This window comes from Triplophysa dalaica, chromosome 15 (genome assembly GCF_015846415.1).
Source record: "Triplophysa dalaica isolate WHDGS20190420 chromosome 15, ASM1584641v1, whole genome shotgun sequence".
In the NCBI taxonomy this organism is placed as follows: Eukaryota; Metazoa; Chordata; class Actinopteri; order Cypriniformes; family Nemacheilidae; genus Triplophysa; species Triplophysa dalaica.
In genome coordinates this window covers 17,380,560-17,524,530 of record NC_079556.1, presented here as the reverse complement: position 1 = coordinate 17,524,530, position 143,971 = coordinate 17,380,560, and the positions used below count along the sequence as shown (strand labels likewise).

At 37.8% G+C, this 143,971-nt stretch overlaps 6 protein-coding genes across 10 annotated transcripts; 2 read left to right on the top strand and 4 right to left on the bottom strand.

Annotated features, from left to right (window-relative positions):
* Window positions 1–21,798: 21,798 nt before the first annotated feature.
* On the bottom strand, window positions 21,799–26,727 carry otx2b (orthodenticle homeobox 2b). Of its 2 annotated transcripts, none has more exons than XM_056767815.1 (4): window positions 26,628–26,727; window positions 24,458–24,675; window positions 23,754–23,905; window positions 21,799–23,579 (listed from the first exon to the last, which is right to left on the bottom strand). In XM_056767815.1, the coding sequence occupies exons 2-4, from the start codon at window positions 24,552–24,554 to the stop codon at window positions 22,959–22,961; spliced, it is 870 nt and encodes a 289-aa protein (XP_056623793.1). In that variant the 5' UTR covers window positions 24,555–24,675; window positions 26,628–26,727; the 3' UTR covers window positions 21,799–22,958. The 2 variants fall into 2 exon arrangements, with proteins under 2 accessions (XP_056623793.1, XP_056623792.1); XM_056767814.1 differs by lacking the exon at window positions 26,628–26,727 and adding an exon at window positions 26,426–26,596.
* A 52,191-nt stretch (window positions 26,728–78,918) lies between these two features.
* exoc5 (exocyst complex component 5) lies at window positions 78,919–95,573 on the bottom strand. Its single transcript, XM_056768574.1, has 18 exons — window positions 95,297–95,573; window positions 94,792–94,886; window positions 91,941–92,088; window positions 91,551–91,745; window positions 88,228–88,292; window positions 87,658–87,686; window positions 87,453–87,562; window positions 87,091–87,135; window positions 86,810–86,950; window positions 86,631–86,713; window positions 85,471–85,680; window positions 85,219–85,366; window positions 85,004–85,112; window positions 83,070–83,190; window positions 82,907–82,993; window positions 82,702–82,810; window positions 82,341–82,556; window positions 78,919–80,408 (listed from the first exon to the last, which is right to left on the bottom strand). The coding sequence occupies exons 1-18, from the start codon at window positions 95,321–95,323 to the stop codon at window positions 80,220–80,222; spliced, it is 2,127 nt and encodes a 708-aa protein (XP_056624552.1). The 5' UTR covers window positions 95,324–95,573; the 3' UTR covers window positions 78,919–80,219.
* A 76-nt stretch (window positions 95,574–95,649) lies between these two features.
* ap5m1 (adaptor related protein complex 5 subunit mu 1) lies at window positions 95,650–99,301 on the top strand. 2 transcript variants are annotated; one of them, XM_056767829.1, is made up of 9 exons: window positions 95,650–95,696; window positions 95,877–95,978; window positions 96,254–96,920; window positions 97,257–97,484; window positions 97,559–97,698; window positions 98,083–98,168; window positions 98,255–98,367; window positions 98,495–98,591; window positions 98,688–99,301. In XM_056767829.1, the coding sequence occupies exons 2-9, from the start codon at window positions 95,911–95,913 to the stop codon at window positions 98,768–98,770; spliced, it is 1,482 nt and encodes a 493-aa protein (XP_056623807.1). In that variant the 5' UTR covers window positions 95,650–95,696; window positions 95,877–95,910; the 3' UTR covers window positions 98,771–99,301. The 2 variants fall into 2 exon arrangements, with proteins under 2 accessions (XP_056623807.1, XP_056623806.1); XM_056767828.1 differs by having other exon boundaries at window positions 95,667–95,978; window positions 98,688–99,300.
* Window positions 99,302–101,089: 1,788 nt separating this feature from the next.
* Window positions 101,090–106,598, top strand: naa30 (N-alpha-acetyltransferase 30, NatC catalytic subunit). Its single transcript, XM_056767802.1, has 4 exons — window positions 101,090–102,049; window positions 102,964–103,087; window positions 103,355–103,410; window positions 103,699–106,598. Exons 1-4 carry the CDS (start codon window positions 101,264–101,266, stop codon window positions 103,834–103,836), a joined length of 1,104 nt encoding a protein of 367 aa, XP_056623780.1. The 5' UTR covers window positions 101,090–101,263; the 3' UTR covers window positions 103,837–106,598.
* Window positions 106,599–106,729: 131 nt separating this feature from the next.
* LOC130436828 (uncharacterized) lies at window positions 106,730–113,422 on the bottom strand. Of its 2 annotated transcripts, none has more exons than XM_056767803.1 (7): window positions 112,773–113,422; window positions 112,422–112,704; window positions 111,885–111,952; window positions 111,739–111,786; window positions 111,525–111,608; window positions 110,106–110,232; window positions 106,730–110,016 (listed from the first exon to the last, which is right to left on the bottom strand). In XM_056767803.1, the coding sequence occupies exons 2-7, from the start codon at window positions 112,642–112,644 to the stop codon at window positions 109,562–109,564; spliced, it is 1,005 nt and encodes a 334-aa protein (XP_056623781.1). In that variant the 5' UTR covers window positions 112,645–112,704; window positions 112,773–113,422; the 3' UTR covers window positions 106,730–109,561. The 2 variants fall into 2 exon arrangements, with proteins under 2 accessions (XP_056623781.1, XP_056623782.1); XM_056767804.1 differs by having other exon boundaries at window positions 112,828–113,422.
* A 1,403-nt stretch (window positions 113,423–114,825) lies between these two features.
* On the bottom strand, window positions 114,826–142,289 carry slc35f4 (solute carrier family 35 member F4). Of its 2 annotated transcripts, none has more exons than XM_056768361.1 (7): window positions 141,864–142,289; window positions 123,897–124,197; window positions 123,572–123,791; window positions 121,302–121,427; window positions 120,980–121,172; window positions 119,982–120,071; window positions 114,826–115,715 (listed from the first exon to the last, which is right to left on the bottom strand). In XM_056768361.1, exons 1-7 carry the CDS (start codon window positions 142,081–142,083, stop codon window positions 115,474–115,476), a joined length of 1,392 nt encoding a protein of 463 aa, XP_056624339.1. In that variant the 5' UTR covers window positions 142,084–142,289; the 3' UTR covers window positions 114,826–115,473. The 2 variants fall into 2 exon arrangements, with proteins under 2 accessions (XP_056624339.1, XP_056624340.1); XM_056768362.1 differs by lacking the exon at window positions 141,864–142,289 and adding an exon at window positions 128,759–129,477 and having other exon boundaries at window positions 114,828–115,715.
* Window positions 142,290–143,971: the final 1,682 nt, after the last annotated feature.

Here is a 143,971-nt window from a genome sequence, read left to right as displayed (position 1 = left end):
AATATTTTATGACTATATAACTGACCCACCATACCCGCATACATGTGATCGGATACTATGATCAAATATAGAGCTAAAAATGTATCTAAATCACACTATGCGTGCTGAAGTTATGCGATACTTGATGTTTCTCTTTATTGCTCATGAATTTCCAATCCTTGTCATGGCAACATAATCCAATACATCAAAAATATAAATGTATATAAATTACAGTGTGCAATTCTATTAAAATATCTGGATTCAGTCCAATACGGCTGACTTCATGTTGGGCTATTTAATGTAAACCCTGCTCAATATTTTTTAGCCTAAGATAGTTGGCTGGTCTTTGCTGAATTAAAATGGAAATAAAGGTCAATGAAATCATCCAGCCAGATCAGCTAAGACTAGCTTGACTACCTTAAAATGTGATCAGTACCCTCTCAAATAAGCCTAAACTAGCCGGGGGACCACCGAAAACCAGCCAAACCAGCTTTCTGTTTAATAGTTTTAGTTGTTTTGTCAGCAGTAAAGTGGTACACTTGATGAAAACAATGTTCCAATTTGGAGCAAACGTATAATAATGATCCAAAAAGAAAACATTTGGGCATTTTGAAGGTGCTTCGGCCCTAAATGCAGTGTGTGACAGTGTCACCGAGCTGTTGCATTGCGATGGTATATTCTTTGCTTCTGAAACAACATTTCTTTTCTGCTGATGCCCTGCTGGGTCTCGGATAATCTAGTCAATGAAGTTGCTTATTTTTTCTTATTATAAATCAGAAGTAATTTGGTTTCTGAATGCCATTTCATGTTTTCTTGATGTTGGTCTACTGTACATTATTGTAGACAATCAGTGGTTAGAGCATGGCACTAGCTACGCCAAGGTCATGGGTTCCATCCCAGCGATGGCACATACTCAGAAACAGAGCTAAGTCACTTTGGATAAAAGCGTCTGCCAAATGCATTAATGTAAATGTAGTATACTGCATAGACACTCTTACTCATGTACATTCCTCTCTCCTGAGCTGCGTTCTCTCCATGCCACCCTATGCCACGTTTTTGCCTCTCTCTCATCTGAGGGATTGTGTGAACCCATGGAATTGCCGTGACAGTGGATGCAGGCAGGGATCCACGGCAACACTGGAATGTGGGGTTCAGATAAGAGACGAGAGCCCAGTCAGAGACAGACAGCAAAGACAGCGACCAAGCAGGAAGTAATAAGTACATAGGATGGTGTGTATGGCACGATTGGACAGGAAGTGCTTAGAGAAAGAGAGAAAGACGAATGGACGCTGACAGACAAAAATGAAATCGGAACTTGGAGACCAAAGAGAAGGTGAGAGAGAGAAGCTCTGTGAATGGTAAACCCCGAGTAAGAGCCAAAGAGAGCAGCACTCGTACACACACACATATGAAATGGGAAGCCAGCCTTATTCCTCTTTGCATTTCATTTACATCCCTGGCTGTATCGACCAATCGGATTGGGAGCAAAGCCCAAGGCTTAGGAGGGGAATAGAAAGACAAAAATGCCTTTGCTCCTCTCATCCCTCTCTGATAATACCCCAACTGTTTCTCCATTCTCCTCCGGAGCCGGAGAGAAGTAGATACTGTCCGAAATGCCATAGTAGAAGCGACACCTCCACTCTCTGCGCATTGCCGATAGACCTCGCCAGTGGCGGGCCTGAAAAGGGGGCTTTAGCTGCGGGCCCAATCTCCTCCTTCTGGAGGAGCGGGTGGAGGAAGGTGGGAGGGTTGCAAACACAATATGTGAAATTGGCTATGATGCGCATGTCATATTACAGACTGGAGGAACCGAAATTGTCCAGTGTGGCGGATCACTTGCAGTTTGGGCTGAAGAAGCTGCTTTGCTGAAGCTGTATTTCAGAAACCAAACTCGGCATTCCATTTTGCCAACGTAGGAACTTTAGAGATAAACATGCTATGACTGAATGATTGCAGCGCTAAGAAATAGAAAAATACTGAAATTAATAATAAATGTATATACAAATATTCCACAGATTTGATGCAGCTCCATTGGTTTGGACGTCTAAACATTGCGGTATGATTTTAGATTTGAGTTTCTTTGTACCGCTTCCCTAGTTTCTGTATCTTAAGTGAGAACCCCTGAGACTCCTCATGTCCTCCTCTGCGTCTCCTCATTCTCTCTTTAATAAACCTCTGAACAATGGAAGAAGATACGAGGGGGATTAGGCAAAAGCAGGGATTGGGTCTGTTTCCATTTCTCCAGATTGATTCTTGAACCTGTGTTTAATCCCTGGCCCTAGATTCACATAGCTCTGGTTGGCTGAATGTCTGAAAGCTGGTTGAGGGGTGAAGAGATGAAGACTGTAGGCTGCTGTGCTGGGGGGGAGGACACAGAGCGGCTCATGGATGTGGTGGTCATAGTGGCTTTGGGAAGCCTGATAGGGAAGATGACATGGAAAAGCTAAGGGGGAGGAGATAAATGGTATTCAGAAGGTTTTAGACAGTAGGTTGGATCCTTTTGATGATTTGAATATACTGTAGATGTGTCTGTGTCCTTGTTTTGCTATATTTAATAGGGTCCAATAGTCCTCAGTAACACAGTGAACTATCATTTCATCCCATTTTACTAGTCTTAAGTAAATAAAAATACTCAAATCGTGTTTTTTTCTTTGAATCGAATCATGCATGTTGTAGTTTGGGTAAAATGCTGCGCTTGTCAATCGCACTTTAATGCAGCTAGCATTACATCACGTAGTGGAGGGACAAAGCCCATACCAACCAAACTTCACATCCTTTTTGTATAACCTTATGTTTGTGTAACGTGTGAAAAACAATGAAGAATATTTCTTTCTCTGACAATCCATTTCTGCACTATAGCCACCTCGGGGCACCATGATATTAATATATTTTGATGAAACAAAATATCTGCAAAACCAGATACTAACACATTACTTCGGGGATATTCCTTATCATAGCGAACAAAGCACTTCAGCTAAAAAACGCTCTCAATATCTGCCTTTTTTAGCCATTTAAAATGCTTCGGTGGACACCCGGCCTTAAGTTTTAAAATCGTTAATTTAATTCAGTGTATTAAATTTGCTTTGGGTGCAACCATCAAAGGTTTAAAGAAATATGAATAAAAAATTAGTCAAGGTTAATTGACACTATTAGAGCCTATGACCAAGCGTCTGACCGTTATCATCGTATATTAAAATCATTTTCCAGCCCGTATATAGATCTTTGAAGTGATGGATCTATGCTCAGATGAAACACCTTTATGAATTCCCACAGGCTCTGAAAATGTCTTATTGTTTAGAAAAAAGGGGTGAGATAATATCTCAGTTTTTATGTGGGGAATTGCTCTGTGTGTGTCTATGTGTGTTTGTGTGTGTGTAAATGCCCAGAGCAGTGTTTCCAATTAAATGGACCCGTCGTCCTTCTCCCTCTGGTTCTAATTTTGTGCCACATTATGGCAGTACGATGTCATTGAGAACACAGAGCCACATTTTCATAATTTGCTGCCTCAGTGTGCTTGCATCCTCTTGCATCTCTGTCTGAACGCCTGAGGAAGAGTCACCATCCACTTTGAGAGAAACTTTATATCCATGTTCACACTGCAAAATATCAAGAGTATTTCTGATTTAGCTGCTCTGTGGTGTGTTATAAATGTTTCTTAATCATTTCTAGTGCATAAAAAAAAAATGTATAGGGTCAATTTACCCCAAAATGACATTTCTGTTATTTTTTATTCACAATAATTTATTTACAAGCCTGTTTGATTCCTTCGTGCTTTACAAAAGATGTTTAGCAGAATGTTATGCTGATCAAAAATGACAATCCTAAGAAGTACTCTTACATGACTTGTGCACTATATTTACGCACTAAATTTGTGTGAGAATCAAGCCACAATTGAAACTCAAAGGCACTGGAAATCACCTTTTCTACAGTTCTGTATGTCATGTGACCGGTTGTGTTGTATAAGAAACTTATTTTGAGAGAAAATCATCAATAAATAATGACTGAAATGTCTGTCTGATCCTCACAAGACATCCTATGTCTTCAGAACGCTTCAGATTTAGTGCACATGTATGGATTAATGTTTAATGTTTTAGCCGTTTGTCCTTTCTGGGACTTGAAAGAACCTGAAAAAGCATTCGTTGTATGGAAAGAGTAGCGTCACATTTATTCTTAACTTATTCTGTTTCACTAAAGAAAGAAAGTTAAACAGTTTGGGATTATGAGGATGGATGAATTATGACAGTTCAATTTCTGAACTATCATATTTGGTGTAAACTATAAAAACAAGGTTGGATTTAAACTTCTCATTTGAACAGAATACAAACTCAGCTCATTTATTTTAGCCTTGCTGATGGTAAATCAATGGATTAATAGGGAGGGTACTGAAGTTTCATTGGTTTATGATTTATTTTGCAACAAACATTTAATCAGAGACTGCTCGCTTGACACTTTTTCATCATTTCTCGTGGAAAATATTTGTGAAGGGCTTAAACGGATGAATCGCATTTTGAAAAGTTTACATTTCCACCCTGACAGACAGACGCTAATCGCAGCATTGGGGGAACATTGAGAAAATGTTTCATAATGGGCAGACACCGGCTAATCTAAAAAGCTCCCCATTTACAAATGAAAATCCCAGGATCCAATTGGGCTAATGAAGAGAGTTGAGCGGGATAATACGATATGCTGTAATGCTGTGTAAGAGGCCTGTAATGTTGTGTTGGTGGTGCAGCCTGTGTGCTATGACTTGTGTGACTGACTGGAGAGACTTCCAGAGCCCGAAGGTCTGGACGCTGCTGTTAGTGTCCGCCTCGAGAGACCTCTTCCTGGGAAGATCTGTCTTCTTGGCCCTTCTGGAGGAGGAGGGAATTCGGCATGCTGAAGTGGTGCAGAATGTACTCTCCTCTGATCGCTTGCCCCATCCGTTCCTCCTGCTCTCCATCTGTTTTTCAGTTTCAGATGTGGGCTTGAACAAGTTCTGTACATTTTCAGGCTCTCTCTATGGCTGACATAAGTTGTAATGGATATACATGTTTGCGATCTTTCCATGTATCTTCTGTTTTTGTTTTACAAAATCCCTTTTATGTTTACTATAATGGGGAAAAGCATCTTAATGTTTCAGATTCAAAACATTCATATTTTTATTGTTTTTAGTTGTATTCAGTGTATTTGAATACATTGTAATTAACATTAATGTAAAAATCAGTTCATCGTTGCATTCTAAGTGTTTCAGATCTGTAAAATGTATTGGATGTAACGGAGGGTTAAATTTAATGTTGCTGAAGTATTACCATTTTTTTTTATATCATGCTACTTGAAAGAATACCATCATTTCAAACAAACACGGTCAAAAGAACTTTGGTAACACCGGGGTACTTTTTGCTTGGGTACCCTTTCTCCCATTACCTGTTTCTCTTCTGGCCCCCCCGGTTGTCGCTTTTTTTTGCGAGCGACGTCCCCTCCCCCTCTCTCATGCAGTCTCTCCCGCAGATGTGCACAAACAAGAAGAGATTAAAGCAAAACGAATCTAAACAGACAAATGGAATTAGACTGACGGGTGTTGGTGGCCTGGGTTGGAGTGATAAACACAGTGATGCTGAGCGTGTGTTTGTGTGTGTGTTTGTGCGTGTGTGTGCTTTCTAGTGTCTAGAGGATTAACAGCGGTTAGGTGTGTATGCTGTGTTGATTGCTTTTGGTTACTGCAAAGTGTTTGTATAATGCATTCTGTTTTTGTAATTGTTTCTTTTTAATTTCTATGTGACATCTGCCTGAATAGTTCGAATGGGGTAAAAAATATATATATTTAGACATTTATGTTCAATGTACAGTTACATATGTGTTAATGTTGCTCAAATGGTATAGCATTGTGAGAAAAGGTCATTGGTTCGAATCCCAGGGTGCATACCATGATTTTTTTTTTTTACCTGGAATGCGTTGTAAATCACTTTGGATTAAATCATCTGCCTAATGCATAAATCAAAATATGTGTTTGGTTTCAAAAATTGTATCCGTCATTGTGAGACAAAATAAATAGCTTAAAGACTTCGTGCCTCACTTAACCCAATAGAAGAGATGTTAGTACCGCGGTGGCGCTCAACTCTTCAAAGTGTCTCATGCTCAGCTGTGTGTGCCCAGTCAGCAAACTTAAGTTGTTTTTGAAGGTGAGAGTGTGTCAATGGCCACTAATGGGTTGTTTTGATCACCTGTCTGTGTCTGATTTCAGAGCTGCAGGATACAATTTCATAGGAGATGGAAGGTGTGCGTGTCATGAAAGTGGGTGGTCAAACGCTCTGGTAGACATGTTGAAGATAAGATGTGTGGATGCCCACCTGACTCTTACATATTCTAGTATTTACAGAACAAACTCGGACGAAATCACTTTAAATAGTTAGTTAGTGTTTTGCACATATAAGAGTAACAATATTGCTCCAATCAGTATTTTTAGTCAGGTTGTCCGAAGACTTAAAGGTCCCATTCCCCGCCATCACATTTTTCAACCTTTAGTTAGTGTGTAATGTTGCTGTTAGAGCATAAACAATACCTGCAAGTTCAGTGCCAAGCGAGATGTTGTAAACTGCGAGATAAATGGTCTTTAACAGAATTTGCTTTTCAAGGACTTCAGAGAACTGCTGGAATCGGACTACAGCCCTCTACTTCCTGGGTACATGATGTCACCATTCTGAGTGCTTTTATTAACCTCCGCCCAAAGGAATACACCTAAAAATGAGCAAAGCCTTCTTTAGAGAAAAGGAAGAGCCGCTGTAGTAGTGTTTGGTTATCAGCGATCGTAAACATGCTTTAAAAAAAAAATATTTTTCATTTTGGCTCAAATAAACAGGTGTCTGCACTTTTAAGTGGTATTGTAAAATTTAAAATGTATACAGTATATAACATTTTTAAGAATAATCTTTAATGCATAGTGAATGTCATTTTTGTGACATGTATGTGTTGTGCCCATTATAAACTTGGTATCACTGTGCTGGAATAACGTGAATGGTTGTCAGGGTTTTTTGTTGTATATTGAAATTGTGTTCTGAGTCAAATTTAAAAATGCTGCCAAGTGGTTGCTAGGGTGTTCTAAGTAGGCAATAGGGAGTTGCGCAGTGATTTCTTATTGTCCTTAGTCTAATAAGCCAACCCCAAATCTGCTTAATATTCCTGTCTCTAGATATGTCTCGGTCCGATAATGTGTCATGAATTTTTTATTTATCTGGCAGTTCAATCTTCCACAAACTACAGATATAAGGGCATGAGCCTTAGCAACGAACAGTATGGAAAATACACACAGAAGCTTAATATGAAGTGATTTGTTTAAACATACACTATATGGACGAAAGTATTGGGATGCCCCCTTCTTATAAACATGATTATCTTTTCCATTAATTCCAATCGATACAAATATAAATGGTTTGTCAAAAAATACCATATTAAAGAATTTTGTCAACATCTTTTTTGCAACGCTTTTGCAACAGCCTTTTGTGTTCTGAAGTGACTGTATCCCTGCGTACAAGACATTGATGTGTTTGGGTGATGAGTGTTTGACTCACCGATGTTCAGCTGGGTTCACATCCGAGCCCAGTCAAATTCTTCCCCAATAGACTGAATCTTGAATAATTTCCTTGAACAATGCTTTTTGCACAGGGATATTGTCATGTTGGAATAGAAAAGGGCCCTGCGCAAACTGTTGCAATGACATCAAAAGCACACAATCCTCTAGAACATCATTATATGCTGTAGGATTAAGATTTGTGCTAACGGAAATGACTCAAGTAGTCAAACCTGTTCATTAGACGAGGGTGCCCAATACTTATGTACTGTATTTCGCAAGCATCTCTAATGATGTACTTTTGGCCTTTCTTCAACCCCAGAATGCAACAAGCTCCTGTCCCAGGCCTGGGACCGCCGTTCCCAACACTGTTCAAAGTCTCCTCCCAAGTACCAGAAAGCAGATTATATGAGAAAAGCATACAGACAAATAAAAGATTACAGACTGAAGACATTTTCAGCCCAATGCCCTTTAACCAGATTGCTGAAGTACAATACAGTCTTATTCCATCTCATCCCCACAGCAAACTTGCTCCCCTCTTTCGCTGCGCTGCTTGTTGGTCTGTTGTGAAATAGAGGAACAGCTTTTCCTGAGACAAGTGCTGCAAAGGTTTTCTCCTAATGACACTGTTTCACACCGATGCCCTATCTGCTCAACTGGTATTACTTTGGCTTTGGGGTTCAAGTGACTACGGGGTTTAGTGATGGATTTAAAAGAAGAAGAGTCGAGGAGGAAGAAAGGGAGAGAGTCTCTCTCTGTTGTTCTTGAAAAGCTGTATTTATCCAGGATTAGAGACACCAACATGTTAATAATTGTTTCTAGCAGAACTGCGAAGAAGCACTTCCCCTGTAATCCTCTAATCAGACATTACACCTCTGAGCATGCCCGCGACAGAAGCACGCCAACCGCTCACACTTACTCGCTTTCCCAGCATGCCACCCGTCTGTGGTGCCGGTGACGCCCACCGTACTGTTCAATTAGAGTTATTTGTAAAAGAATGTGGTGATGCTGCTTTAGTGATGTTATGGGTCATACAGGGAGATGGAAAGGCAAGAATTTGACTTTTAGTTTATTTGGACTTTTTGATTCTTTACCTGGAAGCATGCACATTGCATTTTGAAAAATCCAGCAGGAACATCAGCAGTGGATCCATTGTAGAAGCGGCGGCACCCATTCGCTTCTACTGTATGGACACAAAACCATTGCAAGTTAATGGGTGCCATCCTTGTTCGGTTACCAACTTTCTTCAAAGTTTCTCCTTCTGCGTACTGCAGAAGAAAGTCATACATGTTTGAAATAACTAGAGGGAGAGTAAATGATGACAGAATTTTCATTTTTGGGTGAACTATCGACTTTTTTGATTGTGTATTTTCCATCAACAACCAAGAGAAAAGAGTGACCCTTGTTTTTTTAATACTCTTGTCTTTTTTGTCTTTCTTCCTGTAAAGCTGCTTTGAAACAATGCAACATTGTAAAAAGCGCTACATAAATATAATCAAATTGAATATTTTGCCACTTTTAAAATGCATGAACCTTTCCAATGGGCATATAAGGTTTGCTAAAGGCCATGTTATAAAGTTAGAGGGTCATGTAGAAGTGTAAAAGGTCACAGAGGTCATAAAAACACCATTCCTCACTGTCTGGGAGGAATGGAAGGCAGTGAACCTGATATAAGTTCATTAGCAGTGCATGCAGCGAGAATGACTGGGCTGAGTGGAGGGTCTCAGACCCCCAGCCTAAGAGGTCAAATGTTAGTATTTTTGATTATGAATATTCTTTATGGTCTCTATAATGAAAGCGAAAAATTGTCATTTGAGCTCAAATGTAATTTTCTGCATTTGTGGTCATTGACACTTTATTTTTCATTTTTTAAACACTGCATTCTGAATGACAAAACTGTGTTCAGCGCCTTTAAACAATAGTACACTTGTTTAGAGCAGCAGGTGTATGCTACTGGTGTTGTTGTTTTATCATCTGCCTTGAGTTTGTTTTTTGTTTCCTTTTCTTAACAACAGCATCTCAACTCAGTGGCTCGTTGTTTACCTACTCTATTTTTCTTTGTTTTTTTCATGTCTTCCTATTTTTTGTTGCCATTGTTAATAATGAATGTTGATTGTTTGTCATCGTGTCTCTCCTCCCCCAGCTGGTTTGGGATGGAGAGTGAGTAGTGAGGACACAGAGGGATTAACCTGGCAGAATTTAATTAGTGGGGCTGTTGTCTCTGCCCTTAACCATTCAATCTTTTCCAGCAACAGCTTGGCCTGTGATGGACAGACCTCGTGTTCGGGGTGGTGGCGGCGTGGTTGTGTCTGTATGTGTGTGTGTGTAGTGCTCCCGTTACTATACCCTAAATGGACATCAGATGCATATTTTTGTATAGATTTTGATGTATTTTTAGATTAAAAATAACCAATTTATTGGACAGACACATTAAATACCTTGCACGTTTTGTGACAGCATTCTCTTCTGTATTATTCAAAGAACAACATGTAGCATTCAATATTATGCTTTTTGCTCTTGTCCTCTGACCCCCCCGCCCCCCCGGCGGGTCATATTGAACGTGTGGTCCAGCGCGTGGGCTTGGGGCAATCATAGGCAGATCTGAGGCCGACACTGTTTCATTGTAATCTCGATGCTAAGCTCCCCATTAACCCATCTGGGGTCCAACGCCCGCATACACTCTCCAAACACACGCACACACGCTTTTGATGCTGGTCATGTGCAGGAAGTGTGCCCGTACACATAAACACCTGGTGAGCATTAAGGAACAATTAATTCCAGCATATTCCATAAAACAACACACTAACGGAGATTGATGCTGTTAAAGAATATGGGATGAAAAACTGTTGGCATCAAAGATTATACTATTTAATTCTGTTTCTGCAAAAACATATATTGTTAAACATTTTATTGTAAACATTGACAATAAGAGTGGTCTCATGAAATGTTAAAGAAATCAGTTGAGAATTCATCAATAATTAATCATTTAAAAATAGATGTCACGTGCAACTGTATATAATAATGAGTGTATTTCTTTTTTCTTAAACTATCTTTTTAAATCATTTGTATACAGTATTCATGTTCTTTCAGCATGATGTAAGAGAAAATTCAGAAAAAAACTAAGCTTCTTTAAAGCCCTCCAACTGTCTCACAAACAAAACACCTCCACCCCTCTCTCTAAACCACTAATTAGTGGCTCATTAGGAAACTGTAGAGTTCTTACAGTATGTTTCACTGTCCTGACAGAAGGCCAGTTACAACTCAACAGTTTCACCAAGCTGACACCACCTACTAAATGATTGTCAAATATAAACCCATATAGGGTCTAAAATTGCTATATAAATTTCTAATTCAGGTTCATAGCTGTTCCACTCACTGCTTTGTGTAGCCTACTGTATACACAAATTTAGGGTCACTTGTTCATCCCTTATTTATATTTTGGACGAATAAAAAAAAACTCATTCAAATGTTATAATGAGAATTACGTTGTGACTAATGAAAAATAAAACAAATCATCTATTAGTAATTCCCATGCTGGGCTCTTATTGGCTGCCTTTTCCTCATTATTTAGTATAAACCATTCATTTTGAAAATGTTTATTTTAGTTTTCACAGTTATATTTTTGTCTTAAAAAAAGCTTTCAGATCAAATCATTTTAGTCAAGTGATGCTAAACTTTTGAACGGTTGCATGAAGACTCCACATTCACAGAAGTTCTTCACTATATTACCTATTTATGTGATTTATACAGACATTATGTATAAACTTTATATAGCGTATACTAATAAAAATATATAATTAAAGGTTTTCTAAGATGGCTATTAATATATTTTCTAAATGTTTCCAAATTGTTATTTAAAAGTCTTATTGTCCTTGAAACCAGCATTAGAGCATTAAAATACGTATTTAGTCCAAACAACAGCCTTGTTTTTACTGTTCGTGTTCCACATATGCATTTTTACTCTATTAACATAAAAATGCTAGAAAACAAAAAGAAAATAGATGCGTTGTTTGTTAGAAACTAGGCCAAGTGATTCCTGGCAAACAGAAGGGCCATGGGTCACAGTCTCGACACGGCAGCGTCAAAGCTCTGACAAAGGAAACAATAAACATAAACAACTCTTACTAACGCATAAAGTTGTGACGTGATAGTCTAGACTGTATGTCACATTGTGAGTTCAATATGTCTTTTAATGTTTCTGTTCTCAAGGGTGAATTTTGTTCAAATTTGTTTTAATTGTGCCCCACAGATTTGTTATTGAATTGTATAATTGCTTTAATTTGATGAATAATGAAATTTTATTTTTGTTCATACATTTTGTTAAAAAATACATATATATTAATAAGAGGATATCAATTCAGATTTTGTTTAAACAATCTGTTTTTATGTAAAAACAATTTAAAAACCTATTTTCTGAAAAAACAAGTGTTGTCAGACTCTTATATATGTAAACACACCATGTGGCTTTTTAATATCTGCAACATACAGAACTTTGACCTACAACGTGAGGTGTCATTTCAAATACTTGTGAGAGGTTAAAAATGCTGACCTCCATTGGGAATGCGGCGTGAACCCCAGAGCCTCGACTGCATGTCCATTGGGAGTAAGAAGTCAATAAAAAAGCTATTGTGATTGCATGGGTGTGGACAATCAACTCTACATACATTTGTACTGGAACATTATTTTTACACGTTTTCATGGCAAAACTAAACTACGTTTTTGTAATAGAGATACTGGAGCCTGTTCTATCAGTTAAGAATGCCTGTAGTATAAAGTCTCTAGGGCCATGATAACAAATCTGAAAGGCTGTGTGAGATTAATTTAAATTCTAAGGACATCCTAATAGTCCTTCCTTAAATAAACACGTCCACTGTTCACACCACCATACCTTGTTTTCACCCATGTATGGGCTTATGGGTTATACACACAGAAGTCTTAGAAACACACGGACACACACACAGACTCGTACAGTATCCCTCAAATAAACAAGCACAAACAGCTGCCCCAAATACACACAGCTCACTCAGGGGCCCAGCCGGGGTGTTTAAACCCCACCAGCTTTGTAATGCCCTTACCCCCACCTCTTAAGATCGTCATTCTGCCCTTGGCTGTGTGACCCAGCCAAAAAAACTGGGTCTTGTTTGAATGGGACAAAAACCAGTATAGCTGAGTGTGGCTGCATGGTGTGGCACATGCTCTGTGCCCAAACCGGTGTGTGCACAGATAATTTGAACAAAGAATAAGGTAATAAACAGAAAGGGTTGTCATTTAAATAAATACAATACATATCATATTCAATGTGATATACGAAAACGTGTTTATGTGTAAAATACACTTGTGTACACTCAAATTACTATCAGCAGGCAATCAACTGTTTTAATTGAACCCGCTATTGTTATAATGTAAACATAATATAATATAATCGTTATGCACAGAGAGCAACTTTATGTCAAGACGACAGTTGCTCGCTGTGCCATTTAAAAAGCCTCTCAAATGATGCATGTATTTGCCATACAATCTGTAATGTAATAATATATATTATATACACAGATGTAACCTTTATATCCAAACTCGAAGCCTGATCCGGCACCTCCGAAATCCGACCCAGCACCTCATTTGGCAGATCCCACTTCCCAAAGCTAATGGGAAACGTTCGTGCTGACCTGTTGTGTGCATATATTTCATTTAAAAGCACGTATAATAATTGTTATGTCAATAACTATTTGATTTTGATAATGAACAGGCAGTCAAGTTAGCTTGAGCTGTTATGAAACGGCAGAAACAACTTTGATGATTTATGGTCAAACAAATGACAATGAGTATATCAGCAGATAGGCCTCCTTCAAAGTTAGCTTCTTTTAGTCGTGTACACTTGTTCTAACATTGTGCTTTTTCAAAATAAAGAAAACTTCCAGGATGCGCTCTGTCATCTTTTCCTTTAACTTACTGCGCTTTACAAACTGAACCAGACTCAGCAGCATATTGTCACCCTTTTTTCCATTCCTTTTCGTTTTGTTAATCTGTTAATGGTCAAATATTCAGATTTATTCCTGTCGCATGTTTTGCATTAAATATTGAAGGGAACTTGTCGTGAAGGATCCTTAAGAGAGATATATTTGTGTTGTTGGACAAATGCTGCGAAGAGACGCAGAAGAATTGACGAAATACGGTAATATAACGTTGTACATGGCAGCCTCCACCTGCACCCGTAGATGTAATTTAAGTTTAATGGTGAATTCTGAATTCTACACGAATATTGAGAGCTGTGTTTTACTGTACCTGTTTGCATGCACAATTATTCACAACATCATCATTATGACAATAAACAGTTTCCATCACCTTAACGCGCATTTGAACTAAAGCAAATTCAAAATGAAATTGTTTAATTCTTTGATAATTCTGAGATTATCTTCGCATGTCCGTTTTGATTAAGGCTTTAAACATCTAAATAGTTAGATCTGCACATTCTTTTACTTCTCCCCACCCCACTAACTTGCCAGATCTGCCACGTTTTCTTGTTCCGGCACATCTGAATTTACAAATCAAGGACTGGCCAAACTCACTTTAGATCCACTTTGCAGAGCACTCTTGGATGATACAGTGGTTCCAAAAACATTTGGAGGCTTATAATAAAACCAAGTATGTAGTTAATCAGCATTAACTTTTAAGACAGACAGCACAAGCACACTATTCAAGCAAAACCTTTTGATCACTTTTTTGAGTCAGTGGAACATGTCCATAAATTGCAAACTGTCCAAAGTAATTGCAAAAATGGCTATGATAAGTTTAATAAATGCTATTTATCAATTTGATGACCACTGTAATTTCAGCAGGAACCCAGAGAGTTTTCAGAAGTACTTATTCCTTACAGGCATCATCAAGGGATCATAAGATGTGGGGAGGGCCGTGCTGTTTCCTTGAACCCATGTGCAGCTCATTGCCATGGGAACTGCTGAGGCGATCAAGAGGAGATTACCCACGATTGGCTCATTTTAAAAACATGGCCAGTTACCTGACCAATAGCTGGTGCCACTGGGTGACCCAACAACGGGACAAAGTACAGCAGTGCATAATCACCATGGTCCTAATCGCAAAAGGATTTTGAAAGAAACAGTAAATAAAAAGCCATTGTTTGAACTGGGGCATTTCATAAGTGCATTTTTCCTTAAATCCAGTTTAAGACGTGTTCTAGATACTGTACGTATACTTTTTAATGAAGTGACATGAAACGGAAAAGTCTGAATGACTAATTTGCAAATGGAGACATTAGGTCTGTTTTAAGAGGTATAGTGGTACCTGAAGCACATCTGAGTGGCACTGAGGTCAATGGTGCAGTCGCTCTCTAAGAGCAGTTACTGAGCTCACACAAGTGCTCTGATTTCTCCAGTCTTTGATGGGGATAATGAAGTATTCCCAAGAGCAAATCACTTCTTTATCCCTGAACAATTAGGACTCTTTGGAGAACTAATTACCCTGCTTAGGAAAAGAACCTGAGACGTGTGTGAGGGGAAAACAAAAATGGATAGTCTTAGATAAGTTAACAATAAAATTGGTGCACAAAAAGTCTTTGAAAAGTCAAACAGTACATACTCCTCACAATGTTTTTGTGTAGCGCAAAAAAGTATTTTTATACTTGTATATGAATGTCACTACATTAGTGTCAAAAATAGCAAATGATGCCTTTTTTCTCCAGACTCAACCTCAATTTAGTAGTCTTTTTTAGTAGATACAGTCAAGTTCCTCCTCAGTCCAGTGTCTTTTCAAAGTAAGCACAGGTATACTTTGAAAATGTTCACATTTCGTTTCATTTTGAACTGTATATTGTTTTAAAATTAAAAAATATATAATTTCTGAATAAAGTTTTAATTGAAAATGCTTATTTGTCTTAAAAAACGATTTTGTAAAATGAATGCTACAGTGTACACTCTTAAAAATAAAAGTTCTTCACAGCGATGGCTGAGTAATATTTTTTTTTAAACTGCACTTTTCAGAGAGGCGGGGCAAAGAGGAGACACAAACATGCACGGAATGTGGAAAATACCGCGTTTTTTAACCTTAAATCGTGTAAACACATTGCATCCAAAACAAACGATAACATTCGTTAAAGCCTTTTTATATGACCCCTTTAATGTCATATTATTGCTCTATATAACGCATATTGCATATTTTATTGCAAGATGTTTCATTCATTCGCTGGTTATCTCCTACGTCACTCCGCCCAGGGATTCCTTGGGGTCCTAGAGAGTACGTAGCTCTTTGCGCATGCGCACTTTAAAAAAACACAGCGCTTTAATACCCTTGACAAACTAAAAGACTTAAAATAAATGTTTTATATATTTAGAATGACAGAAATAGAATGCACTGCTTGTTGTATGTATAAAAACAAGGAAGTATGCTTCTAACCACAACTCAAGAGCTGTAGTTCCAACCACACATTGCGATGCTGTTTACGATTGATTGTTGGAATTATGGTTTTGAGAAACACTTAAATTGTTCAGCTATGAAGGTAACGGAACCTGTGACCATAGGTACCTAACAATGCTTTTGGGAAACGAACCCCAGACCGATAACCAAACACAGACCAGAATTTAACTTCGAGGCCACGTGTGTGTCCAGTGAAACCGTCTATAAAAATAGACTTTCTATGTATATTTTCATATATTCTGTATATATATATACATAATATATATTTTTGCTAACTACAAGGTTCTATCGATGTTCAAGTTCTTTATGGAACCACACAGACAAAAAATTTCATACATGGCATTGTGTCGCTCTTTTTTGAGAGTAGGAGTGTTGGAGAAGAATCAACACAATTTCATGACAATTTGTAACTATTTCATGTGATGAGAATTGTATAGTTGTATGTTTTGTTTTTAAAGTGTTAGGTTTAGCTTGGTACTTTATGTACAAATGATGTTCAAATAAAGTCATACAAGACAGGAAAAATGGTTACAAGTTTCTGTGACATAAGGTTGGACTGACAGACTACACAATAACGAAACCTTATTACCTTCACTAATGTACAGGCTTAGCACGAACCACTGCCTGTTCAGGAGAGTCTCAGAGCAGTAATCTCATGGTTTCAGCTAATTAATTTACCGTCTCTATTACTCTTTCCAGCAAATGCACCTTGTTTGTGAGAGATTAAGAGCAAGTGAGAGATCATTGGAAAGGTGTAAAGGATTGGGAAGACCTCCTCTGTGCACCTTCTTAATTGGGCTAATGATGGATCCCAATAGACTTGTAGTTGAGGGAGCGATGAGGTCCAGCTCAGGCTAAGGTTTCCAGTAATAGCACAAAGACAACTCGAAATAATAAATGTAGAACAGCTATAGCCTAAGTGCACTGAATAAAATACACTAAATAGACAAGTTTTACATGGGCAGTCTAAACAAATTATAAATTCTCATTGACCAATACAGTCTCAAGTTCTGGGAACGCTCATCTGTGTTTGGGATTATCATTTTGCTTTCACCATGTCCATGTAGGACATTTAAAACATTGCTATTAGAGTCCAATAATCCGCTGTGAAAGTATTTCCATTTGTCTCTTTAAGGAGATTTTTCATTAATGGGCTACAGGCCTAACAGAGGAAACAGACTAGATGTTGGGTAGCTGTGCCATCCAGCATAATCCACAACTTTAGTCTCATGGGGACCTAAATGGACTCTGAATGTGGACCTTGGGTGTGCATTAGCTAAATAGGTATTAAATTGACCAGTAGACGCTGCTACGACACACAGATTCAGCACAGCATATGTTGAGACTGAATAATCAGCTTATATATTCTAGTTTTAGTTCTTTCTCCCCCACCATTCCAAATGACCAAATATTGCTCGGTTTAATCTTGCTCGTTCACTTGCACTGTGGTGTTGGTTAATACCAGGATCAAAGACCAAACACAAACTAAGGCTTGGAATGACAATGGATGATTCCAGCCACTGAGACAGTAGTTTACGACCAATGTATGCGATTCCTACACTCTGGATTTTCATTTAATGAACAAAATCAACATTTAATTTGAAAGATTATTGAAAAATAAATGTGTGTTTTGTCTCTATATGTCTGTGTGTGTTTGTTTGGTCTGTACATTATCACACCCCCAAAGTTGTCAAGCTGTTACTACATTTATCAGTTTCACATCTCCGCAAATCCACAGATTTATGTGAGCAGTCGGAGAAATTAAAATCACATGCTTTTTAGTGCTCTTAACCCAATCCCTTTAGACATCATTTTTAAAACATCTAAATCTGTTATTACTGGCACAAAACCCCTTTAATTTAATCGTTGACAAGATTATCAGATTCATTGATGATGTCACAAACTTAAATAAATAGTGCAGAAGCAAAGTCAGCTTAGACTGGATAAGTAGGACAAAATAAATAACCGCTACTCGATTGATTAGCCTTGATGACCTGATTATTTTCATCATCATAAAATCGTTATATTTTAATATAAACAATTTGAAAATAGTACACAAATATTTTAATGATAAGCCTATACCACTTCCTCTTAAAGGTGAATCATTGAAACCAGTTCTGAGCATCATCATTAATACAGTAAATCAAGTGCTTTGTTGACCAATGAACTGACTTATTCATTTTATATGGCAAATAAAAAAAGTTAGAGCATTCTGCTGCAGAGAATTAATTTGTCATAGGCAGTTGGTAAAACAATGGAATACATTCAAAGACAATAAAATTACAGTCAAATAAATTAAATCTGTCCCGAGATTTTACACCACATGTTGCCATGGTGCTTGGGGTAGCCCATCACTGGCACAGACGTTCAGAGGGACCAGTGAACTTGCATGGTTGTCTCGTGGCAACCTGTGCCTTTAAGAAGACTCTGGCTCGTGAATGGTTAAAAAGAGCCCATTGTTTAGCCTAACATCGACCAACGCGGGGTGCGGATTAGAACGGCGTCTGCCCGTCCCATATGTTACTTCACGACTGCGTTGCCCGTAATTAAAAAAGAAAGATGCGCTCTGCAGGAATGGAGGCCCTCGGTTTTGCTCGTGAACTTCAAGGCATCTGATCTATCAGTGTCCTGTGCACCATTAAAGCAACACCAAATTCAAAGTTACATCCCCTGGGAGTATCCTACTGTGTGGCAGAGCATGCCTGTACACATATGTAACTGTAGCAGCATTGTTAAAGAGTCCATATATCATGCTATTAGGAGGTGTGAACTTCATTCACGCCCTGTTTATCGGTAAATAAACAGTGGGCTTCGAACAGCACGGAACTGGTTTAAAACCACATTGTAGTCAAGCTGTAAACTTTGACGTTTGGTCATTTTGGAATTCTCTCAAATGTTAGTATTTCAGCTCACACTGAAATGTTTAAATATTTCGATATGCATATTTTATTTTAATGTAAATAACACACTGTACATCTATGTGCAAAATGTACCAAAAATACTCATTCAGTATATGTTTTCTTATATTATTCTTTTATTTTATATATATTACATCTTGAAAGATAGAGTTAATGTACTTTACGTAAATTGTACAATCGTTTTTTAACCATCATAAATTCAACCTGTTAAAACATTTTTTTCCGACTTGTGGGTGACCTCTTGAATGTGGGGGGTGGGTGGTAATTTCGCGTAACTGTGGCTCAAAATTCAATTAACTGACATTGCAACTGGCACGTCTGTCTGGCCACAATGATACTAACTGTCGTAATTGACCTACTTAGTGTAAGTTTTTCATTCACTTCAGGGTCACAGCTATGACTGTTTTAATAGTGAAAAGATTAATAACAAGACAACTCGTAACTCGCTGGGTTAGATTAAATCCCGAGTTTACTTTCACCTGAATGGTAAAATCCCATAGGCTAATCAAAATTAAAACTAATTTAAAGGGATTATTAGCCTACTTAATTTCTTGATAAGTGTATATATAATCGACATTATTTACACAGACCTCCGAACATAATTTTTTTAACTTCACTAGAAGTCATCAGAGACATTATTAGCAACGTATTTTAAGTCACGTTTTGTTTAATAACTCCTGTAACTCTATTCTCGCTAGTCCTATATTTCTACTCCTATCGTTTTACCAACCATTTATACCCCTTAACAAACATGCATGCATTTGAGTTGAAAATATTATGAACTGTATTACATATGATTTGTGCTATTGTATTGCATATTGCTTTTGGATAATCTGCATTTTATTAATCAGTTTTGTGAATTTAGGACATGACCAAAGCAATGGCCTCGTATGTGTATTTATTTTCGACTAACAACAGGCTGTACAAATGTTTCTTCAATACGTGCTTTATGAGATAACATTAATTCGTTGTAGTAAAGTGAAGAATATTTATCAACAGTTTTGATAGTCGCGAATACAAATCCTTTCTGCAATTTAAGCTTGTCTTGAATCGTCATTTGATAGTTTAAACAGCACCCTCGAATTATTACACCTTAATTAATGTGTAGGCTACTTGACTCTGGAAGATCATTTTAGAGGGAAATAAATAAAGCATATTTTGTACACTTTGTTTCATGATTGTGGTTCACCATGACATTGATAAGAAAACAAACGCGTTTTATTCTGTTTTGTAGCTCGAGTAAGAAAGACTGTTGAGCAATGGTGTAACTGAATGTAAATAAAAAACATATATTATATTGTATTGTGTTATATTAGACTATGAGGTGTTTTTAGATTAAATATACTATAAAAAATAATTCACTGCAATCCAAAGAAAGATATTTGTTTAAACAAAGAATTTGTAAATGTACATTTAAATTAAATTAAGAATACTAGAGTTCAACATATTATAATGCGTATAATGTAATAATAAAATATCACCGTTACATAAAGTCATTTTCCTTTCTTTTTCTACAGATATTATCGAAAATGCAATTGGCTTTGTTTCCATTATTTGTTCAGTATATTGTGTTATTTAAGTCAGCATCTACAGTATGTATATTGTTTGTGTCACATCATAAAACAACGCCTGAAGTGCATTTATATTTTCTAGCGCGTTTTTAATCACCTTAATATAATCATTAATAGATATTTAGTGGAAAATAGATGTGAAGCTCAAAAATGAGTAAAAAAAAGTTAGAACATTTTGGAGACACAGCATCATTTTACAAAGATTCATTTCGTTTTCCAATTTTACTGAATGAGACAAAGATTATTCCGATCCGTTTAGTATGTTTAGTTTACTTCACTTTATTATTATTTTTTCAATAACAATGATTGAATAATTCGAATGAAAATTTGATTATTTGGCAAGGACGTTAATCAAATGGTCCCACGTTCGTGTATGGAAGAACATGAAATATGTTAAAGATTCCCACTCTCTGACTCGAAATAGTGTGCACTAGTGCCCTTACAACAGAACGACTCTAAGACTCAATGGTTACTGTCACGAACTTGTTCTACACCCCTCCCTTGTGAAAATTTTGTAAAACATTTAGCCACAGAGGACTGCGAGGCTGTTGAGCTTTGTGCTTGTAGCTATTTATTTAAAATTTTAATAACAGAATGTAATCTGTTGTTTTAGAAATATGTTTTTAATAGACTTTTACTAGGTTGTATTATGTAGTTTGGTTGTGTGTTCGTTTATATTATGGTGTCTGTTATTCTTAAATAATGCAATTTTTTATTATGAAAGGGTGCACAGAAAGTCATGCGGTTCAGAAAAGGGGGTCTTTAAAGTAAGCTTTCAGTAACGTTTGAATTGCCCTCTGCCCTAAAGAAACCCCGCCAGTGAAATATTGGGATTAACTGGTCTTTGAGGCGCGGATTAGCGCGACTTTCCCAAACTACACATTCCTGCTGCCGTGTTTCTTAAAACGAAAGGGCCGGAAACCCGGCGGGGAAATAAGAAATAATTAAAATTTGCTCACGCCTTGCAGTTACAGAGATACATTTACTTCAAGTGTTTCATTCTTTAATGGTCAAATTACAAGCCAGTGCTTTTTAACTTTCAATTTTAATTTAGATTTTCTGCTATAAAACACTTGTTGACACCAATTTTATAAAAAAATGATTGAAATGCACTGTTCAGTGTGGACAGTTTATTGTAAACCAGTCAACCAGGAGAACACTATTAAAATTGGGATTTCATCCTTTCATTCGTCGCAGGGAAATGGACACCAACGGTTGTTTCAGTTTTTAAAGAATAAGAAAATAATTCACCTTTGATACGATATTAATTAATTAACATGTGAAATCGTTAAATACGTTCAATGTAGATACCCCAGTTTTGACAGTTGTGTGATAAGAAATGAACCGTCGCTCAAAGCTATTAAAATTATGAATTCTTTTTATTTTTTTGGGATAGGCTCAATTGGGCCTCTCCTTCCTAATTAACTATATAGTTTATGCTATGGTGATCTATTAAATACAAACACACACATACAATCCATAGTACATTTTAATAACTCGTTCAGACCTAATCACTTTAAATGTGGTTTCAGATTTGAAATAGTTTATTATTGTTTCTCTGGTGGGACCACGTTATACCACTCCAGCCAAAATTACAAGGTTGGTATATCAGCTAAATGATCAATGAAGATCAATAGAAGGGGACAGCCAGTTCCTTTCCAACACGTCCTCTTATATCCCTGTATTCTCAAGATGGGTTGTCTCCTGAAATTAATTCAATGGTAATTATGTGACTATAATTATTTACTGTGGTTCTTTAAAGAAAAAATGTTAAAAATCTAGTAAAATCACAGCCGAGTCTTCGCAAATGCGACGGAGCTCACAAATTGCATACAGTTACAACAGATCACAGTTTCGAAGGCTAGCACAGATAAAAAACACAAATGTACCATTTATATAAGACACACATTGATTGTCTTTTAAAAACTACATATTGATTCCTTATAAACACCTTTTCTTAAATAAAGTAGTGCATCCAGGTCGCCATTGGGGCGTTCAGCACACACACACACACACACACATACAAGCATACACACACATCATACACACACACACATCCTCTCTATCATCCTCCTGATGGAAGTGTCTCTCGTCTTGCCAACATTGAAATAGGTCGGCGTGCTGTAAGAGGCTTAGAGAAAGCCTGCCCATTCCAAGCACTTAACCAAAAGATTGGCTCCTTTTGCCGTGTAGTTTTTTCTCCTCTTTTCCTGTGTAAGGATTTGTTCGGTGGCTTTGACCTAACTTATTACAAACTCACTTTGATTTCCTTTACCTTAAACAACAGGTTGTGGTAAATTGGCCTATGTTTTTACGCACTCATGACCCTTAAGAAAACTTGTGTACAGCACAAATAGATATTTCATTTCAAGACTAACTTCAAGAGCGCTGTCTGGCACAGTGCGACCCATCCAACTCGGATAGTCCACGCGTCATGGAACACTGTGTTTTTGGAAGGATGACAGGTGTATAACGTTTATTTTATGGTCTTTAATAGTGTCGATGGACGTTTTGTTACTTTCACAACACCTGGAATTTCCAGGAGGAAGTCTGATCTTTATAATCCAAGCAATCAGCATTAAAGTTCAGTTTCCACGAGGACGCTTGGTCCTTATAATCCAAGCAATCCGCGGTAGAGTTGAAGCCGAGCCCGGAGGCTCCGTAACCCTGCGTGGAAAGGGTTGCGGGAGACTGGTTCAGGTGACTTGTAACAGCGTTGCCGCTCATGGGGCTTAATGTGGATCCTGGTCCGGTCAGCTGATGGTGCATGGGCGTCAAGTAAGAGCCACAGTCCATTCCCCCAAAGTAGGACGTGGAACCAGCATAACCCTGACTGTATCCGGACGCTTGGGTATAGGTCATTGGGTAGGATCGCTGCATGCAGGAGGAGGAGGTAGACAGTGGGTCTGACAGCGGCGAAATGGAAGCCGGGCTCCAAATGGACACCGGCGCAGTGGTAGTAGAGATGGCCGGGACTGAAGTGCTGGAGGGCGGGGTGAACTGGCCACTCGCCCCGCTCTCAGAACTGGCTTCCCGCGCTGGAGAGCTCTTCTTTTTGGCAGGTCGCACCTTGTTCTGGCCTCCGTTTTGTTGTTGTTGCTGCTGCTGGCGACACTTTGCCCTTCGGTTTTTGAACCAAACCTGACGCGCGTTAAAATAGAGTTAAATACATTCTGGCAACTTCAAGTGTCGAACACCATCAGTATAAAAACATGTTTTACTTTGAAGAATATATATATAAGCGCTCTTTTCCATTCTCAGACGTATACGATGTTTTTATTATTAAAATTGCAATGGTTAAGAAACACTAACTACCTGTACTCGGGACTCTGGTAGGTTGATTTTCAAGGCCACCTCCTCTCGCATGAAAATATCCGGGTAGCGCGTTTTAGCGAATAAAGCCTCCAGCACATCGAGTTGAGCTCGAGTAAATGTTGTTCTCTCACGCCTTTGCTTTCGAGGAGTCGCTGTTTAAAACAATGTAAACAAATTCATTAAACAAATGTCCATCCACAACGTCATCCAGCATAGATTAATCTATACTATAAAAATGTTATGAAAAATTATTAGAGCTTTTTATATTCATATTTTCATGCTAGTTTTTCATGCTAATATTCTTCTGATATGGTGTTATTACGGCCTGTCTTACACAACAAATAATCACACAAATAAATTAACAAACAGTACCAATAAGTCAAAATAAATGAAGAATAAAAAAGTATTAAAAAGAATACAAAATTGATAGTTGTTAATTCATGTTCATGTATTTTAATTTTTTTGTCCGAAGCTGGATTTCAAAAGGGTTGTGAACCAAAAGTGATAATAGCTTAATAACCATCAAATTTTTACCTTGGAACTTTTTGTAATAAAATTATTAAACTCGCAAACCTTTACTACAAGTAAAATTGCGAGGTCCACTATTTATATTTAAACGGTGGTACAAGGGTCAACTAAATAGTCTTGAATACATAAAATACTTTTTGTGCAACAGTTCTTAATAATTAAGAATTGCGCCCTACCTGGGTATCCAACGGATGGATGCAAAAGGTCCATCCCGGAGGTAGTTAGACTTAACCCGTTGACCGTGTAAGGTGGTTGCTTAAGATACGACATCATGCTAAAGATGGTGGTGGGGGTAAAGTTGGAGAAAATCTGGAAAGCGGAACACCGGTCTGTTTTCCTTATTTCTGCTTCTGGTTTGTTTTTGTCCTCAGCGATGGCGGTGAATCCAAAAGCCCTGTTTCCAAAATAATGAATAAATAAAACAGTAAAATAAGAAGGGCGTTCAGAGAAACGACGCAGGTTGTTGATTCAGCTTCGGACATTTAATAGACACTGGGTCCTCCTAACTGCGTCGACATATAAGCGAATAACCCACGTCAACACCGCACTGCTCTTAAAAGCTGCTCCAGATCTCCAGCTGTCCTCCTGAGATGAACGAAGCTCATCTTGACAAACGCCCCCTGTCCCTCCCCTCCCTCCCCTCTCCTTACCAACCCCAAAAAGTTACATCTATTAATTGCAACAAGTCCTCACAAAGACAAACTATACGTCGTTCAAATGTGCACACAGGCCAAAACACAATTTGCATAGGAACCCGCTAATTGTCTCGGGCATTGATTTGGGGGCTATTGGTGCAAACAAAGGCCAGTGTTAGCCTGATAAGTAATGCTGATAACAAAAGCTCGATTGGCGAAAGTAACAATGACAAAAGTAGCCTTCTTTTCTCACTTATATCAGTCCGAATAACAGAACACATTCATAATAATAACGTGTTTTAGTGTTTCTATTAAATGTCTATTATAGCCATTAAATAGACATCTGATAATGGTAAAGTCAAAGAAATAGCTCAAATCTAACAGTTTCTTTTTCCATTAAACAATTGTTTGTTTCCATTTAGATTTATTTAAGGTTTATGGTAAATTTACGATGGAGTTTGTTTGAATTGAAAGCACTTATAGGATCTGCCTGAATCAAATCTATAGAACCCTTTATATCTATCAACGATTTCAGGTTTAAGAATAAGTTGTTTTATAACATTGGCGTTGTTTTATTCCCTTAAAACTTATTTTATCATGCGTCATTTATAATTACGCGCTGCTGACGAATCACAACTGTACGAATAATATATATTTTTCAACAATGCAAACTTTGGCCCAATTATGCAAAATTATTTTTTTAATAAAAGCCCTTGCAACGGTTTCATCCCTCAATCTGTCACTTTTAACAGTCATCGTCTTCCAGTTGCACAGCCGCTCAATAGTAATTACCTCATCCAAGAATTAATTATGATAAATGTTGTTGTTGATAAATTAACGAGATAATCCGTGTGGCACGCGCACCCTAATTACTGGACGCTACCTCTTCAGCTGAACGTTTGGCCTCATTGATTCTGTGCATGACTACAAAAAAAAACATGGATACGCACACACACATAACACACGTGTATTTTACTGAAACTTTCCTTCTTACATGCTGGAATTAATATTAATAGAATTATTATTTTTGGTATAAAATGTCTTCCAAATCATTAGTTTACCTGCATATGAGAGGAGAATTATTCATTCAACATGCAGTAAATCGAAAATTTCATATTTCCATCCAAAATAATAAGAACGTGCCGATTGGGCTACTTTATGTTAATTTTCTATCAAACAGAAGTTGAAATGAGATGAAAAAATTAAATTGCACTTTATAAAATCGACTCTATTCATCAGTGGACTACCACACAAGGTAACATGCATTAGATATTAATTTTACAACAATATAATCATTAATACATTTTACTATTAAGATTAACTTTTTTGATAAAGGGGCTACCTTTGGGTAAATATTAAAAAACAATAAACAGATTGTTTGCGTAACAAAATCAATGGGCTAGAGAAAAATTATGGACACCCTAATAATAATTATTATTCGTATAATTTGCTAATTCAATGAAAAATGCACAAAAAATAAATAAAATAATATACAAGGCAGCTACTTACAAAATAACTGGATTCAGTTCGAAGTCCGCTAAAGTTTAACGTCCGATAGCAAATATACGTCTAAATCGTTGCAGAAATATTCAAGATATCAAGATAAAATCCTTTTCATCATTATGAAACCGAAGCAAATTAGTTATGAGGAAGTCTCTAAAGCTAAGCACGGAGAATGGGTGAAATGGTTTAGAGAGATTAAAGCACGTACGGTTATGATTCGCTGCTCCTCTGGGCTGAAGTTGCTGGAGTCTGATTTGTACAGCACGCTGGCCAATGAAGAGCTCAGGACTGGAGTCTGTTTCTCTCGCCGGGCCCTTTGCAGGGAAACAAATGTAGCAGCGACTTTTTGATGCAAACTCTCCAGCCAATGAGAGAGAGGCTCTAGCGGAGCACATTCTCATCTCTAGGAGATTTTTAATTCGCGTTTTATTTATTTTTAGTTGTTGGTTGTGAGATGTGTTTAAAATGACCACGTTTCAGATGCGGTGGCCTTTGGTGTACCACTCCAAAAAGTTGCTAAGGTTTAAACAGTATAATTATAAAAGCATGTTATTACAATATCGAATTTAACTGTTCAACCCTTTATTATTCTTGAGACTGTGCTTAAACGCCGAGGTTAACGGGAGAAAGCAAATGCTGAACACGAGGGCTTGAATACACGCAGTCCTCTGTGTTTTCTTTTGCGTATAGCTGGAGGGATTTACGGGGACTTAATTCCTTAAAACTGTCCTCTCGTCCACATGACGCTCAAACTGCAAGTGCTCAAGCTGATATACTCAAATGTATCAAGCGATGAGTGCATCGCATTGCCATGGGGCTAGATTAAGGCCTTTTATAAGACATGTAGAATACACTTGAACCCAGTGTGGAGTCGTGCGAAGAGGAGGTGAGTTGGGTAGCTTTCCTTAAAAATGTTTGAAAGCACGTTGCCAATATCCACTTTAAGAAATCTCGACCGGGACTCTTCTGTGTGGGAAGAAAGCCGTCTGTATCAAAGCAGTTAATATATTTTAAGATATACTGAGAACAGAGAACCCGACAAGCGCCCGGATGACCCGAGATGCGTGGAACACGGTGAGCAACATTTAACCGAATATCATTCTTATATAATGCAAGTTTTGATGTAATTTATTGTAAAGCATATGTTCATAAATGATTTAAACATAGTTTTTTATTGTATTAATTATTTTATTATTATAATTATAGTAATCACAATTATCATTATTATTATTATGATTATTATGGTCGATGTTAATCTTAATTTCATTAGGTTCAAATTATGACAAATAAGAAATTTCAATCCAAATTTATAACTTTATGTCTTGCCTTATATTTTAATGAAACATTTTGTTGCTACTGTTAAATTTAAACTACATGAAATGTTTTACGAGTTAATATAATCTTTAAATTTGAGGTTTTTATACTTGAGGACACCGCATAAAGAATATAGCATATACACAACAATTAAAGCATTTTACATAATGACAATAAATATAATAATGATAGACATAATTTATGAGAATATATCTCAAATGTTCAAAAATTCAAAGAGTTTTAAACTGTTACAGTTGATACACAGATGGCCTGGCAATCCATCGTTAATTTGTTTATAGGGGACAGCCATATAACTTGATCATGGGCTATTTAGTTAAACTTTAGCAACCCATATATTTGAATGTAAATTTTCAATGGATTATGGATGAAAGATAAGACTTTACAAACTTTATAATGACTCAACTTTTAGACAAGAAAAAGAGTTTAAGTCGTCCACCTGCTATATTCTGGAATGCTCTGAAAAAGGTGAAAACCACTAACGGGGTGATTTTTATAATTTTTCCAACATTTACCAGACATGACTATTGTTTTGTCATTTTGAAAATCTTCAGACACTTTCTTTTTCTTCAGCGCTTTCGGAAGGTCTTTTTGGGGGAAAGTGACTTTTTTCTAAAAAATAAATCTTACACTCTCTATTGTGCCCTGTTGGGAAAACTGCAGGTCGCCGCATGCTAAGGATTATCCAAGTCGATAATTATAGGAGGACTATGCCTAAAACAAATCGACATATATGTACGATTTGAGGTTATTATTTAAAATGAATAAATAAACGGGGACCTAAATATACTTTGGAAAGTTCACATCAAACATTTGTTGTACCTTAGACAGTAGCTGTGTAATGTGTTAAGAGACACGTACAGCTGTGATAAATAAACCATGTTTTATCAAGCACTAAAACACTTGCTTGTGTCGTTATCTCTGGGATCTCGGCCCGCATTACCTCTCGCTGTTTAAATTGCTAAATTATTTATCGAATTCTAAACGCCCCGCGTCCGGAGGGAATTCTCATCTTTAAAGGAATTGTGGTTTGTCAAAGTGAAAAAGAGCAATGCGTGCTGGCGCCTGTGGCCACAACAGCGCAATCCCAGTAAATGACACCCTTTCCCTTTAATCTCCACTTTAGTTGAGTGGCGAGTTGCAATATGAAACGTTTATTTATTATAAAGCTGAACATGCATCAGTAAACTATGACTTAATAATATAGGTTCTATTATTTTCTTTGTTTATTTAAATCATTTATTATTATCTAATTGGCCTAGATAAAAAAGAACAAATAATATTTTTTTTTTAAATTTAATAATAATAATACAACAATAATAATAGTCTAATAAATTGGAATTGTTGTATTATCATTTTTGCTGTTTTTACTGTTGTTGTTGTTTTTGTTGCCCTTATATATCATCAAATGACCTCATAGGTTTTTGTCTCTCTTACAGATCACTCCGAATATTTTGCATGAAGTAATGGACTAAAGTGGCAAGTGGACATTATCTTTTTCTTTTCTGTGTGGAAAAGCACAGTAGGAAAGAATACATTTCTTCTACAATTTTATTAAACAGAAGACTAAAAAATCTGTGATGCCTTTTCAATTATGCCACCATGTTGCATTAACTGAAAACTCGTTTCGTTGACTTAAAAGGACTTAAGTTAAGATTTGTCTTTCAGTGTTACATATTATGCTGTCAATGTTTTCAAAACGCAGATAAAAATCATATACACTGTTTGAATGGACATCATTTACGCAATTAGAAACGGACTTGCTATCATATTCTCCTAAATATTTCTATGATTTGACATAATTGTGACAGTGTTTAAATGCGATAACAGAGTCATTTCTGATGAGAGGAACACTTGAATGTGAAGGTATATTTGCACAAAGTAATTACTGTGAATAAAAGAGCTCGTTTGATCTTTATTGACATTCATAATTTGCTGTGTGCCATGTCTTCCTGTAAGGTACGGGGAACTTAAATGGGGTTAAATGTTACGCGTCATGGTCCAAGAAAATAAGGATGTCAGATTGATAGGGTGGAGAAAACACATTCGGTTTGCACAGTACATTTCAAGAGATCACTGAGGTATTTACATATGGAAACAAGTCTGTGATAAAGAGAAATAGAGAAGGAAAGAGGGATAGCACGCGCGCGTGCAAAATTTATTATTTTTTCAATGTGCAAATCATCTACATACAGTTTGGTTTTAAACACGTAAACACACATTACCTATATTCCATAAGAATACGTTATTTTATTGAGCAAGTGTTTCTACACAATTGGCATCACTCTTACATCCACCAAAAAAATGAGCAAAAACCATTACAGGACCCAAGCATGTGTGTAATGCATTTAGTATTTTCTGGAAATATTTAATGGTTAATAATCACTATAGTAATTGTTTGTTGACTGTTTGCACAGGGACAAGCAACAAACAAATGGATTCAATTAAAACCTTCAAGTCATCAATATGAGGCAAAGTAAAGCCCTCCACTATACTGACAAGGACAAACAAGTACACACAAGGGGACACTAAACGTTCTTTCAGTCATGCATAAACATTCTTTTCTCCCTCTCACAGACACAAACACAGACACATGCAAAGACACACACACTATAGATCTCTAAACTTTAAAGTATTTAAAGCAACACAATTGTTTCTGATCCATCTCCTAGTCCCAATCACATTTATAAGCAAATAACATTATTCACTGTTGCACACCCTCTAATAAAATATGGTCCGTACACCACATCCTCAGATAGCATGAGGTTTGTGGCGTATCGCAGAACCTGCCCTGCAGTGTGGACTTCACTTCTCTTCCCTTTCTGAGTTCAAAGGCACAGGAACATAGAGGGTCGGATTTATTCAGGCATTATGTGGTAAATGGTTGGATGTCTTTCTTGTAGTCTGCAAAGCCTTAAGATCACTTTTAGGGAACGTTCTATTGTGAAGACGCCTGTGAAATCCCCATAATAAATTCGCCAGACGGGCACAAGCAATGGCTATTTATGATTTTGGACCTTTCTTCCTGTTTATCTTGCCTTGGAGGTAAAGGTGTGTCTGTTATGGATCACTTATAGACTTGTATGGCACTACAAAGCGCACGTGATAGAAAAACAATCACACGGATGCCTGCAAGACTGGATATAAAATTCTGGTTTTGTTCTTGTTAAAATTGCCCTAATTAATACTGAAATGCTTTGAACAAGATGTAAACTGATGTAATAATTATTTGCTGTTGTTTTGTACCTCAGCCAGACTTTGAACGCTGGACCACAAATATATTTGTTATTGTGTTGAAAACATCAGTGAGTCTTTAATTATGTGATATAATTAACCCCGCACCCAGTCTGAAAGGCAAGTGAGTTGAGGACTAGCCCCCATATGGGGTTGAGCATTCCTTACTTGTGCCCCGTCCAAACCCCACTTTGTTTTGAGTGACATTCTGGCACTCTTACTCATACAGCAGTACTCAGCCACCAAATTGTACCGTCTTGCTGTGTAATAAACTGCCAGTTCACACGCATCTCTCCCTCTCTCTTTTTCCTCAAGTGCTTTCTTTCTTTCTTTCGTTCGTTCTTTCTTTCTTTATTTCCCATTCCTTCTTCCGCCTTAATTCCTCTAATCCCGTTCTTTCATAAAATAACACATCAACACCAGAATTGCCAGTACCTCTCTATTTATATCTTGGGATAGTGGAGGCTGTCTGTTGGGACTCCTCTTATGATTCTGTCAATTAGATGTTTCCATTACGTTCCCTTCACGTTCCTGCCATGTTCTTGTCCCAGCTCCAGTCGGAAGTCAGCTCCAGCCACAGGCTGGCAGCTGTTTTTTGCAATTGTGTATCTCCAAGGGCTTCAGTTTCAACTGGAACCCTCCCCTTCAATTAGGAAAGTAAACACACGTCTGCGAATATGTGCTATATGTGCTCCAGCTATGATAAAACAACCCCACACTCTTCTTGTTATGATCTCTCACTCTCTCATTTTCACACTCTTCAAACTAAGAGATTCTGGCATCTAACTGTAATGAGTTCTGGAGAATAAGGTAGGATAGACATTAGAAATAGATTTTGGACACCCTTTAATTGGTTTGTTTTCTCAAAATCTCAGCAAAGTTTGGATTTGCTTCAGTAAAGAGTGCCAGAAAGCATTACAAACACTACAATCTGTATTTTGATAATATGAAGGATAACTGACTGACATTTTTTATTGCATATGTGAAAAATGATATGTTGTTATACTGTATAAAATGAAAAAAAGAAATGGGTTAAACATTGCTGACACAATGCTCACCAGCTGATTTTAAATTCTGTATATTCAAAAATCCTCATCTGCTGAACCAACAAAAAATTGTGTACACAAAAATGATTTTTTTGACTGGAAATGTTTCAAGGTTGATTTACCAAACTTGATCTGCTTCTGTGGATTTGCTAAGAAATATATTATCATTATATTTTTATATTACTGCCTTGAAATATTCTAGTATCTATATAGATGTTTACTGACAGATTGAGGAGGCATCTAAACTGTAGCAATTAACTGCACAGATACTGGAAAAAAATGAATGTTGTTTCCATTTGAGATTAACATGACACGTCACCAATTGACACTCTCCTGGTTACCATGGGGAATGAAATAGTGCTGAAAAGAATGTAGAGTCTGCCAGAGTTGCAGACTGGGATATGACAGGCTAAGTGTGTGTGTGCATTTGACTGTGTGTGTGCTGGGGGTGGGAACACTCTCAAAAACCCCAGTGGTTACCGCCTTGCGGCTGGCAATAGGGATGCAGGAATTTCTCTAGACCTACTGCCCGGAAAATGCCAGGTGGGAGACGAGGAGTGGACGGAGGGTGTTGAGGAGTCACCATTAGATGCCAGAAGGAGGTGGTGGATAGGAGGTGGTGGATAGGTAGCTCAGGAACTGACAGAAGCGCGGTAGAAAAATATAGTGATCAAAATGTAATTATAGTCACTTTAATGTCAATCGCAGATTTAACAAAGTAAAATGTCTTTGCATAGTAAGATTGCGAATGATTAAACTTGGGTCTGATTATCCTTTTTGTTTTGCTTTCATTGAATTTGTAAAAATGTACAGTGCTTTATGTGATGTAACAATAAAACACATTGCATTGAAATGTTTTGCATAATCATTAAAATATACTTAAAATGAACTTTAAATTACTTTCTTTTTCAACTCAGTTTAACTGTACCTTTGTACAGTTCTTATTCTCTTAAAACTCTTGCAATACCAAATAATGTATAATGTTGAAATGCACTAATAATTTAATAAGCATCCTGATAAACACAGTGACCAAAAGTATCCTAAAATCTACACAAACTGACCCAAATAAGAGTGTTTAAGAGCAGAGTCATATTTTTCGTAAACACTGAAAAGGAGGAGAAGTTCAGTTACTCTGAAAGTATCGCGGTCTCTGCTGAAGAGCTTCTGGGGCACAGTTCAATAAAGCAGCAGCATAATGGTCAGCACCACGGTGAAGCCATCGAGTCATGGAGCAACATCATGCTCCGCAGCAGGGGAAGACATCGGGCAGATGGGTCCAGTGTAGCGGTACAACTCCATCCCTCCTCCTCTCTCTTCTATACTTCACCCGTTCAGTCTTTCTGCCCCACAGTGCGATGGGTCAGAGTCTAATGAATCAAAATCAAACAGATCTGGAGGGTTATTGCGCAGGAATAGATGAACAAAGCACAGTGGGAAGTATGAAAAGGCTGTGTGTGATTTGTCAATGATTGGTGAATCAATTACTAGGTACATGGAAGTGCACAGTAATTTCAAATGAATGAGAACGATTGCTAGCGATGAGAGGAAGAAGAGCGGTGGAAAGAGTGTAAGCAAACAAGTAGTGATGAAGAGAGAGATAGTAACAGAGAGAGCAAGGGCAGAAGTGTGATTGAAAGAGAGAGGGCAGGCATATTCCTTTGAAATGCCCACTCAGGGGTAGGAGCCTGGAGAAGCAGGCTGGAGTGGCCCAGCGCCTGGACAGACAGGCAGTCACCACTCTGGGCCAGAGTCCAGCACCCCTCCGCCATTCCCACCAGCCTCTCCTCCTCGCCCAGGCCAGACTGGCTATGTCCCCCCCTCTGCCCATCAGTCAGCCAGCCTCCAGTGGACCAACTGGAGCCTCGCAACCACACCTTGCCAACAAACCCTCCCTGCAACCCCCACCCAACTGTATGGCTCAGGCCCAAATTGATCCGCCCCATCAGAGCAACCTCTGCAGTGTGAGTGACTGATTACTCCATAAGCTCAGCACATTGCGCATGGTCTGTTTGATATGGTGGATATGGTAGGGCCTTTGTTGGGTCAGAATTCTATGCCGTTGTTGTCCCCTTCGATGACCCACCGGAAATTGTTACTAGCAATTGATCTTAACCTTTGGCTTCCCATAAATTTTCATCAGTCCCTGACGTACAGTTCAAGGCCAGTCTGAAGTAGGGGTGTCACAATACACCAAGAATGACAATAACTGTGATAAAGAAAAGCATAATTTTCAACATTGTATTAATTGTACACATATTGTGATATTGTGAATAATCAAGCACCCGTAATCCCAATGGTTCCAGACTCTCTCTCTCTGCTTCATGTGTAGTTTGAGCGTGATTCACTGATCAAGAATAAACACAACGTAATCAAAATTAAATATGAATTTGATTGATAGCATCATTTATTTCTTCAAAAAACATTTAGATATAATAGATATCGTGATAACAAATTAGTTTGACCATGCTAACAGTGGAGTGAAGATCTAAAAGCCTTTGACGTAGAGGCCTAAAGTTGTTATATGAAGTTGTATGATGCAAAACATACAAAATGTCAGATTTTTTGAAAAATGCAAGAATAAAGGCTCCAGTAGTCAATGAATGTGTTGTCTGTGATATTGACAATGGCTTTAAACATCTCTGATTTGGTGTCTCAAATTGTCACAACTCAAGAGTTTCTATCTGTGCATCCCGTATCATGTTTTTTTTTATTATCGACTGATTTCCCCTTGTCGCTGCCATTGTCTCTTTGTTAGTCGTGTTTCAGATTTTGACCTGCCAAGTCCACGCCCTCTTTCTGAACTCCTCTGCCAATCCTTGTTCTGTGCATTCCTCCATTGTTTAATTTGCTCAGATATCATATGAAGCATCATCTTGTCATGTTTATCCGCTCTGCATACTGTCAGGGATGACAACCTCAATCTCTGCCACCCCCAGGTCTGAGACAAGGTTACTATGTCCCCATGGCAACAGCAGCAGGCCCACATGATTCGGCACAATGTGAGTGGGAACCTTGCCAGAGACTGGGAATTTGGGTGTGATGTAGGCAGTGTGGGTAACAGGTTCAGCCCAGTGGAAGCACATGGGTCACATGAGGACTGACTCTAGTGTATTAGATTACAATCTAGCAAAGTTACTGCTGTCAAGAGCTTTACATGTTAACAAGACCATATTGTTTCTATTATTATCCCTTAAAAATAAGGGTGCCGAAGGATGCCATTGACAAAGCATTGGAAAAGATTCTTAAGATTGTAAATAAAGAGGATAGTTCACCCAAAAATGAAAATTCTGTCATCATATACTCCATTGATTGTCATTTCAAACCTATGTGACTTTCCTTTATCTGCAGTACACAAAAGAAGATATTTTGAAGAATGTTGGTAACCAAACAGCGACTGTTTGACTTTCATTGGTTTCGTGTCCATACAATCGAACCGGTTGTTCGGTTACCAACATTCTGCAAAACATGTTGCAGATAAAAGAAAGTCATACATGTTTGAAATGACGTAAGAGGGAGTAAATGACGTTTTTTCATACTACTAGGAACATTAGAAATCATTTTAATTTTATTCAAAAAAACAAGTCATGGCCAGGTGGTGTGTAGTATCTCTTACTCCATTTCTTTTTTTTTCTCTATTAGCTTTTCTCACTCGTTCTGCACCACTAGCTTGGCTGTGTGTACTGGTGCGATGTACCCAATGTTTATTTTGTTGTTCTCGTTACAGACCATAAACAACACTTACACCAGTGTTTGGAGTTAGACTCGACCGTGTGTGTGTGGCATGTGCTTTATTTGCTGATAACAGGATTTGCTTGTGGTACAAATCACCAAACGAGCAAGGTTAATTGTCAATATGAGCGCAAAATGGCTACACACTTTAATCATTGGTGTGCGTCAGTTTTATTATTTATCTCCAGTAATTAGATATAGACAAGCTTTACCCCTTTTATATCAGCACTTCAATAGTGTGTCAAATTGTGCTTTTGTTGTTTCACGTCTTTTTAGTTTACGACCGAAACAGCGTTGGTTTAGTTCTTCATCATAATAGTTATTCCCAATGAGTTTATGATGTAAACTGTATTGTATGAAATTACTTTAACCAAGGCTTTGGGTTGACAGTTTTAGCCTACTCAGAAACAAAACAGCTACTAAACAGTAGTTATGTACTTTATTTACGTCAGAGAGGTCTGACAGGGACTGAAAGGGATAAATGCATGCTAAGATTGAGAGGTAGGTAGTTAGAGAATGAGGGGGTGGCAGGGTGGTCATGTTTTCCACTGGCACGTCGTTAACCTCCTGGGTCTGTGGGGAGAATCGGAGCTGCTGTGGGAGCTTAGAGCATAGAGCATTTGTTTGTGGGACCCCCGGGGGGAGGCAGACCCCATGCCTGAAAATGGGCTTCCAAAACAGCAGTGGGTTGACGAGAGGGGAGGGACTGGATGAGAAGAGGGAGGAGGAGAGGGGGAGACTTAAACAAAAACACCCCGAGGGACAGGGGTCCCCCTTGGGCAGAGGCCTAAGACTATGTTCCTAGAAAGACTGATACAGAAGTGAGTTTTGAGTGGTGAAGTGTTGTTCACTGTTGTTATTTGAAATGAAATGATTGTTGCAGATACACACAGCCGTGGAAAATCAAGACACCATTTTAAACTTTTCTTCATTTTTCGGAATTTTCAATATCTAGGTATATGTTTCATTCTGTAACTACTAACAAGAGTTCTCCTAAATTTCAAATAAAAGTAAGGAAAACAAATTCATATTCAGTTTTAAGCAATACAACAGTAATGTTTGCACTGTATTTAAAAAAATTCTCACAGTTTACATGTGTTTTCATGCTGTCAGTCTTTCACATTGCTGTTGGATGACTTTGTCACTCCTGAGGTTTGATTTTGTTGTAATTCAACAGACACTGGACGGCAATGGCAGTCTAGAAATGAGGATTAAATGAAAACTTGGAATGGTCTCTTATTCCCTCCCCACAGATGTAGTTGTAACCTATGTATTCATGTGACTTGTAATCTGAGTATTGATATTGAGTATAATTCTGCAGCAGTACATAACGCTTGCAAAAACAGCTCAGGAATGTCCATGCTATCAAGTTTTTTTTGTTTCAAGTGAATGGGGAGCTTTTAGCCAGGCATCCTAAAATTGCACAACTTTTAAGCACCACCAAATCCATCTTAAAGAGGAAACTGCATGTTTACACATATCAATGATTATATTATATTTAAAAGTAGAATAGAACAATCTGACGTAATGTTTTCAGAGTCACACATTTGTCTGTACAAGTAAATATTTTTGCTGTACAAAGTGCATCTATGTAGATTTTTGGGTGACAAGAGACAAATTAATCATCCATGTTGGTTCAGATCAGCATCTTACTTGAAGTTTTTTCATCTTAGTAACAAACTCTCACTAAATATGTGATTATATTTCCAAGACAAGTTCCACATATCATAACTGGGTCAAGACTGAAATATGGCAACCAATGCATGTTCACTTTTCCCTGAATTGTTAAGTCCGTTTCTATAATGATTGCCTGAAACTATATTGACCCCCTCGGCTCTTTTTAGCAGAAGAGGGTGAGCCAGTATATTGATGATGGCCTTACATTGGCAACAAGTCAGTGAATCCACCCTGTACCATATACTGCTGAGCTGGTAAATACTCTTACAGTCAGTGTATTTCCAACCAACCTTTAACCCCCTTCTTTCTCTTTTCCACCCAACAGTGCCTCTCTATTTTCCTACCTCTTTATCCCTTTTAATTAGAAGGCAAATTCTGTTGGGCTGGAGAGATCTAATCCTCCGCCACCTAACAATGCACAAAGTTTGCTTTGAACAACCGACCTGCGGCCCTTAGACGCAAACCCCCGCCTCACAGCTGGCCCCTGTCCACTGGTACTTTGCCCCCTGAGCAACTGATCTGGGAGCAGCGGTGTGTACTCAGAATGATCACATACAAGGATTAGAGAGAAGGCGACTGAATCTAGGTTATTTTCTTCGGTCACATTGTGGCATGCAAAATCACACAATTCTTTAAAACATCATTAATAGTTGTATTGAAACTCTCTTTTATGATGTGACTTACAGGCAAACCTTTCTCCATTCACATCTTGAAAAAAACAATTATTTCAGAATGTACCAGGGTCACGTGTGCAAAAAATTGTTATTTGGTTTGTCAGAGCCTTTATAAGTTGCATTATTTACCCAAGACAGGGTAAATGTTATGCTTGTACCAATGCAAAAGATAGAAGTATGAAAGAGATAGAGAGTACTAAAGCAATGACAGTCTGTTCCACTGCGAATTTACATATATATTAAGGTTCTTCATTGTACATAGAGGATCTCATTAGTCTGTGTGATTCTCAGTCCAGATTCAGTTGGGGGATATTCATAGAACTCATCATTACATATACATACACATTCTGTATATGTGTTTGTGTGTGTGCAGTTGCACATTTGCATTAGTAGAATGAAATTAGATGGTATGAAAGTCTGTCAGAGCAGATAGTTTTGTAAAAACAAAGATAAGGTTCTGCAAAATTGTAAACTTATACATTCAAATTTAAAACAAGCAATTCATATAAAACAAGAATTCATTAACATGCCGTACATCTTAACATGTAGTACGTCTTTCTCAGAGCAGACTAACAACCAAAAGGAGTAAACATTTTAAATAAATAATACAAAGATTAATTTACATTCAAATAAAGACAGATTGACAATTAATAAGACAAATTCCTATTCCTTAATTGCTATGTTTCTCAATTTATATCAAAAGCAAGTAACACATCTTTTGTAAGTCAGATATAATTTATTCATTTCTGTGGGTCTATACAAGGTCATTCAATTAGAGACCTTTCTCCATGTGTCTGTACTTAACATGGTCTAATTACTCTGGCTAAAGTGATCACTCTCAAGAGCATAAAAAAGAAGATGTTCATGCTGTTCTCAAAGCAGTCCGCCTCTTTAAATGTCCTGATACTGGGCTAAAGAGGTCATCAGATAGTGCCCTATAATGAAATAGCATTTTTAGCATTAAATATGATATTACAATGACCCAGGGTTCTCCTGATTTGCTGTTTTTAATATTAGAGTTATAGTTTATGTTCTAATAGTCATTTAGTCTTATTTTAAGAAATTAATTTTTGCATCAGGGAGTAAACATTTAAAGTTTGTTGAAGAAGTCTTAAACTGTCAGAATTTTGGCCAAATTGTGCCTGGGAAGAGGTTATTGTACATCAGGGTGTAAAACTTGTTTGGCACAGCTACCAAAGGGCAGTTACTTGAGAAAATGTACACTGTCAAAAAATAAGGTTTAAAACTGTACATTTCGTGTCGCTGGGATGGTACTTTACAGGTATACAAATAATAGTAATAATGTCATGTTGTACCTGTTTGGGTAGATTATAATGCCCTACGTTCTTACTGTGTACCTTTAAATGTACATTTAAATACTTTGTACCCCTAATATTGACTGAAACAAAATATTGTACCCATAAAGGTGCAAAAAGAAACCGCAAAGGGTACCACAGTGGTACAGTTTAAAACTTTTTTGACAGTGTAGGCATATCTATTTTTTGCTGGCCATGAAAATGTCTTTGCAAAAACAGACAATTATGTTTAGGAATAATTTAATTTAAATAAGGTGAAATTGTGATATTACATTCATTACCATGATCTGACAATGAACAATGATTCTACAGCATTTATTAATCCTTATGTTTGGTCTGTACTTCTGCATTTCCTAAACAAATTCCTAAACATACTTTGCAACAAAGCTGATTCAAATTTTTTAAGTTGATTATCATTTTGAACTTAATTAACCTTCTTGACAACCTGGGAAAATCATATATTTTCTTTCGGTTATATTTCATAGATTTCTTAAAAAAACATCTAACAATGCAAATAGCTGTGAATTACATCCCTAATATATGCTAACAGAATGCAATGTCAGGCTACGTGAAGGCAGAATAATACATTTCTAAATAAAATAAGTAAATTCATCAACAAATGTTATTGAAACAAACACTGGTATTTTTATATTTTCTGTATCCTTTTCACACTGTAACCAAATTAAACAGATGCAATCCAGGAAATATAATGAATAATGCAGAACTCTCTGACTTTAGATATTTGTGTACATAAAGCCTTGCCATTACATAATTATTACATTGATCTAATGTTAATGTACTCTGATTGTAAGTCTCTGCCTCAGGGGAGAGTGCAGTGTGTATAGGTGATATTTCCCTGTGTAACACACAGATGGGGGGCCACAAGGGAGGTCAGTCTTGGGGTCTCTACAGAATTGTGTGAATGATTGCGTACTATGATTTCACCCCTTGTACAGTTTTGTAGCCTAAATATTTTACAACCTTAATTGGCATTCTCAAGGGAGGGGTGCCAGCTGCCTGCCTGATGGCATGGATGTTTAATTACCAGACAGGCACGGGTGGGCAGACGGGCAAACTGTCAGGAGACAGTGAGAGTGTTAACAGAGAGATGATATTTACTATTTACAGTAAAACCAAATTTCATAACATCTCTATACGTAAAGTTAAATGTAATTTCAATGACCTGTGTATACACAGGTACGTATTCAGAGGTGCACAGTATACAGTATGTGATGCTTAGAAGTATTTTAGGCTTCTTACATTATATGTGTTGGCTGTAGGTTTCTATCTAGAGACGACTCTATTAAAGAGACTGAGGTATGTATGTGGTCTCTCTACTGGAGACGAAAGAATGAATGTCGGGTTGAACCAGCGAGTCGTGTTTGGTCGGTAGGACATGTTGACTCTGCACATCTCATTACTGGTCCATGCGTCTGCATAGTCAAGTTGGATAATGGGCCCGCAGCAGCGGCACGCCAACAGGAAATGTAAAAGTAACTGGCTTTCAAGGGTAAACAGGGCTCTTGCCTTCTGGTAAGGTGGAGACAGCTGTGCATTTTGTAAACATCAGTCAATGAACAAGGGGTCTATGTGTTATAACGAAATCTCTGTTTTAGACATGGACAGAAGATGATGGCAGCCTTAGGTCTAATGAAGCTTCGTTTCAATGATAGAATACATAGTCTGTGATGTTGGTCTTTATAAGGATGTCATCATCAGTGTGCGAAACACAGACAGAGATTTAGATATGGATAGAGTAGCGTGAATGATTGAAAACAATGAATTCACTTAAGAAGTAGTTCAGAGATCTAAAAACAGAGTTGCATTCATTGGGTAAAAACGATTTCTGTGCTGAAATCAGGTTGTTATCATAAGCTGAAGACAATAACATGATGATGAAAAGGCTTACGGTGACATTAAGCCAAACAGTTCCTCTCTATCTTAAAGGTAGATGAACAATACATTGATCTAACACATTTAAATTGTGAAATGTTTAATGAGCCTGTGATTAAAAGTTTTATGTAATTCAGAAGTATTTATACATGTTGCATAATAATAATATTCATGTTAAACTATTAATATATTTTTATTATTATTATTATTAATAGTGCAGACAAATAAATTATTATTATTATTCAGTGTTCCATAAATTGGTATTTATACTGATAAGTAGAAATTACATTGTTGTTACACAATGTTATAACAATTATTTAGAAAGGTGAACGCTGCATAATTTGAATGTTTTATTAGTATTAATCGTTGTTTGTAATATTGACAAAGCTTAGTTCTGAGTTTCATTTTGGATACAAAGAGGTTCTCCCATATTCTATTACCGAACTGAACTGACAACAGGTATCTGAACAGTGTCAGTGATGTTTAGTGCATGCACCCTGTTTCCTTAATCTTGTGTGTGGCAGAACCCTGTGAGGCTGGCAGACCTCTGTTCTGCAGTGTAATCATGTTTTGGTTTCTGACGACTGGCGCTTATCTTTCCACTAGCCTGTAATATTGAGCCCAAGTGGTCATATATACCACCACTCATAAATTAAGCTACTTATTAATCTCATTAGTGAACAGACAACCTTACTGCACCTTTTATGTGACTTTTGAAGCCCCCCTTACAAACAACTAGCCTCCCGACTATAGGATCATAGCCGGTTTAATGAACAAACTCCCATAACCCAAGTCCTACTCTTCAGCTGTCCTCTACTAAGTGTTTGCAACCAGGAACTACATAAAATACCTCTTTGTTGTATCTCTAACTCTTTCTTTTTTGCCGTGGATGTACAACTACTCTGTATTTTGAGCCTGGACTTTATAATGGGTTCAAATATGCCGAAACCTCTTATACCACAAGCACAGGTGTTACCGAATCCATCACAGCCTGTTATCATCTCTCATTCTCTGAAATCCTCTTTTAATTTTGTATATAGAGAAAAGATGTTGTCTTTGGCAAAGATGGTAGTCTTTGGTAGAGTGAAGATGGCCCAGACTTTCCCAAGCTGTGTAATTTCTTTGCACTTCATTGCTCACAGAAAAGTGTGTGAATAAGTGTGTGTTTGTGGATGAGTGTGTGTAGACAGGTTCATTTGCCCTGTGTAGAGTCATGCTTAGGTTAGATGAAAGCAGATGAAAAACTTCATGTCTTCACTTCAATGGGTCAAGCTGGGCTGCGCTCATCCGTGAAGAGTCTCTCTCTTTCTCTCACTAAATTGCCCTTTTCAGTTACATTCCGACTCTGAAGTTTAACAGCATTTTTGTTGCACCATTATCACTTTTAGAGCAATAAGAGGAATAAAAATGGTACTGATCATATATTTAGAGTGAGAGGTGGGTTTTCAGACAGAGGCTAAACTTTCTCTTAATTAAATGAAAAACCATCCAGTCAAAGATTTTTAAAGAACAAGTTGTTTTACTTTTCATAGACTAAAGTAAGATGTATGGTTCTGCATAAGACTTACGCCAAAGCCTACGCAGAGACGCATACCCTACGCCGTACCCTACACCGTAGCCTGACGCGCACCTCTCCAAAAATGTTACAAAGCGTCAACCCTAAGCGGACAGAACTAAGCGGACAAGCACTGTGATCTGTCTTCTTGAACCCCACCCTCAGGTCAAAAATCTCATTTGGGTTAGAGCCGATGGTCGAGTGGATTGTGTTCCGACATATGGCACCGGACGACCTGAGTTCGAATCCTGGCTCGTGGTCCTTTCCCCTGCCCCACCCCCTCTCTAACATCCACTTCGCTTCCTGTCCTGCCTGACAAAGGCCAAACGCCAAAAATAAATCAATTTTAAAAAAAGAAACTCTCATGCATTTCCCCCAAAAATATTTGTTCCATATTTAACAATTCAAGCTGCAATAAAACGCACCGTCTATTTTCAGCTATCACTGCTAAATGCTTACATCTTAGAGTGTACGCAACAAGCCGCGTCTTCTTTGGTGTTTGCCTTGATACTGCCAGCAACATGCCCGTGGTCGGCATGTGAAATTGCATGTTGGTGCGGACAACAGCGCACAAATATAAATAAAAACCCAAGGGTTGCTAGAGGCTACGGCGTAGGTCTGACGCATAACCATAAATCACCCTTAAAGTACCCTTTTCTACAACAAAGACCAACAGAAATGTTCAACGGATACTAGCCAACACCAAAAAATGGATCTTCTATGGTATTGTGTACACTCCAAAAATTGGAAGGAAACAGAATAACCACAAATGCCTCAGGACTGAACTCAACATTTTGAGGACTATTTGCTAAACAAGCCTTGTTGACCCTTAACCTTGGTGCTCAACTACCTGTGTTAAACAAGCCTGACTCAATCAAACACAATTTCGGTCCTGAATGCATCTCCACATGCATTTCTGTAAGTAAACAGCACAGAACTAGAAGTCTCCAGCAAAGGGCAACATCAGGCTGTTGTTTGTTCAGGAAGACAAAAGGCCCTTTTCCGGCTATCAAACTGCCATTAGATACGGGGAATTGAGCGTGGGGCTCTCTCAGCGCTCCAAACGCTGGGGTGATAACACTCAGCAAAGGCAGGCCAGCATGCTAATTGCACGCCGAATATTTATGGACCAGACAATTAGTAACCGCCTTTTATATGCAAACAAACAGCAGAAGCAAGGCAACGGCGCGAAGGAGGGAACGGACGAGAAGTAATTAAGATGCCGAAAACAGGACACAGACATGCTGTCTGTTGTACAGTGATTTGCGGCAAACAAACACAATAATTAGCCTGTCATTGAGGGATAATGAAATTGCCGGTGTCTTTCGCTCCTTGCCAAGTGCCATCCGGCACAAGGACGTTTTACTCGTAGTCCTCAGCCATATGGCGAGGAGAGGGAGAGTGAGGTTTTGTCTCTGAAAGTTCACAGGTGACAATGTGTGGCGTGGCTTTTGGGTGAGGTGACGATATGTGGTTGGATTAGCTGAGTTTCCATGTCACTGCAGGATCAGGAAATATTTTGAGCAGCTGCATGTTGGCGGGTATGTTGACCGACTAACGTGTTTCCACTTTAATTGTTTAATCACGCTGGAAAAACCCGGCACATATAATTGAATTTGTGACTAATTGGTTTTATATGGTTCCTTGTAATTTTTATGTTGCTGTTGGTAGCACTGTTGTTTATATATTCATTATTGTGGGAACTGTTAGAATCTGCATAGAATCATGATCTCAGTTCAAAACATTAGTCCAGATAAAAATTATGTTATTATGTAATCCTTCATTATGTTTACTGAAAAGAGTTCAGAACACTACAGCTAAATATAGTCATTCGCTTCAAAATGTTTCACAGATTGAGTGGATTACTTTGAACTGATGTTAGAGAGGATCCACCACATTGGAATGATAATGAAAACAGTGTCACTTTGTGTGCCAGTTGTTTGGAAATAGATCTCAAAATAAAGCAGAAGCCAGTAAGGGACCATGCATTTATCATGGTACTACTGTATGACATCAAATGAGACACACACACTCTTAACCGTTGTGAATTCACTATTTGACAAATTGTCTCCGCTTTTTGTTTTAATCAAATGTGGCAACAGAAATAAGATAAAAAACTTGTGCTATTTAATATAGTACTTTCAGAATCACTATCGTTAAATATGATTGACAATTAGAATATAGTTTAGATTGGCGGTATGGTTATGATCTGGGCAAAAACTCCCTGCCCATCCATGCAGACAGCTTGAATAAGAGCAGGGAGAGCAGCGATGCCCCCCTTAGGGGAAAAAAATGACATTGAAGTGCAAAACATAATTCAATGTAATTAAGACTTATGAAAAAAAATCAGACTCCTGATTTTAAATGTGATGTGGAGTTGGGGATGGAGGAGGGTAATTGCTTGTGAGCAACACTCAAGCTATACACATGATTTTCATTATAGTAAAAATAGACTAAGATTGTTTTTTGTCATTTTATACCACAGCTTTAGTACAAAGAAACACATTTTTTTGTTAAATCATAATTGTTAAAGTTTTAGGAACAAATATTCAACAAATGATTACAGCTATTGCAGTTATGTGTTTAAAAATCAAATTCGAAAGTTTTTTTATGGACTGTGTCTATTTTTATAATGCCAATTCTATGAATAATTACTCTGAATTTCCATCCATTTCCATCCAGAAAATATCCCATGCTTTCACCCTCACAGCCCCATCACCTCTCATCAGACAGCTGTGTTTAATCTCCTACAATTTTTCTGACATCTCATTTCCAGTATTTCATATCAGCTTTGTGGAATTCTTTTAAAATCAGAGCATTGTGCTGAGAGACACAGACACAAGCAATGGCAATCTGAACGGGACGTGTCACCATTTGAAGGAGAGAAAGAAACGTTCTCTTATCAGCATGTATATGTGTGCGCGTGTGTGTTGTAAGTGCTTCCTTATCACTGTGTGCTGCACGGAGGTGCGTGAAACGGAGGCCACAGGTTCACCAAACCTCCAGTTCCACTGGGCAGGATCATTCTGAGAGAGCTGATTTGATATTTGGCTCTGATAGGCCCTATAAGAGTGCCTTTGTTCTGCACTATTGTTACAGGGCTTAAGCCCAAACCCTCTTCATCTTGCAGACTGGCTGGGTTAATAATACTGATAAAGTATCACTTTGATAGAATCATCTCTCTGTGCCTGTTCATTCTTTAGCCTGTCTATCATGTCTCTCTCTCTCTCGCTCTTGCGCTCTGTCTCAGCCATGAATATTGTCATCTTTTACCTCATAACTCTTCAGTCCTCTTTCTCCATGGCTAATACCTGTCAGTCAAGATGGAAGAAGCTAATGAGAGTATTTATGTTTGTGCTGGTTGTTTGGAAGATGCTTTTCCATAAGACAGCTGCATCAAACCGTGGATTGTGATTTTTTACTTGTTTGTAAAATAGATGCTGGGCAAATAAGGGTTTATAAAGCTCCCAGGAGATGATTGTGTCATCAGGGCAGCTGCGGGTGTATGCACAATTTATGTTTGACAAAAGCATTTTCAATCTAAAGTTACATGACAACTGTCAACAACTGGGTAAGATAAAAGCACAAATATGATCTGTAGATTGTTGCGCACTATATTAGCTTTCACTTTTTGATAATAGTGTGATTAAAAATAAGGGTGGATGGTAGTATGTTTCTTTTGATATTATAAGCATTGTGAACATTGTACACTAGGTTATGAAACTACCAGGTGATGAAAACAAAATAAATGGATGGGACAGTTCTTCAATAATAAGAATGTTTGAATGCTAGAATTATTTATTATATTACTTATAAATGTAGAGGCACAATATTCAGCTGTGTAAAAAAATTGAGAGACCGTTTCAAAATTATTTTCAGTTTTTTTTAATTAATTATTTATGGGTTAAGGTAAAATGTTTGTTTCATTCTGTGAACTACTAACATTATTTCTTTCAAATTTCAAACAAGCAAATTGTTTGTATTTGCATTTATTTGCTGAAAATAGAAACCGGAGAAACTGGTAAAAATAACAGAAAAGATGCTCTATATTTTTTCAGACTTCAAATACATGGAAAACAAGTTCATGTTCACCTTTAAGCGATACAATATTAACATTTGTACATGTATTTTGTACTTTATAACCTGTAAAATTATGTAACTTCATCATAGTTTTCAAGTGTCTTGTCATGCTATCAGTCTTTCACATTACTGTTGAATGACTTGATGTCACTCCTTAGGTTTGATTTTGTTGAAAATCCATAGACACTGAACTGAATACATCTAGAAATAAGATTAAAATAAAAATTGGAATGGTTTCTTAACTATTCTCACAGCTGTACATCCATTTTGTAGGAAGATCTATGTGCATCCATCGCTATAACAAGCAGTTCGTTTTTGAAAAGTCCCTCCTTGGGAAAACTCAATAAATTTGTTTCTTTTCAATCTTACCCTTTTATGTTTGTTTTATGTTATGTTCTCAGGAGACTAAGCCCGTTTATTTATGTATTCTGCATTCATCAATGTAATTTTATTAGAATAATCTGAATGTGCGTTGAATCCTTTTTCTGATTGTCCACTTTACTCTGGACATGACAGGAATAAAGTCAAGCAGTGAAGGGTTCTTTGTGGGATAGTTCTTCATTGAGCCCTGGTGTCGGCTGGGCACTTTCTGTCTGAAAATGAATTCTCAATAAAGCAGCTGTGGGACTCCATCTACTTCATTTAAGTGTCCCAGAGATGCACTGTACATGTGAGTGTAGTTCTTTGATCGCATCCACACACATATGTAAACACGCACACACACAAGTACATGTGGTTAACCTCCCGGCTACAGTCGGCCATTCATTTGATTTCATATCCCCTCCGTATGTCGCTTTTTCTATCGTCCTCTCTCGTTTCCCCCCTTTACTAATCTCTGCAGGTATTTCTCTCCTCTGCATTATTAGAATGCAGCCAATGCTCTCTATTGATGCATGTCACAGCTCATTCTTTCATCTCCAACATTTAATTTACCATCCTGTTGTGTGGCTAATCCCGTGTCGTGCCATTTCCTCCACTCCTCAGATTGCTCTCTCAAAGCCCCTTCTTTTGGCCAGATAAAGGGTAAGGTAATCGCCATTGTCAGCCACAGATACACCGCCGTGGCCCTCCCCTCACCGGTACCCCCCACCCCTCCCGGACCAAATGAAAGGGGCTGTGCTGGCCTTCCGCCCCACTAATCACTGGCCTGCCTCTCGGTAAGAGTGGAACCAGCGGCTAGTGCGCTTTCATCATAAGAGGGTAAGAGAGTATGGAAGAAAGGGAAATCGAGAGAGAACAACCCTCATAACAAAAGTTCTGTGGCAGTTTTGTGGTCCACAATTAACTTTGGCCGCACCTGCCACAGGAGGTGAATGGTGAAAACATTGCTAGTCATAAAGTATTTCTCACTGTCTATAAACTGTCTTTTTTATTATTCAGTTTCTCTTGCATGTTTTTGGTAAACAGCACGGGTCACTGTAAAATCACATGCAGAACGAGACTCTGTTTGTTGATAAACTGCAGTTGAAAACATTGAGATTTTGTTAATCTGACTTTCATTTTGGCTAAAAAATGCCATTGTAAATTAACCTATGCAGAGATGTTTCAACCCAATGGCTGGATTTTTCACCTCTTAACCTAACATTTTTAAGAGCGATGGTCGATTTTCCACTGGACACGCTGTAATTTTACATTTAATTTTACGTATATGCTGTTGTAGTTACTTTTTGGTGATAGTTCACCCAAAAATGAAAATGAACATAAAAAAGAAAAATGAACTTATTTTTTTGAAAGTTGGTACAGCATTGGACCCAATTCACTTCTATTGTATCGACACGAAACCAATGCAAGTGAATGGGGTCCGGTTAACAACATTTTCTAAAAATATCTTCTTTTGTGTTTCGCGAAACAAAATAATGTCATAGAGGTTTTGAAATGACAAGAGGGTGAGTAAATGATGACAGAATTTTTATTTTTTTATCACTTTAAGTTAGAGTCCAGCTGGAAAGTAATCAGTTGTATTAATCTGCCAAATGGAAATTTTCATTTTTTATTTTGTTATTTATTGTTCATTTTGGTCCAGGCCAGTAAACTAGCACAGTGAAACTATCAGATAACTACCGTAGTGTTACATACATATTTAACATTTTCATACCTGTCATTAACATGTTAAAATATCATTGTATTTGATGAAACACATTACTCACATTACCCGAAAACAGTGTTGCAGAGTAATTCAAGTATGAAACCAAGACAATGGAGATAACATACTGTAAACTCAATACAAAATCATGAGCCAACTTCACCCCACAAAAATGAAAAGGACTCTTTCTGTGGATCACAAAGGATGATATTTTGTGAAATCTCTGTGTGGTTTTGTGTCCATATAATGAAAGTCACTGGGGGCCAATGTTGTTGTGCCATCACAATTCTTTAAAATATCTTCTGTCGTGTTCTACAGGTTTGGAATGACAGGTTTGAAAAAATGTTCATCCCTTTAACTAAACACATGGGGTTATTATCAAGGAAACAGATTAATGACTAGTTGGGGTTCACAAGTAGTTATAATGACCTTAAGGAAAATATAAAACAAGAAATACAGGTACAAGAACAAAATAAAGAAAGTACTGAACACAGGGCTTGGCTTGTAGTAAAAAATGCCCCTGGACTTCTTGGCCAAGAGCGGCTCACCGTCATCCAACATGCATTCGCCTTCTGGACCACGTTTTGGAAATATAACACTGGACTAAATGTTCAGTCCGCCCCTGAACATAAACCCTTTCCCCAAAACGTGATGGTGGATTAGCTAAAAGGTTACTACGTTGCATATAGATCCGTTTTTTGCTGCTGTTATCAATGTAAATAATTACACAGACAAATAAATGAAATTGTTAAAACTTAAACTTGTAATGTATACTGGGACACAGCAGATTTATAGTGTGGCATGTGTCCCAGTAAAAGGGGTCTAGTGACGTCCCTGAACTATGGATTAAATGGAGTCACATTAAGAGCACGTGTTTTGCGTCATATCTGTTACTAAATGTTTATTTTGTCACGGCTGGAATGCTGCATTGACTAAACAGCATCTGGACTTGTAACTATACGTTCAATAACATATTGTATAACTGCACTGCGTTACACATTTGTATCTTCCCGCGCTGAATGACATTGCCCTCTATATATTCCACTGCCTCTTGAGTTGAAACAGATCCAAAAACATCTGTTAGCCTGAGGACACAAGCGGGGGCATGAGGGCACGCTAAACACACAGGCTCTTTGCTTATGTCGGACACTAAAACCAATCACCTCTTCTAACATGTCTCATTACCGTGTCTGCCTGAGAGTGGGAAATCCTCTTTGACTCAAGTTAAGGGGCTGCTTAATATACAAAGCAAATTAATGGACAACATAGGCTGATGCTGCAGTGGTACTTGGGGACATTGGAGGGGGTGACAGTGGTGGGGGAGATGATTGCTTGTGATGTGGCCCTAGTTTAAGGTTGTAATCCCTGGCCAACAGATTCTCCTCATCTCTTCGCCCGCACGGAGGCCCTCGGCCAAGGATCCAAGCTTAATTAGAGGAAGACAGACAGAGAGAAAGCAAGGAGTGCATGCAAGAGAGAAATCGGATGGAGGTGTAGCTAATTAAGATCATAGCTAGTGCTGAAATGCTCTAAATTGCAGCTCTGCGGGAGATGAGTCCCTGGGGAAAGGGATGGGAGAGAGGATCAAGCAAGACTGGGAATATACTTTTCCCATATAGTCCGAGATATGGGCCTGGGTCAGGGATTAGGTTTTGAGTGTGAGTCAGAGAATCGAGAGGGGGATATTGCTTGATCATTGTGTTATCTTATGGTTGTACAGTACACTTAATAAGTAGGTGTCGGTTGGATTATGTCAGGTTTCTTCATCTGTGTTACATTGATATGGTAAATCCCGGTCATTATTTTGATATCAGGATGAAGAGTAATGGACGGGGTTAAAACTCTGAAGGTGGCGTGCGTTGATAGGAGAAGCACAAAAAGACTGAATCACATGAAGGAAAGGTGAGGGTTATCTTTTTTATGCATAGAAACGACTTTTTCGACTACATTTTTTAACATCGATTTAGTAGCACGATGATTTTAATTTTGGGGGAAAATTATTTATTTTAAATTTCCTGTATCAATAATTTTAGATATCGACTCTGTCCTTCCGAAACCTGGGATGTCCAAACTGCTGTTTTTCCAGAAATGGAAATAAAACACTGTAGCCTTTTGATTGAATACTGTGATGTCAAAGTTGACCAGCACTTTTTAATTTGTTAGATATAGGAATTTGCAAACCCAGTGACAAACATGAAGGGTGACTCATAATAATGATTTATGTCAAAACATTTAAATCATGAAATAATGAGATACAAGGTTTCAGAAGGACAGCAGCCATCATTTTTATTCTTTTATTATTAGGGATTAATTCTCTATGCAACTGCACAAATCGAGAATTTAACTGGATATTTTGAGTTTAAACTGTTTTGAGATTTACATGGGACATTGCCGTGCCATGGCAGTATAGTTTATCTGAAACACAACACCAACCATGCATGAATACATTCACAGAGTTTACACTAAGGCCCCTAAGTGGCAGCTTGGTTATGCAAACTTATTTACTTACAATCAAGTGTACCTATTGTGGTTATGAAAGCGATGCATGATTAAATCCAATCTCTTTCTACAAAAAAGCAATTTAAACATACAATTTTCCCCAAAGACAAAATAAATGTCCAACAACTAATTGATGCCCATCAATACATTTTCCCAAATTTGAATTTTCTGTGCTAATTTCAGTTACATGCTGAAAAGCTATTTATGCCCATTACATTACATTTTGGGGAACCCAAGCCTGCTACAGATTATTTGATAAAATATACCTGTTAAAAAGTTATATTATTAATCGTAATATTCCCCCCATGCCACACAGCAAGGGTTTATGCATCTAAGCTGGTTTTGACACACTGAGTTATAAGAGGTGAAAGAGCCTGAGGCTATGACAGTCCTCTGTGTGCATGTGTGTTTCTATCATGGGTTTTCCTCAGGCAGCTCTGATCGTGACTCCCCCGCTATGTCATTACTTAATTGGCTCCTTTGACTAGACATGTGTACACTTTTGATTGTTATGTCCCTTCTGGCAGTTTACACACGCTTGTAAACCCACAATTTTCCGTCTATCAGCAAGTTAATTTAAGCTTCCATGTTTTGGGGACAACCCTTAAAGTGAAAAATACTTATTCAAACCTGTGTGACTTTCTTTCTTCTGCAGAACACAAGAGAAGTTATTTTGAAGAATGTGGTTAACTAGCACATTCATTTGCAGTGGTTTTGAAGTAAATGGGTGCCAGCGCTGTTCGGTAACCAACTTTCTTCAAAATGTCTTCTTTTGTGTTCTGTAGAAGAAAGAAAGTCATACATGTTTGAAAAGACAAGGGGATAAGTCATTTATTACATAATTTTCATGTTTGGGTGAACTTGCACTCTAATAGATGTCAGAATTGGCTGGTTTTCTAATTAACATAAAGTCAAAAATTCTGAAATGAATGTGAAACACCAAAATAAAGGCCAGTTCACATCAAGTAACTGGATAATTAGGACAATAACTATATTAGCATCCACACTAACAGATGTTCAAGTTTGCACATTATTATTACAATATTATAAGACACACAAGCCCTTTAAAATGAATGGATTTTAACTGTAATTATTTAAAAATTTTCATCAGCCAGAAAACATACTAAAGTAACCTCAACTGTATTGCTCTTGTGTATTGGTAGTTCTGGTGTGGATTCTCTTAAACATTTTTTTTAATAAATAGATTTAAATAAACAAAAAAAAACTGTAGGCTACAAAATTGTAGATATCAAATACTTATTTCTACAAAATAACTTTATTTTACATTTTATACCATATCTAACATTTATCAGCATATAAAACAGTGTTTCACAGTTTTTTTAAGAGGATGCCTTATCTTTGGGGTGAAAATCATTTAGGCAGTTGAACATAGTTCGATATTTATCTCGCTGCTCAATTTCTCCTCGCTCAGAATCTTGACCTTTGCTTGTGGAGGATTTTACATCGGCAGACCCCCTCTACTGCCCCCATCTCCTCTCTTCCAGTTGATAAAAAGCAAAGTTTGAATGTAACGGGAGAGCTATTATAGTACAGCCCCCCTTTTCCCTCTCTCTTCGCCACCCAGCACCTCTCACCTTTAAATCTGTCTTTTCATATTCCTCTCAAAGCCCCTTGTCTGAGAGAAAAAGACACACTAAACAGGATCGCTGGGCAAACAAGTGACGAGGGACAGAGAGGGTGAAACTGGAGGGTGGGAGCTATAGTTCACATTGTTGAAGGAGCCTTAGACGAAGAAGTAAAAAAGTGATGAAATAACTGCTCTTTTTTGTGTATCGTCCATAGACTTAGTGTTGCTTTTTGGGGTTTGTGATTAATCTTGATATCACTTTCATCAAACTGTGACAGCAGAGAAACACTGCTGTTGGGGTAAACAAGGACTTGCCAGAACAAAAATGAAGCCATTTGAAGCATATAGTATATATATATATATATATATAGTATAATATAATATAATATAATGTAATGTTAAAAAAATATATATTTGAAACCATTGGATCAAGTGAAAGTGCATTTATGTATTTTATAGCACACAATCCCCAAAAGAACAGTAGGCCTGATACGATTTTTTTTTCCAGAAAAGCTAAATAATATGTCTACCAACGTAGCATCACACACGATCCCATTTGATTTGATTCATATTTCAATTTGGAGATTACGACAGTTCGCGACCAACAGGCGATATGGCGAGACAAATGAAACGGATAATGAGGCTATATGAGGCAATCCAGCACACTGGCCCGGCAGCCATGGCTGTGACTATGCCGTTTAAAGAAACAGTCAAACGGTAATCACACAGCCGTGAATCATAAGCCTTAGGTAAGCTATGTAATGCTAGTAAGACGGTGAGCTGTGTTTTATTGGTGCAGAAAGAAATCCCTCACACCATTCAGAGAAAGAATCACAACAGTAATACCATTAACTTGCACCAGGGATCTCCAAATGCCATTTAATTGCCAATAGCAGGCCTATTGTTTGGTGCGGGTAAACACAGACTTGGCAAGAGGGGGGTTCAAGTTGAAGGAGTGTCAGACTCTGGGCGTCTGGCGACCAGTGGCCCCTTCTCCCAGTCCCCGAAAGACGAAGAGGGATTTATACGTGCATACACACACACACACACACACACACACAACCGTAGCCCCCTCATCTCCACCTAAGCTCCAGAGTAACTAGCTTAACTAAAGTCTTCAGAGACGGTAAATTGGGGCAAAGTCTTCTCTTCCTCTACTTAATACCAGATTTGTTCGACAACATGATTTGAGGCTTGTCTATTCAAGGCCTTTTTAGGGTTCTGAGCAAAGGGCTTGAGGCTCAAGGCCATTTTACCCCACTCTTATTATAAGCCCATTTTCATCTGTGTGCATCATGTGGATGTGTGTGTGTGTGTGTGTGTATTTACACACTTTGGCACACACTTTTATTCAAAGCGACTTACAGTGCACTGAAGAAATTCATTTTATCATAATGTCTGGGACTTGAACCCAAGACCTTGGCATTGCCATAGTTCCTTACTACAAGTTGAGCTTGTGTGTTTATGTGTGTATTTATTGCATATGTTTTGCATCTACATTTAAAAAAAAAAGCTTGGGTTTTTGTTTTGTCCTTTATGGTGAATGCAAAGCAGCAATATAGCAGGTGGCCGTTATGTTGTTATTTAGCTACGTTTTAGCCATGTGGCTATCGGTTTCTCTTTTATAAACATCCCTTTTATGTCCAACAATGGTTTCAGTGAAAGTGGTGAATGTTTATGCTGCTCTGTTTATGCAGTAAATACGTGTCTTAGGGGTTTTGTTCACTGTTTTCTGACAGGCTTGTTCTAAGAGAGCCGTGATTGGCTGTGAAGACTGGGCAGTATGTGTGTGTGTGCCGTTGCTCTCAGCGAACTCTATTGTCCACAACCAGACTCTGGCCAATGAACAGCCATCAGTAGTCCTCAGCGCTGATTGAGTTTGACAGCGCTTCAGGAGGAGGCTAGGAAAACGTTTTGGCCTTTCATTTTAAAATAAAAAAGATTTTTTTTCTTTTTTTATAGAGGCCTCTTTTACCTCACTCACCCCTCCTTTCCCGGCAGCCTTTAGTTTTTCTGTTCTTCTCTTCTGACCATTTTAAGTGATGTATAGTTGGACTAAGAATGGACACACAATTCCATTGAATTGAAGTTATTTTGTCTATTCATTTAAAATACAATATCAGCATTTAGTGCCTTAAGTGTTGATTTTTGTTTTAATTTAATATCAATTTTGTCTGATTGTGCTATTATACCATGTCATTCTGATAGAGCTGATTTGTTACTGTTTATGGTTTATGTTTATTTATAAATTTGTCTGTTTATAGATTATCTCTAAATCTTAGTGTCTATTTCACCAATTCTCATTTAAATCTATTAAAAAATTCATTAGGGACACTAAAGTAAATATTAAAGAATTAAATTAAGTTTGGATAACTAATATTAAAAATGTTTTACTGTGACAATAAAGAATAGCTTATTAGCTTATCAGCTACTTACAACGTAAAAGGTGTTCAAATATATGCGTTGAATACATAGCATATTTTCAAAAGAGATAAAATAATAAAAAGGGAAAATAATATAAGAAATACAATATGTTTGGACCCTGTTGAAAAGACCTGGTAAAATTACTATTCTGGTCCTAGTTAGTTTATGCTGCTTATAGGACTTTACAATATACAATTATTTCTGTGGTTAGTAGTGCTAATGTACATCTTAATACCATGTATTCTATCATTTTCCAGTCTTGAATTATTTATTTATTGTCTTGTAATTTTTTTTCTCTACATCTAAATGCATTTTCCTGGAAGTAACTTTGCAGCGCAAAATAGTGTGGATCACAATAAAATAGAAGAACAAAATATGAATTAAATTGAAGTTGCAGTTTAGTGTTTATGAACCAGTAAGTGAAAATGTACTAATTGCTTACTGGTCCACAAACAGTGAGATTAACCAGCATGGCCTTGGTGGAGACATCTCACTGGTTATGTTAGTTAAAAAGCCTGGTGGGAAAGCCAGCCTGCCTGGAGGCCCAGCATTCAAAACATGACATATGCTGGTGACCAGTCTTTTCAGCAGGGAATATGTTTGAATCACACAGTGTTGACTATAACACACAGCGAGTGAGACCCACACCACTGTGAGCTGCATATCCCGTTCCAATACCATGACTTCGAGCAGACGAAGTCCCCAGTGCCTTGCGCTCTTTATTTAATGCAAATGACTGTCATTTAGAATCCAGTGCATTTCTCTTGGCAGCACATTGCCTAATCAATGTGAAGAGCCGTGTAAAAAAAACATTGGATCTTTGTAATAGTTGTTTTTGACCGAGTCAAGTGTGGCTGCTAGAAGTAATCTTAACCTGACATTCGATTATGAGTGCCTGACTAAGCAAAAGGAGGCTTGATCGAAATGGAGATGTGTGAGTGTGTGTGCACATATCTTTCAGTGTATATTTATATGTATGCTACACACATGGATGTTTAAGTAGATTGTTGTTTGTTTGTTCATAATTTTTAATGAAAATGATGACTTGAAGAACGGATGAAATTGGTTGGTGCTTATAATTCATTAGTTGATCACAGCTTTATGTGTTGAACTTGGTAATAATTGTACAATTAGTAGTTCGGACTGGATGAGATGGGTTGTGAGAGCACATTCTACATTCATTTGGCAAGTTCTTTTATTATTTACTAACCGAAAGACATTTTTTACTAAAACAAATTGAGCTGTTTATTAAGTATTGGCATCTTCTATCATATTGCTGTACCCATCAGTTTATAGAAGCCATTAAGGTACTTCATTCTTCAATTTAAATTAGACAGAATGGTATTACTGCCACATAATTTCAGAATTTAAACTTCTATGTGTGATTTCTGGTCTTGTCATGGAATCTTGAATATTAACACTCTGCAATAACAGCACAAGTCTGTTGGCATCTGTCCTCTGGTGGCAATTCACAGTTAGCTGGTGTCAGATGGCCTTGATCGTGCATGGGTTACATAAGAGGCACGTGGCAAATTTTTGCTCAAAATCTTATTGTCACCTTTTAATAACAAGCTCCCGCTCCGGCATCTGAATGCAGTGTTTGGAAAAAACAGGATAGACCGGAAAGGGAAGGAGATTATGAAACATCCATTCTCCCAGGTTCCGGAAATTCATCTTTATTATGTGTGCTGGGCCCATTAGGAAATACATCTGTGACCTACGCCATGCGTGTAGGTCTGTCAATTTTAAATATTACGCATGGTGTCAATTAGGATCATCAACAGTGACACAAATGAACGGAGTTCCATTTTAAGCACATCTGAAGACGTCCAAACCCTTGAGACAAAATGACTTTGAGTTGATCTTTTCTGAAAAGAGAGTGAGGACAGAAGATATTGAAATAGAGGAGAGATTGGTGAAAAGACCTCATGAACGGAATAAATGCATGCTATGAAGTGGATCTTCCTGTCTTTCCCAAGGACATTCGGAGTGTCTTTCTCGCTCTCTCTCGCTCTCTCAGCTCCTCTCTCTCCTTTCTCATTTTTCCCTTAAACACGACAGTGGGCTAATGACGGCGACATAAACACAAAAAAGGCAATTTAGCTTCTTCTAGTCAAACTTCTTTGAAAATAAAGGAATTTTAATTACGGTGCACAATGAGAAAAGAAAAAAGGAGGGCGGAGGGGGGAAAAGAGAGAGAAAACACTCACACACAGTAAACAAAGCTGAAACAATTATCTTCTGGTGACCAGTGTGTGTTTTTAGAACACTCATTTAATCTTTTATTTACTGCAGAGGGAGGAAGAGCGAGCGTGAATGTGTGAGCGAGGGAGTGAGAAAGAGGCACTGAGAGATAGGAGTGGAGAGGAGGGGTGAGAGAGAGGCTAGGGTGAAAAGAACAAGATAACGTGCAGACATTTTGCATATCCTAACACTTATAAGGAAAAGATGCAATTTTTTCGAGGCAAATGATTCAGCCGTTTGAATGGTTGCCATTTGTTGTCCACCATCCCTAACCAAAAACACAACATTTACTCTCATCAGTGCATGTTAATAAATTGACACTGAACAATTAGAGATGGTTTTGGAGCACTCAAATGGTGTTTTTTGCGGTTATACAGTGATTAATGTAGAATCCAAGATACAATTGTGGACATCCAAGTCTTTTAGGGCACACCGATAAATGATTAGTCTGAAAAATACTACATTCAAAAATGCTGGTTTATAAATAAACAAATGCTGGGTTGATGCTACCCAACCATGGGTTGAAACCATCCTGCATTTTGCTTTATTTAAGCATTGGTTTATATAGAACCCAGCTGTGAGTTCTATGTCCAACATTTACACCTACGGGTAGAAAACAACCCAAAGTTTTTTTATAGTGCAGTAGGAGTCGTATCTAACTTAGCCGGTAGAGCTGTCTTGGACAACCAACATTACCAAAAAGACCACGCTGGGCGTTGGTGGTTAATATAGCTATCTCAGTTCATAAACCAAACCAATACAGAAGAAATAAAAGACCTTCCTTGGTCAACCAGCTTCTCCAAAAAGAACATGACGGTCAACAGAGTTCAACAGAATGATAATGACTACCAGCTAACACAGCGAAAAGAACGCATAGAAATTCATATTGGTTTTGGTGACGATTTCAGCATTGTGCCATGTGAATTGTCATTATAGGACCCGAAAGCAGGTTACCAGTGGCCTCAAGTTTAAATAAATCGGATGCCTATTCAGCAAATTATTATTATCAATGCCACCTTATTAAATTCACTAGAATTTGTTTATTTGTCACACAAACTTGGAGTGAAATAAAGGTTGGGCCATTCATTGGGTCACAGGATGTTGGATTGAACTGTCCTCAAGGATAGGGAAATAATCATGGACGTCTGTCCTAGTGTACCTGCAGTACATGCGAAGGTAGCCGCAGCACCGCTCACTTACAGTGGGAACAAGCTGCAATGGTGTGGAAGTGATGTGAGAGGCACTCAAAAGGCTTTTACGCGTGTAGGCTGCCTCTGAATGACATATGGTGATTAAACTAAGTGGATGTCCAGCGGGGGACCGGTGTATAAGAAACTTAATTAAGGCTATCACTGTCAACTGCCAAACAAGCTTATTGACACCTCGGCCCGTGCTGCCACATCAGCTCACAAAGATCTATATCGGTCTTTACTCAAAGTGTTGATGCCTGCCGTCTGCTGGTTACTCTTTAGAGGGAGTTAAACATCAAGCAAGGCATCAGCGTTATCCTTCCCGTGCCCCTTTCACCAACTTACGTGTGAATGTGTGTGTTCGTTCATTGTGATCGGTGGGGCAAGATAGCAGAGAGGGGCCACAAAGCTCCATTTGCAAGGAGCAGGAGAAGGAGAGGTGAGGGATAAAATTCCATAGGATTAATTTTCTCCAAGGCGCCCCCACACCCCTCTCGAAGTCCCTAGTCACCCCCGACCGTAACTTCAGCTGTGCAGCCCGGTGTTAAAAGGCCCAGAGGAATACCGTCTTTGTCATCCCGTCGATTTGGGGGGAAGAATAAGAGAAGTTTAATCCCTATTGTCCGTGGGTCTGGGAGGGAGGGGGGTTGGCGGCTGTAAGATGATCCAACCGGCCTCACTAATCCCCCCCATACCCAATGGAACCCCCCCACACACACACCTCAACAATGGCACAGTCCTAACCGGGAGTCAGACCCCAATGTGCACATTCTAAAGAGGAAAATGAAGTGAAGTAAAAAGTAGCTACAACAGAGAGAATGGAGTGCGATATGGAAGGGAGGAGGTGTGGGTGGCAGAATAACTTGGGTCCCTCAGAAAGCTGTTGTTGCTCTTTTGTGGACTCCTTGGCAACAGGGTGTGCTGCGGGCTCCCTCATAACCTCAGTAATCATCTTTCAAATAAGACTCAATAACAAGGGTAAAGATAGGGACTTCCTCAGAAACCAAGTTACTTTCTGGCTACCAAAAATATAGAACATCTTGTCTCTACCTTGACCTACAAACAGAGGACTTTAATAAACATTATTGTAGCATGACATTAAAAAATGTGAGTATTGAATTGGAACTTGTGGTATAAGAAGCTTCAAGCAATGTTACTTCAGCAGTTGAGATATTATTAAGACTATAACCAAATATTTAGAATTTAGTACATTTTTAAGTAGGCCTATTGGGTTAGTACCCCCAGTGTCTTTGATGGTTACAACCATAATAAATGATGCTTAGTCAAATCAAAAGAATTTGAAGACATTGTCTCCACATACAATCCAAATCAAGTTTCTGAAACAAACTTCGACCCAGTGTGTGGTAGGTAGTGATTGGAAATGGTTGAAAGACAAAGGTAGGACAAAGCAAAAAGTATGACTACATGATGCCAATCATACTCAACTCTTTCAAAAATCAGAGGAAAACATGGAAAGAACGGTTGATGATATTTGACTCAGGGAGATGCTGAGATACTCTGGGGGAGTTTGGATAACTCAGTGGACCTTCAGGGTAAATATGCTGTTATTGGCTGTTACTGACTCCGCCACTTGGGACATCCATACTTGAACAGATCTGATGAGGTACAGTTGAGAGAAAGAGAGATAGCGAGAGAAAGAGGCTCAGAGGGGGTAGGGTTAGCATGAGAGCGAGTGAGAGAGACAGAGAAAGAGCCAGGAGACAGCCGTTTAAAATTCAGTTTCCTGGGAGTGAAGAGGCTAATCCTGCCTCCGTAATTCCCTGCAGCAGAAGCAAACCCCCATCCCTCCCTCCCTTCCCATCATCATCATCGTTCCTCTCCTTTCTCGCTGACTCTACTCGATCTCTTTATTCCTCCGTCTCTAACATTCTCTCCCGTCTTTCTCACTGTCTCACTATTTCTCCGCATAATCTCTTGCCGTCTCTGTCTCTCTTCCCCCCGTCTCTCACTTTCTCCCTCTCTCTGAGTGACAGTACAATGCCCAGACCCTCACATGCTTATCTAACTCTAGCAGATGGTCGACTTGGATCAATGCACACATGCCACGATCAATGGCTGCGATAAAAAGCGGCGGGGATGGTACTTGTTCCCCTCTTTTCTCTCTCCATTTCCCTCCCTTCATGCCCATCGTGGTGCCCGGCCCGATTGTCTCTCGCTTCCCAACATCTGCATCTGGACCGTCACCCTGTGAGGGGAGGCCTGGGAGAACAGGGTCCTTCCAGCCTAGGGTCTACCTGCTGCCATTACCTGCTGACTTATGTCCTCTAGTATTTCTCCCTGCACTTTATACTTCTTCTTCATCTTTGGTTTTGTCTCCAGGGTCCTGCCAATCCCCCATTCGCTATCAGAGCTCGACTCATCGTGAGATTGCTGTTCTACATCTCTGCTCCCATCTCTTTCACACCTGCCCACCTGCCATTGCAGCTGTATTTGTTTATAACACAAGTTGCAGGCATCCATGACATGTTCTCAGAAGTGTGTCAAGCATTCTAGGTGTCTGTCGAACTCCCATACAAAACCCATTACTAAATACAAAACTTTAAATACACCCCACACAGAATGCCCCTACGTTCTTTATCTCAGAAATCTGACCTGCTTTGGTTATTTTTCACACATCCCGACCTAAAGTTTTGACTGTTGAGTGTAACATTATTGTACTACAAAACATTGTTAAGATCTATTTCTCAGTATTCTGTAATTAAGCAACAACGAATCTGAATTTTTTGTATAATGCTTCCAACTTTGTGGTCAGAGTGCTATTGAGTGCATAGACTTAAAATCGAGTGTTTTACAGACTGTTGTATGGTATAGACTTAAAATAATCTCAAACATTCCTCTCAAAATACTGCTTGTTGACCACATTTTGATTCATCAGCACCGAGCATCCCTTTGGAAACTGCACAAAGACAGTTTGCCTACATGAACAACCCGATTTAATTTACACTACTCAAAAAGTGAACTAAGTTGTTCTTGTTTGTTCTTAAGATATATATCAAGGGCTTTTGTCTTTATTGGGACAGGACAGTGAAGAGGAGGCAGGGAAGTTTTGGGCAGAGATAAGGGAGCGGGACCAGCAAAGGACCATCCAGATGGTAATCAAACTCGCACTCAAGCACACCCCAGTACATCTTTCAGACTAACTTTTCAAGTTGCCGCAGCTTGCAACTTTTAGAGCACACAGTTTAAAGTTTATCAGTATAAGCTACCTCTCTCCTATTTCTGCGATTTTTAATTGGGCATTGGTGATGTAATGTGCCTCATAATAAGCCCATTAAGCCGTCTTTTTCTCTCTGCATAGATAGGGAGAGTTGTGGCAGTATGGACACCTTTGCTATTAATACCGCTAAAATCCTCATGAATATTTACACCGAACCGTGATGGCAAAGAGTGTAGGAAGACACCCTGACAAATAGCTCTCATGGGAGGATTTCACTCTTTCTAGAGACAGTTTCTGAAACTTTTTTCATTCAGGACTGCACCACATGGTTTGGGTACTTACAGCAAACGCAATTCATTCTCCTATTACATATGACTAACTATGATAAAAGCATTAGTTTAACTTATTTTCCTCTTGAGGAAATCTATCTACAATTTTGAAGTCTTAGCTTGATGACTTGACTATTAGAATATTTGAGACTTGATTTTGTTGCCATTACTTGAGCTGGTGACTCAAGTCGAGTAATTCCACAGCGACAACACAAATCTTCAACCTAGATGCACCTTTGATGAGTACTGAAAAGTTTCCTTCTTTCTGTTTTGTGTCACTAAAAGCAGTCTTGTAACCTCAAGAATTAAGCTCAACAAGCTCTCTTTCTGTCTTACCAAGAATATTTCTAACAGTAACACAAAACAGCTTGATAAGATTGATGTTGTATCCTATATTTGAATGTAAATCTGTTTTTATTATTACAAACATATATCACATAATACTTAATTTATTTTAATGAAGGAATAAATTGCCCAAAGAAGTTTGCATGTAATTTACCTTAGTATAAATGTATACAGCCTACTTGGATAAGTGATGGCTGTCATGCCATTCAGTTGACCAAAACGCTTGTTATGGCTGTGTAAACTTTTTTAATATGGATTAGAAGTTGACACAAATACAACTGTGGTCTGTGTGTGTGTGCTACAGCAGTCGGAAAGTCATGAGGCCTGGCTGTTGTATCTAATCCTTGTTTAGGGTGTATTGAGGCACAGCAGATTAGGTAGCCTGCTCCTCATGCCACCCACAGTTGCAAGCATCATATTCTCACTGTGTGTATTGCGTGCCCTCTATTTCTCTTTTTGTCTCTTTAATACACATAACAGAGAGTGTTCTATTCCTTAACAGGGCTTACAGATCGTAGAAAAACACTGAAACAGAAAACATTTTACAAAGGAACACAAATCAACAGAAACTGAATTGATTTCTAGTGTTCCGGAACTTGACTGTTAATTAAAGTGGGAATAATTGAGCACACTTCAGTTGAAACGAGGGATTTCACTGATGTGTTATCAAATTTGAGTTAGAAAAGGCAGTCTTGCGATTTTAAAATGCTGTGCAATGAAATAAAGACACTGAAAAGTAAAATAAACACTATTGCGCTCTTTGTGAGAGTCATCCTACCGCGGCATTTAGAGGGAATGTACTTTTTGAATGTACTTTATAGGTTGAATTTGTTATAGGTTGAGTTAAAGAGTAACTAACATTAGATCATGAAAATTACATTTCATGCAGTGTGTTCTGTTGTCGTGTTTGAAAGTAAGCAGTCTGCAACGTTGCAGGTCCGAAGGTGAATGGATAGCAAATCTTTTGGCTTGTAAAAAAGGGAGTCGACTCTGAATCACGCAAACAAGACGTATGAGTCTCTATCCGCCACGTATCTACGTCACTAGAAATAGCCCCTGCCTACGTTTTGCGGGACTGCCGTGAAAACTTCAATGTCCTCCCCCAAACACTGTTGCTCGTTCGAGATGCCTGAGCATCATGTCCTGAACCTGTGTTCTACGTTGTGAAACTAAGTCTGTCTTATTTAAACTACCAAAGGAAGAACTTCTGAGGGAACAATGGTTACAGTTAATTTAAAATGAAGTGAACCTCATGTCTTAATATACTCACATGGTCATGGCAGTGTGGGGTTTATGAGCACAAGAGTGCCCTGACGCCTGACATTGATTGATGTTTATATGGACTCCATGAGTAACATCAAAGAAGTATAACCCCAGGATGTACTGTGCACACGTCATTTTACCGAAGATTGCTTTAATAATCTTGGCGCGTTCACTGCAGGATATGTTAAACCACTATCCTTGAAAGAGGGGGCAATACCAACTTTATTTGGACAGGTTAGCTCCACCGAATCACAACCTGTAAGTGTGACTATTTATTTTTATCTTAACTTCAAGAAATATTTGTGTACCTTATGTCTGTGTTTAGCTAATGCATATATTGCTAACATTAACATGTACCGTTATTTCTGGGGTATTACAGTTTGTTTATCTAGCTATGAACTCGGCTAATTTAAGAGTTCAATCTATCATTGTATAGCTAGTATCTACTATCGTCTTCGGATGTTTCTTCTTCAGACTCTGGCTCAAACTAGTAAGGTAAAATCCCCACCATTTCTATCTATACACTGTATATAATATCCAACCACCTGTAAACCGTAATCCAGTAATGATGATAGGCGTTCTGTTTGACGCACATGCTGAACGCGCTTGACCAATCACAACAGACTACACCATCTGACCAATCACATGACACTAGGCTAGCGAATAGGAGGGGATTAGACCGATGAATCGCGGAACGAATCATTTGAGAGTCAGACAAGAAGTAAGGTAAGAATAACTGCCTATTATTAGGACTTTATAGGTTTTTTTACAGCTTATATGTACATAAACTTTTTCTTGGACACTCCACAAACCAAAGTAGGACCTTAAAAATCCAATGTTACTTACTCTATAAGAATTTACTTTACAATTGAAGCTGTGGCCCTGTGGTAAGTGCTCCAGAAACATATATATGAGCCATGTCCTGACTCCACACCAAGTCTCTTACCCTCATGCTCCTGTCTGCCTAGAGCTACTGTTATATACATACAAATAAAAGCCCCCCCGGAATTTCTTTTCAGAGATTTCTTTGCATTTAATATTAAGACTCCAACGACTTGATAAAAAACTGCTTTTATCAGCACAAAATTAACTTGGTGAAGTGTATATGATGAAAACAATAGTCCTACATATATTCTTAGAAAACATGTTTTATTGTCAAAGGCAATGTAGCCTCAGGTAAAATTTTATAGGATCTTTCGATATTTTTACTGAAAACAAGACAAGAAATGCTTATTTGAAGAAAATATTATTTACTCTGGTTGTATAGGCTGAAACGTATTCTTGTCATGATATTTGCGAAGCTGATTTAAATGTTTTCACGACACTAGAAAAATAACTAGAAAAAACATTTATTAACTATACAAATGGCAAAATAATCAGAAATATAATGTTTTTTTGTAATTCAATGCTAATGTTGTCTTTTTTCTTAATGTTTTACCAATAAGCTCCATTTTATCATGCTAAACAAAATACATTCTTTGTTGATTGTAGAAATTGATGAAGTAATGAAGAGCGCTTATTTTAACCTAAACATGACAGCCATATTTATTATTGTCTATATTTCTCCACCACTGATTGGCAGTAAAGATATGCCAGAGAAAAGAAAGATACAGTACATGTTAGCTGGGTTAAGTGGCGTATGGGGGTATATGGGGGCACTCATAGGTTGATGGATCTTGTTTGAGCTTCTGTATGTGTGACTGTTTACAAAATAGATTTTTTTTCAAACCAGCATGGCGTTTGTGAAATGGATCATTTGTTGGCAAACCACCTTCACTACACTGACACCACACAGATCGTATGGAATAAGGTGGCATAATGGGTTTAGACTGCTCAGGGCTACAGAGACTCGCACACACTCTCTCTCCATCCAAATTTTCCACTCATTTACCAACACCTACGTTCTGTGGGTGGGCAGACATAGCTGAGAGACAGAACTGTGACCACCCGGAAGCTGTTCGAGTCATGTGAATGTTACCACTTTTGAGGATGTTTATTTCATAAGCCTTAAAATAATGTGTGTATCATTTACAACTGCGATTTTTAAAGATTTCTTATGACATGAATATTTACCAGAACGGCAAATTATGCCAAGACATTTCTGGTTGCTTTAGATAAATGTTTGTTTATCTAATGCAAACTTTGCATGTAATAATGCTTCTTTAACTAGAATCAAGCATTTATAATAAACCATCTTGCAGCAATTTAACCATCTTCATTAATAGTTATATTTTATAACAAAATCAATGCAATTGTACGTTTTTCGGCATAATATGAAGCAATATATTTTGTAATAAATTCTGTTCATTGTGTCATATCAATATCTAAGGAAAAACTGGTAATTTCAGTTAGCATAAAGTGTGTCATTTTTAGGCTTTCATAGCAGATATGTTATGAATAAATACGTGATAAAGGAAAATAATTGATTTGACATAAGCACCACCTCCCTCCAACAGTCTTGAAAAGGCTCTAAATATAAAGTATACATATGTGTGGCCACAGTAGTGATGGATGGGAGATAAGGAGGAGAAAATAATTCTTGAAAGCCCTGGAATCGATCCAAAATAAGGCATTAAAACATGCCCTGGTTGAAGTACTGACTCACATCACTAACCTCAGAAAATAAAAGCAATGCATGTATATACAAGTAAAATCAAAAGAATAAAAAATATATGCTGCCCTACATCGTCAAAGCAACTGTTTTTTCTAACAGTAAGCTACTTTAAGTCTAGTTTATATATATATACTGTAAATAAATTCACATGTTACACCCTTGATGGTTCTTATTTGTAACTGTACAGGTACATAACATTAAATGTTGTACATTTTTGGACATGCTTTTTTTTACAGATGCACTGATATTTATCAGCCAATAATCGGTATCAGTATCACCATTACCAGTTTGACGTTCAATATGAATAGTCATTACATGACTAATAACATTTTGAAAGTTATGAAATATAATCTTCAAAATTGGTATCGGTAGATATCACTCTAAATAATCGGCTATCGGAATTGGTAAGAATTACTAAGTCATGGTCAACATATTGCTGAATATTCTGTTGGAACTTGGCAATTGCTGAAGCGTGTCGAACTCTCATTCTTAAAGGTGTCTGCAGTCGTGTCCCTGCAGACTACGAGATTAATATGAAGTGAACCTCATGTCTTAATAAACTCACATGGTCATAGCAGTGTGGGGTTTATGAGCACAAGAGGGCCCTGACGTCTGACATTGATTGATGTTTATATGGACTCCATCAGTAAGTTTCTGAAGTGCTTGCAGGTAGCACTGTGTTGAGCTGCTGGGGGTCGGTTTAATTGAAATCGGTCGGAGCCTCGCTGCTTTTTTCCTTTCCCCGTGTGCCTCACCTCATTTAGCAACACTCGCTCTCTGCTCTCTCTGCCTTTTGTTCCTCAGACCTACCACCAGCCCGTTTACTTTCCTTCTCAAATTAATTTAACAAAAAGTAATTAAATCTTTGCTTGGACAACCAGCCACACGCAAGTAAATGCAGCGCAATGAAAAGGTGTGCTGAGGGGGGAGCCGAAAATCAAGAGAAACTGGTGCCAAATGACTGCTGGAGGTTAAATGTAATACTGGAGGTTGGAGTCGTAGGGGTTAGGTCTCCTTAATAACAAAACTGCGCAAGGTGACAAAAACAAGCGCAGGTCACATTGTTGTAGTCACAGGTTGGGGTAAGACTGATGATTTGGGTTTTGTGTGCGTGTGTAAAGTCAGCATTGTTTCAACCCATGGAGCCATAATTCACTTGGCAGCTAGTGTGCTAAAGCTTTTATGAACAAAGTGTCCTTTTAAGTAAAATAATGACAACTTTTCTTGCATTTCTTATTTGTTTGTTAGAAAACGTCTAGCTCAAAACTTTTATTTAACTGTCTCTGAGATGCTTTATGGTACATGATGAAAGATTTATTTTCAAGACATCTAAGCCACCAGACTTAAAGTGAACATTGTCCCTTCTGAGGGTTTGTTGTCTGTGTTCTCTAGATGATCGTGGTCTAAGCCATTAGTAGATGTCTACAGCTATATGGGTGGGTCTGAACCATGAGTTTAGAGGTCTTGCTCGAGTTCAACGAGTGTCTTTGAACTATGCAGTGGTGCTGATTCGGACAGCCACGGCAGGTATTTGCACAGCAAATATTTTAATCCCCAACTAATCACTTGGTTAGACCCCATGTGTTAAGGGGGTGGGAGCTCGAGAAGGGTGTTAGCATGTCCTGGTGGCCCGGCACATTCCTCCTGTCAATGACGCTTTTGTTCTAAAGGGATTGTGGGAAGAGTCAAACATGGTGACCCCTGGAGAGGCACCCTCCAAATGCCCCACCCTTCCTCCTCCTACACCCACACCCCCAAACGCATGTCAGCTTTTTAAAGGACCTGCATGGGTTTCTGTACAGAAGCACCAATGACCAACTGACATGTCGCTTAGCATTGTTGCAGAGACATTAATGGAGGTCAAATGCCGCAAGTTTTTATCAGCAAAGTTTATTTGATTCATTATATACTACATAGGTCATACTTGACCCCAGACATGACATTTCAGATTTTTATCTGGATCAGTTTAACAATTTACGGTTCAATTTATGGTGCAGCGGTTAGCATACGCTGTCAATGCAGAGGCATGATGCTCATTTGGGATTGCAAGCTGGCCGGAACCATTTTTATTCTATTTTTTCTCTCTTTTTCACAATACTATTTTCTTGGATAAAAAAGTAAGTGATCTCTTATGGAAACAACACAGCTCTTTATCTAAGAGCTCATACACAAAAAAATGGTACCAGTTCCTAAACAGTGTGAAAGCTGAAGAATTGTCAATTTTGATAAGAGACTTAAGGAAAAAAATGGAAGCTGAAGCAAATGATAAAAAGTAACTAGCAGAAATTAAAACAGAATAGAAACGAATGAGACAGAGTGATCAATGAAATAAAAGGAATATGAAAGATAATAGGGCAAAAGAGCCTCATCTCCGACTCATTGAGACCAAGAAGAATTTGCCAAAGCAATGTGCCAGATCACAGCCCACTAACTGATGGAAAGGCTCATGAAGACAGCGCTGTGGCAGAAGATATGCTTCTGAGAGAGGTTTAAAGAGTGGAACTGATGCATGTCTCATTCGAGCTCTTCACAGCCCTCGCCCAGGGGGGCTGGCTTTCAAAGCTATGTGAAATGTGTGCGTACACATGAAGACATACCTAAACTCTCCATTGACAAAGCTCCTGGCTCCCTTTCTCTTAAATATTTTATTACATACAATTATTTCATAATGGTAGTCCAACAATGTGTTAATTTTTTATGTAACGTTTCCTGTCCACTATTTAACTTCTCAACTGGTTTGGGTGCTGGACCCAGATATTTTTTTGGTGGCCTCTTCAAAACAATCCTGTTGATTATAAAAATGTATAATTAAATACTGATTTTTTTTGTTTATTATATATATATATATATATATATATATATATATATATATACAATGTATATATACTCTATATCTGTTAAAGGGATAGTTTTTCACCCAAAAATGGAAATTATGTCATGAATTACTCTCTAGTTGTTGCAAACCTGTATAAATGCCTTTGTTCTGTTGAACACAAAGAATATATTTAGGTAAATGTTAGCAACTGAAGTTTCTTGGGCATCATTGACTACCACTAAAATGGTGGTCAAATGTGGCTTTAAACTGTTTGTCTTCCTAAATGTTTGAAAATATTTCCTCTTGTGTTTAACAGAACAAAAAAATCTTCAATATGGTAGTCAATGGTGCCCCAGAAATCTCAGTTGCTAACATTCTTCTAAATGTCTTTCTTTGTGTTCAACCAAACACAGAAATGTATACAGGTGAGGTTGAGTGCTTTATGACATACTTTCATTTTTGGGTGAACTATCCTTTTAAATAATGATCTGTCAATTTAATCAAAGTAAAAAAAAGATGACTTCTTTACTTTTTATTGCTAAGGTAATTAACTATGATTATATATCTGCACAACCAGAATATATGATTTACTCCCCATGTGAAGCCAGCCAAGTATCGGGCCTGCTTGGCCTCAAGTGCCAACCCAACACAATATCAAAAATATTATAATATACAATAGGCCCAAATAAGATCAATTATTCATATTGACATTAATAGGAAAACCAACAATTTTATAAATGCATAAACAACAAAATTGTGAGTGACCAAGTGCCAGAGTCATATTTTGTATTTTCTTGCATATAACCACAAGTGTTATTAATTTATTTTACTACTAACTTCTTGACTTACTTTAATTTTTTACCATAATTTGTCCGATTAACTTTTTTTAAATTTGAAATAAGGCATGTATTATTTATCATTTAAAACCTAACTACTTGCTTTTGTGATATATTTTGATTGGAAAGTGAATTTCTGATATATTTCTTTGAAATAAATGGCACTTACTCAAACATTTTTATGTATAGTTTGTGTGCCCAAATACTTTCTGAGTTCACTCTATACATCCATATGTGGCACAGACAAAGATTTGCATCATAGAATGTGAATAATTAAGAAATAAATCTATGTATCTGGTTCAATGTACAACACCAATAGCAATTGTACTGAAGGAGGCAGAAAGAGTGCGTGTGTCTGGATTGAGATCTCTGGCCCGTCCCCTGCTGACACTCATGCAGGCAGATCACAGGCTCATCATGTCGCCTCTGTTTGCCCAGAGCCTCCTTCATCAAATGACAAGTTTGCCACACGTTTATCTTTATCAGATCTGCAGAGAACCAGAGATGAGAGAATGCGAGGGGGAGCGACGGGCGAGAGATATTGCCTCTCTTGCTCTCTCTCTTTGTACCCGCCATCGCCTGGGGGCCAATTACCTTCTACTCCGACAGGAGCCCCCTCTTCCCCTCCCCTCTTCTCTATCGCTCACTCTCGTTCTCCTGCCCTACAAATACAGCAACATCTGCCCCTGAATATGCAATCAGCTTGTCAAGAAATCAAGGAAACATATATACATACAAATGTAGCGGCAGGGCGTAAAGCTAATATTTACTGACATTAGATCCATCTGTAGTACTCTATGCATCTTAATCTGGCACCAGGGTTGTTATCCTAGACCTGACAAGAACAACTCACACCTACTCTTATCCTATAGTTTCGTCTTTGCACTATTAGCAAATCTATGTCAGTCTATTGCTTCAAAAATTACTCTATTAAATTGGTATTAGTATACTATATAATTAAACAATATTTTATTAGAGATTAAAGCAATTTTTATGTTATATTTAAGGTTCTCGAGCTCAACGTATTTAGAACAATAGAAAAGAGAAGTCCTTCGCTAATGTTTAAAATGCAATTGCTTTTACTAAAAGGTTCTCCTTTGACATCACAAAAGAGTTAAAAAAGTACCTCTATGACATATAAAAGAATCTAAAAATGGCATCAGACTGTAAAACACTTTTTTTGGGACCTTTATTTTGAATGCAGGTCAGTTAAACCTATTGTGTTGAATCTCAACCTCTGAAAACCGGTCATTCCGGTGTTGATTTGAAAAACAAAAAGTTTTGTTTATGCTCTGTTGAGCTGTGAAGAGACACAATGCTCTTGAGCTTGAGCTTTCTGCAGTTGTCAGAGTGAAATCGAAGAGGAGAAAAAAGTGAAAAAAGGAAACAGAGACAGACATAGATGCAGATTATCCTCTCTCCAATTTTACATTCACAGATTGCAGGAGCATCAGCACCTCAGACAGAGGAACAAGAGAGAAAGAGGGAGGGGTGGCATGACAGGAACAGGCCGTGTTTTGACAGCTGTCTCTTTTATGGGACCCGACGCAATCTCATCCCGCTCTGAGATTAGAGAATAAGAGAGACAGAGAGAGAAGAAATTGAGAATTATATTCTTGTGAAGTTTAGTGACAAGTAAGGTTTGAAAGAAAGTTTGAACAAAGAGACACACAAGAACAGTGAATAGAAAATCACACTAAAATGGCTTTTGGTTATCAAAAATGTAGTTATAAAGTAATAAATGTTCTTGTTGAGATTTTTGTTTTTGCATTTAAAAATGTAAAGAAAAATATAAGAGTGGAGAACAATAACATCAAGTTCCAAGCCAATTGTGGTGTTGTTGTTTTACCTTTGTTTTACTTTTTGTCACCCCTATTTATGCTGATGTTGTGTTTGTTGTCACTTTCAGTTATTTGTCATCTGATTATTTAGTGCTTTTCTTTCCACTCTGGAATGTGTTTATTGATTGTCATCATTATTCGTGGTTTGTGCACAAATAATGTGTGTAAAGTGTAAATGCTGGTTGGAAAATTTGAGTATAATTATAACTGTCAATAGCTGCTGACATATTATTTATTGCAGAATTTATGCCTTAGTTGACGCAGATCCAGAAACAGTCTTGGTGTTCAGTTTTTATTCTTTTTATGTTTTATTTATAATTTTAAACTAAAGACTAAACCACAACATTTAATTCAAATAAAAAAGACGCTTTGCTCTTTTTTAAACTTGTGAACATGTGTTTTTTACATACTGTAAACTATATCCTGTGATCTTTTAACCTGAAAACATCTATTAAACCCAAGTTGGTAAATGAACATTTCAGCAGACTTTTTAAAAAAAAACTGTTAATGTCAGAAAGCTCTTTTAATAGCTGCATTACAGGACAGAGTGCTGGAATGAAAAAAATAAGAGCTAGAGCACTGAGGGTGAGTGAAAGAGAGCGAGTAGATATAGCAGCATTTGCATAATGTCCTCTCCCACATTCGGACCCTGAGGCGAGCCGCCCAGGATAACAGAAGGCCAATACTCTTAATTCAATCTCGTTATTTTTTCTAATACTTGAGAAATTAATAATTCTGGCCCCCGCCTCCGCAAACCACCATGAGCGCTGGAGCATCACAGAGCTGCATAAGTTTGTAACTTTAACCCAAGCAATTGATGTGGGGAGGCCCTTTAGGCAGAACCTACTAATGAATGGATTGCATGTGAGAGAGGGAAGTTAAAAGATGGTCTTTTATAAAGTAATTTAAGAAAATCCTGTTAGCTGGATCAAGTACAAGAGTATAATTTCTCAAAACGGGTGAATAAGTTAAGGCCCCCCCGTGTCTCTATCAGAGATGTGCTGAAGAATGCGCACCGCAGACACACAACGCAAACACACAATCAAAACACACACACTCACTATTAATAAATAAATTGGGAAAGTATCTTAATATGTGAAATCATTAGGTCTATTAAACAAGGGATAAAGTATGGGAAGTCAACGCTGGCTGTCAGATGCCGTAACAAATCAGATCAAATTGATCAAACTCAATCTAACACTGACAGTAGATCAAAACTGTAAAAAACATACACACTAGGTAAAAGAGGCAAAATACTTTCAGATGAGTGTTTCATCACGTCATATGTGTATTTTAAACCATATAAAATATTTGTGATCTAGCTTATTATCTTATTGTCGTTTATTTTTTATTATATTGTTTATTCTATATAAGAGTGACATTTTATTACAACTGTAATAATACAACTATTATTTATATATTTTTATTTATTTAATACAGATATAATTGTATTATGCGTAGTTGTGGTGGTGGTAATATTTAATATTATAATAAATTATAATTATTTTAAAGCCAGATCAGTATTCTGAATTTAATCATTTCTATTCTATAATCTATAATACCACTCACCTATCCCCTGATTTATTATTTCCCTATTTGTATATGTCCTTCATCTTTAATTAATCATATAATTCAAAACCCATTCATTCATTTTTGTTTCAAAATTATAAATCTATATTTTTTTATTCCAATTGTGGTGAATCCAAATGGATAATTCTGTCACAACACTTACCTTCAACACAACATATATCATTATTCATAATACTGTTTGAATGTTTGACCTTGTGTTTGAATGTTTGGACTATAAATGTTTGACCTTTTGTTTGAATGTTTGGACTGTAAATGTTTGACCTCTTTGCAAATAACAATATATGAAATTACAAAAAGTTATTGTATGACAACAAGAGTATGTAAATTGTTCAGAATGTGCCACAGAAGGCAGTTGAAACTATACACACAGGTAATGGACGTCAGAAACTACTACATCTGTTCTGCAGCGATAACATTTAATTGTATACACAACATCATATTATGAGATTCTGAAAAGTTGGGTTATTTTTTTACTTTGCATACCGCTTTTTTATAATATACAAATGACTTCCAGGTGTAACTATATATTTTTTAAACTGTAATCCCCGTCAGTTTTATTTTCAGGTTTCATATGATGTCCTCTGTATACCCAAATGTTGTTATCGCAATGCCTCATTAATTAAGTTAATGCTAATTTAGCCTTTCTCCTTGTCTCTCGCTCGTCTGTGCGACGTGCCTTGGGATGCATCTTTAGAGCTGGAGGGCAACTGAAAGATACTGAAGTGGCTGGATGGCAAAGACTGACTTTGGTACACACTCTCTCTCCTCACACACAGTTATCCTCACTCCTGGCAGACATACACAAACATTCCCAATTTCTAATCTCTCTCTCTCTAATCTAATTTTCATCATTCACCCTCTCTCTGTCTCTCTCTCCTCAATGCTAGCCAACTCTCTTTTTATAAATTCTCTCCCCTCTCTGCGCTCTTTCTGTTTCTATCTCCTATTTCCCTTTTTTGTTCTCTCTCTCTGCCTCTCTTTTCCTCTCCTCTCTCTCTGCATCTCTTACAAAGGCAGCAGGCAGTATGCCTCCCCTGAAAATGAGGCCACGCACGGCAAGTATGCAAATGAAAGCAGTGCTGCTGGATTAGAATGGGACACCATATACCCTAAATCATGATTGTCAATCATGGCAAGGGATTAAGGATATGGGTTTATAGACCTAAAAAAGCAACACTTCCCCCCCAGGCGCACTTCCATTGTGAATTGGGAGTGTGGGAGAGGCTTGTTTGGAGAATTGGGGGCTGCTTAAGTGCACTACTGCCCTCTGCCTTTCTATCAAGGTTACTGCACATTCAGCGTGGACTGTTTTGGGTTGAATGAAGTTCAAACTAGGTTTTGGGTTTGCTTTTTCTGGCACTGCTTGACTGAGTGGCTCTTGCTTAGTGCCAAGAGCTATAGAAAATAATCTGGATATTGTTCAATTTTTAAATAAATACACAGTACAGTGACTGAAAATAATGTTTTATGTAATTTATAATTTTGTATTATTTAAATTCAAGTAATGGTGAATAGATATTACATTTATAAACCCATGGAAAAAAGTTATATAAAAAATAACCATCAATTATTGTTAAGATGCCTATGAAAGACACATGGAACATCTCATGCAACATTTGAGCACTAAACTTTTATTTAAAAAAATGATACGGGCACTGTTTCTGTATTTCATATGGACAGATAGTGGCACTATGAAGAAAACCTGAATGTCTTTTAAAAAACAAACACGCAAAATAAAATATATGTTTTTTTAAATCTACTAAACAACCTCACCCACCTTTTACACTTGTATTCTTCTGGATTTTCACAAACCATCATTGTGCCCCTCACTTAGCATGGCACCCTTGCTTCTGTGGGATTGGCATGGGCTCAGTAACAGGTGCAGGGATGGGTAAAGACAGAGGGCAACATCTGCTTCACAACAGGAGACAGGGCTGGCACTATAGTGTACACACATCTGCTTGCACACACAATCTCAAAAGCACAAAACAAAGACCACAGTAGTAAAAATGAACAGTATACAACCTCCTGCAAGATATACAGTAAATCCTCACAAACTTATATAAAAAGACGTCATACAAACATGATTTAGAACATCCAAATGCACTTAGAAATTGGCCTAGTGAGGATTTGACCATTTTAACCAATATTAATAAGTCTGATTTTCAAATGCACAGTGCGCTTGAGGCTTGAATGTGAAATACTGACATTCACTTAACGCACCCTCCTTACTGAATGTATCAAACACTAATTGATATGAGTCTATCGACAGGCATAAGAGCAAAGGGCTAATCGTTCAGCATCATTAGGTGAAGATTTAGCTTAAAAGCTTTGAGCTGGCATTAAGCAAAGCTGCTGTTGACATGGATTGAGTGCTGTAATGCTGTATTGTCACTGCTCCAGGAGGCAGAGAGAGGGCGATTTTAGAGAGTGATGTGCTCAAGCTTGGATTTGTGGGCTGCCATAACACTGGAGGGCACTGCAGGGAGTGTGGACCAAAGGAATGGTCGTGCAACTTTAATAATTCTATAATAACTGTTTAATAACTAATTAAGTGTGGGGGTAGAGGATGTCTAATCACAAGCTACAGAGTAAAGTTGGTTAAACTTTAACAATTGGTTAAAAATGTGTCTAATTTTCAAATTGGGGCCCAGACAATTGATGCATAAGTTTAAGGCAATGAGAGATACAGATACAGGAGCAAATCACAACCTTTCTATAGAATATGATATATTCCTATTAAACCTTTTTGAATACAACGATATTTTTGTTTTACAGATTGCACCATAAACTACTGTTATGCAAAACTGATACTGTGGTAAATTATAATAGAACGGAAAATCATTAAAATTATGCGACAACAAAAATAATCACTATACACAAATAAAGGATTATATTATATAGTTCTGATTTATATTACAGCTAAATAAATTTGGTTCATGCAGGATATTTTAAATAGATCAGATTTGTCATTTAATTGTCCATCAAATGCAGTGTTTCTTGAAAATACACAGAAAGATATTTGGAAGAATGTCTATAACCAGAATATCTTCTTTTGTGTTCACCAGAACAAATACATTCATACAGTTTGGAACCAACCAAGGTTGAGTAAATTAAGACAGAATTTGAATATTTTTCTGTGAAATATCCCTTTCAGAATAATTAGTAAAAATATCTCAACAACATAAGTGCAAGCCTACTGAGGACATGATGAAAAAATAATCAAATCATTCATACAAGCTATCCAACAAACAGAGTTTTTGGTTCCTGTTCGGAATCATGAAAAACGTCCGAGAACGTTTTTGCTTAATTGCTGTGCAGATTTTTAATATTTGGTCTATCTTCTGCACCACACATTATTTGATGTAGTAAACGCGTGACTTTGTTTTCAGCAAAATACGGACTAACAAGAGGCTACATTTGAGAAGTTGTTTAAAAATAATAATAAAGTTACACTTTAAACAACTTCTAGGACACGTGAGCGACAACTGGAGAAAGATCACAGCTCCACATGGGGATTCCTTCATGAACAGTTTCCTTTCCATAAACAAACTTCACCGCTTCAGATGTGGAAATGGAAATGGTAAAACGCCGAGCTCTAATGAGCAGACTGGAAAGGGTGAGCAAAGGCTTTATCCAGCGCTCCAGTGTTGACAGCACCGCTAATCCGCGCCACCTGCTCAAACACAGGTCCCTATAAACAACAGCAGCGCTCCGCGTTCATGCTCAAACTGAGTCAGCCGTTCCCGCGGGAACCGGCGCGTTCCCGTACCTCAAACGGTTATCGCGCCACCGCCGACTCCGAGTCCCGCTCGCTCGCTACCAGCAAACGCTAATCGCCATGCAAAACAAATAGTTTTCAAATGTTTGGAAAAGGCCGCGATGTTTGCACCGGGGCCTAACAAAATAATTTTTACAAGCTATCCGCTTGTGATTAGAGCTGAGAGAATTGAATTTCCCTGGCAGTGATCATATTCATATTAGTCTAATTAATTGCGCTGTTTAACTTTGCCTGTTTGTCGTTGGAGAGACAGCACACGGCGGTGGAAACAGAAGCTCCGTCAGTCAGCTCTGAAGCGCTTTATCTCTCTCGCCTTACTGGCCATGACGACCGCACACTTCTTAAACACTGTCGGGCGGTTAAGCTTTGCAGTGTTCTCCCCTTTTTGTCTTTTAAGTCGCGGCAATCATTTTTCTCCTTTGGGAAGATATTAACCTTCGTGGTTAAGACACACATGAGTCCTTGAGACGAGTCTATTTTTCAAGACCTATTGCGTCTACTCTGTGCATAACGTAACTTTATAGTTAAACCGTGCTAGTGGCCTACACTTACCACAGTAATAGTTCTTATATTACGTACCGTATTACAATCGGTATTCAATCTGCCAAAAAAAAACATGTTTACTATCGTTGTCTTTTACTAAAAAAATCAATGATCAATTTTCCCAAGAGGACGGTTTCAGCAGCAACAACATAAACAACCAATATGTGGTCCAAACAACCGATTTGATTCAATGAATATACAATAAAATATTAATATAAATTAATAATTCGATATGAAATAAATGATTGTATTATAACCAAACAACTACCAGGGGTGGCGCATAGACTAGTCTTTGAAGTAAGCCATCACATTTCTTTCTTCAAGACTGGTCACAACTTCTTGAAATCACTTACATAAAAAGGTAGATTGGACTAATTGAAACATTAAAAGTAAAACTGATTAGTCCTAACTAATTGCTAGTCAGTGAGACTAATTGTTAAGATGCAGTCGTAATTTACCGCATAAGTTTATGCAACTGGGCCCAGAAGTTGACTTTGGGCCAGGTGCGTGCATCTGAGGAAACAGCCTGTATGCATACTCCAAAAATATGTATTATTTTGTTTTTCTATGTACAGTATGAGTGGTAAAACATGATCAAGTATGAGTTAATAATGTGTCTTTGAAGTCTTTTTTTCTAAAAAAAAAGATTAAGGGGGGCTAATGCCTGACAGACCTTCTAACTATGTAACCCTTAAAAATAAGTAAAATATATAATGAGAATATTAAATACTGCATAGTAAGAATTACTCTGGGGCTTTGAGACCACCCTCAATTAAACTTGTCTCATTAAAAAGAAGAGGGCAATTTCACACATTTTATTTTCAGAAATAATTGACGAGTAGCTTTTTAGATGATTCAGTTGCATGTGCATGATCATTTTGACCTGAATTCATGTTAGAACGCAGTACAGTCAACAGAAACAAACCATTACATCATTTTTAACTGTCTAACACCTAGGTCAAACCCAGGGGTCAGAGATCTGGCCCCAAGCTTTTCAACAGAGGTGAAGGGTTAGCGTTCGACTAGTCATATGACATCACTGCATTCAACACATACTCATCTGATGAATGTGCTCTTGAATTAATCGTTTCTGACTTCTCATGGTTGAGATTCACCATATCCATACCTTTATCAAACTAAAAAACACAAAATAGTAATCAAGCATTAAAGTGTCACTCATCAGAAAACCCTACACCATTTCCTGTCTAAAACCAATCATGTTGTGAACCAATCATCTTTCAACAATTACAGTATGTGGAAACAATCAGAACGTAAGGCATTTTGTTATTAGACTGATGCAGTAGTTATTAGTTTTATCTTAGAAATGTTACGTGTGAACTGCATTTCACTGAAAATGTTATATTTTAGCACTGCCCATATTAGTAACAGATAACTACAGACCTTGCAGTACTCGCATTCAAAACAATCAACCGCGCTCTTGTTCATTAACATTATGAGTATGAAATGAAAATAGGACTGAATTAGCTTTCAAAGCAGGGCAACATGTATAACATCTCCATTGTTCTGTTCAAAGAAAGGATTTTCCTTCCTGCGAAGCCCCGTGTGTGCACATCAGCCTGAGCGAAACCGGCCGGGCAAGCTCATTGATCCGGAGCAGCGCGCTGAACTGCCCCTCTCATCCCAGCAGAGTCACCGAGGATGATTTGGCACAATCAAAATAAAAGCAAATAAAATTGAGTCTTTCGACCACCCAAGTCCAGTAGCAGAATCATTTGACACTCCACCTCAGTTCATTTAACATCATTGTCCCTCAAATGAAGTCCAGAAGCGGGGAAATGTACAATTCAGCCCTCTACACTATATTACAGATTTATATTCTCCAATTTATGGTATGAACAAAAACAAGCGCATTTCAGATAAAACGGGCAACTTAAAACATAAAATGGGAAGTTTTGGGTCTTGAAATTGTTACCGTTTTGTTATTTAAACATCAGGTTTAATGTCCACATTGAATAACACACAAAGGCCGCTAAAAGCCTCTCAAAATTGTCCGCTTGTGTTTTTTTGTCTTGCAGTAGGGCAGCTTTGAATGGGCGGCTGTATGGTAGGCTGTGCAGTAATTGGGCAGCCCTGCCAGCCATTAGCTGAAATGCCGGCCCAGTCGGGCTGAGCGGTAGTCTACTCTTAGCTGGACGAAAGCATGGAGGAGGTTCCTGTCAAGGTTGGTTAACTGCTCGCCAGAGCACACCTGTTTGAGGTTGTCCGGGGCGACGACCAAGAGGTTACACAGAGCATGAAGCGTGTCGAAGAGTTGGAGCACAAGAGGAACCTGTGGAGGATTTTTAATCCAGCTGTTAGTCAAACTATGGGATTTGAAACAAGATTCTTAATGCATTTTACAATAAAACATTACCTTCAATGTCTGAAGAATGTCTAAAGAAGCATTTTCGTTAAAAGTAAACAACATGGGGTATGAAACTCTTAAAAAAAGCACTTTAGCGTTTAACCTAAAAATGTTTGTTCACTTTACCCAATCAAACTGCAGTAAGTATGTGACATATTATTTAACATCTGCTTTATATCATAATAATAACTACAATTTGTGTAAATATAAGGAGAGAGTTTAATTTCCAAAAATACATAACCAATCTGTACTCTGTTTGGTACACGATATATTGCTTTCTTGTAATAAATCCAGCCCACATATAATCTGTGGCTTCAGAACATGAATATCCTGCAGATTTCTACAGAAAGTGCTTGTTATTGACAAAAATGGCAAATTCTCTGCCCCTTGAATGTTAAATTTAACCTATTATATTACAGTAAGACGTTTCTAAGCATAAATGGTCAAATGAACAGATAATGCTTTGAGATATTAAAAAGGTGCACTTCACTAAGCATTTTTATTTATCATATTTAATATTAATCTCACAGAATTCTGCAGGTTTCCCCAACAATCAGCACATGGGTAGTTGACAAACCACACATGTGTTCTATGGTGAGACAGCATAAATTGAGAAAGAAACTAACATCCCTTAATGAGAAATATCATTAATCTGATACTATTTTATATATATAAATATATTATTTTATTAAAAGTATGTTTCCTACTTTTCTGCTGTCACACAATAGGACACATAAGGTTTATTTGTACACTACCCATATACAATATCACAGATTATCACCCTGCCTGTTATTCCATTCCATTCCATTTTCTACCGCTTATCCAAACTACCTCGGGTCACGTGGAGCCTGCGCCTATCTCAGGAGTCATCGGGCATCAACCTGCCTGTTATACCCAGCTAAATTCATTATTTTGTGATTCACATATTATACAAAAAATCCACCTATATATATACTGTAAAGAACAATCTGTGAAAATATTACCTTGATATCTTTACTATACAGTATCGCAGAGAAGATGTATTTTTGTAGGCCAACCCAAGTTACCAGTGCAAAAAATAAACTCTGTGATTAACAAAGGTTTATAACCCACGTTTTGTCTATCAAGATCACTTCGACAGATTAACACAATATTTTCTACTTTTGAAGCCTTAAATACAATCGCCAGAAGTAAAAAGCTAACATGAGGCTATAAACAGACTAAACTACAGTCGCCTGATAAAGAATTACTCCATGAATGAATGTCCATCCACGTTTTAGAGATCTGTGTCCATGTTGAATTATTTGAAAGATTTCTATGCACGAAGACGTTTAATGTTCCCGCCAAAGGATGGTGTCATTTTTATGTGTTTTATGTCATAAAATAAACATAAGAACTTATTTTAGGCATTTAACCAAAAACCCATAAGAAAAAAACATTGACTTTGGGGTGATGGAACTGGAAGTGCTAAAATACTAGCTTGCTTCCGGGGTTTGTATACAAATATATGTATCATCTCTCTGGTACTCTAAAGGCCATGTCAGATTTGAAAATAAATGATTGAAATTAAACTTTGAAACAGTTATTTCATTAACATTTACATTTTTGCATTTGGCAGACGCTTTTATCCAAAGCGACTTACATTGCATTATCCTATAAATTTGTACATAGGTATGTGCAATCCCCTGGAATCGGACCCACATCCTTGCGTTGTTAACGCAATGCTCTTACTACAGAGCTAGAGGAAAGCTAATTTCATCAATAGATTGAGACTTCAGCCTGGATTTCAAAGACAGGATGGTCTAGTTAGAATAATACAGAGCCCAATTTTATGAAATGGCCAGAATAAACCCTCTATGACCTTTGACTTGTACTCACCCTGAAATCTTTGGCACATCGACGGTACTCTGCCACATCACAGATGGCTAGCATGCCACCCATGGAGCTGTAGCTGAACTGCTGCAGGTGCTCATGGATCAGCCTGTGGAATCGCACTCCCAGCTCAGTCAAAACTGTGTCTACATTCTTACCATCCATAGATTTCCGCACACGCTCCACCTGCTTGCTCAAGTAGGCACAAACCTTTGAGCATGCCTTCAAGTATAGGAAAAGGTAAGGTGTAAGTATACGGCTACAGACGGTAAAAATCTTAAAAGGATTCCTAGTCCTAGTTCTCAGACTGTTATTCATGCAAGTAAAATATTTCTTTTCATTGCTTTACATGCTTTTATCATCTTACTGTGGTGTACTGTATCATGACATTGTTCTCATCTTCTGGTCTGAAGTCTGTTTTCTTCTGCTCAGTGGCCAGAAGGTGCTTCATCTGGCCAATCATGCAATTCAGTGTCCTTAAAACATTCACCCACATTGACAATAAGCCAAAGACTGTCGTTTGTGCTAAATAAAAATAAATCCCCAATTTGCAGCGAAAGTTTTGAACTTACCTATCAATTCCAGTGTCCAGCTTCACCTCCATCTGTTCTATAACTTCTTTCTTCTTGTGCAGGCACTCTGTCAACTTAGGCGAGGAGCTAAAGGGATCAAAGTTCAAATGAATCAAGTCATGGGCAGCCACCAGACAAAAAGGTGAAAACCAGTCAAACTCACCTAATAAGAGGCATCAGTTGATCATTAAACTGCTTATCAAAGAGGTGGAAGATTGTGTTGGCCTGCTGGACCACATCCAGGAAGTACAGGTTGGCATTTTTGGCATCCGCAGATGGGATTGCTGTGTACGACAAAATTGTCATTCAAAACCTTTTCTTGTCAAGCAGATTTTATTGGATACTTTTTTCATAATGTTAAAGCTAGTTGCCGATGTTTGGTATTTTAAGATGATCAGAACTGCCTAGTTATTATAACTAAAAAAAAAACAAATGACATCAATACCCCAATTTTCAGCAGTAAACTATTACTCATGATAATAGTTTAGAATCTGAGCTGTTGAACGTGTTGGGTGTTACTAGTAACAAAGTAATTAGTTACTATAATTTAATTACTTTTTAAAAGAGCCATTTCGTATCTATCCTTGAATCACTTAACTAATCAAGGTTGATATAGGATATAGAAATTAGTTAGTAATTAAATACTTTTTGGAGAGAGTAATTTGTACAGTATTCTAATTACACCCTTGAATATTTAATTAGTAACTAGTAATTAATTACTTTTTCAGAGTAACTTGCCCAACACTGGCTGTAGGTTACGGTTTTATATGAAATGTCGGTTTTACATAATTTGTTGTAAAAAAAGTATGTCAAAGAACCTGCAATATAAACAGATATTTCAATATTTCAAACAGATGCGAAAGTTTCAGAAAACCAGCACTATCAACTACAATTAGACAACACAATGTCTTCAAATATAGACATGTAAGCCAAACAGGAAAGTACACCACCAGTTAGAAGTTTGGAAACACACTGCTTTTTTAGAATTTATCCAAATTTTAGAATAATAGTAAACTCATTAAAACCATTTAATAACAAAAGTGAAACAATGGGAATTATGTTGGGACAAAGCATTCAAAATAAATTAACACTGTTATATATTTTGACATCATCAAAGTTGTCAACCTTTGCCTATAATTAAAATCTTGGCATTTCATCATCCATCATCATTCTTTAGTTCTTAACCTGGGAAGCGTTTTTAACATCATTGGATCTAACTATGATGGACTTCTTTTTATTATTTGGTCCAAGTATTAACACTGGACCACATTAATATGATGGCATAAATACACTGCCTGTCCAAAAAAAAGTCACCGCTTGGATTTAACTCAGCAAATAGGTAAGAGCCTCCCATTCGATTGGAGTCTAGGTTCAGCAACGTTATGTGCCCAAAGAATGAGGTCAGCTGACTACCTGAATATACTGAATGACCAGTTTATTCCATTAATGGGTTTTTTCTTTTCTGATGGCACAGACATATTCCAAGATCTAAATGCCATGATTCAACGGGCTCAAATTGTGAAAGAGTGGTTCAGGGAGCATGAGACATCATTTTCATACATAAATTGGCCACCAAAGAGTCGAGACCTTAACCCCATTGAGAATCTTTGGGATGTGCTGGAGAAGACTTTGCACAGCGGTCCGACTCTCCCATCATTAATACAAGATCTTGGCAAAAAATGAATGCAACTCTGGACTGGAATAAATGTCCGATGGGAATACATTGAAGAAGCTTATCGAAATGATGCCATAGCGAATGCATGCCATAATCAAAGCTGAAGGCGGTCCAACAAAACATTAGAGTGTATGACTTTTTGTAAGGGCAGTGTATATTTGTGCCTACAAAAAAAATTCTAAAACACTGAAATAGACACCTTTAAAAGGTTGAAGGATTTCAAGAACACGAGGATCATATTTTTCAAGTGTGTCTTGAAAAATATTATAGTACCAGTCATAATTATGAAACTTATGACTGGTACTGTATAAACTATTTTACATTGTACGATAACCTCATTAATTAAAAACCTTTATAAACAAGAGCCAGAAACATCCCCTAATACAGGTTCTTACATATTTGAATGGTTAGTCTACACATACCTGAAAGCCCAATCTCAAGGGCATAGTCTATATGGTCCACACACAGGTATTCCACCAAAAGCAGAAAGATGGAGAATGCATTTTTTGGTAAATCTGCAGGGTCAGACAACTGCAAGAAAAAAAATAATGTCAACATTTGTATGTATTTACAATGATTAAACAGTGTTTACAGTTCAGGTTTACAGTATATCATGCAGTGCTGTTATTTGACAAACCTTGTTGCATCTCTCAAAAGCATGTCGAGTTTCCTGCAGCAGGTTCACTACAACTTCTTGTGAGAGCAGGGTCTCTCCCTGTGTGTCAATACTAGGTCCCAGTGGCAGGTTAGTGCGTTGTCTAATCTTCTCTTTTAGTTCCTGGATACTGTGAAGGTAAAAAGGAGAGATGGCGAGGAAGTGTAAATCCCACGTCAAGACATCTATATGACAAACCCACCCTAGGCTGTTAAACAAAATTCCAGTCCTTACCTGCCCGCACCTACAGGGCGTTTTTGGTGGTTCTTTGAGTCGTAGAAGCGCTGGAGAATCATGCCGCTGCGGCTTTGCAGATATTGTCGCTCCATATCTATGTAGCTCTCCAGATAAGAGGAGAAGATGTTCTTTATCAGCTTTGACACAAACGTGTGTTTGTCTGAGCCCAAGTTAAAGTCTGTGAGCTTAGCAGCCAGTGCTGTTGTCCTACAAATAAGAGTAACAGCAGTTTAAAATCATGGTGATTACAATAAAATTGGTGTTCAGCATCAGTCTGCCTCGAAATAGGGTCTCCCTTAGGACAACAAGTATTTCCATTGGTCTAAGTAGCTTTTAATAGGTACTCTTTTCAATGCCTGATTATGTTGCACACTTAAAGATCCCTGTGAACCGGAAGTTGCGATCGTTTATACTTTTGTATTCTCAGACACTTCCAAGTGAAAAGGTATTTTAAAGGAGAAAATTGGTGGACGTGTTTTGCGTTTCTCACTGCAAAGTGATTGGATTTGTAAAAACAGCTGTTGCATTAATTTTGAAATGAAACTGGCAGCAGACTTGACTTGAAGGGGAGGAGTTATCGGATCCCCCGCCCAAGCCGTCTAATTTACGTCATTTGAGGTGGATACTCGGAAGTGCATTTTCAAATTTTAACTGAAGATTATGAGGGTACATGGATTTTAAAAAGAAAATGACCCACATAGTTAAGCTATTTACTATAAACGAAAATATCTCATAAAAAATAAGAATTATTATTTTTAATTTCACTGGAACAATATAAAACAAATTAATTTAAAACTACATTTGAGTTCAAGAGATGGGGGTTATCATTTTCTCTCTATGCATAACAAACAAAATTAATATTTAACATGACAGTCAATGTAACTGCCCCACACAATTGCAATTCCCATTAATCACATTATGATTTATGTAAATTGAAATGTGTTATTATAATGACCAATAATCGCTTTAATATTTTATGTTTCGCATACCACTAGAACATAACCCAAGCTTTATGTTGAAAATTTCTCATGCACAGGAATAAACTGAAGGATTGGACAAGTTTTTCTCCGGACTGTCAAACTTTTGTTGCACAAAACTACAGTATGTCCAAAAAAGTAGTTGCGTGACAAATCCTTTGGGCATAACAGGTACAATACCGTGTGTAGAGGTCATATAGGTTTTTGAGGTATTGCTCCACGTCAGAGTTGCGGGTCCCATCTAATTTTTCTTTGACGTGAGCCTAAAGTCATAAACACATTAGATTTGTTACTTGAAGCTAAAGATGATAAAAGATTTGAAGCTAACTGGCTACAAGCTTGTTTCTGTGTGCCATTACCTGTATCTTGTTCTCAAAGATGCTCTGAATGAGCTTAGCCATGACAGTCTCTGGACTGCAGAAGACTTCTCCAACTTGCTTATTAACCCGCTGACACAAAAGGGCAATGTCTTCAAACACGTCATTCCTCATATATGCTCCCTATAGAAGATAAAGACAGGCAATGTGGAGAATAAAGATTATATACAAATTGAATGTTTGTTGTCTGCAACAGGAAATCAAGTATAAACGTCATATATGTTAGGAAAAGAAATAAGAGACAGTCCAAACTTAATGCACACCTCCTGACACTGCTTGATGTAGACGTCCACGCAGTGTGCATAACCCTTTGACAAAATACAAGGAAAGAAATTATTACACATCCTTGCATATGACAAATGTGGAGTCTGTCAAAATCAACGTGAAATGTCATTCGCAACCAAATTATTTATGTGACATGTTTCTGAATGAGAAAGGATACAAAGCAACAGCCTAAAAGAGATGTTGATGTCAGCCAAAAAAAATTGTTTCGAGTTACATTTTGATACAAGACCAATTTTTCTAATAATAATGTGGAATATTCTTAAGAACTGTGTGTTAAGATCATAAAAGGGGTGATTTGGATTCAATGTTGACTTAAGGGAGCAGTGCATCTCCAACAAACCTTAAAATGTAGCAGGACTGCCGCCACCTCCTGCATGCGTCCAATCTCTCCTCTCCTCTGAGCCGCTGTAAACTCTTGGATCAACTGCCGCTCAAGGTCATGATACTTACCTGTCAAACACACATGAAGCATTTGTTAACACTGCATATTCAACAGACAGGTAACAGTGGTGTAATGGTTTCTTGTTTAGTCTGCAGCTGCTTACTTGCTATCTTGGCCTTGACATCAGAAAATCTGAAAAGGAAAACGAGAAAAATTGAAAACATTTGAAGTCAAAGTACTATTGCATTTCCTATTCTCTAATCAATGCAGCTTCTTTGTGCTACTTTCTGTACGACACACTTATGACCGGGTCTGGGCAGTATGAGAGTATATAACAAGCAACAACAGAAATATAAAGCTAGTTTAAATAAAATAAAAAAATTGAAAAAAAGTTTATTCCCTTGACTAGTCCTTAACTTTCCACTGTTAACAAAATAAGCTTATCCAATCAGTATTAAGCTGGAAATATGTATTATATAAAGATTGTTTTGATATAATTTAGTGTTTTTAAATCTTTTGGTTTCAGTTTCAATTTTGACACCTATAGCAGATTTACTTATTTGTAATAAATCATTTTTATGCTTTCAACTTTTTTTAAATCACTACATTGTAACCTTGTAACATTGTAAAATGTAACCTTTGGCGAAATCCTATGTTACATTTATTTTACTCCATCCCTGCCATCCACCCACCCCTTCGACTTCTCTGCTCCTTGACTCTGCAGCCTTCTTACCTATCAAATGGCAGCTCCTGAGCGATCAGGTGCAACTTCTGAATGATGTCAGCAGCTTCTTTTATCTGTTTGGGATGAAAACAGGCTGTAGTGAGAGGACATGGATACTTCAGGACAAACGCCTCAAAACACGAATCAAGGCCAGAGGCACCTCCCCTAAATCTGTGGATCGGCTTAAGGTAAATTCTTCCCTCTCTTCGTCCACCAGAAGGACGATTAGAACGAGCTCAGCCCTGCGCACCTGAACCTCATCAGCACCACAACTTAACCCCCATCCATCAACCGCTGCCCATCCATCACCTTACACTCACTCATCCCTCCCCAAATCACATCCTGTAATCTGTCCCCACAGGCAGGTAGGAGGACGAGCCAGAAAACAGGACCCGGACAAGAACTCCCCACCTTTACCTTCAACCTGATGTACAAGGAGAAGAAAAGGCCCTACCGTCCACACACCCTGTTCCTCTGCCTGCCTCAGCTAACATCATTATTGTGGTCCCGTGAGGTGGATCCATCCCTTTTCCGCTCGCCTCGCCGAGGTTTTCTAAGTATCTGTCCCCCAGCTAAGATTAGCTAAATCCCATGTAAGTGATGTAGCCGTCTCCCAGCAGTAGGGGGTTTTTACCGGCGCTTGTCTCCTCGCTGCCTGGGCCCGGCCCTCCCTTTCACAGGGATTAACCCAACCCTTCGTTCCCTCCGTTTCCCATTTCTCTTTCCCCCCTCTCAGCTATTCACCGGCAGCTCTCACTTCCCCTCTTTTCTCTTCTGGAGGCGTGCGCGTTTTGAGAAATATTGAAAAGTCTGCCGGGTATATTCCCACAATGAAAGCACGTTGGTGGCCTTATGCTAATAACATCAGAAGACATGCCACCCAGGGTTGGCGAGTAACTCGAGAGATTAATTTTTAAGTGGCATTTCCAATTACGTTGGCGCACATCAAAGCAAATATATATTAGCCTAATGCATGTGTTTTGGTGGTATGCATTACCGTTTCATATGTTCTCACATTCTCAGATTTACATTTAGCAGACGCTTTGGCTTATATTGTAATGTACTATTCATTTGTTTCTAACTTTGTGCAATCCCCTGGGATCGAGCGCATGACCTTGGCGTTGCTAGCGCCATGCTCTAGCCACTGAGCCACAGGAAAGCTTTTTTTGTTTCATACAAAGTTTTAGCATTTTTGTTTGCTGCAGTCACTTGGGTTAACTTTAACATGCTACTGTACTGTATAGAAAGTGTTCAATTTTTTGGTGGGCAATATCACAATTACAACGGCATGGCAGAACTCATATTATTTTGAGTGGACTAAACATGATGAAATAAAAAGAAATTAATAAAGAAATTAAATCAAATAAAAAGGCCAAATCAGAATTTGTATGAAATTTAAATACTCAAGCATTTAATTGTCAAATCGTTATTTCGCAATTCTGAATGCATTTAAAGGTCCAGTGTATGAAATTTAGCAGGATCTAGCAGTGAGCTTGCGATTTGCAACCAATGGCTCTCTCCACCCCTCCCTTGTTACGTTTTCGCTTCTTTGCCAAGGGAGATAACGTATTTACCAAACGCACTCTGTTGAAAAGTTTGCCTGTTCAGGGCAACTGTAGAAATAGGGCTGCAACTAACGATTATTTTAATAATCGATTAATCTATTGACTATTTTTTCGATTAATCAATGAATCGGATTAAAAAACATTCATTTTCAACCCTTTTTTCAAAAAGAACTAAAATCTTCCGAAAGTGCACAAACATGTTGCTCCTTGATCATCCCTGAGCTGTTATAATAATAATAAATATAATAATAATAAAATAATAGTGTTGACTAACACAAAAAACAAACACATGTTTGCCAAATATTTTTTTTTAAATAAACTGCCATCTGAGCTGGTAGAACAATTAATAATTTATAAAAAATAAAGAACAATTCAAATCAGAAAATTTAGCAGGATTTGTTTGAATCTCAGAACTTGTTCTCTAAACTACACTGCAGACGCGCACACTAGCAGATACACATACTCTCACAGGACAGTTTTGTCCTGTTGTCAGTCCATATATCAAAAAAATCTTAAATCAAGATACATTTACTAGTAAACACATGAAATAGCATAAGAAATGTTGTCTCGTTTTCTGAAAAAACACCTAAAAATTAAGTGATTGTTTGCTTAAAACAAGCAAAATTATTTGCCAATGGGGTAGGAAAAATAATCTTAATGAGATATAATCTCCAACAGAAGTTTTAAGCATCTCCTCATTTCTCATGCCATTTTTCTTGTCATGTAATCTTGATTTAAGATTTTTTTAATATTTGGACTGGAAACGAGACAAAATTACTAAGTAAGAAAAGCTTATTTTAATAAAAACGTGTCTTTAGTCTTACAATGCAAAGTGCAAAGTAACTATACCACCCCTGCCGTACTACTGTTATTAACCAGCTAACGCTAACTTGTCATGCTTGTCAAGCTGGATAACGAGTAAACACCAGCACCAGGGACAATACGTTCTTCACTTCAAAACGGAGCAAAAGTACGATTCCGTAATGACATAACCTGCTGTTGAACTCCCTTCCTGCTCATCAAAGACTCCAACATGTTTGCGTTTCAGGTGCTGGATCATTGCCGTGTTGCTCAGGTGCAATGCCATGTCGCTTTTGCATATTTAGCAGTTAACACACTTTTCCTGTTTATTTAGTGTGAAATGCTCCCGCACCTTAGATGACTTGGGTCGCGCGGATTTCTCTGCCTCCGCAATGTATCTTTCCTCCGCTCGTTTTTTGTTATTTTTGCTCCGCCCTGTCTATGAGGCGCCGAACTCGGCTAGCATCAGTGCGCGAGAGAGACCGAGTGTGTTCACTCCGCTACGCGATCAAATAAAGTTTTTTTCTAATAATCAAATGTCTCCACGTCGCGCGACACAACGAATCGATTATTAAATTCGTTGCCAACTCTTTTAGTAATCGATTTTTATCTATTTAATCGATTCGTTGTTGCCCTATGTAGAAACAACACAGCTAATTCCATGCAAGCAGACCCACGTTGTTTGTAGATAGAAATAGCTAATTTGAAGGTAATAAAAACATAACGCTTCATTATGTAAGGTTTTATACACCTCTGAAGACATAGTTATGAATATTATATTGCATTTCGGTCAATAGATCCTCCAAAAAGCTACGCACTGGACCTTAAAGTGAAACTAACCTTTTTGCAGCAATTTCATGAAATAACTTAAGGCAATGTGTAAATGTAGTGGTTTAATTATTGGTTTGAATAGGGTTTTCTTGACTAAACCAAGAGATGAGTGTACTTGTGTCATCTAAATCTGACCTTTTCTGGATTGTTGAAGACATCACTGCGCAGCTCTCCATCCAGGAACTCATTGAAGTACGTCATGAGCCTCTGTGCCTCCACGGCCCTCTGTCTTGGGGTATTCACTCCTTCTAGCTGATCCCCCAGGTGGCATACCTTAGTTGCCACGTAACTGATATGTTCATCAAGTTCCTGAAAGTGCTGGAAGGCTACCTAAATGTTCATAATAAGGAAGTAAAGGTTCAATTTTGTGAAAAGTTCATAAAATTTATCTTTGAAAGAGGACATTGGCTATACTTTTTGCTCTGTAGGTCGAGAGGGACACATGATAAAACAGTTTAAATAAGCCTATGATTATAATGGGATACATGTTTCTGAATGCGTGAATGACTTTATGCATGAACTGACTTGGTTGCTTCTCTGCAGGTCCTGGACCTTGTGGGCGAACTCCTTGGCTTCACGGTGGCATTGGTGCTCCAGCTTCTCCACCTTCCTCTGGATCCTTTCATCCAGTTGTTTAAGCTCCTCAATGTGGTTTACAAATTCCTCAAGCAATCTGAAGAACAGATAAAGAACAATCAATAAAACAACACTGGCAACAGTTGGAGCCAATGGCTTAGTGGGCAGTTTTCCGACATACGTGATTGGTGCGATTAAGTTTTAGGGCGACCCGAGTTCAAATCCCGGTTTGTGGTAATTTCCCGAACCCATCCCCCCTTCTATCGCACTTCACTTTCTGTCATCTCTTCACTGCCTAAATAAAAAGTGCTTTACAATCATATGAGGGGGGGTCAATACTAAAAATATAAAATTCTGTTTACTCAAATTTCTTTTATGAAAAACAAAGGGAGATTTTGAGGTATTATGAACAATTTCAATGGTACTCAAAGAAAGACATAAAATTCAGATTCATAAGGTTTCGAACTTGTAGCCACATCAACCATTTTTATGGTAATTTTATTGTTAGGTTCCCTCAGTCCTTTGTCCTTGACAGGATGAAAGGGTTTTGAAAGGATTAAAAGGCTATTGTTGTGTGGAACATGAGCAGTGCAGACATTCTGATTAATATCTCCTTTTGTGTTCAACAGAAGAAAAAAATAATTCATGTATCAAACGCCTTGAGTGTATATCAATTGTGAAAGAATGTATTTTTTACAAACGGTTACAGGAATGCTCCCATTTTTAGTGTTAAATAATAATTGTATTACTTTCCCATTGTTAAAGGTTTCTTCCACATCTGCTCAGATGGTCTACATGGATGGTTATCAACCACAAGAAGGTGAATCGATGACAAAGTCAATTTTCCCCTAAACTCGAATCAGTGTGGAGGCTTTGCTAAGCACTCCGCAGAACACTCTTTGTGTTCAGAGAACCTTGAAAAAGGATCCATTTCACACTCTGATTTGCAAGATGCAGGCTTACGTCCCAAATTAAGTTAGCTTGGCTAGCATGTAATCTATGGGGAAGCGTTATATAAAACCTGACCAATCATATGTAAGTGCCCGAAGCTCTGTTACCATATCCTGAAACCAGCTCAACGACAGGGATCAGAATACTATGCTGGGCTGAGATTCATTTATCTTTCGTGAATGCGTCTTCAGACTCGGAAAAACTCCCAGAGACTGATCTTAAACTGGGAAACGTACAGGCATCCGCGGAGAGCATCTTATTTGTCAAGATCATATAAGTACTTACCTCGCCAGAAAATCAGCTAATGGTCTGTAACTATAAATTGTGGTTCTTCATAACAACGGCCCGTCTGTGCTATGAGTGTGTATTTAGGAAACCTCACACATACAACCAAAAGCTTCGTCAGCTGCATTTCAAAGAACTTGTAGGACAGGAAAGTCAAAAGCTCCAACTCAGCACGTTTGGATTCTCTGGGTGGTAGCAAAACATTCTGAAGTGATGAGTATATAATCTCATATCACCGTAATTCCCTAAACGCTGCTGGCAGCTTAAATTCTTTTTCCCTCTTCCCTCCAAATTTGTTCTCTTCCATCATTTGTGAGTCAATGGTTTGCCCAGCTCACAACAGCCTCTTCATGGTCGGTTATTTGAGAGCTCAGTGTAAAATTTGTGACGATGTTTCTGCTCCGGCAGTCAAAAAGCACTTTTGCAATGCTTTTATGTTGAAGTAAACTTTGTGTCAGTTTCATGCTTTTGTCTCCAGTGGTTACATAATTGTCAAACTACCAAATATGATTGTCACTATTGTTAGACAAAAAAATCATATATTGCAATTACACCCACAACATTATTATAATAAAAGGGACTTCTTATATGTATAGCCTGGTCCAGATAAAATTTGGATTTCTTTTCAGGGTAAACCTGTGCCAGGGTAATCCTTTTTAAAAAAGAAATCTTAAGCATTTTAAACGGAGATGAGCACAGGCCCATCCCGAACAATAACTATAGCGATAACTATATTAGGACAATAATGTTATATTATTCTAAACTCGCTCGCTGGAGTCTGAGCCTTATAAATACTAACGGAATTTTCATTGACTGTCAATGTTTTATCGTTCATTCGCAAGACAAAAACTGAACGTGATCCCAAAGACAATGTTACCCTATTTGCTGTCATAGTTGTGATGTGGACTCTTTTCTTCTCTTAAATTTAAAATGATTTCTTAAATGTCACCCTTATATTATAGTTATCGTCCTTGGTGTGAGTGATTCTTCACTGGAAGCTTCAACTTGAACACATAGGGCTGTTCCAATTCTTTGCACAATCTGTATATGTTAATTATAAGGATGAAATAAGTAATTTATAAATATTTTTTTAAAATGCTACATGAGAGTGGATGTAAATGTCAGACAAAACGATGTGGTGGGGGTGCATGCTTTCAATTATACTAAATTAAATGAATTAAAGTATTTCCACTGCCAATTAAAAGTTTGGATATAATCCTTTTTTAACATTTCTTATTATTCGTTATCTGCTCATTGAAAACTGTTCCAAAATGGACAAATCAAACATATTGTACCTTAGCTTGTAAAGGGTCCATATTACAGTTTTCTACATCCTCTTAACCAACTTTATATTCTATCCAGATACTTTCTTACGTTTCCGGACCTCATCAAAAAAAATCGTAATTTGTTTTCCGAAGATGAAAGGGGGTCATCTCGGAGTATTCCTTTAATGGCAAATATTTGGATACGTTTTCAGATCAAGTGTGTCATAAGTTTTTACTGACAGTTTAGGTGTTCACTGACAATTCTTATGTACAAAAACAAATCCTGAATTGTTGCTCACTTTTTGGGGTCAAATGCCTCAGCTCCTCCTTTAGAGCCTCCTCCAGGAGTTCTCCAAGCCAGTCTCTCGATGTACTCATCGGCATCAAATGGTTCCTGTTAAAATTAATATCATGTAAATGAAAATGATGAAAAAATGCAAAACGTAAAGCTTATGAAACTGACATAACAAGACGGAGGTCTCTTAAAAAAGAAAATGAATGACTGTCTATAATCGGTATTGCTGCAAGATGAGACGCTGTTGCAATTTTCCAATTTCAATAGTGTTTACCAGCCTCAAAGCATAAGCTGAGAATTGTGTTTAGATTTAGTGTTGTTTACCACCACATTATAGAAAGCTACTGATTACATGCAGCCCACTTTATATATAAACACAATGATGTAAAAATAAAACATGCACTTAAGATAAACGCAAATCGCACACTTATACGAGCTATAAAACAGTTTTTCTAAAAGCTGTAACGCAGACCGTGACAGTTAGCATTGACTTATTAAGACAATCTTACCTCGAATAACTGGGCGGTCGTAGCCATATTTCACAGCGACTAAAATAAAGACTAGCCCGAAAACACAACTTAAAACTGGGGAGTTTCCCCAAAGATCTGTCTCTCCTTGTTTATTTCTATTCTGAGGACAGTTGCTTCCTGCATCCAGCTGCCATGACCGGGCCGGAAATAGAAAGAAAGAAAGGATACGGTTGACGAGACGGGAAACGAGCGCTTGAGAGCCGGTCTGAGGTCAGTTTTAGCATTCTGCTTTGTCGTCCTTGAAACGGTGAGCTTTGTTAACGCTGATCCTACATCCGCTCTGCCAATCCTGAACACGATACGGGCACGCCCCAAAGTGTCACGTGACTGCTAAAAACAGGAAGTTAAAGGGCTGTCAGATGGGAATAACGTGACAAAGGCGAGTTTTTCTCTATTCCGCTGTATTTTCCTGTAAAAATATGTATCTGAAGAGTTTACAACTCAGTGTCGAATTGTGATCAACAATTAACCTTATAGACCAATAACGTTTCGCATTACCGAGTTAATTAATAGCGACGTTTATTGCATACTTCACTAGATGCTTGCACTTTTATATTAGATCCTCATTCATACGGGCAGAGATAGCAGCGTCAATGAGCATACGAGCATTGTGGGTTGTCTCCCACGAGAAGGGTGAATCTGGAAAAGTGCGATTTTCCAGGTAAGCTTGCTCTCTTTGCCTTTGACCACATATATAACATGAAATAATTGTGGATATCTTGCACAATATTCCCCGACAAAGCCCATGGTTGTTTAATAGAACGTGTGTATGATCAAAATACACCACTGCCATACTATTTAAGAGGTGTGTGAGTGTGCTGCTCTTCTTCAATGAACACAAATAGACCTTTCATTCATCTCTTCATTTTCTATTTGGACAAAACTTTCATACAATGTAACTCAAGTTTTGACTCTTTATTGCAATATGTTTTTCAGACGGTACCCGACAGCTGAGTTTCATGCCAAATCCTTGGCTGGAGCTCAGTATGTGGCTGTTCCAGAGGACTGTGTTTTACCTCAGCTTCTGCTGACAGAATTGGGACAGGTGGATCCTGACAAACCTTACATAGACATACGGGATGACTGTGCCCGGCCACAGCGTTCACCGGCTGTGGAGCTCTGTGTTGAAGGCCCGGGTGGGAGAACTCTCTGGCCTGTGCTGACTGTCACTCAAGGAGAAATAATCTTAGCCTGCCTTCCTCTTGTGGAGGCCCCTCCTGAGCCCCGGCCACCTCTGCCCAGCCTGGCCTCAGTCTCACAGGGCTTAGCTCTGCTCTCAGGCCTGCAGGATTTCCTCTGTGGCCCAGGAGGTAAACTGCCGGAGCCTGATGTGCTAGTGTCCCGCCTGGCAGCTCTTCCTTCGATACTCCTGCAGGTTTGCCCTTTGGGACGGCCACGGGACACCCCCCCTCCAGGTGGAACTGTGCCTACTGCTGTGGCTCCGAGCCCAGGGGGGGCTCAGAAACAGCCAGCCTGGAAAGCAGGGGTCCATCGAGGAAGGGCTGTAGTGAGTGTGGGCCTTACAGAGAAAGTGAGGTCCATGCAGTACGGCAAGAGTACTCGACAGGATCTGTGGGATGTGTACGGCATGGTTATGTGCAAAGTTAGTGGCTTTCATTTTCAAATAATATGAACGGTTCTGATGATTGTTTTATAAGGGATATCTAACCCAAATATTACAATTCTGGTATTATTCATTAATATTTACCCTCATGTCGTTCAAATAGAACACAAAAGAGGTTGTGTGAGGACAATGTTGTTTGGTCACCAAACATTTGTTAAAATATCTTCTTTGGTATTCTGCAGTATAAAGAAAGTCATACAGGTTTAGAATGGCATGAGGGTGAGTAAATGATGACAGAAATGTCATTTTTGGGGGAACCATCCCTTTAAGGCATTTGAGTATTTCTTACTTTGTCTTGTCTTCTCTTTGCATTAGTGTGAGGTGGAAGGTGTTCTCCCCAATGTGACTGTCACCCTCACCCTTCCACCCAATGGCTCACCACTGCTGGACATTCTTGTCCATCCTTGTGTAACGTCTTTGGATGCAAGCATCCTTACTGCCTGCAGCGTGGAGGAGAATGACGGCTCCGCTTTTTCAGGGCCATACAAGTTTCCTTTCTCACCTCCTTTGGAGCTTTTCAGACTCTGCAGTTACACCTCACAGGTATAGTTTAAGGTCCTGTTCATGCTGCTATCATGGTGTAAACGGTCTTTAATCGCTAAATAACTGTTTGATAGGTACCTGTGCCACCGATTCTTGGCTCTTACCAGCTGAATGCAGAGGAGCATCATCTAAAGATGAATGTGGTATTAAAACTCCATGAAAGTGTCAAAAACAACTTCGAGTATTGTGAGGCACACCTTCCATTTTTCAACCGGTAATATATGTTCACAAACCAGAATACCTTATTGACCACCATAAGTTTATAAATTATCTTATTTTTTCATCTCTCATAATCATAAAGTAATTTACACATTGGGCCCGGTTTCACTCGCAAGGCTCAAGGTTTGTCCCAGACTAAAACCAATGTATGAGGTGTCTTAACTTTACATTTTAAAATATGTCATTGCCAGTGTTTTTCACTCTCAAGATGTACACCATGCTTATTTTTTTACTTAAATATCCTAATACAACTAAGGCATAGTCCTGGCTTAAGCTAAACCTTGTCTTTGAAACAAGGCCTTGGGGTAATTTAAATGTTTTATGCGAGCCTGAATTATATGCCTATGATGATGACCTAGCTGTGCATGCTTCTTCACAGAAACCTGATGGGAAACGTGGATGTCAAAGTGAGCTCAGGACAGCTTGAGGTGTCTAAAGAGAAGAACCTGCTGGTTTGGGTTCTTGGCACGTCGACTCAATATTTCAAGCTCGGTTTTGCATGTACGTAATTGTTTCAAAGTTGTTTATGACATTTCATTTTTTGTCCTTAGGTCAGAAGTTTCCAAAATCTCGGGAAGTATCACTGGAGGGAACTGTACATTTTTCTGGGACTGTTGCTGGACCAGCAGATCCGCTGTGCACTGGACTCACCACATATATAAAAGTGAGGATGAATTAAAGATGATACTGATAGTTTAGTTTACTTTCCTGGCGTTCATTATGCTCATTTTTGGCATAGCTGCTAAATTAATCTTAAGAAATTGTATAGATTTAACCTGTACTTTTTGCAGCTTTACTTCCGTATACAAGATTTGACCTTATCTGGATGTTGTGTGGACCAACACTCCGTGCAGGTTTACTCGTCTGCTAAACCACGGATCGTCACAAGTGAGTGTATTTTTTTACATCATTGTACGTACTGGAAATAGCGCATTGACATAAAATGTGAATGTCTATCATTTTGTTCTCTTTCTTTTTCTCAAGCACGAGAGCTGGTCTCCTCAGAATACTACATTTGGAACTCCACAGGTGATGCTCCGGTTTCCTCTGGACTCATGATACTGTGACAGTACCTCGCTAATGTATCATCTTAAAATATCGCTGCCAATGTTTATCGCAGATCGCAGGCATTAGGATTAGGAAGGATCGTGTTAAATTGCCTTTGATCCTATATGCAAATGTTGCTGCTGACAGATTGCAATCACTCTCATACAGTGGTGTATGGTCTTTTCTAATACATCACGATGAAATATAACATTTTCAGTCCCGTGCTTTACATGCATTATGTTCGTCTTTGTTTGCATGACTCATTCATTTAGCTGAAACTGTGCTGACACATGATGAATGTTTGTTTATGAGAGCTTTATATAATTCAAAGTAGAAAAGTAGAAATATTTTTTGATGAGCTGAGACAATGCATAAAGAAAAGCTTTGATTTGCACATATTTTAGACTAACTTTCATCTTTATCAATGAGAAGTAATAAAGAAAAAAAGCTTCAATCAACTCTTCTCTTATTTTGCTTCAGATTAGACTCTGGATGTTCACCAGTGTTCAATTTTTGGTTTCCCCTATTAGCTGTTCAGCTGGTCTGTATAGGGGCTGCTTTAGCTCACTCACAAGAGGACTTTGGCTCTGTGTTTGTTTGATGAGTTTGAATAGAGTTTATTTTGATGGCAGAGAAAGAGAGAGAAACAGTAATTGTTCAAGGGAAATACCAGACCGGTATCCAAAGAGGTTCTTAATTAGTTTCCAAAGTGACCCATAGAGGTCCCACTTAAGCCTGTCTCAGGCTCTCTCTCCCCAACAAAAGCAATGAATAGTGCTCTAAAAATACCAGTCGTCCGACTTGCAGCTAAAGGACTCTTAAGTTTTAAATAATAGGAAATCAATTCCTGCTTTGCCTCTGTTTCCTAAAAGCCTATCTACATTTTTACATTTTGGGTGTGACACCTGCTGTTTTAAAGGAACACAAGCATTAATACTATGACCCTTAATATAACACAAAAAGCTTGTGTTTCTGGCCAATACAATGCATGCATTACTGCATACCTATGCCATGTCTCTAAAGACAAGTATGCTTTAGCTGAGTTGCATTCGGTTGTCAATTAGGGCTGAGAATTTCCATAGAGAAGACAGCAGAATGATGATAGTTCAGCTGGAGCCACAGAAGAGCACTCCACCTAAGCAAATCTTTGTCTGGGAGATTAATTGTCTGCCATGTCTTCTGATTGCAGTGCTGTGTCTCTGCAAGAACAAAACTTGGCTGCATTCTCACAAGGATTTCCGCTTTACACAAATCGTGATTGATCTTATCATTGGAGACTGTCTCTTGTAAAATGCTCTTCGTTTACTGGGTAGGAGACAGATTAATAGAAATGCCCAATGCCTCTGGGTCTGCATCTGTCTGTATTTAAAATCTTTTTGTGAGTATTCCACAGTGCCTGGATTTACTCTCCTGAAATGTGGGGCCTAATTTTTTTTAGAATGTCTTGCTACTGGACAGTTTAATTAAATAAAGGGGTGTTCTTGACTTTTACAAAATCCATAAATGATTAGTTTTATTTAACATGTATTATATGTACATTCTTTATTCATACATTTTGTCTGTAAACATTTGCTATTGAGATATTGCAAGCTATATAAAAGAAAAAGCTTTACTTTGGCTCAATGGTTCTAGAGCATGTAGCTAGCAATGCCAAGGCATGGGTTCGCTCCCAGGGATTGCATGTACATGCTTAAACAACAACAAAAATGTATAGACAATGCAATGTAATGCGTTTGAAAAAAAAACGTCTGCCAGATGCATAACTGTATATGTAAAAACTACAATAAATTACATCCCATATAAAAATTCTTATTAGGTGAATTAAACAGCTAAACACCAAAACACAACGATGTTCGTAAAAACACTGAACAGGCCTATTGGATTATTAACACAAGTTTAATAGTGCTATCTGTTGATTTATTTATTAGAAAGGCGCCTATGTTTGCAAACATCCCACACAAAACTAAAGCAGCAATTTACCGTGTCAAAAACCCCAACACTTCAATACTTTTAATCCCGAAACACCCAGCAAATAACTTTACTAGCAACAAACAGCAAGTCATTGGTTGAAGAGGTCCATCTAGTGGCTCTTCTTAAAAATAAATGTAGTCAAAAAGAACAAATATAGTTTAAAATATTTTAATATGAATGTACATTAACTTTGAGGTTGCAGACGTGTATTTAAATAAAAAAATGTTTCTCTAATATTTAAATTCAATGAGATAATCACAATGCTAGAAACGCACCAAATAACTACATTTCCCGTCATCCTTCACTGTAACGAGCCGACATACTGTCGTAAATCACCAGCTCAGCTTTACGGCAGATATTAGGCCAGTGTGGACTGTACTGAGTAATGGCAGGAACAGACACGAGATAGTCCACGAACTTTACAATATTTTCACATTTATCGGATACCAGCAGTCGGACGGACGCCTGTCTTCGCCGTCGTTTGCTGTGAGAGGCTGTTTCCGACCCCGTTTTCCGTCACCATTTTAACTATATGCAGTGGAATGGCTGAAGTGCCGCCTGGGCCTAACGCACTGCCTTCATCCCCGAGCGAGATCAAATCACTGCCCGTGGACGGGTGCACCTTCCTGGGCAAGGATGGGGGTCTGGACATCATCACCCCCGGCCCGGGACCACACCAGCACGGCAACGACCATAAAACGATCGTTAAATCAAACCAGAACAACGTGCACCCCAACGCGTCATGCGCCCAGTTCCACTCAGCCCAGCTGAACGGGATCCAGTGTAACCACACTCCCCTCCAGAACCACGTCCAGCACCGGGCGTCCGACAATCAAACCGGCGCTTATGATCATCATTCGGGTGGCTCCGGTGAAACGCAAGGCGATCACACGAATAAAAACAATTTAACGAGGAAGAAACGTTGTAGCGATATATCACATTCCCAATCGCCGCCGAACAACGGGATAAACTGCACTGATAGTATGGCTATAACGGAAAGCGGTTCTTGTCAGTCGCATAATGATGTAAGTAACGTTAGCAGGACTGGCTTGATAGATCAGGGTCGAGCGGTCATGGTCGGGGGCGAGCTAGGCCCGGGCCCGCAGGGCGCTGGAGTAGAGCAGGCGGCGGCGACTGACAGTTCCCCGGTGGCGGAGATGTCGAGGCTCGCGCTCGAGGAGCACGACGAGTCTATCAGATACGTGAGATACGAGTCTGAGCTACAGATGCCTGATATTATCCGCCTCATAACTAAAGACTTGTCTGAGCCCTACTCCATATACACCTATAGGTACTTTATTCACAACTGGCCTCAGCTCTGCTTTCTGGTATGTATCATGTCATTCTGTCATTCTTCATTGTGTTGAAGAGACGCATAATCAGCCATCTGTCTCTGTGTCATAGAGGCATGTACACTATGTGTCTCTTCTCACAAAAAAAGTATACAACGGTGGATTGATGGCATCAGATGCTAAAACCGTGATATATTTGCATAAGCCTAAGTAAATTTAAAATAGTGTCCGTGTTTTTATTATGTTTAGGGAGCTTTTTTATTCAGTGTGAGAGTACATGTCAAGAAACTCATTGGCCACTGTTACCATTTTAAATAACACGTGGTCGAATTATTGTACATTTGTTGCTTTGTAATCAAGCTTTGCCTACATTATTGACTTAAGTATTTATTGCAGGAAGTATTGCCTGATTTTGTCCATTTCTTATTTAACAGCGATAGGCACCTATACATTTTTCCATTGCCTTACTAGTCTGTTTACTACGGGACTTGATTTATTCAACAATGAAAAGATATGAAAAGGAAGCAAGTCTACTTTTCTACATTTCACATTTACACATTTTTATTTACTTACATTCTTAATTTTTGAGATGGTACTGTGGTACACAACTTGTTTGGATGTGCACCATTGTATTAGGATGGTACCTTGCAGTACCTTGTAAGTACCAGAGTAAAACAATTTGATGCCATAGCTATATCATGTTACCGCCATGGCATGTTTTGTATCATTTTTATTTTGCTTATGATAGATTTAGTTTGTCATCATAAAACCATAGGAATGTGATTATGATACAGGTGGCATACCATTGTAACCATGCAATGGCTATGATACATATAGAGACATGTCTTTATATTTCAGGGTGGTGTGTGACTGTCAGATTGAACCTAATTATGGAAGTGTGTGTCAACTGCAGCATGTCACGGTGACCCATTTCTTCTGTTGTATCACAGGCCATGGTGGAGAAAGACTGTGTTGGTGCCATTGTATGTAAGCTAGACATGCATAAGAAGATGTTCCGTCGGGGATACATTGCCATGCTCGCTGTGGACTCCAAGTTTCGCAGGAAAAGCATTGGTAAGTAGCTGACTGCTGACACAGTAGCCAATGTCTAAGAATGGCAACAGACATTGTCTCTAAATATGAAGCACAGATTATGTTTATCAGTTCATGGAGACGTTTACTGTTGTATTAATATTTTAAAGCTGCTATGCAGTTTGACTTTTGCTTATTGCCTGTTTGATTCTTTATTAAAACTGTATTATATTGTTATTCACTGTGATCAATGGATATATATTGAAATTGTATTCTAAATGGTTAAAAGCGTTACTTTGCATTGGTTAGGAACCAACCTGGTGAAAAAGGCCATCTATGCCATGGTAGAGGGAGATTGTGATGAGGTGAGAGTAATATAGCATTGAATACATACAGTGAGTTTGTTCAAAATGGCTGACTTCCTGGTCAGTGCCCTGACAATTGAACAAGGGAGCTGATTAAGACACAGTGTTTGTTAACTTTAAATCCAAACCTGACTCATAATGATGTTGTAAACTATGACCTAATCTGACTCTTCTTCATTCCATTCCAAATAAAGCCTATCTTCTGTATTCCTTCATCTGTTGTTACAGTCTAGATTAGGATCTGCACTTTATTCATTACCTCTGTGTATGCTTTGTTTACATTTTCAGGTTGTTCTTGAGACAGAGATCACCAACAAATCAGCCCTGAAGCTCTATGAGAATCTGGGCTTTGTCAGGGACAAGCGGCTGTTTAGATATTATTTAAACGGAGTGGACGCACTTCGGCTCAAACTCTGGCTTCGCTAAATCCAACGAAGGGGTTCCTCAAGTCTTTCATCATCCCTCTGGCCTCCTCTTCCTCTGCACCAGCCCATTTACGGCTCAGATCATCTGCTTCCCCTGACTAGAAAGACACTCGACCTCTGCTGAGCCACAAAGGGGAGACTCTGAGGGGGAAAAAATTCAACAAATCATAATAAAGTGTTTTATGAACGTTTTGCGCGAAACAGAGATTATTACAAAAAAAGAAAAGATAAACAAAATTCAGAAAGTTGGGTACTAATATTACAGGACACTGAAAAGGAAAATGTGGTGGATCTGCTCTCAGATGTCGATAGCCTCACGTGTTACCGTCGGGCGGTGGAGACCGGCCAGAACGGCTTGACGGTGTCGGCTTGAAGAAAGCAGAGTGCACCACAACTGTTGTTTAATTTTTTTATGAACAATCACAAACCGGGATGGAAATGTGTTTAAGCTGACTCAACGAAAACTACTCTGGAAGTTAATCTTTTTTTTGTTGTTTCATTGTTTTTCTTCTAAATGAGGGTGCACGGGAGCATTGCAGGTCGTGATCTTACTGGAGCCTGTCGCTTAGCTTTGTGTTTGTGGGGGTCTGCGGTTTGGTTTATTTTAAGTGTTTATTTTATGTTCGGGAAAACACTGAGCAGAACTCTGTCCGCTATAGAAGTTTGATCGAAGCGACGTGACTTTCTACAAGACAAATAGCGTACGTGAAAACACAGACACGTTAAACTTAATACTGCGAAACAATGTGGACGTTGTCTCTGCTCTTTTAAGGCAGTCATATTAGTTTCCTCACAGTATGCCATATTGAGTTATGTGAATATTTTTGTGTGTGTTGGAGGCAATTGTTTGATTCCATTTTATGCTCCTTAAAGCAAATCTCACCAGACAGTTTGGCTTTAAGTGTTTTGGTCAGATAGTCAAATGAAAGTGAATTACCAAATGTTCCAATCAGTTGTTCCTACCTGAAAGTGAGTAGAGTATTTACCATTATCTTTTTTCCATGACTTCAACCACGGTGTTTGTAGTCCATCATTGATACTCCTTGTTGGCATTTGACCTGAATTTAGAGAATTTGTTTGAAAGTTAACAGATTTTTGAAGCATCAGAAACAGTTAGAGATTTCCATTGGCATTGCTAGTTGTTTTGATTGCAAAAGCATTTCATACTACTTTGAGGCAAGTTCAGTTACTCCTACATTTAATCCAAGACGTATGAACCTCAAACAGATGCACTTCTCGTTTTTGCACTGATTTAATAGGGTGAAATTCCCTTGAAAGCCACTGCCTTAGTTAAACAGTAGGGGGCAGCATATTGATCTCATCAGTTCTCTCATGGTGGTAGGTTCAGCTAAAAGCTAATTGTTTTAAAGAGACCTATTGGGCCTGGTTTAGGGAACCGAAAGTAAATCGTGTCATCATTGATCGTATGCAAAACAACATTGTGTTTTAGATTTGTGTGATTAAGAGCGGTAAATGAATGTGGTTTGTTAGGTTATTGTTTTAATTGGATTGTAGTTAAGAATAGTGTGCTGTGGCAGGTTGTGCCATCACTTACCCGCATCGTAATTTGTTTGTGTCAAGGCATTTGAAAACATTGGTTTGTGTTCCCATTCATTGCCAATGGCCCCCTCGTTGCTTTACTGCTGGCTCACGAGTTCATGGAAAGAAAACATTGCATTTTTTGCTGGTTTGAGTGGGAAACAGGTTTTTGATTTGATAGATGTATAAATTGAAGTTAGTTTTTTGTCGTTTTTGAAGATAATTTTTTCCCCATGGAGCTGTGGTGCTCTGTTGAAATGAATATGCTATATATATGTACGCTTAAATTTACCTGTTTTGCTGATGGATGATGCATCTTTGATTGTTTTCAGTTTTTCGTTTATTTTTAGTGGAGCCTGAATTCTAGTACATCTCCCAGAAATGTAACCCCCCCCAAATCTGAACAGCACCTTTGACATGCCAGTACGGCTCAGGTTTCTGTTCAGTTCTTCTTTCGTTTTTCAGAGGGCATCTTTCAGTGGTTGTTCTGAACCACAGTTTACTCTTTAATTCCTTGTTTGCGTTTAAAACACTTCTATGGCCTTCGATAGCAGTTGAATTGGAGTTCATAAGGTTGTTTCTTTTACAAACACACCATCTAAGAAATCAGATGGCAGATGAGAATTAAGTTCCAAGTTTAACACAAGATGCCATTTTAGACAGTCAATAATGCGATTTTGCCATCCTTGCTGCCTGTATTCTCATATGGGTTGAATGCTTAAGATTGTGGTTGGCATGACTGAACGTGTTTTTTGCACTGCCATTTTTTGACTTTGTGGTTTATTACAGTAAGCAGTCCATTGAAGGTTATGCCCACAAACATTGACAATGATCAGCTGGCAGGTTCTAGCTGGGTAGGATCTCATATGACATGGACACTAATCTACAGAAATCTTTCATGGTGGAATCATTCAGTGAGGGGACTAATTTTGAATCTGCACCTGTGGCTAACTCTCACCATCTTAAAAGGTGGAATTTATGTTGTAGATAGTGACGCTCTTGTATTTTCAGCTGATGTTCTGGACAAGCGAGACCTGCACCTCTAACATGGATTCATTCTGTTGGGGAGAAGAAAAACTGTTTGCATGTTGATGACATTTTTCTCCACCCCTTCTTTCTCCCAATGTCACCCCAGACAAAATGTCTTGCAAAGTTTCGTTGTTTTCAAGTGGACAACATACCTGGTTTAAAAATTATAAATAAATTATTTGATTTTTAAGCAAACTTGGGAGCTTGTTCTTACTAAATGAAAATATTATGACTGAAAAATACTATGACTATTTATATTTTTCTATGTTTATGATGTGGTTTTGATTTAGTATTTGTAATTTTGCAATAATTTTAGGGATTTTTTATTCCAAGTACCAATAATTAAAGCTATTCAGTATAAAGAAATAAGGCATCATTACAATTCAACTCGACAGAGTTCAAAGTCAGACACAATCGCTCAATGTGTTTGTTATTACATTATTCATAGTTGTTTATTTGTTTTGTGATTAATTCAAATCTGTTAAAATTCATTTTTTGTCATGAAGAGGAGACAGCTGTACTCAAGACCACTACAGTGTTTATTTTAACATGATAATCACACTGATTCAAATGGCAAACAAGTATATTTTTTAGTCGTGAGGGTGTAGAAAAGCTCTCACCTTGGCAGGCATATTAATAAAATGCTTTGTGTTCTCACTTGAATGTCTTTCAGAGATGTTTGCTATGCATAATGGCATTTGCATTTTTTTAGTTCTTTGGTTTACCAGTCTCCTCTAAATCTGATGTTCACATGGACATGGTTTTGTTTAAAAAGTGAAAGTGATCTAAAACTGAAGCTCCTAAAAGTTCTAAAAGTCAAGATGGTGTCTGATTTCATGTAGTTTAATTGGTAGAGCAAGGTGCTAAAGGTGTAAAAGCTTATGCACGTACAGCTTAAACGCTTTTTGCAAAATGTAAAAAAGAAAACAATACAGATGTTGACTGGCATATTTTTTTTTGCCAGAAAACATTCTTACGTAATTTACAGTAGTGGTCAGAAATAATATTCAGGGAGTAGGGGTGTGCAATATTGGCAAAAAAATGATTTCTAGATATTTTCTGGGATTTCCTGATACCGATAAGCAGGCGATATTTTGCCTCCTATAGCTCCATCTTACATGTAACCAGGACATTTATTGTTGATATTATTAGTAGAGAATGAAAATATATTCTTGTCAAATCCTGTCATCATTCACGCATTCTCATGTCAACCTTTGATTTTACTTGTGCAGAACTTAAAAGAAAGATTTGTTAAAGAACAATGTTAACACTGGACCTCTTTAAAATCCATTGTATGGACACAAAACCATTGAGATATTTCTCAAAATGTCGTCTTTTGTGTTTCACAGGTTTTCAACAATAAATAAACGATGTTAGGATAAATTAATATTTGAATGAAGAAAAATTTCGATATTTGAGTATATCCATTTAAACTGATTAATTCAAGTAACGCTCTTGTGTACTGTGAACTGTGCAGCATACAAGCAAGAAGCACACTGGAATAGAAAAAAACCTACCAAAGCAAACCTGTGTGGGATGCATGCACATGATTTAGATTAAGTTGTATTGCACTTTTCTTTAGAACTGTTTTTAAACAAAGTCTCGTTCACGCATGCTATCATTCGGATTTAAGCCTAATGCTGGGTTCACACCAACGCGAATTAAGCGTTTTGCACGAGTAAATTACATACATACAAAGTCAATGCAAAGACCTCCATAGACGCGAACTAGCGGCAGGCGGTGCGAATGACGTGAATTGGTCGGCGACTCGGCGCGAACGCGAGTCAATCTCGTCTTCTGTGAAGTATAAAAATGTTTGTCAGATTGCGTCACTCACACCGTGTCTGCACAGCGCCGCCTCCAGTGTGGACAACATCTTAAATTATAATGGCTTCTAAAACTTCCGTAGCAAGTTTTGTCTGTGTATGAAGACGCTGCTTATTGTGTGCAGGCAGTAGAGAGCAGTGAACACGGTGTATGGATCATTTTAATCGGCGCTGGTTTAAATCAGGTGTGTTAAACGAGAGAGAAGCTAAATATGGGGGGACGCGAGGACCAGATTAAGAGCCGCTAGGCTATGTTTATGTTTGCTAAAACGGTGAAGTGAGCTGTATAAAACAGGTGTATCATTTTAGTACCTATTAATATCTACATGTATAGAAACCTATACGTATACACAATGGCCCCTTCATTTACAGCCCCCTCAAAAATAATATTCTGGCTACGCCACTTGTTTTTATACCTTTCTAATGGATTTTGTCTTGACGCGTCTTGCCTGTCGCGTCCGGTGTATACACGGTGTTGCGCAGAAATAACGAACTATTCCAACGAGTAATAACGAGCGTGGAACGCGATTGTTCGCCTTTGGTGTGAACCCAGCATATTGCTCCCACATAAGAAATGTGAATTGCGGCTGAAAACAAGTCTATATGGATTTATTCTACTGGACTTTATTCGTCAGGAAAACACTTATTATAAAATGGTAAATTCTGATAATTGATTCTGATTGGCTGAGCCCGGTTCTGCCGTTGCCATTATAAAATACCCCGGTTTATAATGGCTGACCTCATTACATAGCCTAAATATAATTTTATTTACTTTATTTTATGAAACCTTGCTACACGGAATAACCTTTTTTATAAAAGCAATAAGCCCCGCGAAGCCATGGGTTACAGTGTATGTTATAACAATGAATGTGGCTTCGCGCTTAGCTGTTATAAAATGCACTGTAACCCACTGCTTCTTTGGGCTTATTGCTTTATTACCTCCTCGCGTCACATAATTTCACTTGATGCTGTCCGCTGTGAATGTGCACACAGTGCTTGACTAAAGTATTTCTGAGCACTGAGTGCTGTTTTTAGTGGAGCTTAAAAAATGCGTGACATACTTGATAATATGATTTTGCACACAATATATCTTTCACAGCCCTACCAGGGAGGGGAGTTTTTGGAAATTGATCTGTTGTTTTGTGTCCACGCAGTGGGAGTTAATGGGGCCAGATGATGTTATTTGTTTTACAGAAAGTCATACAGCTTTTTAATGACATGAGAGTGGGGTGTCCTAAATGAAGATATAATTTTAATTTTGGGTAAACTATTGCTTTAATCTTTATCTTGTGCCTGTGTTCTACTGTTTTTAGGGTTGACCGAAACAAATACTTATTTTTGAATTTCCCATTCTTCTGGACATCTTTTTGTACATAACACAGAGTAACATCCATAAGCACATTCTTTGCTGTCCATTTGTATATTCTTAGATGCATGATGTTTTTCTTCAAATTCCCTCCAGTCTTGAAGCCAAGGTAAGTCACAAGACCTTTGAACAGATTCCGTCAAACCTCTGTCTAGATGTGTTTTGCAGAGGGATTTCCTACAGCTTTTCATCACTGGACCTTCAAATTTCCAGTCTTCAACCTCAGACTCAAATCCACGATCCGTTTGTGGTTTGATTTTCATCCCGTTTTCAGAGTCTGGATCTATCAGCTCTGGACTTGGCTGCAGCAGGTCCCTCACATCCAGAATGTGTCCCTCAGACTCATCCCAGAAGATGTTTCTTTCTGTTGGCCTGGACACAAGCCGGACTCTCTGCCTATCCTCCACTTCATTTCCTTCCACTACATTTCAGGTAAAAAACAGCACAAATACACATAAAAGAATCATTGTGGGAAAATCATTTATGGAGTGTTTGGCTTGAGGGACTCACTTTCAGAGGTGTAGACCCTCTTCTGCCTCCCCCTTCTTTCTCTAAAGCACTTCTGTTGAGTCTGCCGCTTCTTGGTTGCTTGGCGACTGAGCATCGTCTGTGCCAGGAGGAGACCTTTCATGTGTCCCTGTGAAGGTCAAGAATGCATAAATGATCAATCTAATAGCTTTGATGTGTTTATGCAAGTTTTGGTGTCATTTGCATGTTACTTAAATACATGCAAGGTCAACTTCATATTTTATTTTTAGTGGCATTTTAGTGATTACATTTTTTGAGATTTCTAAAAAAACAAATGTGAAATAGTTTGTGGTCATATGAATTGCAGTATACATGTTACATTAAAAATGACCCAAATATATAGAATGATGAGATGATCATGTATTGTATGCATTGTAAAGATCTCTCTCAATGTTGACAACACAGGGATTTCCAAATGTGAGATCCGCTCCCATTCCCATGTACCCTGCTGGTGGATCCCAGAGACAGAGGCACCATGGCTGCACCCCAGCCTACTTTCCACTCCGCCAACACCGTAATCAGATCCAATGGGACCACAGGTCAAGGCTCAGTGCTCACCAGCTGTCAGTCTACTCAAATTTATGTATCTTTTAGTCTTTAAACACCATCACAAACTCATTCACCGTGTTGTCATGTCATCACCCCCCCATCCCTTCAGAATATGCACGGCTACATTGTTTAACAAATATATCCCCAATCATGGTGGCTGTTTATTAGTACTAATAAAGCACATGTTCTGCATGACCATACTCTACATCCCTTATCCTACCGAATACCTCAACCTAACAACTATAGTAACAATTGATAAGCAACAAATTAAGAGTTAATTGGGGGAAAAGTAATAGTAATGGTGTGTTAATATTGAGAATTGCCCCCTATACTGAAAAGTGAAACAGTTTTTAACATTTTATTCAGTGTTTCTATGTTATTCCATTTTAGTCAATGTTGTAAATATAAAAAATAAACTGCCACAAAATTTAAACCTAAGAACCAAATATTAGGTAATATTATTTTTGAAATACGGTAAAACCCATTAAAATACAGAAAAATAATGCAATTTTATGCGACAAAACTGTTCTTTTTCGGTATTTTAATGGTGTCCCAGCTTCCTGAAAATTATGTTTTTTTTCCACGAGATATTTTTACAGTGTAGGCTAACTCTTATGCAAATATAAAAACGTGAAAAAGAGTTTTGGTGTCAAAATTAAACTTTCCTTAAACTTGCATATTGTATAACTGCAGCCTCATTGAGGTAACTTTAAGAGAAGAATGGTGAAGAAATGGTTGCACACACCGCTGGTCAAAAGTGAAGATTCATAAAGTTTGGAAATAAATACACTATATCCTGAAATGTGTTCAGATCAATGGATTTCAGATTTCCATCCAATAAAGTGCTCAGACCTGTACTGTGTTGTTGGTCCCACAGTGCCCTCCCTGGCTGGGAGTGGAATTGTGTTGGACAGGCCCATCTCTCCATTCCATGTCCTAAACAGCAACACATGATATTTATTAACCAGCTTAAAGCACCTACTTAAACGACCTCTTTAGAAATAGCTACAAATTGTTATCATTTCAGCGAAGAAACATGATAAAACATAGAAACATTATAAAACACCTTAGACTCTGCCATGAATGTATTCATTGAGGCCATTGGTTGCCATCCCTACGAGTTAAATGTTCATGATTAGATGTGTAAACCAAGTTAAATTCATTAAACCTCATGAACACACAAACTTTCTAAAAGTAAGTATATGTTCAGACCTTTGCTGGTTGTGGTGGGTGAGACTTTACAATACTGTCACCAGTTTTATCACAGACACTCTGAGATCCTGTGGGTGACATGTCACAACTTTACACAAACATAAATGAAATGTAAAAGCAAGGCCAATAAAAAATATTTGTATTGTTAAAAATATAAAAATATTAAATTGTGTGTCATTACACAAAACTGATTTCTAAAAATGGTTATTGTTTTTAAAATCATTTTGTTGACCACACATCACTAGTGAATGTTGCTATGCTGGGTTGCTTCAACAAATAACCAAAGTTTCGATGACAAAGCCACTGTTATTCAACTGTTAAAAATGAATAAGACATTTAAACTGTTTTTGAATAAATTTGTCATAGGTCAATTTGGCAGTTATTTCCTTAATACCCCATAAGCATGAGTGGGTACATCATATTTTTATTGTTTCATTTTCAAGGTAGGAGTGAATAAATATGAAACATTGTGAATATTGTTAATATAGCATTATTCAATTCTCCCATTTATATGCTCAAAGTCAGTAAGTTACTGACCTGTCTCTAAACCAACATTGAGAGGCACTTCCTGTCTTCCTGGCAGAGGAGGCAGATAGTTGGACTTCCTCTGTCCCAGAATCCCTTTCTCTTGCATCTCTGTGCCTTGAACAGTAGTGATCATCCACTTAGAGGCTGGAAGCAGAGACCGCTCATCTTCCATTGCTTGATCATGAGATGGCGCAACTTGGCAAATCTTTGGCCTGGTGTTGCTATTCCCCATGGCATAGGCCTTTATGCTCCCAGTTGATTTAAGATACGTATCAAATAAATATCAAACCTCCTGATAGAGGAAACAAATACATAATGGCACAAATGCAACACAAATCTAACCGTTTAGGTAGAAAGTACCTTAAATAAGAAAGCACTGTTCCTCAAGAAACGACTTCACACTTCATTTCTTGACCTGCTTTCCATGGTGTAATCCAGGCCTAACTCTTCATTCCACACAATATCTTGGAGTTAATTCACTCTACATCTTTGTTCGACTTTGTAACTATGAAGATAAGTGGAAGTATTCGCCAAAAATGTCCACTTGCATCCGATCCAGTTCTGACTCGTTCCCAAACAGGGTTTCCCATCTGTTTCAATCTACAAAATGAAACTCTGGCAAAGTTGTGCTGTGAAATGGCAGGTACATGCCCCTCTCTTTCTTTATATTTCTCGGTTTTGGCATAATGAGACAAGTTTCCATGGTGACTGTCCCTACAGGTTACTTTATAACTGTGTGTTAATGCTTGGACGGCGGTGAGGGGGCCCGTCTTTCTTCTGATTGCTCAGGCATGCGACTGCTCGGGGAGCCAGGTTTGATGATTGACAGAACTAGTGACAGTTTTAGTTATAACTTCAGAGAAAAGAAATGTAGCAGGGTTGCAGTTAAAGCAATTGTGTTGTTTGGATTACAAACGTTTGTTAAAAAGAAATATTACTTTTTATAAATACAAATACGAAAATACAAAAAAACATAAATATTATGTAGTCCATTAGTTCTGAAATAAAAAACTAAAAAGTTTGTTTGTTTGATATGACTGAGGATATTGTAGTATTTATTACTAAATAAATACCACCCAGATAATTTTAATCCATTTCAAACCTCTTATTATTAAATATTAGGTAATCTAGCATTAATCATCTTTTTATCCATTTAATTTGAAATATACACAGTAAAAAAAATCTAATTGCATAAAAAGAGCGCAAATTTACAAAAAAAAACTTTTCAATTTAGTGACAAAACGGTTAGTTTTACGGTATTTTACTGGCGTTCCTTCTACGATTTTTCTACGGGATGTCTGGACAACATCCCTACCTACAATAATACCATCCAGATATATTTTTTCACTTCAAACCCCAAAATCATTTTTTTTTATGATTTTTTTAGAGGTCTATTAGTAATAAATCAATTCCAATTTTGAATCTGAAGGCTAGGAATCTGAATCAAAAGGTGAAGGAATCAGATACTTGAGATAAAAATTTGAATTCCTCTTATCAATTCCTGTGTGCATATTTTCAGAAATTGTTGATATTTCAATAAAAGCCGTTATGAAAATTAACAATATTTTTTCTATAGTTAGCATAGTTCACGAGAACAGGAACAGAGGACCCAATTGCAGACAGCAGGTAAGGGGTAACAAGGATTTAAATAACAAAAACAAACGAGAAACAAAAACCCATGAGGGGGTAACAAACATAACAGCTAGGGTAGGAAAAGGAACATAAACAGGAAGACTCACCACCCTAAACTGTTACCCCCTCGTGGGTTTTTGTTTCTTGTTTGTTCATGTTATTAAAGTCCTTGTGTGACCATCCAGTGATATTTAAATGTTTTGCTTCAAGTTTGGAATCGAAGCTGGGAATCGATAAGAATCAAAATCGATAATTCAAACGATTCCCAGCTCTAGTAATAAGTAATTGTAAAAATATATCAATAAGTACACCACCAACAAAATGTGCATGATATTGGCCCTACGGATAAATGTGTGTTAATCTTTCCTGAACTGCGTTAGCACATGGACTGTTATCATCATCACCTCCTGGGTGGTTTAACCAGTGGCCAATAATGTGGATTTAAAGACTTCCTCTGCATACTTCCCCTCCCTTTTCCCCTTAACTTCCTCTCTGCCTCATTTGGTTTAATTGGGCTTTCCCAGCAGTTTGAAGATGCTCAACCCGTTCATTAATAACTCATTAGAGTCATCATAGCCGTTCACACAGAATGAAGTCACAAGATTGCCAGGTCCTTGTGTTTACTCCTGAGAGGAGTGTGATGTGTTTCCCCCTGTTATTTGACACAAAATATATTAACCCCTATAAAAATGGGTCTTCGCATGATTTTGTCCAGCCTCTGAATATGTAACAATTACGTTCTTATCTACCATAATAACATCATAATTATGAAAATAACAGGAGCTTTTTTCAATATCTTTATTTTTATCTTTTATTATAAAAGAAGTCTTGTTCATTAAAGCATAATATATTTTCCCTACAAATATACAATATAATACTACTACGTACAATGCAAATAATGCTAATAATTCATGTTCATATATATCTCTGAATGCATTCATGTTTACAGTGAGCCAAACTGGCCCCGACAAAGTCTATATTCACAGAATACAGTCCATTGAGAGGCCTGGCTGGGATGCGGGTTTTGCGTGCAGAGGGAGATTGTCGAAAGTTCATTCACTTTGAAATATTATACCATAGGAGTTAATCTCCTAACAGAAATGTCAGGCCCTCACAAGGAAGAGAATATTACATCTCTTCTGTAAAATTAAATCAAAAATACTGTCAGTAAATATCCCTGTTATAAGAGACTGGGATGCTATTCTCAGAACACTCAATTAGTAACTCAGCATGTTCTCAACTCTCAATTTTGTTATTTATGTCGGATTGTATTATTATTATTAAATAATGTAACATATTTTCTCCGCTGTTTGTCAAAACCTTCTACCTATTCTTTTCCAAAACATTAAATACAATCATTCACTTTGCCTCACGGCAAATGGACACTGACCGCGGGCTGCTCATTCCCAGGTCACAGCGAGCTTAAAGGTCATGCCATAGGGATTGATACGGCTCCGTTGGCTCTGCTCCGGCTGCGCGTTTGGACGCTGGACTCTGTGAGTTCCTCACCGTTCTCCTCTGGTTTCTTGTCTGCCAGGGTTGTGAGGAAGCGCACGGTGACCGTATCCCACTCTTCAGGGAGCAGAAGCAGCAGGAAACCCAGGCAGATGATGCAGGTGGCAGCCAGACGCACAACACTGAAGATGACCTCATGCTTCAGCACATCAATGGCTACTCAAAGAAAAAGAAAGTAAAAACAAAAATTGAAAGTTGGTGAATGTGTTTTCTACCTTTTCTTATAGTGATATACAGTATACAGCCGTGGAAAAAAATTAAGAGACCAATTTAAATTAATTTTAATTCTTGAATTAACAATTTATATTTATGTGTTTAAGTATAATATGATACTTTTATTCTGTGAACTATTAATATTTCAAACAAATTTCAAATCAAAATATTGTTTGTATTTGCACACAATTAAAACTGGAGAAACAGTTCAAAGTAACAGGAAAGGTGCTCTGTATTTTTTCAGACCTCAAATATTGCAAAGTAAACAAGTTCATATTCACTTTTAACCAATACAACAGTTATATTTGTACATGTCAGATCACAGTTTTCCTTCGTCTTGTCATATGACTTTATTTCCCTCTTGACGTTACCGTTATTATCTTTCAAAATATAAAATTCGAAACAAATTCAATATATGCACCTAGACAAAGTGAAAACAAATAGTATATAGCCTATAAGTAAATATATTGATGCATTTTTCCTCTCAAGTACATTCTCTAATATCTGTACTTTATCAGTGTTTTTACTTTGGAAAAAGCTTTACTCCACTGACTGTATTTTTTTACTTTTAAAAGTATGTAAAGTACTAGATTTTGTATGTACTATATTAAAGATTAAAAAACATGTTAAAGATGTATTCATAAAATGTAGTGGCGTAAAAAGTATAATATACTGTATGCTCTTCAATGTAATGAAGGAAAAACACTCATAAAGTACAAAAATAACGTGAAAAATGTGCTTGAGTAAAAGTAAAAATACTCCACTACTATCCATCTCTGATTATAAGACATAAATCTGACATCAACTGGGAACTATGTGAACTTTTACAAAGACAAAAATGCTCTTTTGTAACATTTACTGAAAATGTTTTTATTTAATAATTAACGGGTTCATTGCAGTCATGCTTTCCTCTTTTTTTAAAGGTTCTGTGTGTAAGTTTCAGAGGCCACTATTGGCGAAGTTGGAAATTGCAACCTAAAGCTCCGCCACCCTCCTCTCCCTCCCATTAGAAAAAATACGGTTGCCGTCAAAGGACAAAAGGGTTCCGTAAATGATAGCGGCCATTATCGGTGGTGTTGATAATTGGAATCTACGTCTCACAGGCGAACAGACTGAAGTTACGGACACAGGACAGAGATGATGTCGTCTGAGACAGCAGAGAGTAACCTTTGCAAGTCAAGTGACGAGGCTTATTTTCAAAGAAAAATAAATAAATAAAGGTTACTTAATTCATCATTTACTGTTTAACATTGTGTCAGTGATTTTTTCGCTTATTATACAAAGCATTTTTTGGCACAGTAACTTGGTTCGTAACTTACAGCCTATTGAAACCGCTTGCTAATGCTAAAGGCATGTAATCTAACCGCGAAAGTCTTAGCAGACGTTTTTCTCATCATCACAGAGTCAATTAGAGGACTTATCACGGGTAGTAAGAGGGAGAGGAAGAGATTGGAGAGATACGGGTGTTGGAGATGCAGGCAGGGCGAGGAGAAGCAGAGGACCTAACGTTACCCGGGAGGACCGCACAAGAGAGGATGTGGAAGCTAAACAGTATTATAATATAACTTAAACCCGATTTGTGCAAATTATGATTGTTAACATGATTTCTAACTTGATTTGCACACGGCCATGCAACAAGGACTTATGATACAATTACAAAGTGCTAAATATTTACAAGGAAAAACGCGACTTCTCTTGATGATCAGCTCATCTATTAGCTAAAGCTATCAAACAAACAGTTCACTTATATAGCGGAAATTAGACAAACTTACCGGTCCAGCAGAAAGCTGACAACTGCGGCGTCGTTTAGCAAACCCTTGTCCTGCTTCAGTGCCCCCCATTTGGGAAAAGCCACACTGATCTTTATTCGGGTTCTATTTCTTTTTTGTCTCGACTTCGCCTTGCTGCATCGTATTTTCTCTTTATTGACGAAACAGATTGACGCTCTCTCGTGTGGTCCGCCATTAGCACAAATTTCACTTCTAACCCCAACAAAAGAACCGTTTCTATTTCTAATAAAAAACATGACGAGTGAATTTTGTTATTGTTCTTCCTCTTCTTCTGCTAATCCTTCTATGTAGTGGCGTGAAAAGCTGCCTCAAAACACAGCCGAAGAAGAACGTAGTCCCGTGCATCCTTCGTTTTACGAAACGCGCTCAGTTTGTCCGTGTAGTGCTACTATAGAAACATGGCTGTGCAATTTGATATATTACATGTAAGGGTGTGCCCGCGGTGTATATACATAAAATGGCTCATTGTAAGATAAAATAAACATTTCGCTTAATTTTGTAAGGTATTTATTCACCACTCACAACATTTGTATTATATATTACATTTTGGTGAATAAATCCTTCAAATTCCTGCACACTGTACCTTTAATAGTAAAATTGTTTGATAGAAACTCCTGTAAATTGCTTAAGCTTAACTACACAAGACTGGCTTTCTAAATTTAAATTTGATGTCTTATCTGCACTGTCCAGACACCATGAGTGGGTGGAAATAACTGTCTTTGCAAAGTTCTCTTGGCTAGGCAACCAATTAATTTCAGGAAACTAAGATTCAATAATAAAGGAAAATACAGTAGATTTAAAGTGGCTGATATTTTAAGAAGTCTTCTTGTCCTGTGCCTGTTTTTTGACTCTTTATAACTGTTGCTCACAAGAGCAAAGAAATCAAATCATGTTTATTGCTTTAGTTCCACATTATTGACTGTGACATTGTGAAAGAATTTATTACAATTACATTTCATGATAATATGATAAGGGATAAGGAACATGCATCTGGTTGTTACAGTATCACGGCTGGTTGTAATAGTATCACAGTATAAACTGGACATTAAATGTGTATTTGAAATATTTTTTTTGCCATTTACTTTCACTTTAAGGTAAGAAACAATGTTCAAATGTCACAAACAGGCAATTTGGTTTAATCATTTGTAAATATAATGTTATTTATGTTAGTCAAAGACATATTTATATTTAATTTGTCAAAAAAACCTGTCAAAATGTCACTGTGTGTTGTTAGTTTTAAGCTTTCTGGGAATAACGGAGTGGCCAATCAGTGTGAAGCAATCCAACAAGCCGTATTATAATAAAATACAACCAACCTTCCCTATCTGTTATAATGCAGTTAAATGAATCACACGATTTGTTGCAGATTTGTGATTAAAGAAAAGCCACACGTGAATTAACTTGCTGAATTAAAGATTGTTTTTAAAGCCAAGCACACTCTTAAGACATTTACATTTGAACTGGAAACCTCAAAAGCCCTTATGTGAAAGGGTGGCATATTTTTTCTAGTTAGGACACTATATAGTTAGTTACTCATTATTTAGAGATGAAGGCTGAGAGATCTGTTAAAGCCTTTCAGGAAAATCTCCAGGTTATTTTAAACTTTTTTGTATACATTCATACTGATTAACATTTTCTTAAGCCTTTTTCATAAGGGCTTATTTTAAGACTGCTAAGATTTTTTTGGTTTGCAACATTTTGATGACAATGAAGAACATTACCTCAAATCATACATTGTGAAGTATCTATTCCTTGTGTATGAATTCATTATTATAGTGGTGTATGACCATTGTTTACATTTTTACAATTGTTTTTATTTACATTGTAATAAATACTGTATATAATACAGTTTGGAATACAGTTTGTGCATTGCAATTTTAGAGGACATACACTATATAGACAAAAGAACACCCTCTTCTTATAAACATGTTTATATATTCCAGAAATTCCAATCAAATACAAAATTTATTGTTATGCCATACAATACCATGTTAAATAATTTAGTTTTCATCTTTGCTGCAACAGTTTTGGAAGGGCCTTTTTCTGGCATTGACAAGTCATTGATGGGTCTGGTTGATGAGTGTTTGGCTTAAAGCCTGCGAGTCACACCAAAGGTATTCAACTGGGTTCGGTCTGGGCCCATTAAAGTTCCTTTACACTAGACTGAATCAATCATTTCTATTTTTGAACCTTGCGTTGTAGAAAGGGACATCATCATGTTATATTAGAAATGGGCCTTGCACAAACTGTTGCTATAAAATTAGAAGCACACAATTCCCTAGATATCATTATATTTTGTAGGATTAAGATTTGTACTTGCGGACATGAATAAAATAATCAAACTTGTTCAGAATAAGAGTCCATTGTCCATATTGTGTATCATTATGTATTGGGCTGTGTGTAATGATGTACAACATACCTGCATTGCCTGGAACACTGAGTAACGTCCCAATGGATATGAGTATAGGATATGTGAGCACCACTCCTACATTGACCAGGATGTTGAAAACTATAACCGAGACAAAGAGAGGGAGAGAATATTATCTTATGGTTTCGTCATGCATAGTTAATCATACCTAGCAGTGTCTGTCATTCTATCATCTCTGTGTGGTTGAAAACAAAGATAACTTCACAAGATTTTGATGAGTGGCAAAAGTGAATGGATATCCCACTGTCCTTAAAACACCCCAGAGATTTAGCACTTCACTTTAGATCAAATATACAGTAAATACAAGTGTATTTGTTACTATCATGGTTTACACTGTCTGACGCAGCACGTATTGGATATCTAAGAAACGCTACTTCGGAGTGTAAATTGATTCTAACCTGATTTCTCTTACTTACTAGGCACTTAAACTACTCTTGGAAGTGTACTTAGGTGTTGTATATGATCCATTACTGTAACAACAATGTACTCAATTACACAGCAGTTATCAAATGGTGAACCATCCATCAGCAGTATGTCATGTCACTTATTGTCAAAAATTGGGGAAATGTTGCTCACTCTCAAAATTTTACACTGTAAAATCCCACTGTTGGGATGGGAAAAATTATTTTCATAAAATGTTTTTATTAAGTGGTAGAAGCTGTAAGAATATTATTCCTGTGTGGGCGGAAATGGCCAAATTTTCTTAGATTTTTTTATTTATTATAAAAATGTATTTATATTTATAAAATCAAAATAAAATATCTTTGTTATAAAATAAATGTTAAAAATTAGAAATAATTTATTTATAAATAATTATTAAATATATAAAAAATAATAATGTGAACATCTGAAACTTCTGTATTTACTTACAGGATTTCAATCGACCTTACTTTAGAAAAAAAACAAGTCTAATGACATGTTAAATGGTAGCGTTGCTGATGTACTGCTCGTAATGTGTTTAAAGCTTTGTTCCATCAATTCAGTGATACCTAGCCAGAGGCTGGCCACCCCACAAAGGTAACCCCATGGCAAGGAGGACAGGGAACCCCAGTGCTCCACTTTGGTGAAGTAGAGAATCAAAGGAACGCAGGAGATGAAAATGAGGTTGAAGAATCCCATCGTGGAAAAGAAATGAGCTGCCTCGCCCAAATTGGCACTGCCAAGGAACATCTTAAACAGCACCTGAGTGGCACAAAGAGGTTTTGCTGGAAATGCATATCAACATTAAATACTAAAGGAGTTTTTTATGATCATCAAGGTCTGTTCTTGGAATTCTTGTGTCTGCTGAGCAGGAAAGCTAACTGTACTGACCTTGTAGAGCGCTGAGGTGGAGGCGGAGCCAACTGCAAAGGCCACACCCATGAATGAATCCCCATGGAAACCATCAGCATATGCCATCATGACAATGCCTGTGATTGCCATAATGGCAGCCACAATCTAAGAGGAAAATTGGTAAAGACAAAAAAGAAACAATCTGTCACTAAACCAAAAACCTCTTTTTGGAAGCTGAAACACTGATTTACTTGGCACGATAAACTAAAAAAAATTGTCATAAAGGAATTGTGGCATAAGCCTATAACAGCTTTTTTTAAACCAAATTCTTACTGATTCACAAAGGACTTTTGTAACACTGTTATAAAATAAGTGCCGCATCAGTTGTTCGCCCTCAGTAATCATCAGGCTGCAGTTTCAAACCAATTTCACGATTCATTTGAGAATCACTTATGTAACTCATTTCAACACACACTCTGTAACTATTTTGATGGTTTATAAGTCCATTAATGTATCTTATTGGTTGTGAATGTATGTAAGAAATAAGTGTCGGCTCATCTGAGGAGGAAACTTGCCTCCTTGTTCTTAAGATGAGCAATCAGAACAGTATTCAAATAAAGTTACATTATTTGCTTCCAAAAAGCTCATTTAAATGGGACTCCATTATAAATAACCAATAGCATCTGATCATAATCAACAGTCAGATACCATTGATTATGACTGTAGCCATTGTGAGCGGGTGTGTGGATAACAGAAAACACACTAAAGAAATACACAACAAGTAAATAGTAAATGTCATGTTTGGAAAAACTATTATTATTTTACTATTAATTGTATGATTTACGTCAACAAATTTGCGACAGTGAAAAAGCAGAAGATATATTTCATCAACAAACAGGCAAGTAAAAATGTTAGAATGAAGGCGACCCTCCATTCATACATTTATAAACGATTGTACTGACCATAGTCTGTGGACAGAACTGATTTGTTAAGATAATTTCCCACTTTGACAAGTGTTTGTGATCGGAAAGATGACTTGAAATCTCCTCAGAAAATTCCATCAACGGCTGCCCTTGGAAACTTTGTACAATGAGTTGGTTATGGTTGCAAAACTAACCATGACTGAATAGCTATGTTTCCGTCACCCGGTTTTATGCACATTTATCAGCAAAATTCTATTCAGATCCTTTAATACGTAAGAAAGTTTTTACGCTCGCTTGAGGTTTTTTTTTACTTGTGCGAAAAGTCATGGGAGATGGAAACACATTTGCAAAATATAGTCTGACATACAGAGGCGAACATTAAAAATATGTGATTTATCATCTGTTTTCACGAATGATGAGTTTCCAGTTTCCAGGTCTTGTTTTATTAACTGTTGGTTGCTAGGTTACCAATAACACCATCATCTGTTAGAGTTATATAAAGACGTTACTGCGCATGCACACGTTTGTGGACTGCCCTTAACTTCCGGTACACATTCTCAAATAATAGTGTGAATAAGAGTGCCTGTAGACTATTTCTGATAACAAGAAAAAGAAATCAAGAAGAAATGTTACTTTGCTAAACCTACTGGTCCCATTATTTTGAAATTAGACTGCGATACCAAGCTCAACCGTTAGATGTCAATGTTTGCTGAGTGTTTTGCCACTCAAAGGAGCGTGTTTTGGAGTGTTCATGTGGGAAAGTGACCTCACGTGCATACCCTCTATACGTAGGTCATCCTCTGTATTGGAACGTTGTGAGCCTAATCACAATGTTGTTACAATATTTTGTTGTATGGCTAACTGAAGCTGTTAGCTTCTAGCCAACTAAATACGCGGTAAAAAATAAAAACATTAAAATGACAAGCTAAAATTTTAGTTTACGAAAAACATAGAAGACGCATTTTTTGGTCAAAGCTTGATGTAACATACAAGCCAGTATTTCTGGGTCAACATCTGCTTAAACCAAAAAACATTGCTTTTGATATTTTAAAATGAATAAATAACTAAAACAGTTTTTTTAATGTATTTATTTGTTTTATTTCACCACCTATAGCCTCATATATGTACTACCTTATAAATCATTGAGTGAAAAAGACAATAATGGTCATTTTAACAAAGTACTTGCGACATGAATCGTAATGTAATTTACCTATTAGACGTTCTTTTAGCCAATAGCATCACACAGGGTCCTAAGTGGACACGGGGGGCAGAATTTGTCATGACACCGATCTGTAAACTAGTCTTGCCCAGTTTGTGGTTTTCCCATTGAATTGAGCTATTCCTACATTAAGAGCACTGTAATAATCTAGGAAATGCTCCACCTACCCGTACACCCATGAAACGATCTTTGAGGACGATCCATGAAAGCAGGAAGACAAAGGCTTTGTGGCAGCAGTAGAGTGCTGAGACATCCGTAGCGGTTAGTTTTCTCAGCGCCAGGAGGTACAGGTAGTTAGTCAACGTCCATAAGATGGAGAAAGGTGCTGTTCGCTTCAGAAGGACCCTAAGAGACATGCCTTCCTCTCCAAACAGCCGACTACATTCCCTGCACGAGAAAATGTAATTGCTTTTCTTTGTAAACATCCTACATGCACATTTTCGATCAAAGTTCTGTATCCTAATTCACCTGATTGATTGATTTTCACTTCACCTGAATTTTTGAATGGGCGTCTGTTTCTCTCTGGTGGTGGCCACGTGCCCAGAGTAGTAGAGGGCAAAGGAGAGGATGTTCCAGTTGGTGCTGAACCAGGTGATGAAAAAGGGACAGGAAAAGGACTTATATGTCAGCTGGACCACTTGCGTTGTACCCACCCAGGACGAGGAGACACACAGAACCACAAGAAGGCCACCCAGCACCTTCAGGACTGTGGTGGCGCAGGTCTGATATGCAGATCCATCACCACTGGTTTCACTGACTGGAGTCTCTGCGTGTGACTCTGAACCATCTTCTCCTGAAACAGAAACATCAGTGTTGCACCATCACTGCGGATATGTATTTACTCGCTCTTACTGTATAAACAAGCAAATAAAACAATGAGATTTTTTGCACCCTTTTGTGGTTAATTCAGCTTCTGCTTACCATACATTTCATGAGAAACACTTCAGTTAAAGGGATAGTTTACCCACAAAAGAAAATCCTGTCATCATTTCCGTACCCTCTTGTCATTTTAAACCTGTATGACTTTCTACCATAAACACAAAAGAATATATATGTGACCCTGGACAACAATTTTTCAAAACTAAGAATTATACATAATTTGAAAGCTGAATAAATAAGCTTTCTATCGATCTATGATTTGTTAGAAGCAGACAATATTGGCCGAGAACTCTGGAATCTGAGAAAATCGCATTTAAAGTTGTCCAAATGAAGTCCTTACTTAGCATAGCATCTTACTCACAAAAATAACGTTTTTATATATTTACAGTAGTATATTTCACAAAATATATTTGTATAAATTTTGGGCATAAAATTTATTAAAATAACTGGTTTTGTGGTCCAGGGTCACATATTTTGAAGGAAGTTGTTAGGCAAAAGCGTTGGCACACATTCACGTCTTTTGTATGGACACAAAACCAATGCAAGTGAGTGGGTGCCAACGCTGTTACCAAAATTTTTCAAAATATCTTCTTTTGTGTTCAGCAGAAAGTAGGTGAGTAAATGATGACAGAATTGTCCTTTTTGGGTGAACTATCACTTGAAGTGAACCTTCCAAGCGGTTCTTCCAAGCAAAAATAGATGTTGTTTTGTAGCAATGCCAAGTTACCCCATGCCATAACAGTAGCATCTTGACACAAAAAGCATTTCTTTCCATTAAAAGCCATTTGAAAACAGACATTTGTCAGGCTGTTAAAAGCCTGGTATTTGTCCCTGTCACCCCTTTTGACGTCACAGCTCAGAATACTGTTACTAGTAAGGGGTTTGGGAGTGTCTTGGGCCAATCAGCATAGTCAAACACAAGGACAAAATTTTCCTTGTGGATCAGGTTTTAAAAAACATAAAACATGTTCCTATAAATGAACATTTTATTTTTTATTATCAATTTTTATCTTTTCCATCTGTTTTTTTGCTCTGTATTTACTCTGTACATACATGTTAATTACATTATAGTCCTTTATTTAAGGCTGAAACTATTCTTTACAAAGTACAATAATTCCTTTCTTCTGTTTACGACAAAATATTACACATTTTTATGTGAAAGGAGTAAAGCGAATTATATGCTTTGTTGGCGTTTTTTACTCATGAAAAATGCTGCTGCAGATATCTCTCTATGGTACGTAGGGATGTATTGATCAGTAGCTGTCAGTGTCAGTTACTTGCAGGTGAAGCACTAATGCTGGTGTATAAAAATCTGTCTATGTTGCAGTCAAGCCTCTGTCAAAAATAGCTACAGGGTCATGGAGAAGCATTCAGAGACCATTCAGATAAAGCATGCATAGTGAGATATATGTAGAAACCTGACACCAGCAGGCGTCCACACAGACATCTAAAAACATCCTGCCTGATTTTAGTCAATGAGTCATGACTTCCTTTACCCGAAGATGTATTCAGTCTAACTGTAAACATTACATCCAGGTCTACATTGTATAGACAGACGAAGAGATAGACAGAGAGACAGACGGACAGATAGATAGACAGACATGTGCCATTGGAAATGGCTGTTGAGATTGAACAAAGAGGAAGAGGGTTAGTATCCCAAAGCCAAGATCCGCTATGCTGTATACTCAGAGTGATCAATTTACACCAGGCCAGGAATAAAAGATGACATGGACTGTACACACACACACACACTTTCACTTACAAAGCCTCTTTGTTTTTGAGTTAAGCCAGATAACTTAAAGCTAATCCAAGTTAAACCAAGTATATACAATGTTGGGTTAATTTTGTCAAAAATGTAACAAATACAGTGATTTGCCCCACACACAATCACTCCATCACCCATCTACCCCGTAGGTCTCAATAGGCAGATTATGATAACACTTTTGAGGGCACAACGCACAAGGCAAATAGGTCTTTGCTGAAAGAATGAAAAAGAAAACGCCTGAATAAAAATGAAGAGCTAAGGAAATGTTTTTGGGTCCTTTTGTGAATGGGATGCAGGGGTTTGAGTTGAAATATCATGTGCTTTAGTAAGACGCATTGCAGGCCAGATCAGCAGCAATGGTAAAACACAAACGCAAGTCCTTTGAATACTTGTACAAGACACTGGCCTTATGAACACTATTTCGATGTATTATTAATAGTTACTCATGTTTTAACTCAACATAAATTCAATGAAGTTAGAACAGCCTCAATAAAATCCTTCAACATGGTAAACATTCTGTCCATGGCATAATGCATTAGGTCAAACTCCAAAACCACAAACTGCCTTAGTGAAATAAATCATTACCTAATTTCACTGCAATGCTTTATTAAGCTGCTTCTACACCATAAAGCTGCCGGGCTCTCTGTTTCTACAAGGGACGGTCCACACATACCAAACCTAATACTGGCCACCAGGTCCCTGGATAGTACGAGTAAGCAGAATTTTTTTTACAGTTTGTTCATTAATATGAGATCATATTAACTGAATGTGTAATATTTATACAAAACTATAAATCAATTTAAGTATAGCATGTTTATTACACTACGTAGCTATAAAAGAATAGAAACTAAATGTTAACATTTTCTTTTTACCAAAACCATACTCTACAATATATAGAAAACATATAATGACAAATTTTCTTCATTTTGAATCGGTGACATAAACCCCCTGTTTGATAGGAAGGGGAATCTAAACAGCATGGCAAGTTTTCTTTTTTTGTACGGAACATATAAGTATATGATTTCGTATAGGTCTACTTCATACGTATATGAAGTATATGAAATCTCAACACAATAAAAAGACGCCACGCAAGCAAGTATTTACAGATATTAATTCATGGCAGATTTCATTGTCAGCAAGTACTGCAGTTGTAAAACATACTGCAGTAATAAAACATAATACCACGAGTAGAATGTTCCACTTAAAACTTTGGTGGTACAATTTTGGGTATGATGCAGTTGCTGATGAATTATGAAAGATTTCCTTAGTAGGCACATGGAACAATTTTTGGTGCAAGGATTTTGAAAGTAAAACAAATCTAAAGAAATATAACATTCATGCCACATTAAAAGCCAAAGCAAATGTAAAATTGAACCTCAAATATAACCAAATTGAGTTTTCTGTCACAGCAATAGCTTGACCATAACTCAACTCGCATGGTGCCATTTTTGAAGAAAAAAACTCCTACCTGACAACTTTGTCTAACCTATTTTTGGCTAAGGTGGGCTCCCACAGTGTACACTCACACTGACAGACATTTTATATCCCCTGTATAGCTTGGCTGAACAGCTTAACAATCTGAGAAGGCCAACACCAACCGCAGGTCCTAAATGTGTAGGCGCAGAAATGTTACATCACGGGTAAATCCTTGATTTACCACACCTACATATTTCACGGTTCTACACAAAATAACACAAAATACTATTGTCAGTTTACAGCAAGGAGATTCATAAACATTACAAAACAACTTTTGAACAAGGTCAATCTAATTTGGGGGAGTTAGGACCAAATTCCTGGAGATGTTGTAACATATCCTGAATGATGTTGAGGAGATACAAAGTATTACATATTTTAAACTCCTTTTAGAACTCCTGTTAGCCCTTAAACAAGTGAAAACTGACAGACATGAACAAATCAATAATAAAAGCACTAGAAATTCATGAGCTATTACAACATGATGTGTAATTGTGTATAATGAAACGTAACGTAAAGTAAATATATACAGACATCGAAAAAAAAAAAAACTTCAAATAATTTTGTTACAAAGCTGCTGATTTTGACAATTATAACATCGTAGATGTTAGGTCCATTTGTATGAAATGACTTGCTATTCACATTCCAATAACTTTTTTATGGTACTTTAAATACGACATCACAAAACACTCGCTAAGACATATAGTTGACTCTTGTGTTGTAAAACCACATCTGCATTCTGCGAACAACATCTCTGAGGATTAAACTTTATATTTCAAACTTAAACAACCGTTTCCACATTTATTTTCATAAATAAAGTATAAATACAGCTAAATAACAGCAGTGTCTCTGTTCCAATGTGTCTACTGTTTGCATTTTTTCTTGTCTTTCTAGAACTCACAACACCATGTTACTGTATTATACCTAAATAAACAAACAGTTCCTTATTAAATAAACTGAAATTCAATTCTGAAAATGTAATCCAAACTGCTGAGACAAAACATTCTAGTTCTTTTTTGTTGCAAACACACATAGCCTCTATAAACGAACACAATGCAAGCAGATACACACTTTTATATGAAACTAAATAGATTTACTACAGATTAACCCATAGCCAAACTATACCCAACAGTAAATTTAAAAGTTAAAATAGCATTATTGACTTTATTAATGAACCATTTTGACTCATTATTGCCAGACTTAGCAAACTTCCACAGAAACACGCATGATTTTTTACCTTCAGAGATGGGGCAGGTGAGCACCTGGGTGCTATATGAGCTGAGAGGGGCCACTCTGGCTGAGTGTTTCTTCATTCTCTCCACCTTCCTTCGGGGTCCTATAGGTTTGGAAAGTGTGTGGGTGAGCAACACTGCTCAACACCTCCGCCAAACCCACTTCATTCCTATGCGCATCTCTGCTGTCCCCACACAGCTCCTCTTTAGTTCTTGATGTCTTCTGTTCTACCGCTCTGACGTCTCTCCTTCTGACAACTGACAAACTTCTCTCTCTCTTCCTCAGCCTCTCTCACACTCGCTCCAAGCGTGGTACTTATAATCATAGAGTCGTGCGGTTGTGGCTCTAGAGTAGATGTTGCACTGTCATGCTGGTAGCCTGTGTCTCCTAGGGAGACCGAGCTTCAAGTGTGTGTGGAATGCAATCAACCCCTTCATCTCTCTCTCTCTCTCTCTCTCTCTCTCTTTCTCTGTCCCCGCCTCTCATTTGCTCAGAGTATCCTTTGCTGTGTTTGGAAGGTAACCAAGCAGCTCGAGCTAATTATGCTGCGTTGGCCCCTTTTCTCTTCTCTCTTCCTCTTTCTCTCCTTTTTCTGCCCTTTCCCAACTTCCATCCTTTTTCCACCCACATCCACTTTCAGATTTCTGTTAAGGCATGGGTGATCCAGTTGATCTAAGCATAAAAAAGTAGTTTATTTCTCTATACTGCTGCTTTTTTTTTCAGACTCTCTCTTCTTCTTCCATCAGCACTTGTGCTCCACTTGAAAGCCCTTCATTGTCCGCTTTAGCAGAGCTCTTATCTTGCTGTCTGAGTCTCTGTCGTGTTATGCTAATAAAAAAGGCACGTAGCAAAAAGTATCCTCTCTTAAAATTCAAAGAACTCCAGGATGAAATGATTTCATCTCATCACAGTTTAAAGAAAAAGTCAAGCTGCTATTTTCCCCAAACAAGCACCATGAGATAAAATCACTGTAAAATAAACGAACACTTTATTTTTACGTATTGTACGCTTTTGAAAGCATTTCATAACTTTGTTTGAGCAACATAATAAAAGTTACAGTAATTTGTTTGGACTAGGGCTGCAACTAACGATTATTTTAATAATCGATTAATCTGTAAATAATTTTTTCGATTAATCGATGAATCGGATAAAAACAAAAACCAAGAAAAGCATTCATTTCCAACCCTTTATTCAAAAACAGAACTAAAATCTTTAGAAAGTGCACAAGCATGTTGCTCCTTGAACATCCCTGAGCTGTTATAAAAATAATAAAATCAAATAAAAATGGACTAACACAAAAAACATACACATGTATGCTTTACATCTGCCAAATATATAGACTTTTTTTAAATAAAAGTGCCACCTGAGCTGCCAGAACAATAAATAATTTATAAAAACTAAAGAACAATACAAATCAGAAAACTTAACAGGATTTGTTTGAATGTAAGAACTTGTTCTCTACACTACACTACACTACACTGCAGACAGACACTCGCAGATGCACACACTCGCAGACGCACACACTGACAAACACTGACACACACACACACTCTCTCTCTCAAATTCACTTGAAGCTTATTCATTCAATTACTACCATCATTGTAGTAAGTGCAAGCTTCATTTATACACCACATTTTAACAAAGCTTAAGATGACCAAGAGCTATAAAAGAACTTTAAAATTAAATTAAAAAGTACAACACACACAAATATATTTGTCAATAATAACCTATATGGGAGAAAGCACAGAATATACACTGCAAAAATTGCTTTTCTAACTTAGTAGTTTTGTCCTGTTGTCAGTCCAAATTAAAAAAAAAATCTTATATCAAGAAACATGTACTAGACACATGAAAAAGCATAAGAAATTATGTCTTGTTTTCTGAAAAAACACCTCAAATTAAGTGATTGTTTGCTTAAAGCAAGAAAAATTATCCGCCGATGGGGTACAAAAATAATCTTAATGAGATATAATTTCAAACAGAAGTTTTAAGCATCAATTAATTTTCTTGTCTAGTAATCTTGATTTAAGATTTTTTAGATATTTGGACTGGAAATTAGAAAAAATTACTAAGGAAGTTTTGCAGTCTAGCAATACATGACAACAGATTGATAAATGAATGGTCCAAAAAAGGCGAGTGAATAAAAACGTGTCTTTAGTCTTACAATGCAAAGCGCAAAATAACTACACCACCCCTGATTATACTGTTATTAACCAGCTAATGCTAACTTGTGATGCTTGTCAAGCTGGATAACGAGTAAACACCAGCACCAGGGACATTACGTTCTTCACTTCGAAACGGAACAAAAGTAGGATTCTGTAATGACTTAACCTGCTTTTGAACTCCCTTCCTCCTCATCACAGACTCAAACATGTTTGCGTTTCAGGTGCTGGATCATTGCCGCGTTGCTCCCGCCATGTCGCGTTTGCATATTTTGTAGTTAACAAAGTTTTTCTGTTTATTTAGTGTGAAATGCTCCCGCACCTATGATGACTTGGGTCGCGCTGATTTCTCTGCCTCCGTCATGTATCTTTCCTCCGCTCGTTTTTTTATTTTTGCTCCGCCCTGTATATGAGGCGCCGAACTCTGCTAGCATCAGTGCGCGAGAGAGACCGAGTGTGTTTACTTCGCTCCGCGCTCAAATAAAGCTTTTTTTTTAATAACCAAACGTCTCCGCATCGCGCGACACAACGAATCGATAATGAAATTCGTTGACAACTTTTTTACTAATCGATTTTTATCGATTTTATCGATTCGTTGTTGCAGCCCTAGTTTGGACTACAGTATACAGCCACGTATGGTTCCTACTCGAGTGCACCACAAATTCTCTTTTCATTTCTACTGCAGATATGGAACGACATAAGAGTGAGGAAATGTTACAGTTGTTACATGCGTCTGCAGTGATGAGATTTCATTAGACTAAATGGAGTCACAAAGTCATAGACCACACTGAATATCAAGTGCAGGTCTGCTTGGTCAGAGCAGGGTCTATTACATGCTGCTCCTCTTTGTGGTTTTCATGGCCTTGCATTTAATACGCCTCAGTAGTGCTTGTTCCAGTTGCCCCAGGCACACACTCGATTACCCACGATACACCCACACACCAACCCATTCTCACAGCAGTTTGAGGCATAGGCCCGAAATTTGGAATCTATTGATTTGTGTCCTTTGACATGAATTTCCTTTTTTTCATGTCACTCAGCATAACTTTAATACACAGTGTGTGTGTACATTTATATATCAAAAGTTCGCCTAAGCAAATCATTGAATAAAGTGGCAAGAAGGGTATGCGTATTTGACGTGCTGTCCAGGGAGACGGCTCCGAGCTCGGTATTTGCCCGAACCCTGAATGTCCCCCTGTGATTTGGGATGAGGTAGGAATCAGGCCGACTGTGCATGGTCAGGTCGGAGGAGGGATGCTGAAAACATTTGAGAAAATGATGGTAAGAGGTGTTGCCTATATTTACGCTGATAGGATAGGTGATGTAATTGCTGATGACAAGTGGCTGTGTACTAGATTTGCACGTGTAATTATTTAACCAAACTTTGTAAAAAACGTAATATAAAACCTGATACCAAAGTCGTACATATTAGGAGATGGCTAACCCAACAACTAACCCTATATCCCAAACCATAAAATCACACCCGCAAAAGCAAATTTAGATTAAAACTAGTTGGAATTTCACAAGGTGGCAAAGCATGGATAAAGATCAAGCCCCTAATCCCGCCCCTAAACCTAAAGTCACAGGGACAAAGCCAAATCATAATAAACATACATATGAAATCAGAGTAAACAAGGATTCACACGAATAAGCCACCTTGTAAAATAGGCATGAATTCCCATCAGATTGAGTTGATATATATTTATACATATGAAAGATACCGTGTATTAATATATACGTTAGATTAAAAGTTGTGCAGGGTAACATGAAAAAAAGTTCTGCTGACGGACACGAAAAAGGGGAGATATTCATGTCCATGAACAAGAATCAAGAGATTATGATACTGTGTTGCACACAAACACACACACACAGACTCACACACACACACACACACACACACATACAATGCCCCCATGTCTCCTTCCCCTATTGTCATACTAAAAAGTAAACACACACATACAAAAAAAAGCCTTCTCCCTCTAATTCATTCATGCCATCTTTATTTAACCCAACACACACTGCTTCTTCTAATATAGATTGGAGTCCACTGCCTCCCGAACTCTGTTAAAGCTTGTTTGCTTATCCAGATCTCATTATACTGGCAAATGTGCCTCTGCTTTTGAAGAAGAGTCAGATTGCTCAGACGGGCTTGGAGCGTGCCATCCGAAGGCAGTCCTGAGTATACTGTGCCAGGAAATCTACCTCACTAGAGTTTCAGCAAGCTCGAACACACACACAGACAAATACACCCACACAAAGTGCCCCTATTTACTCAAGTGAGTGTTCTGTTTCTTCATACTAAATCTAAAGTACCGCTCCAACGTGTGACTCAAAAATAGGCTACTTTATATGTACTCGGAGAAGGTACGGTTTGTTCAGATCAAGTATGGCTGAACATGTGATACTATTAGATACATAATGATAAGGTGTTCCTTGGACAAAAAGAAAATCAGTTAACTGTGAAACAGCGATGGCAGACAAAATGTGTGGAATGTGTACAAATAAGCTAGAGATATGTTAATAATATTGGCTTTTTGTATTTTGCTTGAACAATGTGTTTGTTCTTTTACAAAATTAAAGGCACCTTTTAAAATGATATATACAGCCTTGGAAAAAATTAAGAGACCCTTTTTCAAAATTATTTTCTTCTTTTCTGAATTTACTATTTCTAGATGCGTGTTCACATTAATGTATCATTGTTGTTTCATTCTTTGAACTACTAACAATATTTCCACCAAATTTCTTTTTCTTTTTGCATTTATTTGTAAAAAACAAACTCTGTTCATATTCACTTTTAAGCAACAAAACATGTTTGCTCATGTATTTAGGAAAATATCAACTTTTTGGTTGTTAGGTGATAATCTTGATTTTTATCACAGTTTTCATGTATCTTGTCATGCTGTCAATCTTTCACATTGCTGTTGGACGACTTAGTCGCTCATGAGGTTTGATTTTGTTGAAATTCAACAGACTTTGGACTAGAATGGCCACAAAACATCTAGAAATGCAAATTAAAAACAACAATCGTAATTTATTCGTGCCGCTGTATATACTGTATGCTGTGCAGAGACATTCTTAGATATTTTTATGGCATAAGCATCTAAATATTTTTGGCATCCTTTTTAGGAACAAAAGTTATGTTCTTTAATCTCTTGTGTTTGCCTTTACGGTAATCGCATTAATATCTTCACTGTGTAAATGGACAGAGAAAATAACAACCCCAGCAAGAAAGACAGATTCTAATAGTCTTGTGTCTGAAGTATAAGTTTATATTACCCGTACTTGATGATAGATTCTGTGACAAGACTACATATTGTAGTGCCAACGTTAAAAATTAAACCCCAGCCCTTCTGATGTCTTCATTTTTTTTTCTGGCTGATGTATTTATAACAAACTACACTGCAGTTATTGAACCATAATCCAATTCCAGTGAGCTATAAAAGGCATTCACTCTCCATACGCTCTGACCCTTCTATACAGAAAATAAAAAGCACACGCACACGTTTGGTCATACATTTCCAACCTCTCTTTATCAAACAAACACCTGCCATTTGAAATGGCTGTTGTTTCGTCCCAACGCCCTGCCTCCACCTCCTCTCACGTCCTGCCATAGCAACGCCTGGCCCTTCTGTTCCACCTTCGACGCTGCCACTGCAACCCATTCACCACCTTTGTCATTTAGATCAGTGCCATGATCCTCCACCATTGTACACAGACTTACTGCGTCCTTTATGCACGTCTATTACCAAAGATGAGAGCAAGATGAGAATTGTGTACCCAGACGCTACGAGTGTTCCGTTCACTTCATAACCACTTCGTCAAAACCCCAACAGGGGTGGATGGGTTATTTGCATTGAGAAAAAACTTTTTTGCTACAGATGCATTAGCATGGCTCGGTTTGTTTTCCCCTATATTTGCTATATGCGAGTAAATTCTAGAGGTCAGTCACCTGTTCTGCTTGATTCTGAAATAACAATGTACGTCATCACATTTTGGCTTAAACATCAACATATGAATTGATATGTTTTAACAGAGTTCAAATGATCAGAAATATCAGTCCATATTTGGCATCTTTAGGTAAATTGTATGTAATGCAAAAAACATTCGGGTCAAATTTTGATTGGTTAGCATGGTCCAGTTAGATGATGCTGGTAGGTGCCATAACAAAACAATTAAAGCTTATTTTGTTACTCATAGCATTTATGGCTTTTGTAATGGCTTACTAAGAACTAAGTGCCCCTGAGCACATATGGCACAAGCAGACGGCATACTTCAGAGGAGCCACGCACCAGCCAAGCAACGGCCAGTGGAGTGAAGGTAAATGCGCCATGTAACTCTCTCATGCATTTCCAACCTTCCTTGCAAAATGTAAAGGATGACATCTTGTGGCCTGGCAGCGGGGCTGCATCTAAAGTGCTATAAACTCAAACCCAACAGTAAGTCATCATGGCCAGGCTCACCCTTTTTTTTACCTTTAGCAGATGCCTTCCAAAGCAACTTACATTTCATTGTATTATACATTTGTTTCTGACTATTTGCAACCCTACCTTAAATTTGATTTAATAAACATAGTGGGAATAAACATTAGCAGAAATGTAAAAAAAATTGACCTGTTTCAGTCTGAATCATTAAAACAAATGAGGGGAAGTATGCTAAATGACCAGATGGGGGCAGCATAGTAGTGCTCCATGGCTGATTGCCATAAGATGTATAAATACATATTCAACTATTTTGTGTCTTGCAAATTTTTTTAAAAAATTCTCAACTTTATTCACAACTTCAGCAATTACAAACAATTGAAATATGCTGATCAGAGATTTAAACAGCCCATTTCAGAGATCTGTGAGCTAAACTTACAAAATGGTTTTACGGTAGATTAAGATGACTTATTAAGATTTAACGTCACTGATCCATTATTGGAACACCTAGGTTCACTTTAATATTCACAACTAAAATTTAATCCAATCGTAACAAACTATATATCATTGGAAAGGTCTAAGACTCTAGAATACATATTTGACCACAGTGTTTTACAAAAATAAATTATGTAGAGGTAGTAATTTATTCTTTTAAGACAATAGTGAGCATAAATCTAATTAAATGCTGCTAAATGTCACCGTTCAAGTGGAACACTGAAGTTATGTTATATAAATCCATTTTAATCCTGACAAACAATATATTTTTGGAGAGCTCTAAGAAGCTAATTTTTATATTGTGCAATAGAAATCACTTAGTAAAAGTAATTTTCTCTAATGTCAGTGGGCCCATTAGGTAGCATTATAAATATTACATATTCATCATAATCCTATTTTATTGTATATCTAAAAATAAATCTTAAACACTTCTAAATAATTGAAAAGCCTCAAGAATGTCCCTCTTATATATAATGATAAAATTTATTCATTTTTTATTTGTATGCAGTAAATCATTGGAGCCTATATAACACCTAGTGGCCGTTGTTGGTGTAGCGATTAAAAGTATCCCAGAAACCAAATTTTTTTGTAATATCAGCATGCAATTTGAAACATAACAATTTTTGGGCCTTTTTTAGATGTTTTGGTAAAATAAATATAGACAAAACTCAATAGTGGCAATGAAATGAATTGCTAGCGCCATGTTCTAACCACTGAGCCACAGGAAAGCTTATTTCATATAACATTGCATTATACTATAATAAATTCCACAAATATTAGTTTATAGACTTATTATTAACTTGTCAGTGTACGTTGATTTATGCATGCTGGTGAGTTTATTGAAAGAAATGCAATATAATATGCATAACTATATCTTCCGAGGTGTATAAAAACCTTACATAATGAAGCGTTATGTTATTATTACCTTAGAATGAGCTATTTCTTTCTACATACATGCGGGTCCCCTTACATGCTTCGCCATGTCTCCTTCAGCAAAGAAGCAAAAATGTGACGACATCTTTGTTCTGTGTCAGTTTAGTGCTTCGAAAGGGAGGGTTGGAGTGAGTTGTTGATTGCAATTTGCAACCTCACCACTAGATGCCACTAAATTTCATACACTGGACATTTAAAGGGCGACGTCACCAAAAGATTATAGGATTTAAGCAGAATTTCTTGTTAAGCATAAGTCTTTTTATTGATTTTAGGGTCTAGGATTCTTTGCTGATGTTGTCTGGCTGCCAACTGTCTGTTCTTAAGTTTCTGAGGCTCCCTAGCAAGCCCAGTTAAAGGTGCTTCTCTGGCTAAGTAGATGAGAAGAGTCCCATCAGCCATGCAGCTAAAAATAGCTCTCTAGGCGAGGTGGTCTGTGGAGAAAAAGAAGTGGATGGTGTATGCGTAGTAAGCACTGCAGTCAGAGCACCCTCTGAGGATATGTTTAGATCAGGTCATAGTAAAGCAGACATCTCCATACATGATAGGTCAGAAGGCAACATGGCTGCTGCTTTTCTCCCAGTGACAATATCAGCAGATTATTTCTGGTGCCCACATTAGGAGATAAAAATACAATTATGGTTCTCTTTCGGCAGATTTTGAAAGGGTTTCCAGCTAATGTGAAAAATTTAAAACAGTTTCATCCAAAGCATGAGCTTATAAACCGTGCAAGAATGCTTAAAGGCAGGGTGGGTGATACTGTCCAGAATTAATTTTTGTCATGTTTGCCTGAACTCTTTACATGCTGATAGTAATCAAGAAGTATAGTGGTCAAAAAATCTTCTCCCAATCAAAACGTTCTGGCCGAGCGCTGTGACTGGTCATGTGTACATTTTCAGCCAACGTATTTTGCATACCACTGCACACCCTGTTCACGCAGACATCATACATCATGAGCACACTCACTGCTGCTGTGTCAATGTAGAGAGAATGGCGGACAATCAGCAACAATCAAACTTTCCTGAGGAACCTACAATAAGTAAATCCAAAAAAACGAAAGTACATTTTTGAAAAAGCAGAGATGAAAAAACAATTAACATTGGTTCAGTTTTTAACTTAATGGAGACAGCTCCTGTAGGTAAAGGGTCTGAAAGACGATACCATGGTTGCTCTCTTTCTGTGGACAGGTATGTTCATGCTTCGAGAAGAATCTAATGGATTTAGTTTCTAATTCGTTTAGTGGATTTACGAAATACATTCATGCGTTTGGAGGAGGCATGGCTTTGGACGGCCAATCGCACAGAGAGAGGGATTATAATTTCAGCGCTAGCAGGCTAAAATTAGCACCTTTCCAAATCAACCAACCTACCTTAAAGTTCTGAAAACAAAGGGTGCCACAGTTATTTCAACCAGACTGATCTGATGCAATTACACCACACTGGTAGATATGTATCATCAGGGCTGGTTAGGGGCTGCTGGGAAACAGTGAAACATTCACACTACACTGACCAGGCTTTCCACAATTCCGTTGCACATTTTACTACCATTTACAGGTCCATTGTGTAGTGTTTTTGGAAGGATCTGTTAAAAGAAAAGCAATATAATATACATAACTATGTCTTCAGAGGTGTATGGAGACCTTACATAATAAAGCATTATGTTTTTATTGCTTTGGAATGAGCTATTTCTATCTACACACACCGAGGGTCCTCTTTCATGGAATTTGCCATGCTGTAGCCCTAAACAGACAAACAGCTCTGCAGAGCGTGTTTCGTAAATATGTTATCTAATTCGGCAAGGAAGCAAAAACGTGACGACATCTTAGTTCAGTTGTAGGGCTTCGAAAGGGAGGGGTGGAGTGAGCCGTTGGTTGCAATTCACAATCTCACCACTAGATTTCATTGCCCATTTAAATACCCCTCACTTAAATGTTTACCAGCGTGCTAACATGGTTTCCATTTCCATTATTTTGCTTTTATTTCATACACATCATTTCAATGATGATTCAGTGTTCATTTTTCTATTTCGCTGACATCTCTATTGGTTGAAATAATGTTATAGTAGAACATTTAATTTAGCACTGTTTTAGTCTACTTTTAGAGGTAATACATTCACTGTTGCAACATAAATTCTGAATAAGTTCTGAATATACTGTAGTGGAAATAGTTTGTGCAGTCATTTTTATAGCATAAAATGTATATTTCAAGACAAAGTATTAGGTTAGTCCACAATAAAAGTAACAAAATCAAACAGGGGTAGTATGAGCCCTCATCGAATGCGGATCGTGAATGTAAGTGGAAAACAGCGAAATACAGAAATAAATCGCTTGAGAGGAGTAATACGTATCTTAATCGGAATTATCCTGTCAAAGCTCAACCTTGCATGTTTGTAACAGATCTGCAAATCGACCTAAAGGACTTTTGTTATGAATTTTAGTGCAGCCTAACCACTGATTGAATATGACCTTGGTCTCTTTTTCCCTACATCAAACAATGTTCTAAATGTGCGTTAGATGAGAAGGTCTTCTTTCGGAATAAAAGGGCCAGTAAAATCAAGGCCTGTTGTACATTTTGACAGAAGTGAATTAGGTTGTGAATGCCAAGGTCAAATTGACTTTACCGACAATTGACCAAGAAGATACTGATCTGTTGCTTTCACGGTCAGTATATGTACAAGACTTCACTTTACCACTTGCTTTTAATCAGCATGACTACGAGAAATATGCACAACATGTTCATCTTCCAAACACAAAATGAGCATTTATTGTGTGCCTTATCTCAGCAAATCCGTTCCTCCACATATCTGGTCTTTTAATGTTTATGCATCAATTTGGACTTTCCTTTCAATGACAAAATGTACAGGTGGAGTTCTTAGGAATGTGTGATGGTTACAGCTTAAAGTTATTTCACATTGTTCACCCTGCCTGTCTATGTTTGACACTTTCATTCCTTGTGTAAAGTGCTAACTCATGTCATAAAGGTCCAGTGTATGAAATTTAGCAGCATCTGGTGAGGCTGCGAATTGCAACAAATGGCTCGATGTTGTCATGTTTTTGCTTCTTTGCTGAAGGATTACATATTTACGAAACGCGCTCTGTAGAGAAATTTGTCCATTTAGGGATACTGTAGAAACAACATGGCCAATTCCATGCAAGGGGACGCGTGGTGTATGTAGACAGAATTAGCTCATTTTGAGGTAATAAAAACATAACGCTTCATTATGAAAGGTCTTTTTACAACTCTAAAGAGTTTCTTGTTTCTTATATTGCATTTCTGTTAAAAGATCCCCTTTTAAATTAATAAACATTGGACCTTTCCAGGAGTGATAAGCATAGCATATTTTCAGAGGAGAGGGATCATTGTGACACAAAAAAGCTATTTTTGTGTTTAAGATAATTTGTTTGGTTATGCACGGTTGTAATTTCAGATTTTAATGTGAAAGTTCACCCCCCCAAAAAAAGAAAAATATGTCATCATTTACTCACCCTCTTGTCATTTTAAACCTCTATAACTTTCTTTCTTCTGCAGAACATAAAATAAGATATTTTGAAGAATGTTGTTCACTGGCCCTCATTCACATGCATTGATGATTTGTCGATATAATAGAAGTGAATGGGGGCTAGTACTGTTTGGCTACCAACATTCTTTAAAATATCTTCTTTATTGTTCTGCGGAAGAAAGAAAGTAATATAGGTTAGAAATGACAAGCGCAGGAGTAAATGATGACATCATTTTCTATTTTGTTTGGGTCAACTATGACTTTAATGAAGATTTGTTTTCACAGAAAATGTTTTAGAGAATTTCTTGAAAAATTCACTATGATTTTTTATTGGGAAGTTTCAACAATCTTTCCTTTTTAGTATGTTGCTTTGGATGTTATTTGCTGTTATTGACATCTCTGAAACAGCCCCAATAATGCACTTAAATAATACAAAAAGTGGAAAAGATAAATGAAAGTGCAGTGTTAACATTCCCATCTGCAATCCACAAGGATGTAAAAAACCCATACACGCATAGACACACACACATATTCATGGAACATGATTCATGTACATGAGATACTGCTCCATGTACATACTGCACCAGTGTAAGAACGGCACACCAGATACTCGGACTAGACCCTAGATGCTCACGCAGACAGCATTGCGCAGTGTAGTGTGTGTGTGTGTGGGGGGGGGGGTTATTTATATATAAACAGACAGATTCACCTCAATTGTTGCAGTTGGCGGCATTCAAAAAAGCCCATTAAAATTCTGCATGCCAACCAAAGTAGAACCTCAAATCCTTTGTCCCAAGACTCTTTCGATTGGTGCAGGAAAGGCACACAGACCTATATTTAGCATCATCCGATACTCACTCCATTCCATTCATTTTGTCATTTAAACAAGCATTTTAGAAAATCATGTCTGTGCATTAATTTACAAGCCAATCTTTTTACTTTGTTTGTTGCTGCTCATAATTTCTTGTTGCTCCTAATTTTGCTTGTAACAGCACAATGGCTTATTTATGTACGTTACATATTTGCATTTATGCGTAGCCACAGTATGCAATGTCGTATGCAGATTTGTTGATTTGTAAACAAATCTGTTTTATAAGCCACATGCCATTCCTCTTACACTATATAAATTCAGATTCGCTTAATAGGACTAGTTATAATCCCACTATTTACAATAAAATTGTCAGCAGACATTTCCCATTTACACACAATTCCACTCATATGTCCTCAATGTATTGTTATTGATGCATTTTTAATATTCAAATTTCAGATCTATAAGAGATTCTATTTAATTAGGCTATACATTAATAATTCTGTTGTATTCTCTATGCTCTTCTTACCTGCTTTGTTCTATTACAACTTATTTAATAATGTAAGAGAAAGTTCTGCAAAAGCTAAGTTTAGTGAGCAAACAACAACTTAAAATAAAGCCATCTAAAGCAGACAACACACCTTATGTTCCCTCTAGATGCACACCTCAGTATTGTATTGATATACATCATTAAAGGCAACCACAATGATCTGATCTGTGCACAAACGTGCATGTGCATGCTTTGCACCACCACATTAATATTGCATTTGTTTCTGTCGCGTGTTTATAAACACTTACTTTTCTGAGTAGAATATCCAGATTTATAGCCGTAATAGCCAGTAATTCGTAAAATCCTGTTCTCAATGTCTTGCACCCCGTTGGACGTCACTTCAGGCGCATCCCAGCGGTTGTTCACCTGCGGAGACGCCTTGCCCGATAGGTGCGTGCTATTGCCCGGTAGGTGCTCCAGGCGAAAGCAAGGCTGCTCTCCCAAATCTGGACTCTCCGTGCTGCTCATTTCACCTCCGTTCGGGCAAAACGCCAGCTTTCAGGTCACGAAAGATAAGCATGCGAAAACCGCCGAGGAGAGCATCACCAGATCAAATTCCTAAACACGTTTCTTTGAGGAGTCGCTCTGGGTTCGTGAAACTTGCCCAAACCAGCGTCTGTCAAGCAGTAGACAGCAGGGGGCGTCACGATGCTCCGAACAGACGGCGGCAAGATTCAGAAAGTCCGTTCACTTCAGCGAATCGGTTCGTGCGGTTGGTATAAATAGACGGGTTCAAAAAAGGAAAAAACGAGTTTTGCGTACGTAGAAGTTCATTTGTGATATTTTTTAATAACATCGTCTATATAGTGGTAAGGTGTAGCCCAGTGAAAGCCTACAGAGTCAAATGCCTACTTACGAGTGTGCAAGATCCATTTAAAAAAACGATTCGTTTGCGATTGGACATCACTCAATGAAGCATCGACGGAGTGGACGCAGTGGAGTGCCGTCCTTATTACAAAAGAGGAGAAACGAATAGACTCACAGCACCAGTGTGTCCTGTCGTCATGATGATACTGCTGGGAAGGGCTACTAATATTTCATATTAATATTATTTCAACTCATATTTGAGTTGTTTGAAATGCTTCTCAAGAGAAAAAACAGTCGACTTTTCATGGATATAATAATTAAAACCATCTAGTGAGGTATCTTAAATTTTATATTGCATATGGCTTTGAATCCTGAGTGTAAAATATGAACTGAAATGTTTCTTAGATTAGGTTATCTGACAGACAGGTGCCTTACAATTGAATGACAAAAAAATAATATATCTTGAAAATATCATTTGCATTCAGAAACCGTATGGAGAAGACGTTTTTTGTAAAAACAACTTTATTTCCGCAATAATGAACTTCAGAGCAAAGCGAAATAACGTTGAAAGTTGCTGTCCTCCGCTTAAAGCACCTTTTTCAAAAGCAATGCTTCTTGCAAAGAACGTCCGGAGAAAGTGCTGAGGTTCATGCAAACCTAGTCCAATAGTACAGGCCAAGTCTATTTCAGTGACTCCTCTATGGCTCTACATCAAGTCTTCAGTACTTTGTGTGAAATTGATCCCCAGCACATGAAGGGGAATTTTGTCACGGTCCGCTCAGATTCTCTTGGAGAGTGGGACTCCTGCTGAGTTTCATATGTGGCCCAATTACAGTGCCAGACTCTATAAGCTTCCCATCCCTCGCAGTATGGCTAAACCCATCTGCTCTCGACATTGTTTTGTTTCCTTTTGTTCTCTGTCCAGACTGCATCACTATCTCTGACTCCTACCATTCTTCACACATGTTATGTTTTTTTTTAGCAGCCAGAAAAGCAACTTGTTGTGATACTGAGAACTCCACAGGTCAGCATGAACTCTTAGTTTTTTTATAGTCTAAATATAAACAATTTGGTAACTAAGAGATCATTGTCATTACTAGACCTGTATGACTTTCTGTTAAAGAAGAAGAATTTTGAAGAACGTAGGTTACCAAACAATACTGGTCTCCATTGACTTACCCTGTTACGGACACAAAATCACATTTCTTGAAGGTTCTGTTTTACAGGCTTCGATTATGTTATTTGGGTGTTTGACAATGAACAAAATAAACATAAAGAGCTTTATATTTTCACATATTTCAAGTCCATTGTTCCTCTTCTCACAAAACGTCTGGATTTCTTTCGGTCTCTATAAAGTCCCACCTTCCAAAACACTCTGATTGGTAAAGATGACACGGTCTGTCGCAATTCTTTAGAGTGTGTGTGTGTTAAGATGTCCCACCCATACCATATCAGCGAGATTCCAACAATTGCATCAACTTCACTTCATCAGTTGAAAACATTCAGATCGATCGAAGTGTAAAAGAGGTCTGCAAATAAATGTGCAAAC

Coding starts and splice junctions, on each gene's coding strand:
- slc35f4 (XM_056768361.1), bottom strand. CDS start 142,083: ATGAGCAGCACGGAGAGTCCAGATTTGGGAGAGCAGCCTTGCTTTCGC. Junction 121,428..123,571: donor ATCGTTTCATGGGTGTACGG/GTAGGTGGAGCA, acceptor TTTTCCTCTTAG/ATTGTGGCTGCCATTATGGC. Junction 120,072..120,979: donor GGTGGCCAGCCTCTGGCTAG/GTATCACTGAAT, acceptor TCTCGGTTATAG/TTTTCAACATCCTGGTCAAT.
- LOC130436828 (XM_056767803.1), bottom strand. CDS start 112,644: ATGGGGAATAGCAACACCAGGCCAAAGATTTGCCAAGTTGCGCCATCT. Junction 111,787..111,884: donor ACCCACCACAACCAGCAAAG/GTCTGAACATAT, acceptor TTTAACTCGTAG/GGATGGCAACCAATGGCCTC. Junction 110,017..110,105: donor GAGGGTCTACACCTCTGAAA/GTGAGTCCCTCA, acceptor CCTGAAATGTAG/TGGAAGGAAATGAAGTGGAG.
- naa30 (XM_056767802.1), top strand. CDS start 101,264: ATGGCTGAAGTGCCGCCTGGGCCTAACGCACTGCCTTCATCCCCGAGC. Junction 102,050..102,963: donor GGCCTCAGCTCTGCTTTCTG/GTATGTATCATG, acceptor GTTGTATCACAG/GCCATGGTGGAGAAAGACTG. Junction 103,088..103,354: donor GTTTCGCAGGAAAAGCATTG/GTAAGTAGCTGA, acceptor TGCATTGGTTAG/GAACCAACCTGGTGAAAAAG.
- exoc5 (XM_056768574.1), bottom strand. CDS start 95,323: ATGGCTACGACCGCCCAGTTATTCGAG. Junction 91,746..91,940: donor ACCTGCAGAGAAGCAACCAA/GTCAGTTCATGC, acceptor ATGAACATTTAG/GTAGCCTTCCAGCACTTTCA. Junction 88,293..91,550: donor TCTTCAACAATCCAGAAAAG/GTCAGATTTAGA, acceptor CATCCCAAACAG/ATAAAAGAAGCTGCTGACAT.
- ap5m1 (XM_056767829.1), top strand. CDS start 95,911: ATGAGCATACGAGCATTGTGGGTTGTCTCCCACGAGAAGGGTGAATCT. Junction 96,921..97,256: donor ACGGCATGGTTATGTGCAAA/GTTAGTGGCTTT, acceptor TCTTTGCATTAG/TGTGAGGTGGAAGGTGTTCT. Junction 97,699..98,082: donor CACCTTCCATTTTTCAACCG/GTAATATATGTT, acceptor GCTTCTTCACAG/AAACCTGATGGGAAACGTGG.
- otx2b (XM_056767815.1), bottom strand. CDS start 24,554: ATGATGTCGTATCTTAAGCAACCACCTTACACGGTCAACGGGTTAAGT. Junction 23,906..24,457: donor TCCATCCGTTGGATACCCAG/GTAGGGCGCAAT, acceptor TGTTTTAAACAG/CGACTCCTCGAAAGCAAAGG. Junction 23,580..23,753: donor TACCAGAGTCCCGAGTACAG/GTAGTTAGTGTT, acceptor AACGCGCGTCAG/GTTTGGTTCAAAAACCGAAG.